The sequence below is a fragment of the Sceloporus occidentalis genome, unplaced genomic scaffold, assembly GCF_023333645.1.
Source record: "Sceloporus occidentalis isolate IW3139 unplaced genomic scaffold, rSceOcc1.0.p SCAF_139, whole genome shotgun sequence".
NCBI classification, from domain to species: domain Eukaryota; kingdom Metazoa; phylum Chordata; class Lepidosauria; order Squamata; family Phrynosomatidae; genus Sceloporus; species Sceloporus occidentalis.
The window spans coordinates 929,549-1,073,727 of NW_028317119.1; the positions used below are offsets into that span (position 1 = coordinate 929,549).

A 144,179-nucleotide genomic window follows, 5' to 3' on the forward strand; every position below is an offset into this window, starting at 1 on the left:
TAGCTGCATATATGCCATAGCTGTATATGATATGTATTTTAAAAAGACATTACTTTTCTACAGATAGAATAGTGTAAGTAGATTCATTTAAATGATGAAGAATTGCTCGTGGTGAAACAACCTCTTATATTGCCCTTTAGTGGCTAAAATGTGGAAATGCAACTGACTCACTTCTAATCCAACACTTTGATCCTTTATCCTATTATGGTGTTACAATTAGCCTCTTACTGCCATCACTACCCTCTGCAATATACTGTCGTAGAAACTTCTAATTGCAATAGGTAACTTTGCTTGTCACACTCGAATATCATATACAAACTCCAAAGCCACGCATGAGCTGACAGACTTGCAATTAAAAAATTTTAAAAATTCAAATTAAAACCATCTTTATATGGATTACAAAATTAGATCTGACAAGCATCCTATACTAGTTAAAGAGGGCTGACTTTCCAAAAAGCATATGGGACTTAGGAAAAGCCACAGTATACCAGTGGCAGTCCAACGTGAACATAATTTATAAGTTACACCTCCGACTCTAACCCCTTAACCTTCAGAAAAGGCATTGCAACCACACCAATATGTGGTCACATATGTGGTCACACAACGGTCACATTCTTACCTTAAGGAGGAGGTAGTTCTTTCTGAAACATAATGCACATTTCACACCGTGGTTTGAATTACTAAACTTCCACAGTTTAACTGATGCTGATCCATGAAAGTACAAAAGCTCAATCAAAAAAACATGCAGGATTTATTTAAAGGGGCAGTTTAATGTCCCTGACACCCCTACTATATGAAAAAAGCTGCAAAAGCACCCTAATTCCTCCATGATACAACATTTCTTGCCACTGATTGACAGCTTAAAGCTGTCAATCAGTGGCATGAAATTGATGCTGCTAATTTCAATGAGAGCACTTTCCAGCAAAAACCAATGAGAGGATCCTGGTCTATTTTTCTGAACCACAAGTTACAAAGTTACATATAATTTGATAGCTGATAAGAACAATTGGAACCAAAAACATTGGTGAGTTCTTGATCAACCTGGCATAAACCACAGAATAAAAGTCATAAAAAAACACCAATACAGACTTTCATCACAAAAAAAGAACATATGGGCGTGTAGATTTAACACAGTTTTGCAATACAAATGAGTGTTCCAAACAAACATCTAATCCAGTTTTACAATTCAAATCAGGGATCTAAGTAAACAAAAAAAAAACCAAAATTAGCATATATAAATATTCTATTTACAAGGCAGAAATAAAGAGCAAGCCCAAGAGGTATCTGTTTAGGTCAGAAATAAGAACACATGGAGATAATTCAGTCCCAGTAGATCCCACCTTCTGATGTACATTCATATAACAAAAGAAAAATCTTATATTTACAAGCCAGAGTGCTATTCGTATTGATATATTTTGTGCTCCCTGCTTGTGCTTATTGCCTTCATGCAGTTTGGTATGCTGTATGCCACAATGAGTGCTCCACAATACCTAGGAGCTGGGGACAGCTGCCTCTTTTGTGCTGTTGTCTGGGAACACTTTAATCAACAATTCTTCATATAGTAACCCTTTATTAGCTCGCCCCCGAATAATCTCCTGTAGTGACCTGGTCCACATTAGGCATTGGGGATCGTCAGGTAAATGCCTGGTAGGGAGGTTCATCACACACGCATGTATCAAGGACGTGGCCATAAGCTGTAAACAATATAACACGCTGCCGCAAACCTGTGATTTCCATCTGCTGGCCTTTAAGTGACAAGGCCAAATCATTCAATAAAAGTAGACCAAGAATAGGTGTGTGACCCTAAGAACTTTCGCACCGTGAGGTCCTGCAATTGGGTAAGTGCCCTGGAACTAAGGGTCCAACCCAGAGAGTTGTTAGGTGTGATCATTGTTGACTCGCCAACCTCTATTCATTAAACCTAAAGTTGGCTTGAATTCATTGACTATCATTTATCAAGCATTACCAGTGAACATTCCACATCCAACGCTTGTGCGATATTGGTTTATATTATATGGAGAGCTGCTGCTTACAGCCGTATTTGGCAATAAGATCACTGCCTCGGAGCTGCAGAGATGGACTTTACAGAAAGTTGGACATGATGTCACAAAAGAGAGCCCCCAGTACCAACACAAACCCATACCTTATCTCGTTCTTTTTTATGCCACACAAAAGACTAGGGTATGTCCATAATATTATATCTTACAGGTCTTGTTCCAGCTACCATACTGAATAAAACAGAAAAATATAAAGGAAACAAAAATCCTAGTTTTATGCCCAAACCAAAAATAATTCTCTAATCATGTAAATTTGTCATTTGACACAAATGCAGGTACCAATAGCATTGTTGCCATAGAAACTGAAAAGGCTTCTTAAAACTTTTTATGTTTTTAAAGGTCATATGCACTTTAATTCATATACCAGCTTTAATATTAATGCACATATCAAAGTACATTTGTATGCGTTATTTGTTGGAGGGGCTGCTTAGCTTTTTCGCTTTTCATTCACCTGGCAAGACGGCACACGTACTGACCTCTGTGCACATGTGTCTTCCAACTAAAAGTCACGTGCTGTGTTTTTATGTCTTTTTTGTTTTGGAAGAGTATTAGCAAAATGCCTTAATTTTTCTTAAAATGTGCTTTTTTCAAGGCAAGTTTATTTCTTCTTTTTTTACATATTAAGGAAAAATAGTTTCTTGCAACACCTTAAAATATTATTTTTTTTACAGAGAAGATTTAATGGCAAGGAATTTGCAAACTCCAATATGGTAGTATTTTACGTGATGGATGTATTCAAAATAAAAGGCTGAGTAAAGGTAATGTCTCAAGGAACAATCAATATCTTACAGCAGCTAAATGAGATTGGGTGAGGGTTGGGGGAGGCAGGGGGGCTTTGACAAGAAATGCAGATTTTTAATGTAAATGAGACCAACCTGAAAAATTGATGGCACAGCACCCAAATGTTAGATAAATGATGGTCTGTACAGTATGTCTGCCAGTGACAGGGATTGAAATGAAGATGCAATGGTGTGTGCACATTATTGCAAAGGTAAGCTTAGTTATTGTATTAACCCATTATATTCCCAATGAAGACTTCTATTCTTTAAAGGAATAGTAAAGTTGTATAATATATATATATATATATATATATATATATATATATTGTTGATGGATGCAAAGCTGGCTAATTCAAAATTGCCCAGGTGTACTGGGCAAATTTCTATTGATGGCCTCCATTGACATATTTTATACATTTGGGGGGATAGCAGATGCTCTTTGAGTTGGGTAGTCAGAGAATCACCTTGTCCACCTTAGCTTTAGAGCATTGTAAGGTGACGGCGTAGGAGCATTGACCTTACAAATACTATTACAACTATTGGGCTCCATTCAGATTATTTCATGCATTTTCGCGGACAACATATGTCCTAACCAGGACCCTTTGGATGTTTGCTCAGAGGCAAGGAGGGTTGGAGAGAAAGGAGGGGTCTAGCTGTCCAACTATTGTACCAAAAGAGCCATCTTGTAGAACCAAGCTTCAGAGCACTGTGAGGTCAGCCCATAATCTCCACTGCCAGCAAAAGAGGGACAGTGGGGCAGCTCAATGGGACAGTATTGTTTTATATGGCAACTCATGTTAACTCATCTTAATATAACTTCCATGTTATGATTAAATAGAAGTATTTATATGTCTTTGTATACTAATTACATTTAGCTATTTATTTTTTGGTGTTTGTGTTTATCCGTTATAAAAGGCATATCTTAACTGTGCTCAGTATTGACCTCTCGGGTATAAAAAAGGAAGATAGTTATTTACAAAACGCTACAAATTATGAATTTCAGTTTTCTGCGACTAACCAAAATAGGATATATAGTAATGTGTTTGTTTGAAAAACAAGAGAGGTACAGTGTAATCATTTCTTTACTGAGGGTACCTTGTACGAACCTAGAGCTTTTTTGTGTTTTTATGATGTTTGTTTATCCCTTTACCCATACAAATTATACATATTTTTTCATTAATAGATAGGGTTTTCTTAGATGTATTGTCTAACATTTGTATGAATAATATATAAAAATGAAAAAAGCCATATTTTGTATCATTTCTCTGTGATAATTGTCACCAAAGTAGTGGAGTTGACCAAAAAAGTGAGTTGTGAAAAAAAGTGAGCTGTGAAAAAAAAGTGAGCTGCAAAACACGTTAAGTTGTTTTCTGTGAGTTCCCCATGCTGTTCAAATTCGGATTTATTTTTCCAAAATAAATATTTAGGAGTTGGAAAGTAACCCCACAGTCCCTCTCGTCCTTTCTTTTGAATATTGAATGCGATGAGCTAGTGATGGGAGACAGAGCACCTGGAGATTTTATCCACAAACGTTTGATGTGAGAAGACCGAGGACTTCTTGGATGGTTTCAAGCAGGACATTTCTCTTGGTTGAGTTGGCCAAAATACCCCAAAATACAGCCAATTAAGTGCCTTAAGTTTGGAATAGTAAGAATTACTATATCTCTGTGGCAATAATAGGGGAAATATTAGAAGAAATACATTTTTATTATTTTCACAGTATATGGGTTTGTCACGGTATTCATGAACAAATAAAACAATAAATGTCACACAAAAAAAGTAGGCAACACGGAGTATTTCTTGGGAGCTTTTAGCCTCTTGTAATACAGCCATTCGGCCACAAGTCTTTGCCAGAGTTAGCCATTATTACTTTTTGTATTTTCTTTCTTAAAATGGTTAGCATTTGTTGGACAGATTATGTGCAGGTGCACAATCACCAAAATGTACTCAGCTGCCCCTCTTGATTACAGAAATACCTGACATATATAGATTATTGTATAATTTTTGAAATCTATAGGACACACTACATGACAAGCTAATTTCAACACCCAGCATACAATATACAGCAGAAAATAAAGGGTTAAATGATGGTTCTTCTAGGTGCAAACATAGTTAAGATAAAAAGATACATTTTCACAAGTAAGCAACAGTGGTGGGCTAGTCCACAACAGGCAATTGCCCCTCAGGCCGATCCAAAAGTATTCACCAGCTGCACCCCCAGTAAATGCAAGTCTTCCATTCATAAAGCCCAATTACATCACATGACTTTTGGCATGGGGGAGTAAATGACCAGGAACCATCAGGTACTGTAATCATGACATTCCATGCCTTCATGATAGGTTTTCTGGCATATGTTTTCATGGCGGCATGGAAGGTCATGAAGGTTTAAGGGGTTAAACAGTTGGATTAAAACTGCAAGAAGGGCTGATCTGGCCCTGTATAATGCATAGTTCCGTCAGTGAGGTGACTTTCAAGAACTCCTATTGATTTATATATGCTTTATACAGGGCAATCCAAGCTATTATTAGAACAGTAACTCACTGGAATGATCAAACATGATAATGATAAGTCAAGTTTATTGACCTCACATAGTACATTGCTGTTAGTCACCGTGTATTTGTACACACAGAAGGGATAATAATCAAAATCATGGTTATAAAAGATTATCTGTTAAACAATGAGTGCCTAAACAAGGGCTCATATATTGCAAAAGCGTGTAAGGCACAGCATGGGGCAAAATATGTTTTAAAGGGATACTCCAGTCATCATTTTATGTCATATGTGCGTATGATAGATAAGTGGTCCCTTTACAATCACAGCACAATAATAACAGGAAGAAGATAAATTGAGCCTTTAGGATATGGGCAATTTCCAATGTAACCCTAGAAAGCTAGTTACGTACTTGGTTGTCAAAAAAGGCTAAAGTGGCTGTCATGGTAACTCCCTGAGACTGAGGACATATGTATGTTTGGGTTTGGAAAGAGGAAGCTCCTTTCTCAGCTTCCCAGTGCCCTCTTATGTCTAAGTTACCCTGTATATCTGCAGGGCACAGGGTTACTGGGAAACCCAGTTTGGTCTGTCCAAGCATTCTACAGACAGCCTGTCATTGCCCAGACCATACGACGCACACTGCATCAAATCGATCTGCATGGCTGTCGTCCCAGAAGGAAGCCTCTTCTAAAGATGATGCACAAGAAAGCCTGCAAACAGTTTGCTGAAGGCAAGCAGACTAAGGACATGGATTACTGGAACCAGGTGAGGAGTACAAAGACAAGTGTGTCTTGCCTAGAGTCAAGCATGGTGGTGGGAGTGTCATGGTCTGGGCCTGCATGAGTGCTGCCGGCACTGGGGACCTACAGTTCATTGAGGGAACCATGAATGCCAACATGTACTGTGACATACTGAAGCAGAGCATGATCCCCTCCCTTCGGAGACTGGGCCACAGGGCAGTATTCCAACATGATAATAACCCCAAACACAACTCCAAGACGACCACTGCCTTGCTAAAGAAGCTGAGGGTAAAGGTGATGGACTGGCCAAGCATGTCTCCACACCTAAACCCTATTGAGCATCTGTGGGGCATCCTCATGCGGAAGGTGGGGGAGCGCAAGGTCTCTAACATCCACCAGCTCCATGATGTCATCATGGAGGAGTGGAAGAGGACTCCAGTGGCAACCTTTGAAGCTCTGGTGAACTTCATGCCCAAGAGGGTTAAGGCAGTGCTGGAAAATAATGGTGGCCACACAAAATATTGACACTTTGGGCCCAATTTGGACATTTCCCCTTAGGGGTGTACTCACTTTTGTTGCCAAGGTTTATACATTAATGGCTGTGTGTTGAGTTATTTTGAGGGAACAGCAAATTTACACTGTTATACAGGCTGTACACTCACTACTTTACATTGTAGCAGAGTGTCATTTCTTCAGTGTTGTCACATGAAAATATATAATATTTAATATAATAATAAAATAATAATAGTATAATTATTATAATAGTATAATATATATTATACTATACTAGTATAATATAAAATATTTACAAACATGTGAGGGGTGTGCTCACTTTTGTGAGATACTGTATATGGTGTTAGGGTCTGTGTGTTAATATATGGAGCTAGCATGTGTGTCAACATAAGATGTTAGAGTGTGTGTGTTAGTCTATGGCATTTGCATGAGTGTGTGGGTGGGTATTAGTGTATGGTGTTAGCAGGAGTAGGTGTTAGATTGTCAGGGGTGAGCCGAGAGTTAGTGGTGCGGCGTATGATATTAGAGGAAGTGGGTGTTAGAGTTTGCGTGGTAATATGTTGGAGGGGGCGCCAAACACTGCACCCAAGCACCACTAACCCTAGAGCTCACCCCTGGTTTTCTCTAAAAAAAGAACCCTATGGTCAACCATATGTACTATTTACCACCTATTAAAATTGAAACAGGAAATAGACTTCCAGGATTTTATGGTAGTGAATATACAGAATATATAGTGTATGTCTGGGATTTTATAGTTTAGCAGAAAAGCTATGCCATTGTTAAAATGTGGTTTAAAAATTGCTGAACCACACGTGGAAACCATTGCAAGACTCTACTGGTAGTGCTTTGACAGCCATGATGAACAAAATTGCTGGGGAGACGAACAGGGTTTAAGGTTAATTTGTATAATCTTTGCATAATATGGTATACAGCCTAAATAAAAGAGGATTGGCAAATCAGTGGGCAACGACAACACGGGATTTACCAATTGTGCTCATATTACAGAGCATGGAAAAGTGGCAGAATAATGAGATCTTCATAGTGCTTTTCTAGAAAAAGTTATATTGAACGGATTGGATTTGAACGGTTCCAAAAATAATTGTGAATTTGTGACATTTAAAGTGCTGTTTGCTCAAGGACTTTTAACTGGTAATATGCCATTGAGTGAGCTGATATATAAGTATTCATTGTGCCAACAGGTAGCATAGTTCGAAACCAGGAAAGCCTAGTCATAGAACAGAAACAAAAAATTGTAATATTAGCATTTCTTGGCAATGATTACATTCCTGGTGCTTATAACAGAAACCCCTCGTTTTTCAAACGTAACAATGTAAATTGTGCAGCTTTATGTCTGAATGAAAAAATGACACATTTTCAATACTCTACGTAGATGTCCCCCACCGGCACCGCATGACACCCGAGAGTCTGCTCTGGTAAGTCTTGGGGGCAGAGGTAAAACGCATCGTGCGAACGCTCACCGGCTGCGGCGATGGGCGTAAACAACCTCCGCTGCTGGCACGTCTGCACGATGTGCTTTAACAATCTCCCTTGCCGGGACTCCCCTCGTGGGAATTCCCAGCAAGGGAGATTGTTAAAGCACATTGTGCAGACGTGCCGGCAGCGGAGGTTGTTTACACGCGCATTGCTTCAGCCGGTGAACGTCTGCGCAATGTGCTTGGACAATCTCCCTTGCTGGGAATTCCCACGAGGGGAGTCCCCCCCGTGGAAAGTGCCGGCATTGGAGAGTTGGATACGGGTCCCCTGCACGCTGCGGGGGATCTGTATCCTAACCCTGCTGCCTGCCCGGCGCCCGGAACTGCATGTCCCGGGCGTCGGGCGCTAGACCCCGAATATAGGCCGCACCCCCACTTAAACCCCCAAGACTTAAAGTGGGGAAAAAAGTGCGGCCTATATTCGGGCCAATACGGTATATGGCAATAAGTATTTCAAAACCATTTATTTCCAAATATTCATGCCCCCATGTGCTTTTTGGGACATCTTTGAAGCCAGCTAATTATATTTACCTCATAAAGCCATGTTTTTAAAAAACTAGACACCCCAGGGTATTTCAGATTCTGCTATTTTAACTCTTTACATGCACTAATTCTACCACCAGCCTTTCTCAAAATTTGTGGTAGTCATTTTTGTGTTTTTTTTTCTCACACACACATTGCACTTTGGGTATGAAGTTACAGCCCTTGATATACGTAGCTGTCAAACAACAACCTTTTTCCTTCTCCTGAGTACAGTGAGACCACCCATGCATGGGGTGTTCGGAGGCTAAAAGGTGCACTTTTTTCATTTTGACATCTGGTCAGTCTGCACCTATGCCCTATTTAGGACATCTTTGAACCTGGCCAATTCAATTTATCCCATCAAACTATTTTTTTAAAGCAGGGTTTTTTTCATTATTTATACTTTTTGGACCGTTTTTACATTTTGTTGGAACTGGATGGTTCCCCTGATGGTGACATCACTGCAAGGGTGGCAGGGCCGGCCAAAGGCAAAATTCCGCCTGGGGCGAATTTTAAAATGCTGCCCCCCCCTATCTACCCTTCCTCTCCCTCCGTCCTTGCTGCCCCCCCATTATCTACCCTTCCTCTCCCTCTCATCTACCCTTACCCCCCCCCTGTACTTACCTTTCAGCAGTCCTGCAGCGAGTCTCCCTGTTCGGTCTCGGTGCCAGCTTGTAATGCTGAACGCCGGAAATGAGGTAATCTTCCGGCACTCAGCATTACAAGCCGGCACCGAGACCGAACATGGAGACTAGCCGCAGAGGAGAGAGAGAGGGGCGCCGAGCGGGTACTGACAGCTTGGTAAGCGAAAACCTCTCTCTCTTTCGCCCACTCGGCTCCATTGTCGGGCCGGTCCTGATGGGTGGTCAGGGGCGTAACTAGAAATTGCAGGGCTCTGGTGCGAAAATTGCCCAGGGCCCCCGAACTTCTGGGCTCCAGCTACCCGGAGCTTTCCCTTGCGGGACGCGGCCAGGACTGTCCACCAATGTCAGCGGGCGGGGAAAACACCCCCATTTAAATGAAAAATGGGCAGGGAGCGGGGCGTGTCAAGACCCTGCTCCCGGGACCTGGAGGATTCAGGTCTTGACCCGGAGAAGCGGTTCCCAGGTATGATCATGTCCACAGCACCACGTTTTGCCCCAATCAGCTTATCAGTGTCCTCAAACAGCCTGCCTGTTCCATCTTTGATCCAGCTTGTCAGTGTCCACAAACAGCTTGTCTGTGCCATCATTTTACCCAAACAGCTAGTGTGTGCCATCCGCCGTCCAACATACACTATGGCACACATATTTAAACATACTTACACAAATGTACATGTGCTAAAACTCACACACTTCTCTCACACCACTCATCCTAACACACACTTCATCTCACACCACTTACACCAGGCATGTCCAAAGTCCGGCCCGAGGGCCAATTGCAGCCCGCGTTCTGGACTGATAAGGCCCCACAGATAAGTTGCCCAAATATAGATCTGTTTTTTTTTATATTAAAGGCAGAGTGATTTAACACCTGTTTAGATTTGTCATCCAAGTCACAAAATGAAAAGTATGCCGTTTTCAATAAACTTCGCATAAAATAGTTAATTTGCATTTAATTTTAATGGTTCAAAGAATGTCAGGCAAAATGGTCGGCCCTCGCACATGTTTACTTCATTAAATCTGGCACTCTTCGAAAAAAGTTTGGACATGCCTGACTTACACGTACATGCTCACACACGGTCACAGTTACACTTATACATAGGCATGCATGATGAGATACACATATACATGCATGCTCAGGTACAGACATTTTAATGCTCACACACACTTTTCATAGACATTCGTGCTAACATACAAATACACATAACAAGTATCTCCTTACCTCTCCTGCACATTTCTGTCTGCTGCTCACAAACTACGTGAGCAGCCTCGGTTTCACCACAAGGTCACGTGCAGTAATGTAAACCGCTGCATGCCTGTCTCTCCTTCCATTCCAGTTCAAAATTTTTAGAAACTGAACATGTGATTGTAAGGGATATGCACAACAAATAAACAGCTTAACTCATACCGTATTATCCTAATAAATAAAGACACTGACAACTGAATTGGAGAAACAGGCCGTGGTCTTTTATTTAGCTTACAGAGTAACATCAACCAATTATTTAATATCAACATAAACATTGTAACCATAAAGCACTCTTGGCACAAGCCCCAGAGTGCAACCATACTTAAATACTCAAAGACCATCCGCCCTAAAGCCAGGACAGCCCAAAACCACTGGTTCACCCTACAGAAGAAAGGGCAACCTTAACCCCAATAAAAGCCACGACAGATTGTATTTAAACCCTCTTTTTTTTTGGGTGGGAGGGTGGGTGCCTCAGAAGAAGTTCTTCCATCTTCGTACCCTTGGCTCTCCCGCTAAGCTGCCGCTCACCAGACGCTACAGAGAGGTCAGTGCAGTCAGCTAGCAGTTCGCCGCAGGTGTGAAACGAACGCACCTCAGCAGGTCTATTTATAGGGCAAAATCCCGCCCTTAGCGCAGCGCGAGATACCCTTTTACCTCAGATAAGTAAAAACGCGGTTAAACTAAGTGGCACGAGCGCATCTAGTAGCTTCTACACCTTTTTTTTATTATGTAACCTCAACCCTAACCTGTTATATAACCTGACCTTTTCTTGACCCCTCTATCCCCACAACCACATGCCGCCCTGACTGCTAAATAGAGTCAGGGCTCTTCAATTTTGAAGCAGTAGAGGGAGACAGGAACAAGTGGTTGCAGGGGTCGCCTGGGACTCTAGAGCTTACAAGCTCAACAAAAACAATCATAATTTTGCTTCTGAGATAGAACCTTCATATTGGGCTTGTTCTGAAGCTAAAGAAGCATTGCTTTCATTAAACATTTTATATTAAATATTGAACTGAATATTGATTTTTTAAATGATGTGACCTTTGACCTTGAATATCTAAAAAACAGCATGTCTTACATTTTTTTGTGAAAAATATGTTATAAAGTTAAATGCATTCTCTCTTTTTTGGAAGATGTTTCATAGTGGGATAACTTTGGGAAGAGGAGTGAAAAATTTATGAAAGTAGCATACCTCACCTTGTTTATGAAAATCACCGTATTGGAGAACGTACTTTGAGAAAAACTGAAATTAATAACAAGTTAGTCGCTTCTCCTGTGTAGCACTTTTGAGCTTTGAGTGCCCGCAGGAGCTCTACATATAAATGTAGTGTATAACAACAATCGCAGACGGTGAGTCTTATAAGCGGCATCGATGATTCGGTGGCGAATCTCGTCTTCTGCACTGCTTGCCCGTATATGATGCTGTCATATTAGAAGAATTAATACCAAGTGGTAGGTTGTGTAAGAGTTGGTATTGGGGCGCCGAATACTAAATGTTCACAACGTATATTAAATACGCCGCCTGTAAGGATGTTGAATTACGAGGCTCCACTTATTATTACATATAACGCTAATGGTGCCGGTATTGAAGTAGAGGTAATTCCAGATATGGCTGCACCCCTTGCATTGACTGTAAGGGCATCAATTAGGCATCACTTGCCCCTTACTATAGGGTAACCAGGTGGCCTTTCTAAAAAAAAAACTAAATATGCTTGAATTGAGAAACTGTGGAGAAAATTGGCAATTTTTCAGAAAAGTAATTTAGTCAAAACGTTTACATAATTTAAAGCCATATTTTCATGAAGATTAAATATTCAAATAACGAACAAATATTGCCCGATACAAGCACTACGCGCTACAGACAAACGCCAGGCTAGTGACGTAAATTACGTTGAGAGCCGTCGCAGCGCATTTTGCGTCATCACGCTAGGGTGTGCTGACGTTTGGGAGTCTATCTGCGCGGCTTTCTTCCTGTTTGGAGCCGGCTTCGGAGAAAAGGCCGGTTTGCGGCCTGTATTGAGATCCGTTAACATCTTCCCGAGGGATTATCGGAAGCCGGTGAGGAACCCCGTAAATAATCGACCTGGAGCGGCTCTGGTGGCTTGGGCCTGTTTTATTCGCAAACAACACGTAGATAGTCGAAAGGACCGAAAATACAAAACCACCGGTACTGCATGGTGGCGCGGGAGCTCCTTCGGCTCTGGGAGGGCCAAAATATCGTTCGTTTGCATATTAGCGTCGGTTGCTATTTCGCTCAGTTAAAAGGCTTCGCGAATGTTTAGAAACACTGGTGCTTTGATTTGTGTTAATGTACAGCGCTGCGGAATCTGCTGGCGCTCTACTTCTTCTGCGCTGCTTGCCCGTATATGATGCTGTCATATTAGAAGAATGAATACCAAGCGGTAGCTTTTGTAAGAGTTGGTATTGGGGCGTCGACTGCTAAATGTTGTATCTGACCAAGCTGTTTCTGCACCCAGTCATTCATTCACAATGTATATTCAATATGCCATCTGCAAGGATGTTGAATTATGAGGCCCCACTTATTACTGCATATAAAGCTAATGGTGCCGGTATTGGACGGGTACTTAATACTGTTTAAGTTCTAGAGGTAATGCCAGCGATGGCTGCACTTCTTACATTAAGTGTAATGCCAAATATGCATGTGGAAGTCTGGCTGTGTTGTGCACAATGTCCATCTGGCGCTTTGTAAAGTGTGGACTGATGAGGTGGGTCCAGAGCACCGTGGTCTTGTTTATTGGGGCACTTGCTAAAGGAATAGTTGGCAAAATTGACAATGGGAGTAAGCGTGTGTTTTTATTTAGTTACCCTTAGGTGAAAAGGGAAATTGTATTTGTTCTGAAAGGGCAAATCTGCGTTAGAACAAGCAGTGGCTGGGGGTATCAAAACTTCTGTGTGTTCTCAAAGGCCTACCTTTACATTTATGATGGTGAATACGTTATAAATAATGCATGTTCTCTATGATCCCACCTGTATTTGGCAATTACTTTTTTGCACTTCCATTGATTTGAGGCATGGCAGTAATGATGTTTCCCATGGGTAAGCATCTCAAGTTTTTAATATTTCAATTTTCTTCTCCAGGTCGGACACCATGGCCAAATTCCAGGCTCCAGTGATAAATGACAACCCTTTGGGTTGGGGACCCTGCGCTGTACCTGACCAGTTCAAGGACATGCCCTATCAACCATTCAGCAAGGGGGACCGCCTTGGAAAGGTGCCTTTTGCTTAAACCTCTAATAGTCTTTGGAATGGTTTATGATGAGAATGTTTAATGTCAGAACAAGACTTTTAACCTATACTTCATTGCCTCTAGGTCTTGTAGATATAGCCTGTTTGTGTCATTAGCCACAACGTACGATACAGGGTTTTGGGGGATGCACAAGCGTGTGTTGTATGCTTCAAATCCTTATTGGTCTTTAGCATTATTAAAAGCAATATTATGACTTGCTTCACCTTTCCATGACAAACATTTTTAAAACCTCTGTCCATAAATAAGTTAGTTTTGGTGAGACCTATATCGGCCATTAACTCAACTTTTGCTTGCTGTTTTTGTCGTTTCTGGCACTAATGGGTGTGTTTGCATTGATAAGGTTGCAGATTGGACAGGAGCCACTTATCAGGACAAGAGATATACCAGTAAGTATAAACCCTCTGTTATCATTTTGTTCCACTTTTTTGGGTAGGTGCTCACCAGACTCCTGTGCATATCCACGAACTGCCATTATCTGACTGAACGTTTGTTTCTTACTCAACCTATATTTTTGTGCTCGGTGTCAGTAACTGTTTAATACGCCAAGTTCTCAGGCCTAAGCATTCAGTTGAAGAAACAGAACATAATATACTAGTTTCTGGACAGCTCACATTAATATGGCTGAAGAATGTGAACAATAAATGAGGGTGGAATCTTCTCTCGCTGTTTCTTCTCACATTTCACCAACCGTGCAGGCCTCCAGGATCTTAAGATCATTTGTATAGCAGTGCATGGATTGAAGTATATCCTTTCCCAGTTCCATGAAAAAACCCAGATGTTGCAGCTACTGCACTGCCAAACATAATTGGATTATTAATTTGTTGTCTAAAATGGGATGCTGAGAAGAAACGGGAATTAAACAATTACTTTGCTTAACCTGTTGATAGTTTGCTACATGCTATCATAACCTGTGATTTTATGACAGGTTTTTATTTAATGCCAACTGCCCTGAATATTTAGGTACAGGTTGCTGAGTGTATGAAGAGTAAAAACGTATGTAGGAGGTATATTTACATGTACTTTAAAAAAAAAAAAACGTCCAAATTTCCTTTCTAGATAAATATTCATCTCAATTTGGTGGTGGCAGCCAGTATGCATATTTCCATGAAGAAGATGAAACCAGCTTTCAGTTGGTGGACACTACAAAGATGCAGAAGACTGCATACCAGAGGAATAGGCTGCGATTTGCTCAGGTATGGGGAAAAAACATGGTGCTTCGGTTTTTTGTTCTTGCAAATGGGTAGTTCAAAATAATAATTACATGTGACAGACTTTTTTCTTTTGTCGGCCTTCTCATATATTTAGGACAGCCTTTTGCACATCCCATATCTCAATGTTTCATCAGTTAGGTAAAACTTCTTACAACTAAGCCACTGACCCTGTAGTTTTGAACTTAACATTTCACCTCCTTTTGAAAGATACAACCATTGTATCAGTGGTGTAATTTCAGTCATACCAGCTGTAGGGCAGTTCGCGCTGCAGGGTGGTGAAGTCGTTTTGGTAGTTGAACATATTAGTTGACACGCTTTAGGACTTGTATGAAATGCTCAAGAAAGGTCCACTAGGTCTTTAATCTCACTGCCCATCGAAAAATGCAGGATGCGCTTACACTGTGGGTCTCTCCTCGGCCAGCAGTAGCCGTCATAACTGTCTCTCTGTCTTGTGGAAGCAATTCTAAACAAGTGTGTGTGTGTGTGTGTTTGTGTGTGTGTGTATATATATAATCCAATTTGGGTTTGTATGTCTGCATCAGAATATGGTTTCTCGTGTAAACCTTACTTATGCTAAAAAAAATAACACTAAGCATGAAAAAGTGTACGTTTGAACAAACATACGGTAAAGATAGTGGGAAAGCAACGAGATTCTTTTGAGATCTACCCAATTCTAACTTCAATTTTGATTAGCCATTTACTGCAGGAATGTCTTGTCTTGCATTTTTTTCAATACCGAGTCCAAATATTAGTAGTGATATCTTATGCCTTTTGTTTTATTTTATAGAGGAATTTGCGTCGAGATAAAGACAGAAGAAATATGCTTCAGTTCAACTTACAGACTCTACCTAAAAGTGCCAAGCAGAAGGAGAGGTACATACTTTTTTGAAATAGTTATTCAAAGTTTACCTACAAAATATTCCAGTGCACCAGCCTCCTCTCGTTTTAAGATTTTCTGGAAATTAAACATTATATTGCTAATTACAGGGATCGTTTAAGGCTACAAAAAAAATATCAAAAGCAATTTGGTGTTCGCCAGAAATGGGACCAAAAATCTCAGGTACTGCTCTTTCCAGCCTCTTTCTTTTTTTCCATTTTGTATTTCCCCCACACACACCTGTGACTGTGTTTCAGACTCAGCTTAAACCACGTGATTCCTCTGTAGAGGTTCGGAGCGACTGGGAGGTAAAGGAGGAGATGGACTTTCCACGTTTGCTCAAAATGCGTTACCTGGATGTATCTGAACCTGTAGACATGTGAGTAACCTTTAGTGATGGACATGACTCATTAAATAGCTGCACAGTGGTGGTGGGTGTCCTTGGACTAGTAACATCCATTGGAGTTATGTGTAAATAAGATGTTTTTTTAACTGAAAGTAATGCATCATGGCTAGTGATCACCTTGGGTGTCATAGAAGAAGGAAGTGCCTGTAAGTTTGTTAGATGACATCATGAGATGAGAATGGGTTTGCTGTTGGGCTTTAATCGCACCATTACACTGTGGGGTCCTACTGAATGAGAAGAGATGGCCTTTTTTGTCACAATCCCCAGCGTGTTTAGCACTGTAGTAGAGGACTGCATTGGGAGGCGGATCCCGCCAAAAAACTTGCGGGCGGTCTTGCTAGGGGAGCGGGCAGTCAGACACTGTACCTGCGGGTCCCGGTAATCCCGCGCAGTCCTGCAAGGATGCCTTCTCGCTGCTCCATTACAGTGTGTCTCTTATCTTGCTCCGCCCAGGAACAAGGCGGAGTCACGTGATGTGACATCACTTCCTGTGACTCCGCCTTGTTCCTGGGCGGAGCAAGAGAAGAGACGCTGTGAGGGAACAACTCTAGGGCAGCCTTGCGGGACTGCGCGGGAAATCGGGTAAGGAGGCGCGCGTGATTGGCCACAAATGTGGCGGGAGCGGGCAGGATTGGCAACAAATGTAGCGGGAGCGGAACACCCACATTACGGGAGCGGGATTCAAAACAGCGGGAGCGGGATTAAAAAAGGCAGTCCCGTGCAGGGCTCTACACTGTAGCACCAATTTTAACCTGACATGTCTGTTATGTCAAGGTTCCTATATGACCATTTTTTGGTGATGTACCTTGTATGTCACCAGTCACTAATGGGTTCAAATGTAGCTTAGTAATGTAAACATCTGTAAGCAGCCATTGTTAAATCAAATTTTCCTTCACATACCATAGAGAATGTTGTGGAGCCCTGGAGTATTATGACAAAGCCTTTGACAGAATCACCACAAGAAACGAGAGACCATTGAAAAGCATCAAAAGAATCTTCCACACGGTGACTACAACAGATGATCCCATTATCCGAAAGGTAAGTTCCAGTCTCTGTTTAAAATACTTTAATCCAAGAGGACAGTAGAGCCTTTAATCCCTGCATATGGTATAAAAATGTGCACAGACCTAGTTTTCATTTAAATATACACCTTGTTATTGTTTTTCCCCTGTGGTAGAAGAATCATTTGTATTTAATTTTTCACTGTTCTCTGGTATCCAACTATAATATACAATATGACATTTTTCAAATTTCTATGTATCAATATAAGTGAGGCTTGTATATGATATGCACTGCTGCCAGCTTGACAGCTACTTATCTTCAATACTGAAACATCCTTAGGAAGTCTCTTGGACTTAAGCAGAATCTGTACATTTTAAACATGAAATTTAACATTTCATTAGCTATTTACCATCAAGAGTGGCATTTGATGTTTTAGTTAATGATTAATGCTAAGGCGATACCAGGCACTGAAATGTTTCCTGTACCTATAGCTTGCCAAGACACAGGGCAATGTGTTTGCCACGGATGCTATCCTTGCCACTCTTATGTGCAGCACCCGTTCTGTTAATTCCTGGGACATTGTGGTCCAAAAAGTTGGATCTAAGATTTTCTTTGACAAGAGAGATAACTCTGACTTTGGTAAGTATATTAAGACCATATAATTCTGTTTTTTTATATACAATTTTTCCAAGAAACCTTATTCTCTTTGCCACACAACTTTTTAATCTGCTAGATTGTGTAAATATATTTGATAGCAGTGGGCAGGCATATTTTGAATGTTTTATGAAAAGTGGTTCTGTTTCTAATGTTAAAATAATTACTCTGTTTAAAGAAATAAAAGCACATAAACGCGCACGCTATTAACTATCTGGCAAAAAACTGGTGCGCGCATTTAAATGAGCTGTTGGGCGACCTGCAGTTGGGTTATTTAAAAAAAAAAAAAGTGGCATATATATCTCTTTTAATGTCTTATGTTCTATCAAAATACAGACTTGTTGACGGTCAGTGAAACGGCTAATGAGCCCCCGCAGGATGATGTCAACTCCTTTAACTCTCCTCGAAATCTGGCAATGGAGGCCACTTACATCAACCACAACTTCTCCCAGCAATGTCTGAGAATGGTGAGTGTAGAATAGTGTAATACCCACTGCCGACAGCCTTGATACTGTTTTTTTGTTTGCACTCACATGTTTGTTTATTATACAGGGTAAAGATAAGTACAAATTTCCAAACCCAAACCCCTTCATAGAAGATGATGTGGATAAGAATGAGGTGGCGTCTGTGGCCTATAGGTAGGTGTGGTGTCCTGAAATGATTCATGATGAAACTATTATTATTTATTGTTTTATATAGCGCCATCAAATTCCGTAGCGCTGTACAATGGGTAGACAGGACATAACAAGTAGCATGTAATATAACAAATTGGCTAACGGAGACAACAGGTGAAGAGGGCCGTCTCTCCTTTTTTGTATGATGTGATGAATTATCACCTTGACAACTCCGTGGTGATCTTGTATTCTCTGTTCATGCTGGTGCCTGATCATGTCTTGTAAATTCCTTTCCAGGTACAGGCGCTGGACACTCGGGGATGACATTGATTTGGTTGTGAGGTGTGAGCATGATGGTGTGATGACTGGGGCCAATGGAGAAGTGTCTTTTATTAACATAAAGACTCTGAACGAGTGGGATTCCAAGGTAAGAGGGAAGATGCTAATGTCGAATGTTTGTGTGTGTTCTGAACTAGTGCAAAGCAATTTCCTAAACCTAGATGCAAGTTTGGCCTTTATTTACAAACACGTTTCTCTGTTTTGTGTATCTGTTCTAAAAATGGTGAACAAATGGAAGCAAATTTGGCCTGGCATTTAGGAGGCACTGTTTGGTTGTTAATTGTGGTATATCAGGACCTGGGTTATGAGAGGCCAACTCAACTAGATGTGTTATTGCCTGCGAACTAAGTTTTGTCTTATGCTTTTAACTGATAACATTTGCTTTCCTTCAATCATGTGGCAAATTGCAAAAGTCCCTGAATAATAGCATTTCTAGTAAAATTAGTTCCTGATGCACCCTTTTCTAAATACAGGCAAACTTATTCAGAGTGTTAACTGTCACACTTCGATTTATAGTAATGTATGCATGCTCTAATCTATGACACAGCTCAGCTTTTCACAGTATCTTGCTTAATGTCACGTAGCACTGTAATGGTGTAGATTGGCGACAGAAGCTGGACTCCCAGAGGGGTGCGGTGATTGCTACCGAGCTAAAGAATAACAGCTACAAACTGGCACGCTGGACTTGTTGCGCTCTGTTGGCTGGATCAGAGTATCTGAAATTAGGGTAAGTAAATTGAGCCCTTAATGGAACACTGAACAATCTGGTGAAAAGATATTATGGTTGTGCATTGTTCAGAGCAGTCCAGTCTTGTGCTTGGCATACTGTATAAAAGATTAGCTACATAGGCTTGACAGTGTTCGGTGTGGTTTGCTGTTTCAAATTCAATTCTATTTCCCTAAAGGTATGTGTCCCGTTACCATGTGAAGGATTCCGCTCGCCATGTTGTCTTGGGCACTCAGCAGTTCAAGCCCAGCGAGTTTGCCAACCAAATAAACCTGAGCATGGAGAATGCATGGGGCATCTTGCGCTGTGTGGTGGATATCTGCATGAAACTGGATGAGGGCAAATACCTTATCCTGAAAGACCCCAACAAGGTGAGACTATGGATGTATTGTTTCCTGTGTGAATGCAGGGACAAGCAAACCGAGACATTTATAAAACTTAAATTTTGTTTCCTTTTACAGCAAGTAATAAGGGTTTACAGCTTGCCTGATGGCACTTTCAGTTCAGAAGAGGATGAAGATGACGATGATGAGGAAGAGGAAGTAGAAGAAGGTTGGTGCACAAGGGAATTGTTTCAGTTAGATAATTTTAAGACGAACTGGTACATGTAAATATAACATTTTAAACCTAGTTATAATATATTCCGGTCTATAACTTTTGCCACTCAAGGTATGACCTAAGAGTTGAGCTGTCTCTGCGTAATGTATCAGGTGACTCCAGAAAACAGATTAAGCTTTACATTATTTATAAGCTATATGTTAGGACTATACTCTTATTGCAGTAGATGCTCTTAGGTTTGCCTTTCATAACTTATAGAAAGTCAGTGAGTTGAAACGGTTAGTGTTTACACACTGAAGTGGCAATATGCAGATATCTCGTGTGTAAGTTTATATTGTGCATCCTGACATTTTTATGTTGGAAGCTCCCAGGAGTCCGTACAAACTGCAAATACTACATTTTTTTACTGAAGGTAGGAACGTTTTAAAAGTGACTTCCTGCTATAATATGCATTAAAGTACATATAATTATTTGTTTTATATAGCGCCATCAAATTCCATTGCGTTGTACGATGGGTGTAGTGTTCCTTTAAAAATATGCAATACTATACCCAGGCCAGTCCCTTTACTTGCTGTAAAGACTGTTCAGGCATTGAAGCAGATACACAACAGAATACCCACACAGACCCACAGCAGTTACTCTGGGAAACTTTCCTCCAATCCATTTGGGTTCCTGTATAATAACTATTATATCCTGTTTAAAAAAACTTTTTGCGTATTGTAATAGAGAAGCTAAATTTGTTTTTTTTTTTATGTTGCAGAGGAAGAAAGTTAAATCTTTGTGTCAGATGTTTGGATTTTGGAACATATTTCCTTCATCCTGGACCTGCAAGAGGAGAGAGCTATTAAAAGAAAATAAATATTGTGCACAAACCTATGCTTTTGTTTTGGGTTTTTTCTTCCTTTGCTTTATGTCCCTAATGGTTAGGAGCAAGTTTATATATTAGAGGTGAACTGTGGCCCAGGGGTCAACAAATTTGGTTTGGATCTGGGAACTGCTGCTGGGGCCCCCGTGTGATCGCTCTCCAGAGCAGGAATATGTGGCATATACATTATAGCGGTGGCTGCCTGCTTTAAAATCCATCACAGGAGAGTGACCACAAAGTGCAAATAGCACCTCACGAAATGGCACTGAAAAATACGAAACATGGTATCACTGCTCAGGAGATGTTGCTGAACACATTGCGATGGTGTTTGGAAGTGGTACATACCAAGAGCTGTAAATTCATACCTGAATTAGTATGTGTGTGGGGAAAAAATGACCACACACTTTGACGAAAGCTGTCAGTAGTATAAGAGTTAATCGTCATTTGAAATACCGTAAGATGTCTACTTTTCAAAAATACATGGTTTGATTGGTGGCGAATTGAATTGGACGGGCTTAAAGATGTCCCATTGAGAAAGGATGACCAGATTGGAAACACAAATTGGTTTTACATACAAATCTTAGCATTTGGTTAGCTGGCTTCTTTAATTTGAAAAACCTTTTACTCATCAACAAAAGATAGTCAGAATTTATTATTTTTTTTGGACAGCCTTGGTCATGAAGCGTGCAAAAAGAAAAAAATTAGCCACGTCCTTAAGGGGTTAAGGGTGGAGGATGATTGGCAGCAGGAAAGGCAGACCAGCAGCCAATGGGAGAGGCCTCATGTACCTAGTGGTCTCCCACACCACCCAGCACAACTATTCATGCTCTGCACTGCAGACAAATACATTTCACAGCATGTTGGGACCCCTTGCCACCCGGGGCCCTAGGGCAGTTGCCCTTTTTGCTGTATTGTTCATCCGCACCTGCTGAAAGGTTTGACTGTGCCTTTCGTTCCTAGATCTCTTCTTACTCTTGTTTTCACTGAACCATAAATCGCAAACATAGAAACACTACACTCACCTGGGATTTGTATAATGTGGGTACAAGAAATTCATCCTCCCTTTTGCATGTCAGCCATGTTAAGCCATCCTCTATAAACCAGCAAAATGTGCTTTCCCCATGCAGGGCATATTGGTGGTAATTTTTGCGCTGCTGCCTGTAATAGAAACAAAAAATATACATCTTTTGGCATAATATTGAAGGCCTAATTTTGTAATTACTTTTCTGCCTTAAACATCAGTACGAAAACAAGTACAATAACAATAAAAATTGTTTCTTTTCCATAGGCCAGTTTGCTTCACCATCCCTGTTTGCCAATCCAGCAATGTTCTAGCGTGATTTGCTGATTGGTTTTTCACCTACACCAAGAAGGCCTTTCTCCAAATTAGCTGGCAACAGTGCGTTTCCTCTTGTTTTTGCTTATTTAGTTTATCACACGTGGCTTCTCCATTTTGGCTTCTTTTTGTTGAATAAATAATGACAGTAAAATGTCATGTGTTCTTCATCTGAGGTTGTATTTACCTAATTTTTAGATTTGCTAAGAAACAGGTTATGTCCTGATATGTAAAACCATAGAAGTCAGAGGGTGGTTTGTTTTTTTTCTTTCACCCGACTGTACTTATGTTAATGAAATTACAAATTCGCAATCCTCTGTTTTGTAAAATACTGTTGTAGTCCAAGCCTGTCTGATAGCCTTCTTTGTGATTTTAATTTAAACTAAATTTAAACTATGTACCTTCCACGTCTAGCAAATTTCATACCCAAAGTGGACGGAGTTGCAGGGACTTTTTGACTATGGCCAGCACCCCAGCCACCAACTCCACAGCAGCTGATTAATGAAATATCAAATCATACCCCAGATCTCGGTCTCTTTAAAGTACACAGCGTCTGGGGCTGTGCCATCTTTATTATATAATTGGGCAGGTTGCAGAGATCTCCCCTGCAAACCAACCCACTGTGCAGCGGCACACAAGGGGGCAATCTTCGCCCAGTTTTGTTAGACGCACAGCTGTCCCCTGGATCTGCAACCCTAGACCTCAACTAAACAAGCTGCTGTTCAGTTGCCACTTGAAGATGCATAGTTAATTCAAAAGTTAAGTTGACCCACAAAAGCTGCTTGTGGTTTGCCATTGTGTAATCTCACCAAATTGTGTTAGTGAAGTATTCATATTAAAAATAGATTTATATTAGATATGTTATGGTGTCAAATAACTTGCATGTGTCTGTTCACGTGCAACCCTTGAGCTTACACTATAAACCTGTTAAGAGCCAGGCAAGTATCGTATGCCTCTGCAGACCCAAAATTGGAGAGGGTGGGAAGGAGGCACAAGTGGGCCATTTGAAGTTGGAAATATTGACACCTGCCACTAATGACTTCTATGTTTGTTATTTTACAGATATGAATGTTTTCAGCTTATTTTAGTGTAACATTGCACCGTGAATAACATAAGTAATTATGTCACACACACCGAAAGGACCAATTTACCGAAAATAGTTATTTAAAACTATTTTCTGGAATAGTTACTGCAAACAAACAAATCTCTTCTTCACCAAGACATTTAACAAATATTCAGAGAATTTAAATGTAACAATTGTCCTCCCCTCCACCCAAAAATGTGTTCTTTATTTAGAGAATAGTAAAGTATAATGTCACTTCAGTATGTTATTTTGGGCACGACACGTGGACCAATCTGTTATGGAGATACTTTGTCATTTCAGCTGTTATCCAATCTAAAACAATGCTTATATTGTTTTCTTTACAAAATCCTTATAAATATAGAGAGTTATGTACCCGTATACTTATTTGGTTAAAAATATTAAAGTAATTATAATTGATGACATTAATACATTTTATAGACACACAGAAAACAAACACTGCCAGAGTCTACTGGGCCCTGAAAACACCCCCTTAGGGTGTCCCATGTCTAGTAGAATTTCAACATGAAACAACCCCCTTTCAGACCTAAAGCATGTACTGTATGTTGTGACGGGAACGACCTGGGTACTCCCGCCAGACACTGCTTCCTTCTCCGCATAGCCATCAGGTATACAAGACTTAGATCGTCAGATGAAGCCAGTATCTTCCTGGATCCCTGCAGCTTTCACAGGTGCTGTTCAGAGACCAGCGGCACTCTGTTGTTGCCAGCGCTTCAGCTGGGGCTAGGGGATCTTCTGGTTCGGCCTGCTGCTGGGAAGGGAGGACGGCTTCCCCCACTCCCACCTGTCGCTTGGAGGGAGGACCAGTTCCTCCGCTCCTGGAATAGTGACCTTCGCCACCAACCGCTTCAGTTCGGCTATTTCCTCCTCGGTGGGCTGCCATCTCAGCAAGCAATGCTGCAGCTTAGCCAGCTCCCCAAAGCGCTGTTCTGGGGTGGCCAGGATCTTGTCTTGGCAGCTGCAACAATTTTCCACGGCAACTTCCCACAGCTCTATTTGAATCAGGGCTCTCCGTTCCAGGCGTACTTCTTCTGGAATCGTCCCTCCTCGTATCGCCAGGGCGATCTCAACTCACCAACGATCTCAAAGACCCATAACAGAGTTTGCCGCTTGTAATCATTAGCTCCCTGCATCACATTCCTCCATAGATTCCTGTCCCAGGTAAGCTGCCTGTCCATCTCGCTCATTATCCAGACTGCTTCTGTAGATTGCCGACCTTTTCTACAGTCTGTTATGGAACTTCTTTGCTACCCCATTCCTGACACCGGCTCATTTCTTCTGCCCTAGCTGTCGCTGATGGTGTCGCATCTCCACCGAAAGCAGGCCTGTTAGTCCCGGTGGTGGTTTGGACATTCCCTTTGCAAGGAAACATCCCACCACTGCCACCAATGTAATGAGAACGACCCGTACCCCGACTGGGCACTCCTGCCAGACGCTGCTTCCTTCTCCCCATAGTCACCAGGAATACAAGACTTCGATCGTCAGATGGAGCTAGCATCACAGAAATCAAAGCAGGAAATGCAGCTCCTCAGGAACCTCTGTGGCACCGAGATTTACCCAATAACAAGACAGAACTCCCATTGAGGTAAAGTGTGGGAGCAGGACAGATATCTATACAGACAACATAATCTGATCAGGAGTATAATCCCATCAACTACCAGACGCCTCCATGCAGTTCTATGGCCAGCAATGCCCACCTGACAAAAAGTCACTATTTGCGGGGTGATCCCAAGGGAGTGGTGTACCAATGGGGAGCTCAGGATCCGAGGATATTATGTTCCAAAAAGCACCTTGGGACCCTGAGCGATAGTGACAGAAACGTCAACGGCAATAGTCTGCTCGGTAGCCGGGCCAGAGTTCCATAGCAGCGGCTAGGTAAACCCTGGTCCTAAAACAAGGGTTCCCAAATGAGCTCCCTTTCTGTAACTACCACTGAGTGTTGGTCACCATGAGAATAGTGTAACCCCAAAAGAGCAACGTTGTGGGACAACAGGTGTCCATATCAGCAGACATCTCCTCCGTTCCTAGCCGCCACACAGTTCCATTGATTTGCGGATAGGTCCCAGTCGGTTATGGGAGTCTGGTTAGGGCAGTCCAGGCGAGGTTTTCCGGTCACCCTGTGCCCCACAATGAGCACAGGGTGACTTAAGAGGGAGCTGGGCAAGCAGGCAAGGAGTCTCCCCAGGAATCCATCAGTGCCCCCTCCCAAACTCAAATCTACCACCATGTGTCCACAGTCTCAGGGGGTTACCGTTCGAAAAGGAGGTGGGAAATGAATATTTCTGTCATCAGTAAAGATCAATTCCATGTTTTCACTCTATTCTGGTGAGTCCCATTTAAAGATTTAGCAAAATTCCATAAAAAGCATCTAGACTTTAAAGGGACAGTGATGTTTTCAAAACTGTTATTTTATAGACTTAATTCGTTTAAAAGACTGTCTAGAATTTACAAATATCATATGGTTCTAGATAAATCACTATACAAGCATTAACAATGCTGACTGAACGCACATCTGTTGGGTCTCCTAAGAGATTGTTATGACCCAAAAAAAGGGAAAGTTGACAGAAGTTGTGGTTTCATGGTATTGGCCTAAACCAAGTCCTCAATCCCTCCCTGTAGCTAACCTACATGTTGCTGTCCTCTCTACTGAATATGCATATGATGTTATACCTTGCTTCTCCCCTCAGGAGGACAGGTGGCACAGTATGCAATGGAGATGCTGGTTAGGCACAGTCCTATGTAGCGCAACAGGGTCAGTTATAAGGGAGATCTTCTATAACCCCAACTATTCTATAACCTTGGAGAATCATTCATAGGCATAGTGTCAGGCATCACCCAGAGTCCCATGTTTGGATCTCATGATTTCCTCAGAAGAAGCCCTTATCAGCTATCTTACCCATACACCTTGGTCGTCTTTCCTCTGACAGATAAGGTTGCTTCGATTCCCTTTGATATGTAAGTCACATTTGAAATCTCCATAGGAATATAGTGGTAAAATTGCCCTGAAGGAAATATAAACAACATATTTTATAGCATAACACAAATTATGATATATGTTATTATGAAACTTGAATGCTCCTATGCTATCATTACCAGCTTTACATCAGTGACAATTGTCTGTATTTGTAGTTGATTTGTAGTTGATCCAAAGCATAATTTTACACTTTAGTAAAAAGCAGTAATTTATAAAATAAACATTTTATTGTTCCCATTCACATAGAGTTTAAGAAACATGCCTGAAATTGAATATTTCAACTTCATATTATATGTAGGGAGAAAATGCCTCTGGGAGGCTTGTGTGTATTCAGTTTAGCTGTATAGCATATAACATATGATGAAATTGCTGTGTATATAGCGAGATGTACCTCCGATATAGCGAGATGTACCTCCGAGGTCTATAAGGAAATCTAGTTGTCCAAAAATTGACTGAAAGTGAACCTGTCATAATAGACATGACAAGGTGATACTATATACTGTAGAAGGCCAAATTTCACCTAAACATTGTGCCACTAAATGTATAGGTGAAAGTTTTGGCCAACTGCCATAAGGACAGTGGGTTGACAACCCAGCAAGTGGCTCACCCAGCAGTCTGATTTCCCAGTGCTGACCAAGAAATAGGCATACAAGTAAGTCTTCCATCCATACCTCCTCTAACCTTCCCAATATATACCCAGTTTGCTGTGAGGTGTCTGTGGTCATTATTTCATTAAAAAAAATTCATGTGGTTATAGAATTATATTGTGCCTACCCAGTATCCCATAGGTGTTCTTAGAAAGTTGATGGACGTCCTCTGTATAAAGCCCCAGGTAATCTCTATGTTTGGACTGCTCCTTCAGTGGTCGGTGAAGGACAACGATAAAGGTTATCATTTTATCCATGATAATTGCCACACGTCTTTCATCTAAAATTCTGAGGGTCAAGCTGACAGGAAAATATTCACATTATATAAATGTGTTTTACCAATTAATATGAAAGTACATGTCACCAATACACTCACCCTTTCTGTGCTTCTACCCTTATCTTGTTCCAGCTGAAGACTGTCTTCTGTTTACTGTTAGTGATGGTTATAGTCTCGGTAGTAACCTCCAATTGGATTCCCAACCCAAGGCTCTGGAATCCAAGCTTCCCAATGTATGTGTTTCCTGATGCATCTGTGCTCCCATCTTTGTTTTTACCAACCAGTTCACAATAAACAGAGATTCCTGGATATGTGTATTTTAAATCATTATATACTGGTTTGTTCAATTTATTTATTCAATTTACAATTATTTAGCTTTTCTTACCAGTGACTGGATCCTCCACCAGATTTAGGAAGACCCCAGGGCTCTGCTTGACATTAAAACAAATCTCTAGATTGACATCTGATGGTTTAACAATGAAGTGAGGGTCTCCATCGACTACAAGAGGCATAAAAAGGTAAATTCATAATCTATTTTAGTAACACCATGACAAAAAAATAACATAAAAACTTTGCTAAAATTACTGTATGACCAATAAAATCAGCTCCAACAAAAATGTTACGAAAAAGACAATAGTGGTTTTTTTAAAGCAAGTATAATATGACCTATGTAAACATTGTTTGTATGTTGTCAATGCAGGGGTTATAACCAAAATAAGGTGGCTATGTAGCGAGCCAGTGGTACCCAAAGCAACCATTCACATTACTAAATAAGAATAAAAATCCGTCACTAGTGAAATGTTTGGTTACAAGGCTAGAGATTTTTTTGGGGGGGCAATGCAGTATAGAGTTCATGAACTTAGTTAGCTTCCTAAGTATCCAGTGATCCCATGTCAGGGATCAGACAGGGGCATTCACATAATTTTAAACTTAAAAAGCAAGTAGCAGCTATAATGCCTTTCATTGTGTATTGGCTATGTGCATAATCTACCCAGCTGCAGGCGGGAAGATAAATTGTTATAATTTTCTTACAGAGGCAACCTCTGCAGCCTGATCCTGATACTAAAACTATTCAAGGGCTTAGCAGCAAGATCTACCAAGCCATACACAAAACAGATTGTTAAAGTAGTTTGCCTGGAGATTAACTGCCATCGGCAGTCCCTGGTGACTTAGGACAGATGGTGAGTTTTATTTATTATGTTCTCATATTTTACATTATTTTGCTTGTATATAAAACCGTAGATTTGGATGGAACATTAATTTGTTTGTTTGTTACAAATATTACAACCACCACACTACCTCTTTCACCATTTCTCTGTGCCTTATGTTTTCCTCAAGATTGTAAGCTTGCGAGCAGGGCTCTCTCCACCTAATGTATCGGTCTGTCAATTCTCGTCTTGTCATACCTCTTGAATATATGTATTGTATTAAGCACTGCGTAAATTGTTGGCGCTATATAAATAAAAGATAATAATAATTTGATCCTGGCCTTTTTTTCTGCAGGACCTCAAATCTGTTTGTTTCATTAGGTACTTGCAGTTACAAAAGGTAAATTTTCCTCTTCAACTGCAACAGTTGACAGGCTAGTCCTTGAACAAACAGATTTCTGAACCAGATACAACCCTTTTGAAAATCTGCAAGACCGACTCCTAAGTGGTATTATTGGAAAGTGGAAGTGTTTTGGAACAGCCGCAACTCAGAAGACCACAAAGGGGAGTCACGAGTGCTGATGTGGGCCAGGTACTATAGTGTAGCCAAGGGACACTAGAACCTTACAATTCCATTTAAACAACACCTTTGTTGCCATGGAGTCTGATTCACTTTTAGTCCTAGCTAACAGAATACGCATCCAAGCAATTCACCATCTCAAGTTACAAATTTTTTCTCTCTTTAGGACAGGATTTCAATACAAAAGGTACCCAATCCTCTGGAATATCTCACTGCACTGGTGTCAGAGTCCACCTCGTGCTGCTCATTTAGAGGCAGCTGGTTGCTACACCTGGTTGCATGTTGGTCCTCCTCCAAAACATGGCCAAAATCATGTAATATTCAAGCAGTCCTGCACTCTTAAAGATGCATTTATAACAGGGGCGCCCAACATGCGGGCGAACCTCGAGGTGCGGCCCGCCTGAGATCAGCAGCCAGGATCACAAGAGCCCTGCTGCTTACTTGTGGGAGGGTCTATTCTCTGCTCCAGTCCCGCCTCCTCTGTGGGGAGAACGAGGGAGGCCGCGCCCCCTGCTGAAGTCTGTGAGCGGCATCGAGAGCTGTAGAGCAGGTAAGGGGGTGGGGTAGGTTGTGTGAATGAGTATGTCTGATTGAGGGAATGAATCTGTGAATGAATGAATTTGTGTGTGTGTGATAGCATGGATGTGTAAGTGCTGGAACCTAGGCATGATGGGACTGTGATTGCTGTTAGCAATCACACTCCTATCATGCCAAGTCAGCCAGTACATGCTGAAACCTGGCTAGCTGCCCCCCTTGTGTATTGATGCTGCCAGCAGTATGGGGTCTGCACTTAGAGCCACCCTTTACCAGCACGTATTGGCTGACTTGGGATGATAGGAGTGTGATTGCTAACAGCAATCTGCTAACAGCAATCACAGTCCCATCATGCCTAGGTTCCAGCATTTACTGGTTGCCTGGGTATAAAAAGAGTGTGTTTGCTGTTAGCAATCACACTCCTATCATGCCAAGTCAGCCAGTACATGCTGAAACCTGGCTAGCTGCCCCCCTTGTGTATTGATGCTGCCAGCAGTATGGGGTCTGCACTTACAGCCACCCCGTACCAGCATGTATTGGCTGACTTGGGATGATAGGAGTGTGATTGCTAACAGCTAATAGCAATCTGTTAACAGCAATCACAGTCCCATCATGCCTAGGTTCCAGCATTCACTGGTTGCCTGGGCATAAAAAGAGTGTGTTTGCTGTTAGCAATCACACTCCTATCATGCCAAGTCATATTGTTGATTTTTTTTGTCCAATTGTGGTGTGTTACTTTTAATAAAAGTGTGGTTACACACTAAAATTGGACAAAAAATACAGTGCCCAGCCAACCAGTACATGCTGGAATCTGGGTATGCCTGAGATTGCTGTTAACAATCATAATATATAATTTTTTTGTACAATTTTGGTGTGTAACTTACTTTTATTAAAAGTGTGTGTGGGGGGGGTCACTTTCAGTTTCCGCTAAGTGAACCCTGAATTTTCGGTTTTGGTCCAGAATTTTCATTTTAGTGCATCGCTAAAATAAATAGAACTATTTTATTTTTACTTATCCAGAATCCTGAATTTGTAGGGCCAGAAATCCCAGAAATCAGTGAGAGAAAAGTAAAGGTTTTGTGTCATTTACTTTATTTTAATCTGCATATTTTATTAAAGGCCATATTTTCTCTCAGTGAAAAATGAGTGCGGCCCTCGCACGTATACAATTCTGATGAAGTGGCCCACTGCAGAAAAAACTTGGACACCCCTGATTTATAATAAACTGACGTTTAGAGGACAGGCAGCGCATGCTGTCACAAGGCCCACACAACATTCATAGCAGATATGGCCTACTGTTGTTTTTTTTATTACAAAATTACCAATGTATTATTTATAAAATTAATGTAATCATACAACCCCAGTTAAAAATGCACTTACCAAAGCTCTTTCTTGTTGCAGCTAAAACGCAAAAAAAAGAAAAAAAAAATCACACTGTTAAAGCCACATACTTGAAAATACTTGCAACAATTAAAAGACCATGACAACCTCCTACATTAAAGATGTTAAACAATGTTGTATTATGAAACACATAGTTTCATTATTTCCACCTCCCCTTATACTTACAGGCAGCGTGAAACTTTTTTGGAATGTTTTCTGAAAGAGACAACAGAAAATTGTATTACAATTTCCATATAAAGCAGACGTGCAATGAGCCATGCTGCAGATGCAACAAAAGTGAGTACTAGTGATTAACTACTAAATCACTAGTGAATTCTAATGGCCAAAGAATAGGCATGGTTAGAGGTGTAGCTTACGGTAGGAATTCTCTCTTCTCTGCTGGTATATAAAAAAAAAAAAAGTCTTTCCCTTATTGATTTTTATAAATAATCTTATTATTGAACCATAGGGTTCCTACAATTAGTCACCACAATATACCGTATTTGCTCGATTATAAGACGACCCCGATTATAAGACGACCCCCCAAAATCTGAATATTAATTTAGGAAAAAAAGAAAAAGCCTGAATATAAGACGACCCTATAGGAAAAACGTTTTACCAGTAAATGTTAATTCATGTAAACTATTACATTTTTTAATAAAAGCTATGATTGAGAAAAATATTTTTTTGTTTTTATTTCCTTGTATTTTCCAACCTGCCCCCCAGTTACGCACATCTGCCCCCAGGCTTGCCACTCCAATATGGCACTATGGCCCATGATATGCCTTTTAACCCTCTATATGCGACTGTGCCCCATGATATGCCTTTTAACCCCCTATGTGCCACTCTGCCTCCAGAAATGCCTTATACCCCTATATGCCACTCTGGCATTTAGGGGGTTAAAAGGCATATTATGGGGCAGAGTGGCATATATGGAGGTATAAGGCATTTCAGGAGGCAGAGTGGCGTTCGGGGGGTTAATAGGCATTTCATAGAGCACTCTGCCTCCAGAAATGCCCTATGCCCCCATTTAACACTCCCCCCCCACACCCACTTACCGGGGCTTCCATTTTCCTGCTGTATACCGGGGCAGCAGTCTTCCTTCTGTCTCCCCCCCATTTAACACTCCCCCCCCACCCCACACACACTTACCGGTGCTTCCAATTTCCTGCTGTATACCGGGGCAGCAGTCTTCCTTCTGTCTCCCGCTGCAGCCGGAAGGAGGTGTGGCTAGCAGCGGGGGGTTGTCTGGGTCCATCGCGCAGACCTTCCCCGGCTGTCAGAACTCTGATCTCTGACAGTCGGGGAAGGTCTGCGCGATAGACGCAGACAACCCCCGCTGCTAGCCACACCTCCTTCCGGCTGCAGCGTAAGTTGTCTACGCGGATCACGTGGACGTCAACCCGCTGCCCCGGTATACAGCAGGAAATTGGAAGCACCGGTAAGTGTGTGTGGGGTGGGGGGGGAGACAGAAGGATCCAGGTCCCCTGCAGCGGGTATTAGAAGACGAGGGGTATTTTTCAGAGCATTTGCTCTGAAAAAAACCTCGTCTTATAATCGAGCAAATACGGTAGTGTTTGTGATTGATTATAAAATGGTTCATATTTGAAACGTCTTGGGGAAAGCTCAATTAGAGCTCCACATGAAGCATACTTAAGCCCCACTTAAGGTCTTTGGAGCTTCCTTGTTTAGCTGGCATAATGAAAATCCCCAGACCTTAGGTTAAGCTAGTTTTAGGACAAAGTCCTGTTAACTGATGGGGTTTGCTGCAAATTAACAAAAAATAACAGCCTCACTCTGTACTTCTTTTTCTGCTGCAACTGGTGGTTTCTCGTCACTCTCCTCTGGCTTGGTCACTACCATGGAGGATAATGGTGTTACAAAGTTGTACTTCAGGGAGAGAGCCAAGGCCCTAGACTTGAGGTATTCCTTATCTTCACCTTTTGCCAGTATTCTGTAAGAAAACAGTATATTGAATCTAGTTGAACCTTTCCATTACTAACTGCAAGGCAGGGGTGGCCAGCTGGGTAGGAGGGTAGAAATTGTGTTAGGATTTTTCTGATAAACGGATCAGCCAAGTAACTAAAAGAAATGCACAGTGGAATCTACCATATAAGCATATAATGTAACGCAGATCCACACATTTTTCTTAACAAATGTAAACTCATTTTTTATACCCCAGCAAGAAGTGTACCTTCACACTTCCAGTCATGTGCTCCTGGAATATTCAGCTCTGGTTGCAGTCATGAAAACTGAACTGGGAAATTACCAAATAGGAGCTCATTTGATCAGCTGCCCCTTTTGCTCCACATTAACAAGAACCTTCAAAAAAGCATGGTAAAATATATATATATATATATAATTATATATATGCTGTGCTAGCGAAATAAGAAGTTCTATTTACCAAAATGTTGCAGATACCAGTTTATGGTTATTTCCACTATGGACGCTCACCCAGGCTTTCCTTCTATTCCAGAATGCTGGACACGCACAGCATTCTAAGAAATACTGAAGAGGGCTGTGGGTGCGTGTATGCCCACCCAGTAGCCATTTCTGTATTTTTTCACTTAATACCAGCTTAATGCTTTTCTTTGTAGAAACTCACTCTTTCTCAAGCAACTGCTGGATAGTAAGATAAGCCCAAAGCCTTTCTGTGTATTCTCCAAATATGTATCTTTGAGGCACACCATCTAAGCTGGTTGTAGTAAAGGACAGGTGTTCATCTACCTGTGGAGGATATATGACATGAACCAGAATCAAGAAATGACCAGGAACCAATGCATTTTCCTACATCCATACCACTGCAGGTACAAGGGGCTTTCTTAATTTCATAGACTCCCTATAGATTTGTAAAAAAAGGCAAAATCTGATGTGGAGTTAAGCTATTTTTAGATCTATTTTATTGATACTGGTAGATTTCTGGAGAATATCACAGAAAATTATTATTCCGGAGTGAAAAACATGCACAGTTTTTTTATGATGAATTATCACACAATCCGCTGTTTTCAGGTATATTAATTTTAAAAATATAATATTTTCAACAAACAGATTAGCTGTACCCCATATCCCGTGATTTCCGTGGGGAGTTCAGTAAGCTCATTATCGCTGACCTTCCCAGCTACTATGATTTCTGACCCTTTGTGATAAAGCGGGAAAGTACTTTTGGTGAGGTGCGAGACAACATTCTCAGGGTATGTCAACTGAACTCCAGTCAGAAGAGGATATGCAACCTCTTTGTAAAATCCCTGCAAAAAGAAATTGAGTATAAATAGAACTTGAATGCAGGTGTCTTTGTAGCCAAGAGGATGAAGAGAAGTCACAAGTGAAGGTCCAAAAGGTAAATGTTCAGCTGGTTTCGAAAGACTACAAAGAATCATAGTAGCGGTAGTTAAAGGTATTCTCAGTTTCTGGAATGCTTACAATACACATTGAAACCATGATTTTAGAAAATGAGTACTTTTGTACACTTCATCGATAAAAGCACAAGCTTGCCTGTTGTTAAGCTCATCATGGGAATTTAACTTGCGAGCTGCCACTAGTATAGTGGCAATGTTGACTTCAATGGGACATGACCTTGCAAACTGCACAGTATATTTCCATGCATATGGCTTACAAATGTACACTTAATATTGCAAGTGGAGCAGGCAGAGACACACCTGCTTTTAAAACAATGCTGATATCATCTGTTTGTAGCCACTAAGACCTGTTTCCCACTGATAAATTATTCACAAGGGCTGTTCAAGGTAAGCAAAAGGTGATCCATCTTATACTCAACACATGGATTTATACACAACCTAAGGAACTCCATACATGTTCACATAGGTTTTGTGCACGTTATTGCAGTTTGGCATTCAGACTAGATACTTTTCCTAGATCTCTCCTGTCTACCTTCAGATGGAGCCTGTGTGTATCTACTGTATATGGATACTCAGATATTCTTATGCTATTAGTTAAAAATTAAGAGACCAATTTTTGTGGTCAGCATATGCAAATATGCACAGTGATTCCCACGTCATGACTAGATAAGCTTAGCTATCATACCTGCAGCTGAAGGTCAGCGTCTGAATCTTCATAGATCCTTCGGGCAACACCTCCATTTTCCAAAGCCAAGGTCTGCAGAAGCTTGTAATTAAGATCCTGACCAAAACCCAGGCAGTATAAAGAGATTTGGTCATTGATGGCCTGTTTCACATTTACTTGGATCTTGTCATCCTGTGTTTCCCCTAAGTGTGTTTGCACAGAGTATTAAGTTACTATGGCAGAACTCAGAAGCAATGAAAACTCTACTTATTTGTTACAAAATTCCCATCGCACCTACAGAGGGGTCTCCATCTGTTAGCATAATAATCATTGGGGCACTAGACCCTTGTATAACACCTTTTGGACTCGTTTGAAGAATTTGCCTTACTGCACTCAATAGCGCCTCATTCAGATTGGTCCCTGTAGAGAAAACAACACACATCATTAACCTCTGCAAGACCCCATTAAGGCTTCTGGTTGAAGGATGAATACTAGGTCATCTAACTGTTCCCGGTCCTGACCAATGGCTTAAAAAAAAAATCAACATGATACAAGCACACAACCCAGCTGTGTATGCAAGAGTTGGCAATAATTCACTAATAATGATTTGATGATTACCTCCACCAGCACCTAATGAGGTGATATATTTCTTTGCATGCTCAACGTTTATCCTGTCAGCCTTGACAAGAGACTGTTTCCAATAAACCACCGTAGAGTTAAAGTTGGCTATGTTGAAATTGTCTTCTGAGTTAAGGTCCTCTATTATTCTCAACATGGCTTTTTTAGTCTGAAATGAAAAACACGTATATTATGATCCATGTTTTAGATGATGCTTCTGTTAAGCATATTATATATAGTTACATAGTTATATAGGCCGAAAAAAGACATGCGTCCATCAAGTTCAGCCTTTCCTATATCTGTTAATTTGTTGCTGTTGATCCAAAAGAAGACAAAAAAAGCCCCCCAGTTTGGTTCTTTCCAATTTTGCACTAACCAGGGAAAAAATTCCTTCTTGACCCCAAAATGGCAGTCAGATTTCTCCTTGGATCAATAAACTGTTTCCCCATAATTAAAGATTATATCCCCGAATAGGTGACGTTGCCGTCATTCACAGGCTGGCATTAACAATAGATATAAGTTCACAGAGGGTCTATCCAGATTATTTTTTTATTTGTTTTTACAAAAAAAATTTAAATAAAATATGGTAACATGTAAAAATCTTCACTGTCACCAAAAAAAAAAAAGTTTTCAATAAGCAAGTCCTACAATTCTTTATCTTCACAAAAATTCCAGCATGGAAAGAGTTAAAATATTGGCATTACAAATGCCCATAGGGTGTCTAGTTGTATGAAATATATGAGTGGATGGGGTAAATTGCATTGGCCGGGATCAAAGATGTCCCAAATATGGGGTATGGGGGCAGTAGGATCAGATGTCTAAATGGCAAAAAAATACACACCTCACAAAGGCGGCCTTTTACCTCCCAAATAACCCAACAAACCCATGCATGTGGGGCATCACTGCGCTCAGGAGATGTTACTGAACACATATTGGGGTGTTGTTAGACACGGACATTTACCAGGAGCGATACATTTATACCTGAAGTACAACGTGTGTGAAAAAAATACAAAGACTTTTTACTACCATAAAGTTCCACAAAGGCTGGTGGTAAAATCAGTGCATGGAAAGGGTTAAAATACCAGCATTTCAAATACCTTGGGGTGTCTAGATTTTAAAAATATATAATTTGATGGGGTAAATTGCATTGGCCGGCTTCAGATACCCCAGTAGGGAATAAGAATTACCAGATGTGGAAAAAAGGTTTTGAAATAGCAAAACGCTACCTGTACTTATTGCCCCATAACGTGCAGAAAAAAGCAAAAAAACATAAAAACATTGGATATTTCTAAACTCAGGACAAATAGTAGAATCTATTTAGCAGTTTTTTTTCATTAGTTTTTGCAGATGAGTAAAACTTTTTTGTTTAACCCCTTAAGGACCGGGCTCATTTTTCGTTTTGTACCCTGTGGGACCGAGGCTGTTTTGACACTTTTGTGGTGCTTGTGTTCAGCTGTAATTTTCTCCTCACCCATTTAGTGTACCCACATAAGTTATATATTGTTTTTTTCAGGACAAGATGGGCTTTCTTCAGATACCATTATTTTGATCGTATCATCTTATTTACTATAAAAAAAATTAAAAAAACGGTGAAAAATTGAAAAAAAACCACATTTTATGACTTTTATTTGAAAAATCTTTTACTCACCTAAAAAAGCAAGTAAAAAAACTAGCTAAATAGATTCTACTACTTGTCCTGAGTTTAGAAATACCCAATGTTTTTATGTTTTTTTGCTGTTTTTTGTAAGTTATAGGGCAATAAGTACAAGTAGCGTTTTATGATTTCCAAATCTTTTTTAACAAATCTGGTCAGTCTGCCTCCATCTCCTCTTTGGAACATCTTTGAAGCCGGTTAACTCAATTTAACCCATTCAAACCATATATTTTTGAAAACTAGACACCCCAGGGTATTCCAAATGCTGTTATTTTAACCCTTTCCATGCACCAATTATACAACTACACTTTGTCAAACTTTGTAATAGTAATTTTTTTTATTTTTTTTCCCACACAAATTGTACTTTAGTTATAGATATACAGGTGCTGGTATATGTCACTGTCAAACAACACCCCAATATGTGTTCAGCAACATCTCCTGAGTACAGCGATACCCCACATGCATGGGTTTGTCAGATTGTTTGGCTGGTAAAAGGCTACTTTTGGGGCATGCGTAATTCAGGTGGTCATTTGGTCATTGTGCCTCCCTCTCCTCTTTGGAATATCTTTGAAGCCGGTTAACTCAATTTAACCCATTCAAACCATATATTTTTGAAAACTAGACACCCCAGGGTATTCCAAATGCTGTTATTTTAACCCTTTCCATGCACCAATTATAGAACTACACTTTGTCAAACTTTGTAATAGTAATTTTTTATTTTATTTTCACACAAATTGTACTTTAGTTATAGATATACAGGTCCTGGTATATGCCACTGTCAAACAACACCCCAATGTGTGTTCAGGAACATCTCCTGAGTACAGTGATACCCGACATGCATGGGTTTGTCGGGTTGTTTCAGATTTAAAATGCCACATTTGGGAAGTGCGCTTTTTTTCTCCATTTTGGTCAGTCTGTACCTATGCCCTATCTTTGAGCTAGGCCACTCCAATTTACCCCATCAGCCATTTTTTTTATATATTAGACACCCCTTGGGTATTTGAAGTGCTTTTTTTTTAACTCTTTGTTGAGATTTTTGAGAAATTTTAGCACTTGCTCAAAATAATAAACTTTATTTTTTAATTTTATTTTTTTAATACTTTTTTTATATTTTTTTTACACATTTTTCTGGTACTGGATGGTTCATCTAGTGACATCACTGCATAATAATTTTTAAATGTTAGCACATTTTTTTTTTATTTTTTTTTCCATTTTTTATTTTTTTTTATTTTTTTTGAATATTTTACTAATCACATAGTGATTAGAAAGCTGGGCTCCATTGACTTGCATGGTTGAATGCAGTACCTGTATTCAACCAGCAAGTGGAGCCAGTTCTCTAGAGGGTCTGGAGACCCTCTAGCGAACTTTTTCGTCTTTATTGTTTTATTTCCCGGGCCGCCGCCATCTTGCTTGATGGCGAAGATCACCGGCAGCGGCGGCTGTGACCGCTCTCCGGAGCGGTCACAGCCCACCCAGAGGTAAGTGTTTGGTGTCGCTGGATGCCTCCTGATCGAGGCATTCCAGCGACACCATTTAAGTTTAGGAGGCGATCGTTGATCGCCTCCTAAACGCTTTTAAAACGGGCGTCCGCCGCCATACAATGTATGGCGGCTGTTGACGCCTCCGGGAGGGGCCAGACATGGCCCCCGATGCCGATCTCGGCCTTGCTGAATGCCTCGACATCGAGGCATTACAGTAACGCCGTTTAAGCGAAGAAAGTGATCGTTGATCACTTTCTAAGCTTATTTTACTTTTTGACGGTTCAGGACCGTCAAAGGTCATTTAGTGACCTTCATGTCATGACGGTCCTGAACCGGCAAAGGTCGCGAAGGGGTTAAAAAGTGAGAAAAAATATTTTTTTTTTTACAAAAAATACCCATATTTTATCATTTTTTTTATAGTAAATTAGATGATATGATAAAAATAATGGTATCTAAAGAAAGCCCTGTTTGTCCTGAAAAAGACAATATACAATATGTGTGGGAGCACAAAATGAGAAAGAAGAAAATCACAGCTAAACAGCAACACTGAAAAATGTTAAAAGAGCCATTGTCCCACAATATACTACGAGTAGAAACCCCTATTGTCCTTAACCCCTTAACGTCCATTGCCGGGTCAGGCACGTCATGCAAAACGGTCACTTAACGACCTATGACGTGCCTGACACGTCATCAGACTTAAACAAGCTTAGAAAGTGATCAACGATCACTTTCTAAGCTTAAACGGTGTTGCTGTAATGCCTCGATGTCGAGGCATTCAGCAACACCGAGATCGGCATGATGGGCCATGTCTGGCCCCTCCCCGGGGCGTCAACATCCGCCATACATTGTATGGCGGCGGACGCCCGTTTTAAAAGCGTTTAGGAGGCGATCAACGATCACCTCCTAAACTTCAATGCTGTCGCTGGAATGCCTCGATCAGGGCGGGCTGTGACCGCTCCGGAGAGCGGTCACAACCGCAGCTGCACGCAGTCTTCGCCATCCGCAAGATGGCGGCGGCCCAGGTAAAAAAATAATAAAGTTGAAAAAGTTTGCTAGACGGTCTCCAGACCCTCTAGAGAACTCTGGCTCCACTTGCAGGTTGAATACAGGTACTGCATTCAACCATACAAGTCAATGGAGCCCAGCTTTCTAATCACTATGTGATTAGTAAAATATTTAAAAAAAAGAAAAAGCTTAAAAAAAACATGGTAACATTTAAAAATTATTATGCTTTAGAGGAACTATCCAGTTCCAGCAAAATGTAAAAAAAAGTCCAAAAAGAGTAAAATAAAAAAATAAAGTTTATTATTATGAGCAAGTGCTAAAATTAGCGCTGTATCTTCCCAAAAATCCTGACGTGGAAAAATTTAAATAAAAGCATTTCAAATACCCAAGGGGTGTCTAATTTAAAAAAATGAATGGTTTGATGGGGTAAATTGGAGTGGCCGGGCTCAAAGATAGGGCATAGGCACAGACTGACCGAAATGGGGGGAAAAAAAGCGTACTTCCAAAATGTGGCATTTTAACCCCAAACACCAGACAAACCCATACATGTGGGGTGTGACTGAACTCGGGAGATGTTCCTGAACACATATTAGGGTGTTGTTTGATAGTGACGTGTACCTGGAGCTATACATTTTTACCCAAAGTACAATTTGTGTGAAAAAAATACAAAAAAAAAATACTACCACAAAGTGTGGCAAAGGCTGGTGGTAGAATATGATGCATGGAAAGGGTTAAATACTACCATTTTAAGTACCTTGGGGTGTCTAGTTTTCAAAAATATATGCTTTTATGAGGTAAATTGTAGTGGCCAGGCTCAAAGATAGGGCATTGGCACAGACTGACCAAAATAGGGAAAAAAAAGCGCACTTCCCAAATGTGGCCTTTTAACCCCAAACAGCAGTCACACCCATGCATGGGTGGTATCACTGTACTCGAGAGATGTTGTTGAACACATATTAGGGTGTTTTATAGTGACGTATACCTGGAGCTATAAATGTATACCCAAAGTACAATTTGTGTAAAAAAAAATACCAAAAAAAATACTAACACAAAGTGTGGCAAAGGCTGGTGGTAGAATCTCATGCATGGAAAGGGTTAAAATACTAGCATTTGAAATACCTTGGGGTGTCTAGTTTTCAAAAATATATGGTTTGATGGGGTAAATTGAATTAGCCGGCTTCAAAGATGGTCCTATTAGGACATGGTGGCAGAATGACTAGATGTAAAAGTTCCAAGTTAAAAAATGTGCACTTCCTAAATGTGGCGTTTTACCTCCCAAACAACCCGACAAACCCATGCATGGGGGGTATGACTGTACTCGGGAGATGTTGCTGAACACATATTGGGGTGTTGTTTGAAAGTGATGTATACCAGGAGCTGTAAATCCATACCTGAAGAGCAATTTTAGCAATAAAAAACACAAAATAAATTACTACCACAAAGTTTGACAAAGACTGGTGGTAGAATTAGTGCATGGAAAGAGTTAAAATTCTAGCATTTGAAATACCTTGGGGTGTCTAGTTTTCAAAAATATATGATTTGATGGGGTAAATTGCATTGGCCGGCTTCAAAGATACCCAAAATGGCACATGGGGGGAAGACTTACCAGATTTGGAAAAAATGGTTTTGAAATAGCAAAACGCTACTTGTACTTAATGCTCCATAACGTGCAGAAAAAAGCAAAAAAACATAAAAACATTGGGTATTTCTAAACTCAGGACAAATAGTAGAATATATTTAGTAGGTTTTTTCATTAGCTTTTTTGGATGAGTAAAAGATTTTTGGGGTAAAAGTCAGAAAATGTGGGGTTTTTTTTTACATTTTTCATCATATTTTATAATTTTTTTTATGGGAAATTAGATAATATGATTAAAACAATGGTATCTGAAGAAAGCCCTTCTTGTCCTGAAAAAAACAACATATAATTTGTGTGGGTTCACTAAATGAGTGAAGAGAAAATTACATCTAAACACGAACACCGCAAAAGTGTTAAAACAGCCTCGGTCCTAATGGTACAAAAGGTAAAACACAGCCTGGTCCTTAAGGGGTTAAACGTCTGTACAGACTCCGATAAAACTACCTCTGCAGGCAGAGAATAACACATCCTTATTGTCCTTACTGTAAAAAACCCTTTCCTCTGCCTTAGACTAAATCTCCTTTCTTCCAGTCTAAACGCATGACCACGTGTCCTATGCATAGTCCTGTTTATGAACAGATTTCCACACAATGGTTTGTATTGGCCCACGAATATATTTATATAATGCTATCATATCCCCTCTGAGGCAACGTTTTTCTAAACTAAACAGATTTAAATTAGTTAACCTTTCTTCATAACTAAAGTGCTCCATTCCTTTTATTAATTTTGTAGCCCGCCTCTGCACCCTTTCTAGTGTTATATCCTTCTTTAGAATAGGTGCCCAAAATTGCACAGCATATTCAAGGTGCGGCCTTACCATTGATTTATACAGAGGCAAAATTATATTTTTATCCCGCGAATTGATGCCCCTTTTTATACACGACAATACCTTACTGCTGACTGACATTGCACATTGTTGCCTAGTTTGTTGTCTATAACAATTCCCAAATCCTTCTCATTTGTCGTTACCCCTAACTCACTACCATTTAGGGAGTAGGTTGCTTGTGCATTCCCTACCCCGAAGTGCATAACTTTAGATTTATCTACATTGAATTTCATCTGCCATTTGTGTGCCCAGTCCCCCAGTCTATCCAGATCACTCTGCAGCACTGTATTACTTTACAGAGTTTAGTGTCATCTGCAAACACAGAAACATGACTTTCAACGCCTATTGCCAGGTCATTTATAAATACCGTATTTGCTCGATTATAAGACGAGGTTTTTTCCAGAGCAAATGCTCTGAAAAATACCCCTCGTCTTATAATCGGGGTCGTCTTATAATCAGACCTCAAATAGGTCTGACTATGAGACGACTAAGATCCAGATCCCCCGCAGCTGCAGGGGACCTGGATCCTCCTGTCTCCCCCCCCCGCCCCACTTACCAGTGCTTCCGAGTGCCCGGTGTGTAGCTGGGGCAGCGTGTAGATGTCTACGCAATTCGCGTAGACAACTTCCGCTGCAGCAGGAAGGAGGTGTGGCTAGCAGCGGGGGTTGTCTGCGTCCATCGCACAGACCTTCCCAGGCTGCCAGAGATCAGAGTTCCCCGCACCGGTACCGGTGCCGCACCGGTGCGGGGAACTCTGATCTCTGACAGTCGGGGAAGGTCTGCGCGATGGACGCAGACAACCCCCGCTGCTAGCCACGCCTCCTTCCGGCTGCAGCGTAAGTGCGTGGGATCTTCACGCTGCCCCGGCTTCATGACAGGGAAGTCAGAAGCACCGGTAAGTTGGGGGGGGGCGGGGGAGTGTTAAATGGGGGGCATAAGGCATTTCTGGAGGCAGAGTGCTCTGTGAAATGCCTTTTAACCCCCTTAATGCCACTCTGCCTCCAGAAATGCCTTTTTAACGCTCAATATGCCACTCCGCCGCCTAAATGCCTTAAACCTCCCTATATGCCACTCTTCCCCATAATATGCCTTTTAACCCTCTAAATGCCAGAGTGGCATATAGGGGCATAAGGCGTTTCTGGAGGCAGAGTGGCACATAGGGGGTCAAAAGGCATATCATGGGGCACAGTGGCATACAGGGTTAAAAGGCATATCATGGGGCACAGTGGCATTTAGAGGGTTAAAAGGCATATCATGGGGCACAGTGGCATATAGGGGGTATAAGGCATTTCTGGGGCAGATGTGCATAATAGAAGGAAATAAAACCAAAATATTTTTCTCAATCATAGCTTTTATTAAAAAAAAATAGTTTAGATGAATTAACATTTACTGGTAAAACGTTTTTCCTATAGGGAATAGGGATAAGTAATTTACATCCACTGCGACATCCTGATCTACACTTCTACTTACTTCTTCGTAGAATGCAATTAAATTAGTTTGACAGGACCTATGTTTCATAAAACCTTGCTGATGGTCTTATGGAAGAGTGCTTTAAGGTAAAAGAAACGTGTGCTTTGAAAAATATTTTGAGAAAGTCAAGTGTCCCTAACTCTAACTCTAATTCATGGGCCCAGATACTCCATAAACCCATCACGCCCACCTAAACACACAGACACAAGCTGATGGGTAATCCCAAAATATAGAAATAGAGAAAAACACACCTATAAAATAAAGTGTACAGATGAAATAAATGAACATCAAATATATATATATATATATGTGTGTGTATGTCAAACTAGCCGTACAGAGTAGCAGGCTAGCATGGAGAGTGCTCACCTGGAGGCCAGCAGCAAAGAAGAGGAAGTGGGATTGTTTTGGAGTGATATTTATGAACTTTTTCCTGTTTTCCTATTGGTCACTTTTTATTACATGTTAACTGTTTCTTTGCTGCTGGAGGTTTTGGAGTAAAGAAGTTATGCAAATATGAAGCCTCCTGTCTTGCCATAAAATTGGCCACAGTTTAATATGTATGGGAAACAGATCCACAAATACAATTGTTAATACAATAAAGTCATTGTCAGAATTACCACCAAACATGATTCAATACATCCACCTCCATTTTATCTCCAATTACCCACTTACAATGACACCCCTCCCCTTACATAAAACATGACAATAACACAACAATGAAAGAACATGGTGGGATGCCCCTTTGCCACAACAGGTTCTGAGCCACAGACCAACTCGAAACCACCAACATAAACCAACCAAGCTATTTCCTATTATTAACAGATCATTATTCCACATTACTCTGATTACCCTCGTCACTGTGAAACTGATGAGAAGACCCCCTTTAACCTGCAATACAAAATCGGGGCTTGGGTAGAAATACTCAGTCAAGGCCCCCCTCCACCTAGCTGCGCTGTTCCATGGGCTACAGGCAGAGGCAGGACTTGACAAAGACTAATGTGGCCAATTTTCTTTCAAAACTACTTTGACAATACAAACTGTTATTTGGAGTTGTCTCTTTAAAATACTTAACAAGCCTTAATAAGTAAATATACAATAGGAGCATAAAGGTGACATTACATTACTCACCCCCCCACCCCAGTACAAAATCTAAAGCTAATATGGGTAAAGCATTTACATTTCATATAACGCAGTGTGATCCCTTTAATATTGGTTATCCGTGGACTTACTTGCTTAATTTTCTGTCCTGACATAGATCCGCTGACATCAATGACAAACACTATTTTTTTCGGGAGCTGAGGCAAATTTGTAGGTGCAAAAAAATGTACAAAGTAGCCATTTATTATCTACAGGGCATCAAAAAGAAAGATGTAATCATTAAAGAGTCAAACCAGAAATAATTTATTCATTCCAGAATCTGCATAATAATTCATTTCTAGTTCTTTATACTTTATCTGATTATTCTGAGCTATTAATTCACTCTTTGGGTACAAGCTTCTGCTTCCACACCTCAACATAATTTTATGAACATTTTTAGCAACTATTGGAAAATTATGGGAATTCTTACTAAACATCCTAGTCCTACCTGGATTTCACCCAGATCATTTGAGCGATCAACATCATATTTGACAACGAATTCCCCATTCAGAAGGGTGCTCGTAGATTCAGAGCAGGAACGTTGAACATCCAAAGAAGGCTTAAAGAAGACATGGCCCTGTAACAAAAAAAAAAAAAAATTACACATATTATAATTGGCTTCTAACCTTTACTCTTTCTGGTCTAAACTCAATTTTCTTAGATTAATGACTTTAAACCACCAACCGCTTTGGTGGTACAGGTATACTAAGGAAACCAAACTAATCTAAACATTCTAAATAGTGCAGGAATGCAAGAAACACTGCTAAGGGAGAGAAGAGAGTATTCTAGGAAAGACGGAATTGTAGGGAAAATATGGCTGCTATCTACCACTGCCAGATGACAGGTTCCCAATGTCCGCAAGAGAAGACTAGAAATGTGATATAATCAGCTAGTGTGGGCGCAGACCAGGATAGAAAAGGAATATCCAGGTATATTTTACATACAATTCTAATCTGTTCTATACAAAATATGTCATAGATTAAAATCACAACAAAAAATACACAAGTTGGTAAAAATATATATCTAAAAAAAACAAGTGCAACCCTTAGTAAAATTAAGAAAGAATCTGGGTCAGAAATTCAAATTGAATGGCAATGAACCTGACGTCTTTTGCCCTACGGGGGCTTCTTCAGAGGTAAAAAGTGTAGTACTAAGGAAGCCTCACATTAAGATAGTAAACCATTTTTGTAGTTTTTATTAAACACACAAATAAAGCTGTTTTTGTATGTTTTTAAACATGGTTTTTTTAATAAAGGGTCGGTACTGCAAATTATTGTTAGGACATTGTCAGGGTATAGATTACTATTTCTTCTCTCTCAAGTTTTGCTCTTAAGGAGGGACAGTTCCTCTTTAGGACCGATATCCTCTATCCCTGATGGCCCTCTGTTCCAGGCACTCAGAACGTTTGCTAGGTATGAGGTCAAAACAGTATTCTACAAACCTAAAAGCAAAAGCAGTTTAGAAATAAAAATGTTAAATTATAATACATTTCTGTCTTCTAAATCCCTTATTCAGTTACATAAATCACTAACAATGGTTCAAAAAATCACATTGAATGTCTTAGTAATGCCAAAGCCTTCCAGTCACACTCCTAATTACACGCCATTAAACAAAACCGTCTCTTTTTGGCTATTTGGAATGTTGGAAGTTAGGCTTTTTATTATTCCTAAAAAAAATAGTGATTCATGAGCTTGGGGTTATTTGTACGTGTTTTTTGTGATAAGGGAACATGACAATTAACTGTAGCTGGTGGAGGGTTAAGCGTCTGGTATTTATTTTATTTATTTACTTTTGTTTATTATCACTCACCTTATTTTCAGAATATGATTTTTCCACCATTTGCCTCAGGTCATTCGTAAGAAATGTAGCGTCAGCATCCAGAAATCTTAAAGCCCTTGTCTCATCGATGTGAACCTCAATCTGTACATCATATGACAAAGCCAAATGCGAGCATGAGTGTGATGAAGTGAAACTGAGGCATCGTGGATTCCTACAGACTTAAGACTTCTTAGGACTCATTCTTATAGGAAATATAATAGAATGTCCAATATATGCACACAAGTATGTGAATATATTTAATTTGGGGTATACACTGTATACCAGGGGTGGGGAACCTTTTTTCTGCCAAGGGCCATTTGGTTATTTCTAACATCATTCGGGGGGGCCATACAAAATTATCAACTTAAAAATTAGCCCCACATTGTATATTTATTCCACCAGACAGCCCTCCCTTTAGTATTGATTTATGTGATGCCCCTAGCCAGGCATACATTGTGTATGTATGCCTCCCAGCCAGCCCCTCTTCTTTAGTATCATTCCATTCCTGGCACCCAGATTCCATCCACACGACCTGCCTAGCATCCAGACTGGAAGCATAGGACATGCCATCTTTGCCCCTAAACAGCCTTCCTGTGGTATCTTTGCCTCAAACAGCCTCCCTGTGCCATGCCACTTACACATCCATGTTATCACACACATATTCACAAATATTAATTCAATCATTCACAGATACTCTTTCATGGATACAGTTTACACACCTGGAAATCCTCCACCAGCTGGTTTGGTTTTATCTTCAAGAGAATCTCATACTGTCCAAATTTTCTCCTAAGCAGCTCCTCATAGGTCAACATGAAGACAACTTCACTTTTAGGTGCCACATTTACTGAAATACCAAATTTCTCAAACAGCCTCCCCGATGCTCTGTACAAAGCAAAATACACTTTGAAGAAACTTTAAAGTATTAGCTACATTTATTGAATAAATATTGCATGTGGTAAACTAATCACTGAAGTGCAGAACTGACTGCTTACCTTCAAAGACTAACATACACATAAACAAGTTTTGAAGGTAGGTAAATATTGAGGATGAATGCCTTGAATAGATGTTTTTGAACAGGGGCGTAACTAGAAACCTCAGGGCCCCGGTGCGAGAATCTGTTAAGGGCCCCCCACCACCTTTCTCACTATCTACCCTCTCCCTCCCTCCCCCCCTTTCACGATCTCCCCTCTCCCTCCCTAACCCCCTTCTCATGATCTATCCTCTCCCTCCCTCCCCCCTTTCTCACAATCTCCCCTCTCCCTCCCTCCCTAACCCCCTTCTCACGATCTACCCTCTCCCTCCAAACCCCCTTCTCACAATCTACCTTCTCCCTCCCTACCCCACTTCTCACAATCTACCCTCTCCCTCCCTACCCCCCCTTCTCACGATCTACCCTCTCCCTCCCTACCCCCCCTTCTCACGATTTACCCAGTCCCTCCCTACCCCCCCCCCTTTGTAGGTCACTTACCATCAACTCCTGTGTTGGGAGAGCGAGGCGTTTGTCTCGGGTGCCGGCGCTTCACTGCTGAGCGTGAAGCGCCGGCACCCGAGACAAACGCCTCACGCTCCCAACACTGTACTCTGGGCAGCGCTGAGGCAGGCGGCGGCGGCGACGTCGGCAGCAGTGGCAGCGGCGGGGAGCGGAGGCATCCTGGATTTCTGTCAGTCAGGGGGGCCCAAGAGTTGCCGAGCAGTTTTCAGCAACCGCTCGGCACCCCTTGGGCCCCCCTGACTGGCAGAACTCCAGGGCCCGGTCGCAGTCGCGACCCCTGCGACCCCGGTAGTTCCGCCACTGTTTTTGAACAGTATTATTGAACAGCATATTTGCATGTTCTAATCAGACCTTGAGCAGCCCCTCTTGCCACACAGCTGCCTCATTAATGGTGCCCAGAGAAGGCTTTAAATTGTTTGAGAGTCTCATTTGAGACTCAATGTAGTCCTACTGATTTGGCTCCTTGGTAAGCAATATAGCCATGAAAAATGACATAGGACTCGCCAAAATTGGAGTACTTTGATGTACTGGTGGGCTAAGCAACATGTGGCCATATAGTGTGATGGAATCCTCAATACTGATGCCTTAGACAGGTGTTTTTGAATGGCATTTGCTGGATATGCATTGAATTCATGCATTGTATTGCTATTTCTCACTTCACAATCCCAGCTGTGCGTCCACGTGAAACAGAGTCACTATAGATCTTCTGAGCAACTCCCTTCTCCTTCACCACTCCAACATATATCTTTCCCTCAATGGTCCTAGAGATGGGAAGAGATAAATGCTGCATATCACGAGGCAAGCAAATCACAGGAGGAACTAGTAATCAGTAGGCATGGTTTACATACTTGAAGAATGGAAACAATAGAATGTACAATGGCCCGTTTGGAGCATTTTGTACAGTCACTTTAGAAAGCAAAGAGTGAATCCCTTTATTCTGTGAAAGCATTTCACTGCATCAACAACTGTTGCCTGCCTGCTGGCAATCAGCATCACTGGTTATACATGTGTGTAAATAGTCCCAGGGCCATGCGTCTTACTAGCCGGATTCAGGAATGAACCCTGTCAGCATCTATCCGTGCCACTGATACACTAGACTGCTAAGCAGGGTGTTCTAAAGAGGATTTTGAGACTGAAATAACATAAAGGAACAGTCATACTTAATTTACATAGGGTAAACTTTTGTATAAATTGCACTCCTCTTATTTTTAATTTATACATGTTCTGATGATTTTAGGTATTCATTGTGAAGAAACTGATGTAGCTATTCTTGCAATGAATGGCAATGTTAATCCATAGGAAGAAAGAAGAGTATGAGGCACTTCCAAATAGATGGAAAAAAATTATTATTTTTATTTTTCAAATTAACCAGAAATTATCTGTTTGAGTTAACAATCATCTTATTCCCCCTAAGGACAGTTATTGGCTTCACCTCCCCACCTCTATCCCACTCCTACCTCCTCAGAGGAAGAGGGACACTGTGTATGATATACATTTGCAAACATGCATAGAAATATATAAACACACACTCATTAACAATTCATACATTCTTGAACTACTGTCACACATTCATAAACACATACACTTAAGCTACAAAAGAGACGCATAGAAATACACTCAACGTGGGGGGAACAGGTATAATCATCCACACACATACATATGTGCCGTATACATTCACCCCTCCAGCTCTGCTCTCATCTTCCCATCCCTTCCTGCCCCCAGTGCTTTGACTCATCCTGTCTGATCCTACCGGCCTTTTCTGCTCTGACCTGCCTGCTCTAGCACCCCTGGCTTGCCCCTTATCTCTGACTCAATTCTCTTTGCTCTAACTGACCCCCTCCCGACCCTGCTCCTTTCCACCTGTCTTCCTGTCTCTTAATGTCTCCATGATGTCCATGTTCAGGTTCTGGTAACAGTTGTGGCCAGTCTCATAACCTGTAGCCTTTATTTGCCAGTGTTCCTCCCAGCTTCCCTTTGGAACATTGATCCTGCTCTGTGTTACCGTTTGCAGCTTCGTAATTATTTGAATGGTTCGTGATCCTTTGTTTGGACACTGGCTTTTGTGTTTGTTCTGCATCCCTTGGTACTTCGTTTTGGCCTGACTGATTTTGGATATTGACCTGGCTTGGGCCTTGACTCACTGGTACCCTGTTTTAGTCTCCTGTTTGCCCGATACTCAACCTCAGCTTGGCCTTGGAACATTCCTTGCATTATCCTTCTGCACAATTGTGACCTTGGCTAGCCTGATTTGTGTATGTCTAGTTCACAGACTCCTGTACTTCTCCCTGTTCTGAGTTTCCATCTCAGAATCCTGCCCTTCTCTCACCTGCCAGCCCTAGTCTATCAACCAGATCCTTATAGGCAGATGATGCCCAAGCTCCGATCTAAGGTTGCAGCTGACTGCCACTTGGAGGTGTCAGAATTAACCAGGTAAGCACATGATTCTGAACAAGCATCTGTCCCTGTACAGATACTCCTACCTGACCTGCTACCTGCAGTCATGACAGAGTAAGAGGGGAGGAAGAAAGAACAAGGACACATATGGAGAGAGATCTAGGGAAAGAGAAGGGAAGAGAAGGAGAGAGAAAAGAAGAAAGAGAACAATTTCTGGCTATACCATTTCAATGATGGGCACACATACTATTTAACATATAAATCTTACTTACAAACTAAAATTGCTGATAAAGGCTTCTTTAGGCAGCTCCACATCAAAGGACACCTCCTTCGATACATTAGCCTGGTTGGATGACATACTGGTGATGATTGTGCGAGAGAAGCGCGATGTGACCAGCGAAGTCACGTGAAGGCTGTGGATCCTGATCACACCCTGCATAGACCCCATACATTCAATCACTTAATATATTTTGCAAATTACCTGTCAGCTGATTTGAGGAAGCTATAATTATTTTTACATAGGATATTCAACCACCAACAGCTGGAAAAGCACACTTTGCTTGTACCAGAATTCAGCAGAGTGTCCCTGAGTTACCAGTTGTTTATATTATTTCCAGGGCATGTCCAGGGAAAAGATCGGCTCCATACCTCCCAATAGACAAAGAGAGATGCTCTCACTCATGCCATGGAACACCACCCAAGCAGGCACCCAGTATTCCAATGGAACATCCTCCAGCCAGCAGCTAGCCCTCTCTCTTTGTCTGTCCCTGTATCCATGAGGTAAAATGGGGCATAGAAACCTTGAAGGTAGTCCTGATTATGTTCCAGCATTATGTCATACACATTTGAAGCAATTACTTTCTATGAGACATTTACGTGTACAAATTTACAGTAGATGCAGTAGAAAAAATATCTCAGAAGATGGTCTTACTTCTTGCTCTAGAGGAGTCTTCAGGGTGGAATGAATCCCCACAAGATAAAAGAAAAGGGTGATGTAGAATATAGCTTTCATCGTAAATGGTTCACTGTAAAAAAAAAATGAAATAATTCTAACTATGAATAACACACAAGGCCAACAAAAATATCAGTTGCTTGATTGTACTTAATGACACAATAGTGTAGTAATTGTGATACAATACCAAACAGCTTTATGCAGAAAGCCTGTATACTTACTAGTTTTAAAATGTCCCACATCTGGACACTAACAACTGTACTACGTCATCATGGAGTGTGTTGTGACCACGTTACATGGGTGGGCTTTTAAAATTACATGGCCTAGCCTTCCTACAGAACTCTCTCTTCCCATTTTAAACAAGCTCAGTGATTGATTTGGGACTGCCCAAGCAAATTCAGGACTATTTACAACTATGGGACAGCACCAATCATTCAACAGTGTATCTTTTTTTTTTCTTTCAAAAACTATTTAAAAGTAAAGTAACATTCACACGTCTAGAGTTGCTTTATATATCTTCTATCCAATTGCTGTTTAAGCCATTTTATATTTGAGGACTCCAGTTTCCATATTTCTGCTATGTTTGTCTAAAACTAATTTCCCTCTTAATCATTCAGTAGACTACATATTGTATTTTTTGGTGTAAGTATACTTAGTATAAGACCATTTGTATGACCAACTTAAATATTCACCGTCTAGGAAATTATGTAAATGTGCGTGTGTATCCAAGGCCTTCAGGATCCCAAAATATCCCAAGTCTCATTTATTGTGGACCTTGTAAGCAAAATCTTGAGGTATAAAGTTAGCAGGTACTTCACCCTCACGTGTTTGTACGCAGTCCCAACTAGGAGGAAACCCACCAACTGCTGGGAAGGGGTCAACAGAGTAACTACTAGAGTAGACTGTGCAACCTGTCACAAAAATACAGGTATAAAATCTTTTTATACCCAACATGTATTGTACACAACTAAGCAAATTAAAAACATCAAAATATATTTAGTAACTTGTCTTAAGCTTGGAAACATATTTGCCTAGGATTTTAACATTATTAATTATTTATTATTTTATATAGCGCCATCAAATTCCATAGCGTTGGCATTACATTTTTGCTATAGAAAACTCTGCAGAAGAGCTTTAATTAACGACTTCTCTATGCAACTATTTTTGGGGGGCATACATTTTTGGCGACTTACCTTAAAAATATTCAAGGGGGGTGACATTTGTATAGCCTATCATAAAAGCAGCAGTGACTCAAACCTATCCCTTTTTTTAGGAAATATGTGTATGGCACACAGAGGGTCTATGGTATATGGCCCAGTATATCTATATAGTGGACTTTTACGTACCTTGCCAGTGCAAGCAGGATTGCCTGCCAGAAACAGATGAATATAAACATAAATTCCTTGTTAGGAAAGGATCGTAGCCATAGAACAGCTGTAAACATTGTAGCAGAGTAAAAGCTTCCACACAAACCCTTATTCTAGAGTTGGTAGTAAAAGGGTAATATTCTACCCTCAAGGGGCAATTGTGCTCCCCCATGGTAATTCAAAGAGGCCTAGTGGAACAGCAGAGGAGGGTAGGTTAACTAGACATAGGGAGCAAAGTGCAGTATACTATATACAGTACAAATACTAAATGCTGTTGACTGCATCTACAATAATATTCAGCCAGCTGTGTTGCTAGTTGAACTTCATGGGAATTGTAGTTATAGGCTGGAGTTGTGGTGGTCTACACAACACTTTGTTGTTGACTGCAGCATCCATGGTATACAGTCAGCCATTACTGACTAAACACCATAGGAATTGTAGACTGGGGGTGGTTGTGGCTAATCTTAACCACCCCAGACATGCTGCACAGGTACATGATGGTCTGTAGCTACTACTACTGTGGCCATATAATATTTCCTATTAATGGGTAACTAAGATTTGCCTCCCATCCGGAAACCACTCTCCTGAGCCTGCAAAGGTAGGGGGTAAGGGAGGAGGTAAGGGGGTATTGTGGTGGGAGAGTGGAAAGCTGGGGAATCTGACAACTACACCTTAATGTAAACATTTGTCACCATACCTACTAATTTTTTTTTTAGCCCTGGACTAATACAACTAAATTTCTCTCTAACTAACCACTCCTGTGCCTTTAACTGGAACGCGAACCGGAATAGAATAGTATCTCCTGAATCCTTACGAAATTGCTTATACACTAGACACATGCGAGTATTTCTCACTAACACCAAATATTGTGGGAAACATCTGATACCTTTATTTTTAATATGCTTTAACGCAAATAAACAGATTTCAACAAACAGTATAGCATTACATGGAAAATCCCAGACCACAATGTTATTTTCAGATGCATAAGAAAACATGTTTTACAGTATTTGGAAAATATCCAATTTTAATTTCCCAAGCGTACAGCTTCATAAAACAAGATTCCCATGCTCAATCCATGTAAAATAAATAAGCCTCCTAAGTGGCCAGTTTCATTTGGGATTCACTGGAATGTCAGTCTTTTTGTCAATTTGCAAATAAAGTATGACATGGCCATTATCCACAGTCAGGCACCCTTGGGTAATATGCATCAAGTAAGTGGACCGTAATTTCGGAAGTGGGTGTAAATCGCAGATATTTTCCCAACCTATCCGTGAAAGCGAGAGTCTCGGATAACAAGCCCTGCAGGCTGCAGCCTTAACATTCCTTGCAGATACAGACAGAATCCGCCCCTACTGATTTCCTCCTGCGCTCTAACTTCACTGCTTTGTAGAATACCCAGTAAATAATATTATATTTCTTTATCAATCTCTTTAGTTCTAGAACCTTAGCTGCTGTTCCTTTCTACTACAGCAGGGGTGTCCAAGTTTTTTCTGCAGTGGGCCACTTCATCAGAATTGTATACGTGCGAGGGCCGCACTAATTTTTCACTGAGAGAAAATATGGCCTTTAATAAGATATGCAGATTAAAATAAAGTAAATGACACAAAACCTTTACTTTTCCTCTCACTGATTTCTGGGATTTCTGGGCCTACAAATTCAGGATTCTGGATAAGTAAAAATAAAATAGTTCTATTTATTTTAGCGATGCACTAAAATGAAAATTCTGGACCAAAACCGAAAATTCAGGGTTCACTTAGCCGAAACTGAAAGTGACCCCCCCACATACTTTTAATAAAAGTAAGTTACACACCAAAATTGTACAAAAAAATGATATATTATGATTGTTAACAGCAATCTCAGGCATACCCAGATTCCAGCATGTACTGGTTGGCTGGGCATTGTATTTTTTGTCCAATTTTAGTGTGTAACCACACTTTTATTAAAAGTAACACACCACAATTGGACAAAAAAAATCAACAATATGACTTGGCATGATAGGAGTGTGATTGCTAACAGCTGCCCCCCTTGTGTATTGATGCTGCCAGCAGTATGGGGTCTGCACTTACAGCCACCCTGTACCAGCATGTATTGGCTGACTTGGGATGATAGGAGTGTGATTGCTAACAGCTAATAGCAATATGCTAACAGCAATCACACTCCTATCATCCCAAGTCAGCCAATACATGCTGGTACAGGGTGGCTGTAAGTGCAGACCCCATAATGCTGGCAGCATCAATACACAAGGGGGCAGCTAGCCAGGTTTCAGCATGTACTGGCTGACTTGGCATGATAGGAGTGTGATTGCTAACAGCAAACACACTCTTTTTATACCCAGGCAACCAGTAAATGCTGCAACCTAGGCATGATGGGACTGTGATTGCTGTTAGCAGATTGCTGTTAGCTGTTAGCAATTACACTCCTATCATCCCAAGTCAGCCAATACGTGCTGGTACAGGGTGGCTGTAAGTGCAGACCCCATACTGCTGGCAGCATCAATACACAAGGGGGGCAGCTAGCCAGGTTTCAGCATGTACTGGCTGACTTGGCATGATAGGAGTGTGATTGCTAACAGCAATCATAGTCCCATCATGCCTAGGTTCCAGGACTTACACATCCATGCTATCACACACACACAAATTCATTCATTCACAAATTCATTCATTCACAGATTCATTCATTCACAGATTCATTCCCTCAATCAGACATACTCATTCACACAACCTACCCCACCCCCTTACCTGCTCTACAGCTCTCGATGCCGATCACAGACTTCAGCAGGGGGCGCGGCCTCCCTCGTTCTCCCCACAGAGGAGGCAGGACTGGAGCAGAGAATAGACCCTCCCACAAGTAAGCAGCAGGGCTCTTGTGATCCTGGCTGCCGATCTCACGCGGGTCGCACCTCGCCGCGGGCCGCATGTTGGACGCCCCTGTACTACAGCCTCCCCCAAGTGTCCTCTTGCAGTAATCATTTTTTGTTGCAATCAATGTTCCTTGTTTAATATGTTACGAGTACATAATCCGTAAACTTTCATATATAATAATATAGATGTAGTAGTAGTAAGCTCCAACCTAGTGGACTTTGCCGTCTTAAACTGAATAGATATTAAAGGGACATTCAGCTATCATATGCACTTTAACGCTTATCAATGAGAGATCCGTTTAAATTTACATGATGTTCCCCTTTTAAATACATGATCCTGTATGCATTTCACACTTGACCCACATCCAGCTAATTTGCATGCATCTTCTGACACATGGTTTACTTACCTTCAGCCAGCTCCAACGAACGTAGGGCTAGTGGTGCCCAGGTGCTGTATTTTTTTTGGCTCTTCCCCCAAATTAAAAACACACGCACATACTAACATGGAAACTACCTCTAATACCCACTTACTCTAACATAATACACATACACATGCAAACACACACTCCTTCCATCTTGTCCCTCACACCACTAACCCTAAGCTCACCCCTGACATTATAACACCATATGCTGACATGCACATTCATGCTAAAACCATACGCGGACATATATACACACCTAATCTAACACCATATGCTGACACAGTCATGCTAACACCATCTACTAACAAACACATTCTAACATGCAGTTATATGCACACTGTACTGCCATATAGTAACACACACATTCTTCAACACCTTATACATACATACACTATTTAACACCATACACTATAATGCACACACACTATCCAACACCATGCACTAACACACAGACTTACTCATTCAATAGTGAGAATGTGTGTTTTTTGTAACCTTTCAAAGAATGCATATTAAAATACCGGTACTCATAAATTACTTTCATATGCATTCTTCTTAGATACGGCTTTTCAAGACATTAACCTGTCCTTTTAAGTGTTGCCTATGCTATGTAATGCATAAATCAAATATAGGCACCTTCATGGGTTCCAATTGTTGATTTATACAGCTGATAAAAATGTATTACACAGTAAAATGTGTAGCCATCAGGACAGTACCTAATTTCTGACTGCCTGATGGCTCTGTTAGTAGAGTCATCTTTTATACCTCCTGTCATATAATATGATGTATGAGGTGTAAGAGGTGTAGCTAAGGGTCAGGGCTTTACTTTCCATGTGAACTTTTGACCTAGTAATAGCCTGGGTGGGCTGGGATGAAACAAAATGTTGCCATTTTTTCACCAAGCCAAATAAACACTTTGAAATATTACCGTATTATATCCATAAATCAAATACGTTTTATAGAAAGTCAGATTTTAACATATGAAAACAGATATCATATGATAACATTATATGATTTTTCATATATTAAATATGTCTATAAATAATACAATTATTTAATATATAAATACATATTGTGTATGCATACAAACACAAGCTTGTTAGAGACATGCATGTAAACACACTTTTCTACTGTAGACACAGTTACTGATAATAAAATATAATTGTTATGGTTAGTGACTGGACGTAAGGAAAAAAGATGAATTCAATGATTTGTATAATTTTAGACATTAAAGATATCACTCAGCTGGCACCCATGCACATGCTGATTGGCTTTTGGAAGCCTAATGTTGCATTCACATGGATAAACATGTACGCTGGTGATCTGAGCAATGCATTCAACCAAATTTACTTCTGAGAGGGACAGAAGGTACATGACTAGTATATTTAGGTGCCCCAATTTTTTACAATTATTTTTAATAGGGTTCCTCACCAACAAAACCACTGGTTGATTCCCACTTCTTCCCAAGCAGATCACTGTTGCTGCATTCTCCCTCTGCCTGTCCTTGCGGTCACTGACTGATGGAGTGGAAAGAAGAAAAGAGGAAACTTTTTCCCCTCCTCTATTCTCTTCCCCATAACACACCTCTAAATGAACTGAAATAATGAGTGAGAACAGTACCTTAAAGCAGATGGCGTCCTGAACAGCTTCACTATTCTGAACAGCCCACATCTGTAAACAGGGCGAGAGGGAGGAGGCATATATTTCCTGGGAATACATGGGTAGATTTGGAGAGCCTAAGACAGGAAATTTGAAATTTAGAGCGCATGCAGACCTCTGAGTGGACAAAGTGCAAGTAGCACTAAAAATACCAAGACATAAGTAGCAAGTAGTGTTTTTTCATACACATAATACTGCTGATACATCTTGTTTCTCCACATTTCTTCTTGGCTTGACACCCATTATAAGAGTTGTTGCTCCAGGTCAGATTCATACTTATACATCCTGATAAGATGATACTGAACATAATCAACACACTATGTGGTGAGTGTTAAGGTTGGTGGTGAAGTAGTATCTAAGTGCGGGTTAGCACTTTCTCCATCCTCCTCGACTTGTGAAGAATGTCACTTGCCATTTTTTGGAAGACATGCTTGGTATGTATGGAATCAATATCTTGATGGATTAACATACAAATCCTTCAAAAGAAATTGTACTAAGGAAAGTATCTTTCTATTAGACTTGTACATTCGTATCCGGGGCGAACATGATAACAATTGGTTGATGCAAGAGGAGGCCCTTGCCGAGAGACCAATAGAGTTGCCCTTACCTTTAACTCCTGTTCCCTCCCCAGGACAAGTTTCAGCATCAGGAGTTAAAGGTTGGTGTGAGCGACTCTATTGGTTGCCGACAGGGAGCTCCTCTGGCATTAACCAATGAAGGAGCTCCCTGCTGGTGGCCAGTAGAGTCGCTCGTACATAACTCTTGGAGCAATGGATTTGCTTGTATGGACCTTTAAATTCCTGGCGCTGATGCTACTGCGTACTGTGTTAACCTCGTATTAACACCTTTAAAAAAAAAAATGAACACGTAGAATGTACATGAATATTTGCCCGAACCCAGGGCAAACCGCTCCAGGCGGCACTTTTGAAAGGGGCGGCACTGTGCCACCCCAAGCCCCCTTTTTTTTTTTTTAAAGCGAAAGAGAGAGAAAGGGTACCTGCTCGGCGCCCCTCTCTCTCTCCTCTGCGGCGAGTCAACCTGTTCGGTCTCGGTGCCGGCTTGTAATGCGGAGTTCCGGAAGATTACCTAATTTCCGGTGCTCAGCATTACAAGCCGGCACCGAGACCGAACAGGGAGACTCGCCGCAGGACTGCTGAAAGGTAAGTACAAGGGGGGGGGGTAAGGGTAGATAATAGGGAGGGAGAGGAAGGGTAGATAATGGGGGGGGCGGCAGGGACGGAGGGAGAGGAAGGGTAGATAAGGGGGGGGCGGCATTTTAAAATCCGCCCCAGGCGGCATTTTGCCTTGGGCTGGCCCTGCCCGATCCGAACACAGGAAGTGATTCCCCATAAAGACGAACACGAAGATTAGGCAGGCGCCCAAGTCTACTTTCTATTGTATTTAATAACTGTTTCAAATCTATTGAACTATAGTTTTCACTTAATGACGGCTGCAATACAAAATTTGCTATTATAAGAACCAGGCTGTTTTGTTATTTATATATCCTTCGTGACTGAGCCTATTTTAAAATTTTTGCAGTACTAATGTTTAGTTGTAATTTTCTTCTCTCTCGTTTCTTATATATTGTTATTGGGTTTTTTCCAGGTCATTTGATTTACTATAATATATAATGAAACATCTTTTACTCCTCTATAAAAGCTATAAAACTGCTAAGAAGATTGAAATACCTCTGGGTATGTAAACAGGCTTTTGGGCAACAGTCATGTCCATAGTAAAGAAGGAAGCACCACAAACAATCTTACCGTTACAAAAAGGGTGCTATATTGTGCCACTGAGATTGGCTCTTTAGCATGCAAGTGTTACTACCATGAGTGTTTCTTTAGCATTAGTATGGGATTCATCCTCTTCTTATGTATGCCTACTTTGCTATATTTTGTGTATCATGACCTGTGTGCAACTATATAGTTCCTAAATTTGGAAATAATTTTAAAAAAATTACTTTTAGTTACTTTTACCATTACTCTATTTTGGTTTATAATGTATGGGGAAATAATAGGGAAGAAAATGATGGGTTTTGTACCATTTCATGTTATGTGATACATATATAAATATAGCTTACCCTAGTTAAAATGTAAGCTATTTATACGGCATGCCACTGTTTATAACAATGAAAATATACGGGGGCCTGCAGTACAGAAAATGGATGGGACAGGAGTAGAACTTGAGGAAAAAGGGTGGAAGGTAGGTGGGAGTGGGCAAGGCTACCCCCTAATCTGCCATGAGTTCTGTAAAACCATAGAATTCTAGGCATGTGTCTAATGGAAATGGAACCACAGAACTGAATGGAATATAAGAACCATTTAGCTCATCTAGTCTGCCCAGCATTCAAGAAGTTCAAAGCTCCAACTAAATCTAAACTGAAATGGAAGTAGCATGGTCTTCTTGTCCACAAAGGGTTTAATGTTTATTGTTATATACACCAAATTCCTGTGGCCTTCCAGAATGGTAAAATGTATCTGGCACAATGGAAAATGCTCAGTGGGTCTGTGGCTAATAGAGCCAAATACTTACCAAAATGCAGATCTGGTCCTTCAATGGGCAGCCTTACGCCATAAGAGTACAAAAGCGTAACCTGCAGCCAGGCCCGGACTGGGACAAAAAATAGGCCCGGGCATTTAAGCCTGAGCAGCCCATTTTTATTTATTTATTTATTGTTAAAGCCCACCCTTTATGTACCATCTTTGCATTTACTCACTCATTCACACAAATCATTAACACATTCATTAATGCAGTCTCACAAATCATTCAAGCAATTCATCCATACATGAATTCATTAATTGTCATACGCATTCACACAATTCATCCATTCTCATACGCATTCACACTACCCCCTCACCCCATCTTATCTGCCCCTTCTCACTATGTTCCCCTTTTTCACTATGTACCTCCTTCCCCACTTCTCAATATGTACCCCCTCTCACTATCTATCCCCTCTCCCCATTTCTCACTATCTAACCCCTATCTGCCCCTTCTCACTGCACCCCCCTCCCTCATCCTACTTACCTTGTTGCCGGAGCAAGCAGCAACTGCGACCGGGCCCGCGGCATGGCCGGATTGACATAGGGGCTGATGGAGCTGCAGCCTTAAACCTTAAAATAGGCCCAGTCAGGACCGGACTGACTGGGCCTATGCGGCCTCTACGGCCGCATTAACGTAGGGACCCTTAAGCCCGCCGCAACTGCGACCGCTCTAACGGGCCAGGAAGCCCCCACCAGGACCGGCCTTAGGGGTCTGCGGACGCACAGGGCTTAAATGAAAACATCGGGGGGGGGGGGGTGTTAACTTTATTTAACATCCTCCATGTTAAATAAAGTTAACAAAAACTTTATTTACCATGGAGGATGTTATATAAAGTAACAAACCCCCCCCCCCCCCGATGTTTTAATTTAAAGCCTGTGCGGCCGCACACCCGTAAGGCTGGCCCTGGTGGGGGCTTCCCGGCCCCTTAGAGTGGCGGACCTGGTCGCAGTTGCGGCGGGCTTAAGGGGCAGGTGCCCCTTATGCCCTGCGTTAATGCGGCCGTAGAGGCCGCATAGGCCGTCAGTCCGGTCCTGACTGGGCCTATTTTAAGTTAGGGGCCTGGAGCTGCAGCTCCATCAGCCCCTAAGTCAACCCGGACCTGCCACGGCCCGATGGCCCGTCCGGGCCTGCCTGCAGCCATTGTCTTTTAAGTGCTAGGGCCACTTATTCAGCCAAATTCTGGCCCTGAATTGTATGACAGCTAATTCAATGAAGATGTATAAAAAGAAATAGACACACAGTGGTATAGCAGAAAGCAGGGCAAATATCACACTTTTTTTTATTTAATATATGTATAAAAGAACAGGCCACAAAAATTAACAGATCACAAGAAACATATAGCATAATTACAACAAATACTTACAGAGTCAGATGTAGATTTAGCAACACCACAAACTGTCGCTGTTCTGATTAAAACTTAAAAGTTCAATACCGTCATCAAATTGTGAACTGAGGATGGGATTGAACTTTTAAGTTTTAACCTGAATATTGATGGTTATGCAGGACTATGCAAACTTTTATGTAAGAATTTTTTTTATTTTTTATATTGAATTAAAAATATGTATTTCTTTTTTTACATATATATTTCTGAACTACTGAATCTATACATTGGATACTCCCCTACTGTGTACATGAGAGTTAAGTATAATATACCTTTTTTTACATATATACTTCTGAACTACTGAATCTATACATTGGATACTCCCCTGCTGTGTACATAAGAGTTAAGTATAATATACCTTTTTTTACATATATACTTCTGAACTACTGAATCTATACATTGGATACTACCCTGCTGTGTACATGAGAGTTAAGTATAATATACCTTTGATGTGATTATAAGGTACAATCTAGTAGTGCACCCTACCACTCAGTTTGCTAAATATTTTACTTAAATTAAAATTGAATTCATGTCTGGCCACAAAGTCCTGTGTTTCTTGCCAGCCTGTTATAAATGTCTAATAAAAAGGAATAGGTAGTTGTTGGCATTTTAAAGGCACTCACTATTTATATTTTATTTGGGGGGAGTGCACTTATTCTAGGAGGCAGGCTGTCAAAGATACTCTTTATTTAGCTTCTTATATTCTACATTTCTAAAGGTCACAATAATGAGTATAAACAATTAATAATTAACTTACTCAAAGTGTGCTACAGAAAAGCCATAAAAGTTACAATAGTGTGTATGTAAATCACAGAATATTTGTTTACACGATAAATTGTTAAAGAAAATACAATCTTCTACATAGTTTCCAAAAAGTCACTTGACCCTAGCCAAGCCTCTAAAAAAAAAATCACTAAAAAGACTGGGAGGTAATTTAGATGCAAAGCCAAAAATAAAATGATTATTAAATTGGCATGGCTTATGTACTAGTCCTTTTTTATTCAGAATTCAGAGGTTTCTGTGTAAAATGGAATGGGGTAGGACAATGTTTAAGTAATCTAGTAGACATTTAGCCACACAATATGCCTAATATTAGAGTGAATACATGAAGAATCAATATGGATTATTGACAAAAGCAAATTAAATGTCTGTAAGACTTTACACATGGTCTATTGCAGGACTGATTCAGAGATAAGGGAGAGGGGACTCTTCATCTTCTTTGTGTCAAATTAGCCAAAAACACTTTTTGCCGGGCCTTCCTTGGGTTTCTCAAAGGCTGTTTCCCCTCCTGTCCGGACCTGGCTGAACACAGAAGGTGCTGCACATCCAGCTTGTTCTGCAAATCAAGAGTATAGCACTTAGTCACCTCAGTTCTTAAAGTAGTCAAAGTGTGTCTGCTACATGTAGATGATGTAATAAACCTATGTAATTGGGTTTACAGATTAAAACACATTAATATTTGACAGCCCCTTATGTGGATACCAGGAGCAGTTGAGGAATGTCTGCTTTCAAAGAAAGCCCCTTGACAGCCTTAACTTCCACGTGCATTTCCCCACGGGTGAAACATCTTTAAGACATATTATTACTTCGTAAGGTCATTTTGGCTACTTCTTTTAGGATATAAAAGCATATACCAAGGTCATCAAGAGGTTAAGGAGTAGGAAATGAAGCTTGGACATTTACGATCATCTCCATGTACTTTGTTACTGCGGCTCAATACTCACCACACTCCTTCATAACCTGATATGTCTTTGACCGGAGAGGAGTTTGGTGGCTGAGCTTAGTTTTTGCCCCTTTAAGATCTTCTTCCTTCACCGGTGGCCTCTTCTTCTTAATTGGTGCATCCTGCAGGGGGGGGGGGGGTCCATGTATCGGATTATTAATATTCAATCATATACATATATAGCTAGATTGAATATATATTTTGACTTTTTGTCAAATCCAACCTAGACATGTCAATACTTCTCTTAAACAATACTTACAACCAGTAAAATAATAGGCTAACAATAAAAAACCCTGTGTTTTATTACCTGGAATTCAAAGGAACAGACCTGCCACTACAGAGATATGTCATACATACATTTATATAACTTTGACTAATGCAGTAAAAAAATCACTTCTTCAGTCCAAGAGTAGTTAGCTATTTTTCCCCAGATCAGCTTTACTGGTATAAAGTGTACCCTATTGGTTTTAAGAATGTTTCTTTTTTTATGTTTTTTACTCGTTTCTTGCTTTTTCAGCCTTGTGGGAGTGTTGTCAGTAACATATATTCTCTATTATTATGTTTTAGCATAGTTTGCACATCGAGAGTGGAGACAGAATGGAAAACCACTTTCAGCTCGCTAAAGGAGATCTTAAGTGGAGTATAAAGAATGACCCGCGGCTGAATGGCAGGTTATTGCCGATCATTTTAGTATGTACAGATGAAATGCAAGTCGAGTTGCCCAATGAGGTGTTTCTTATCCACCAGAAAGGTAGGCACTTTTGGTTCTGGTCATATAAGTGGGTGACTGCAACATAGCTTGACAAGTCTTAAGTGAAAATCCTGTTTAATACCCTAAAACATTGACAGTGCTCATCTATCATCCATGGTGGGCTGATGATCAGATGCCATTCTGTCCAAATTTCACAAATTAGGGATCAAATACATTTCTAAGGTGTCCCTCTCTTTGAGGAAAATTGTTTTACATTTCCACAAGTACATGGATTCTCCAATGCCCAAACAACATCCAACAAGCGAATGACTGAGAGGTTATACACTAAGCAATGAGTTGTGGTGGCATGGAAACTTTACACTTCTTACAAATAAATCTCTTTGGGTTGTACCATTGCAATGCATGGTTATTCTTCATCTCACAGCAATGCATGGTTATTCTTCATCTCACAGCAATTCAACTAATACAAGAATCCGGAAATCTCAGGAGCGACGGAGATTCTGATGAGTTTGTGCTAGTGAAAAATAAGCTGGATTTGATATGATTGTGCAGACTGTGGAAGAGCCTCAACAGTAAGAGGTGCCCAGCAAGTTAAGTTGGCATGTTACCCAGAACTGGGCTGAAATATCTGAATTGATAATCCTTTATTCTAGTGACAATCAAGGCAAATAAACAAAGTGACGGAGTGCGTTATAAAATATAAGCAAGGGTAATGCGATCTACTGCTGGTTAGTATTATACAAACTACTCTCGCCTTTACATAGTCATGATGGCATGCTAGAACTATTTTGGAGCAGTGCATAAAGTTAACCCTTTAAAACTGGTATTAATCCTCAAACTGCCACCGCAGGAGATCAAACCTCTGAATAATGATCAGGACACTCTGATATCGCATAACGGAATAACGTTTCTAATTTAGGTATATTGAGTCACCAGGTCACCTTGAGGCCCTTCTAGTACTGGCCAGATTATAAAAGCCATTAATGAGGACAACACAAAAATGTTTAGTAGAATCGGCGTTTGCGTAATAACTAGATTTCAGGGGGTACATGTGATATATGTGCATGTGCGAGGCACATAAAAAAAAAAAAAAAGAAAAGCTCCTTCGTCATTGCAGTTACAACACAAAAACTAAAATGTTATATTTGTAGCCAGAGATAGCTCTTGAGTACTAGGGGCTTGAGCAAACACATTCTCAAGTAAGGTATAATCATACGTAAAATAGGAAATGCAATAGTTATGATAACAAGCTTATTTTATTATTAGAATTGCATACATTATAGTGATGTAACTTAACGTTACTGTTATCAGTTCATCCTACCCCTGCATTTTTTGACCAGTTGTGACTCAAAGAAGTTGCTTAATCTTTTTACACGGTAGCACCACCTCTAGTTATAAGTGATGGAAGACATTTGTCAAACCTATATTTAAGATCTGGAACAAAAAAAAAGAAAGAAACTAGGCTGTTCCATTGCTTTTCTAGCTCACTGAACTAAAATTCCTAGGTTAATAGAACAACGAATTCAACAACTTACTAAAGTATTAACCCTTTTCTCAATTTCATTACTCTAAAGTCAACGATAGATTGCTCACCTGAGGCTGGGACATCTCTTTACTCAACTGTCCAAGCAGTCGACACGCAGGGAGATTCTTAATAGGTTTGTATCCACAGCCTAGTAGCTGAGGCTATATAGGATGGGAGAGAGTGACGTGAGGAGGGGGTGTAGCATTAGATTTCAGAGCACAGACACAGGCTTCTCCAGACAGCAGAGAGGAATACACGCACAATCTTATTCTGAAAGATGACACCAGTGGGGATAACTGGAACAACTGTTGTACGGAGCAAGTATACATGTTGGAACAGCTGCCATTTTTATAATAAGTACTCAATAGCATATAAAAACTTTTAAAGGGGTTACTATATATATATATATTTATATATATATATATATTTATATTGGTTGCAAGGCCAGTATCAAACCATATAGAGGGATAGATGAACGCTGTAAAAAATGATATAACAGTTTAAGTAAATTAAATGGTTTTATTTATTGACAGATAATAAATAATCCCAGAAACCCATGACTACTTATTTATGTTTTAGAGTTTACAGCTAGAAATTATCCTTTTTTTTTAATTAATCTGAAAAATTGATAAAAGCCTTGATCAGTTCCGAAAGTTCAGGTTCACAAACTCTCGTTCGATCATATTTATTGCGAATAAATTTGCCATTTTATAACCTGTCTTTGGCACTGATACCTACTGTACCAATACCTGCATTGTTATCTTGGGGTGCATCTGGGAACAGCCCCTATTGGTTTTCAGCTTCTTTTTTCCTCTCCCTTTTTTCTTTATTTCTGGCAAGAGGTTATGATCGGTCTTCAGTTAATTAAAATCAGGGAGGTCCTTCTGTAATATTCATGCCACGTCTGTTTTCAGCTTATCTTATTTTCCAATTCCCATCCACGGTGCCATTTTCTTCCCTTTATTTTTAATAATTGTTAATAAAGCTTTTAACCAGGTTTTGTTTTTGTTCTCAAACAATTGTGACACAGACAACTTTACCATAGAAAGTATTTTCTAATAATACGTTAGGCTTTTTTCTGGTTTTGTGTTTTGGTTTAGTGCAATAGCTATGGTGTTTTTTCCATTACAAGTTACTAGTGAAGAGTAATAACCTAAAAAGCACTCCATACTAAGCTAAAACCAGAAATTGTGAGGCAGTCTCCTGCACAGGAACCCCCCAGTAAGATAAAATAATGACGTTTCACACCATCATAATGTATTTAATGCAACCGGAAAGTTATGATAGAATGCAAGATGTTAAATAATGAAACATGCTTCACAGTGATGGTAATTACAGATTTCTTCCTATGCATACATAGGTACAACATGGGAGGCACTTGGAAATTACTTAGAAGTTGCACCTCATCCTCTGAAAACAATTGAACTTGTCAATTTAATATTTTAAGATATATCCTGTAAAACTATGTACAAAGCACAAGTAGTCATTCAGTACACAGCTGTCACTGCCGACTGCGTTTCACCTTTAACATTAGCAAAATCACAAATAAGAGGCAGATTGTCAGAGCCATCTTAAGTCATTTTGTAACAGGCCACACTTAAAAGGGGGTGGTTGCTGCCACAACTACCCAAAACTTGTGCTTTTTGTCGACAGATTAGTGGCAGTCTGTGGCAAGGATAAATCTCTCTCATTTTACCCGATCTTACAAGGGATGCCTAACCCAATGAACAACAATCGTCTTACTTATGAACAGCCCACAGATAAATTAAAGAGGAGGAATAATCATGCACCTAATGAGAAAAGAAAGTTAAAGGGGAAGTCCCATGGAAAAAGATTTTTCTTCCCGAGTATAAAATACAGCGCAGTATACATTAACGTGGGTTAACATTGACGAAAGCCTGGATCCTTTCGTTGCAACAAAGTTGTTAGCTGCCATTATTGACAGTTGTAATAGTTTGGGGGAAAATTCTCCGCTCAACCACCACACTGAGCTGATGCTTTATGGCAATGCTAATGAAGTCCGTTCCTCCACAGGACTTTCATTAGTCAATGTCTGGCTGATTAAGAAACACTGAGCAGTTTTATTATCATAAATATTATTATTATTTTATCACAGACAGTACAATAAGGAGACAGGACATTTGTCTAGTAGATTAGGGCAAGATAAACGTTTTAACACAAAAAAGGCTAAAAAGCAGTCCCCTGAAACTATGTTATGCAAAAGGAAACTAGAAAAGAAAACAGACCACTACTTAAAAAATTACTTTTAATATGACACTGTAATAAAAAATGGTGGGTGTTCCCCTTTAAAATATCTTTCCTCATGGCAAACACATTAGGTGGGTTATTAATAGGATATATTGCATATTTTAATGTAGAATTTGACAGCTCCACTTTAAGATGTGTTTGAATAGGGTTCCATTGTTGTAATAATTGTTAGAAATTCCAATGCTTTTATAAACAATAAAGCATAACAGGTAGAGTTTGAAAATTTGTATTTATGGAGGCGACCGTGACAGTTAACTTGCTGATCCCCTCTCACTTGTGCATACATTTGACATACATGACTGTTGTAAGAAGGGGAAAGCACTTAAAGTAACACAACCAACTCTGCATTAACCAGTTCCCTGCCAAGAAGAGCCTGCACAAAATCAAAGTTATCATTATGAAGTGCAGGTCTCCATGGAAGGTGGGGGCTTAAAAATCCCTGAAAACTTAAGACATCTGCCGGACATTCTTCTGTATTAGTCTATAGTAACGCGTGTCCTTGTGCAGGTCGGTTTCTTCTGCATGCCAGTCTTTAGAAAGGAACATATATTCTTCTGCACAGGAACAGTAGTGAAAAAATCCAGATTTTGTGCCTCTGGTAGGAAAACGTCCTTTAAAATAAGTAGAACAAAGACAAACATTTCCTTAAATACTTTTGACCTTTTCCAGAGAATGTTTTCTAAAATCTATGTGAAAGTATAAATTAAAATAAAAGCAGGCAAACATAACTACTGTAACTCATCGGCCCCCAGAGGAAACTGTTAAACGGTAAACGGCCATGAGCCCCTGGTACCTTCAGGAATAAGAGATGTGAATGAATGATTGACCCCCACTTCTAATGGGCAGCAGAAAAAACATTAAGGCATAATCTTCCCAAAGAGGAGTGGGGTGTGTAAAATACAGATACCGCAGAGGTCTTATGGCAGGGAGAGGGGTAAGACCATGCTTACATTGCCTTGTAGAACATTTTTCCAGCAGGGCAATTAAAAAAAAAAATTAATAAAAAAATAATAAAAAAAAAGGAATGATTCTGACATCTTAAACCTAGATACCCAATTATATTACCTGAAGCTGGAAAAGCTATTTTAGCAAGTAGCAGGGAAATTGGGCAACCAATAATCTAAAAGAACCCTTTTTAGCTCCAAAAAATAGCATCCCTTTATCTTGTAACAAAAAAAAAGTAATGAGGCAGGTGTTTTGACCATATCAGCTGGAAACCTTACTTAACAACTCTCAGCAGGATGTTCCAAAGCTCCTATCCTAAAGAAAATGCAAATATGATATGAATCTTACAAACTGTAAGAATGAGTTTTCATGGAATGTTCTCTAGCATCCAAAACCAAAGTCAAAATGGATATACCTGGGTATACAAATTTTGGTTGGCTGCAGACAGTAAGGAGGTTGGATAAAGAGCCTCAGCAAAAGACCAGAGTTGACCTTAGTTTAGAGTTAATTAATGATCGTGCATCTTCACTGGCTTCTAAGAGCTGGGCCTCAGAGGTCCGTAATGTAAAACATGAAATAATACACGGTAAACAAACAATAAACAGAAGACACCTTCAGTAGATGGAGGCACAGCCAGAAACAATCACACATTATCAGCTGTATTCAAACTGAAGGAATATTATTGGAATGGAGAAAGTGTGTGGAGGGGACACCTTCCGTGATTCCTGTTCTCTTCCCCATTCAAAGTCCAGCAGGCAACAGCTTTTATTGCGTATATTGCCTGGATGTGCATGGGCAGCAGCCTGTAGTGCAACTAAAGTCTCTTCTGTCCCTTCTATATCATACCCATTTTGGAGAGGGCTGGGACGAGGGGTTAACGAGACTGCTGCAAGCCCTCTCCAATTATTCCCTTTTTGAAGTCAGACAGTAGAGGTAGTGGCTGGAAGAGTTCATGTGCCAGACAGCTGGACTCTGTTTTCTGCCTGCGGGCCTTGCCACGCTACAGCTGAAAGGGAAATCATACAGGCAAGCCAAAGCGATGTTTCTTTTTCTTGACCGACTTGGAGTTGGTCAGTCGGCGCAGATCCTCCTCACCTTCTGATTCCTCCATTTCATCATCTGCCGATATGAGTATCTGCGAGATTGATAGAAATTTAAATCACAAAGTAGTATTGTCAATTTCTTACCAATTTCTTATTTCTTCTTAGGTTGCACCAAACATGAAAAAACACTGACTGTAGAATTCTAAGCAACCATCTAAGAATTAGCGGGGTAAAAAGATATCATCAAGGCAGATGATCTTAATGAACGAAAAAAACCCAAAAAACACAAAAGACCCTATTGGCCCTATTGGAGGAAAAAATCAAAACCACTGTTTTTGCTTTTGTTGCTCTAACTCTCACGCGGCTTCCATGTCCCCGTCTCCTTTCCTGCAGCTCCACTTCTTTTCTTGCCTTTTCTTGTTCTTCTTGTGCTTAGTCTTATAATTAACTATATATGGTATATTAACATACCCACGGAGCATTCTTTTTGATAGGGGGTGTCAGAGACATTAGACTGTCCCTTTAACTACACATTACACAGGTTCAGCATAGCTCGTCCTGTAGAAACTCATTTTGGTGGGCTCTTGATAATGTAGTGAAGTCAAGGAGATGAAACAGCTCCCCTGATGACTCTTCCTTTACATAGAGAAAGTTGCAAAATAGAACAGTAATCTGTTGTACACAAACAATGCTATTCATTTTTAAGAATTCTCATAAGTTTTGATTGAGAGAAGGAGGGTGAGGAAGGGACAGAAGCCAAGCTTATCTTTGCCTCAGGTCAACATAACAATGATGCTATTGTTGGCGTCTATACTCCTGTAAATAAACAAAAGGACTAAAGAGCAGAACTTTTGGTAGAAAATTACATTGTGCCTCAAAAAAGTTTTTTTAGCTAGGCATAGCATGCCAGGGGAGACGTGGAATTCTAAGAGTCCTTACTTCTGACTCTGATTCATCATGTGAGGCTGCCCGTCTGTATCTTATTTTGTTCCCATTTCGTGAGTCTGGACGCCCATCTTTCTCTTCAGTCTTGGCCTTTGTCTTCCCTTTCTTCATCAAAAAGTTGTCAACAACCCAGAACATTAATGCCTGCCAAAAAAAGTTTAAGCAATTTCCTTTCATGATACTTTTATAATAGTTCCACAATAATAATTCCACAGGTTGCAGAAAATGTACACCAAGGGCTTGGGGCACAAAATAGTTCAATGCCTGTTTAAATTTGCATTTAAACGGCAAGGGTCATATTACGGACCAAAAATTCAAAGTGGGACAATGTTGGGAGGATGGATGGCCAGCAAATGACAGCAAAGTTGTCTTTTAAGCCAGCACAACATTTCCTCTTATTTGCCCAAAATACAGCCGGCATATTGTATAGGAGAAATTACATGCATGAACAAAAAGTGCAAATAAAAAGATCAAATCTGCTTTTTGTTACCAAATCTACGTGTGGTCTAACTGCCAAGATTAAAAAAATAATAATAATAATAAAAAAAAAATAATATATATATATATATACACACACACACACACACACACACTAACGTTGAATTTTACTGCGGCACATATCCTATATGCATCAAGCATTATCATAAAATAGTCATAAATAGTACTGATCAGCGACTTTAATTTAGCTTATGGTATAGTGACCTAGTCATTTTCATAACCCATTTCATGTTTTCTGACAGATTCCAACTATATGTGGTTTCGGAATAAGCACCTGAAAATGATACTCACATTAACAAAAAAGGGCACTATGAGCATCACAATGGCCAGTTCGAGCTGTGGGTTTTCTATAGGGTTCAGCATGGCGATCTGGAAACAAAGGGGGGAAAAAGGTTAAGGGAATACACTGAAAGAAGGTTAGTTAAGCAACCATCGTATCTTTCAACCACTTGCTTCTGTTTGAAGGCTGTTCTTCATTTCCCCAATATACAATCTCACAGTCAAACAATTTGCAATCATGGCATTTCCTATTAAACCTATTTCTAACTCCCCATTCAACCAAAGCTGGGAGCTGCAAATGGACAGAACCTCTTTGAGATTTGGTATGAGCAGGACAAGGACAATGGCTGTTTTCTCAAAGGTCATGATGAGGATGTAGAGGGCACACTGACCAACCCACGCCTTACACTGCAGAGGATCACCTGCAAGGGAAAAGAATTCTCATCAGTCACGTAACAGCCCAGGAATCAGCCATGCTTCACCATCAACTGTCAATACTAAATGCCCTCTTTACCGATTGTTCCACTATGTTCAAATGAGTAATGTTCCCAGAATGTAGCCCATGGTATAGGCTGGTACATTATGATCAAATAAATCCAGGAATAGTTTTTCTATTAAGAAAATATTTGTAATAGTACATAAACTTCTTAGTTCAGCCAATAAAATACATAATATAATACAAACTACTGATAATGTAATCAAATATGGCCTACACCAGGGGTGCACAGCTGCAAACCTTGGGGACCCCAAACAGGCCACAGCTTTTGGATATCCAAACTTAAGCACTTGCTTTCAGTTAAAGATACATTTTTAGGCCTGTTTGTAGCCCTTGAAGACTGGGGTTGTGCAGCCCTGAACAAAACTAACAATTAACCCTGCACACTTGCAACCTTAGAGGGGTTTTCACTCTGCTCAAGAGACAAAATCAGTGTAACTAGCAACCTCATCAACCCACATGTGAGTGATTTGTTACCAGACAATACAGATAGTATTTTTTACATAACATTACATTTCTATAAGACTGATCTATAGCGCTATACTCTCTATAAAAAGGTTACATATTGTGACAAAAATGCTTTCATTCATTCATGGCTTTTGGTCTTTCTAGAAACTATAAAGACTGACACACTGCACTGAAAATATATTCTACAGTAAAGAATTAAAGGGATATCATGTTATACTGCGGTACACCCTTATACTGGAGACAGATTGTTGGATTAACCTTTTAATATTACCCACATGCGCTAAGAGGGCAAGTATGTAAGAATAAACAAGCAAGACTGAGTGCTAGAAAGATTGGCTCTGCTTTGTGCAGAATTACTGAAAAAGGGAAGGCACGGATCTCTTAGTGGCTCAGGCTTTTTCCAAGGCCTGTGAGTCCCCCCTGCGTGTGTTTCCTAATTAAACAATTGTTGGTTCAAAAAAATCCAGACCAATGTAATAGGGAAAAAAGAAAGAACACAAGCAGGCATTATGGAATTACATCCTGTGTTTTCAATAGACTGCTTAGATTTCAAGCTGTAGAAAGCATGTCTTCCTAATGTAAAGTGTTTGTGTTTTACCTCTCGAATGTTTTGAGTTGGTGTTGTCCCTGGTTTTTAGCTAGTAGGTATCTAGTCACCGTGCAGTGGACTGTGGTGGGGGACAAAGTCGAACTTTGATGCTAAACACAGGTTTCACAAATTGGTGTTGAATTCAAGAGAGTCACTAGCATGAACTGGTACAACCTCTAGCCTACATCAATTAAAAACAGATGGAAGATTGTTCTGCATGTAGGTATCCCATGGTGTAATGCCCAGTTTAGAGCCTTTTAACCCTTTATAAAAAAAAGTTCCTAAAAGACCAATGACATACCTGGTACGTCATAGGTTAAAAACAGTCCAACCAGAGCAGTCAGTCTACAGCAGATCTACTGCACTTCAATACATGCAGCCAATTACATGTACAGATACAGTTAAATGACAAAGGCAGCGCTGTCATCTGCCCATCTCCTCACTGTGGTAGTCAGCTGGACAGAATACAGTAAGAAAAAGTGATTTCCTGGGTCCCAAAACCCATTTTTTTTATCTGACCTCAAGGGTTTTTTGCTTTACAATTATTGCTTAATGTATATTGGGTACTGTGGTGGGGGTTAGTTATTGGGCAATTAGTTAGAAAATTATAAGTATAATAAAAGGTGTTTTTTTTAAATCAGGGCAAGTTAAATATATATATTTTGTCATTTTAACCATGGAGAATTTATATACCTTTAAAAGTGTGAATATGTTTCTATGTCTTACACATATGAATGTATTTTTTTTTTTTAAATTAAACTTTTAAAGGAAGACATATTAAAAACATAGCATAAGGCTAGCAATAGCCCTGGCCTTAAGGGGTTAAATAGTTGTTGCTTCCTTATGTTCTTTCATTGACTTGTGTTCACATTCATACATATCATATACTCTTGATCCAGTCATCAGCTAGAATTGGTTGTGAAATAACCAGGCACTTGCAGCAGCTGATCTCATGTCTGTATACACACTGATGAATAACTCTTAAGTCAGGGAAACAGTGACTCAGAGGTCCATAAAAAACCCAGTATAAACATGAGAAAACAGAAGACACTACGGCCAGTAGAACTATTACATTGCAAAGTGATACGATAGACAGACTGCCTGGTACTATTTCATACATGACAAATGACTGTATATTATAGGCTGCTACCATGAAGCCTTTGCAAGAGGTTTTAATTTGAAACATTTTAACACATTCTGCTTGCCAGGGTTCTGTTAGCTGCCCCAATATATTAAATGCAGAACAATTTATATGTACATCTTTTCGGGAAAGAAAAATAATGACAAACCCGGCCCATTTATAATCCATGCATCAGCTCACATCACGGCAGTACCTGTGGTTTGATTAAAAAATGTAAACATATAATTGTAAAATATTCCAGTAATAGCGGGGTCTAGAAGTAGGTGCACATCTCAAACACCACAAACACTAACAAAAAACAAACAATAAAATCCAAAATAGGATGGTCTATTTCCATATGTTATATGCTATAGGAACCAATATATTCTATATTAACACACAAAATTGATTTCCATCTTTTAAATGTTGTAATTATTCTATGTTACGAAGCCACATACCATATTCACCAAAACGCAAAGCATCCCATTGTCTCCACTCCACAATGCAGCTTACCACTCTGACTCCAGCGTAGATAAGCAACATGCCAAGCGTTGCATCAAGTAGGAAGTTAATTAAGTATCTGTTTAAAGAGACAAAAGGAGGATCAGATGGGCAGTAAAAAAACACAATGGGGGTCATGGATAAAAAGGGATTCTGGTTCAAAGTTTTAAAAGTGCTCTTATCACTACAGCAAACAATCCCAATGCCGAGCTTAGATAAAAACAATATATAATCATCTCCCAATCGGTGTATTCTGAACTGTAAAATACAACATCTCCAATAAGATTATATACAATTTAATTTACAGATATTTTTGGTATGCATGGTTTCCTTTTCATCCATTGTTGCTCCCACCGACAGAATGAGACAATGTGTGCTTATTTAAAATAAAAAAGCAGGAATTACAATTCCGCAAATAGAACCTTGCAATTCCCATTAATTGACATATGAAGGCACTGTCAGACATTCCTATACAAAATTAAAAACCTAGACAATAAACAAAAAGATATAAGAGATGAACAACAGGATTACAGAAATACACTACACAAAGCTTACAGGGAGCAAGGGTCCTCTCCAGTGAGATCTGACAGGTAGACATTTGCAAAGTGAATGAACAGCATCCCAATCGCCTGTTTGGATGTATCCAGAAACCTATAGAAAACAGACAACGGTGAACAACGTGAGCAACTCCCTGTGCCACCAGAAGAGTTATCAATGCATTAAAAAATCTGACATAAATGTTAAAGTACACCACCATTCCATTCTTTAAATGTATTCATTATGCACAGCTTTTAAATAATAAATAAGTCAGTGACTGGTTTCCACATCTTTCATTGGATGGGGAGGTGGCTATGACCTCTTTTATAAGACGGTAAAACAGCCTCTATGAACATTTAATGACTTTTCAAGTAGGTTGGCCAACCACATGACGAGGACTACTTCAGGTACAGTGAGGAGGCATAGTTGGGTCACCTGCTTATAATCAGAAAGATGGTGTAAGCAAGTATTCACATGGTAACACCGCCGGTGGCATACAGGCCTGCCATGCTATTACAGTGACAGACGCAGGAGTGATTGTTTCACATAGATGCACTTCGCAGGGCTTCCACACACTGCCCCTCTCGGTGCTATGACGAGTTTGAGTGACACTGGCCTGCTAAACACAAACATGTCACGGCACTAAAAAGGGCAGGACTAGGATCCAAATAGAAACACTCTGGGGGATTTCAAAATGTACATAATAGGAAAAGCCTTGTGGAAAATATTTTGGACATTACTGTTTAAGGTATGCAGGACCACAGCTTAACTAGACCCATGACTGAAATGATCAGTTATGGGAAACCAATAGACACTGCCCAGGACATATACAAATATACAATTTAACGGCATTCGGGATAGCTTTATGCCTATCCCATGCATGTTTAAATGTCATCACTGTTTTAGCCTCTACCGCTTCCGATTGGAGGTTATCTACTATCCTCTCAGTAAAATGTTTTTTATGTTACATCTGGACCTCTGATGCTAGTTTTAGATTATGACCTCCTAACTGCCCCTAAATTAACCCCAAAGACCCCATCAACCATAACTGTCCCTAAATTAACCCCAAAGACCCCATCAACCATAACTGCCCCTAAATTAACCCTAAACACCCCATTAACCATAACTGCCACTAAATTAACTCCCACCTCCCCTATTAACTTTTTACTTAGTGTTAGATAAGTTGCTGAGCAGCGTGGACGCTATAAGGAAAGGGGCAGGGCCAATCGTCAGTGTGACTGCAGGGAGGGACTGTAAGTAGTAACTGCTGTGACATTGAATGAACCGGATTATAAAACGAGGGGTATTTTTCAAAGCATTTGCTCTGAAAAAACCCCTCATCTTATAATCGATAAAAATCGATTCAACAATGGCAACGATTTTCATTATCGATTAAATCGATTAGTTGTTGCAGCCATAGATATTAGACCAACAGGGCTCCAAGTACTAATGTTTTATAACAGACTGAGTACCTCAATAGGCTCACCATATCTAGTGTTGGCCTACACTGGGTCTTCTACAGAAACTTACCGATCTGAGGAAAGAGCAGTGGTTTCATACTTAATATACACAAATCCAAAGCATTCTACTAAGGTCAGGGTAACAGAACCAAAAGGAACACATACTTGCCTTTCCAATAGACAACAACAAAGATCACAATAAAAGGATTTAACTTCTGTAGCAATATTATATCCAACAGCCTCAAAACATGAGGCCGACTATACAAGGTACTATAGAGGCGATACAATCCTGGCACAAACTTGCCTTACCCTTTATAGGAAGAGTCAAAATTCTTATTGCAAAAACTACTTTCTCCCTATCATGGGGTAAGACATTTTTGCAGACTTTTTTCTAGACCAAGAAATGTGCAGAAACCTAGATTTTTTCCCAACCAATTACACCAAGGAGAGATACATAGGCAAAAGAAAGCACTACTATACCGAAAAGGTATACATTATCACAGGTACACTAAATAAGAAAGAGCAGAACAAAGATAACCTCAAAATGCAAATACTGCTGTTGTAAAATAACCTGTATCCATAAGGGGTTAATATGTGCTGGGGATAGTTTGGAAAATGGACAGTTCCTCTTTAGCAAGTGGGCAAGGGTGAGGATCTTGTTAGGAAATTTGCAGTGGCAGGCCACATAAATCTTCTACATGGCACACAGCTGGGGCCTGAGGATTCTGTATAATGCCCCCACGCAATTGCAAGGGAGACACCTGATCATTTAAAAGGACCTTCTAGTTATTTTATGCATATGATGGTTGGAGTGTTACACATTTATTCCTTTGATATATGCTATGGAGTTACAATTCAATGAAAGTCCACTTAGAATATGCATGAGGCATCACTTCATGAATTACGCAAAACACTGTGTAAATCATAGCTGCAAAGTGCAAAGATGCCAGGTGTGGGCTGCCTCTAAAATGAAGACCTGACTAGGTGGCTTACAACTGATATTTGTCAAAAAGAAAATCAATGGTACCCACAGACAATCACAGTACAATTCACCCTGGGATTGCAAAGCTACAGACAATACCATGCTCAGGAAACATATTTAAGTGGAGAGGAAAGGAACCACAGGACTGCCATGCAAACCAAGTTTTTGTTCATAACAGTCAACTGACTGAATGTCCTACATATAACCATTTACCATACCTGGGGGCTTTCAGGTTTCGACAACCTGGGGCCCTCCCATTGTGTCCAAACGGCACACATGGTACAAATTAGGTTTCTTGTTCCTTGGACCTATTGCTTGCTATTTTCAGTTTCTCTCTATGGTTGGAAAAGCTGCTCATTGGATTTGCCTCGATCACACTGACGTGCTACTATTCACAAGATACAAGGTTGGGATCCTGAGTCCACTTTGCCAACCGCGTATATCAAACGTGTTTAGCACTGGGAAGGTTAAGTTCAGCCAGCAGCAGATGCATGAAGCTAGAAACTGGAAGTGGATAATGTGACATGTTCACAGGTGTGAAATCATATGGTGTGACTTCACGTGACCCAAAACTAATGCATAGATAGTAGGCACATTTGTTGTGTGCTACCTGTGAGTGCCTTAAACTTCCCCTGAGAGGGACAATTTTTATTTATTCAGGGTAACAGGGAACAATAAGAAAAAAAGAGAAGGGCAGAGTAAGTTGCACACAAAACATATGGCGATCATACCTGAGGCCATTTTACATTAAATAGTAAAACGAGTGAAAGCAGCTTTTTTTAAATAAAATAATAATACTTGCCATATTCTCCAAGGACGTCGTTCATGCTTTGGTTCTCGAAAACGCTTCACTGGAAAACAGGATAGAGAGGGAAAAAAATCAATTATTACTTATTTTAAAACATCGATACATGAGCACTCATTAAATCATCGATACCTGGATCTTCCTGTCGCGCCCCCCCCCCCCAACTTACCGGTGCTTCTGAGTCCCCGGTGTGTAGCCGGGGCAGCGTGTAGTCTCGCGTAGACAACTTCCGCTGCAGCCGGAAGGAGGTGCGGATAGCAGCACGGGTTGTCTGCGTCCATCGTGCAGACCTTCCCCGGCTGTCAGAGATCAGAGTTCCCCGCACCAGGGAATTCTCTCTGACAGCCAGGGAAGGTCTGCACGATGGACGCAGACAACCCAGAGTGGCATATAGGGGTATAAGGCATTTCTGGAGGCAGAGTGGCACAAAGGGGGTCACAAGGCATATCATGGGGCACAGTGGCATTTAGAGGGTTAAAAGGCTAATCATGGGGCACAGTGGCATATAGGGGGTATAAGGCATTTCTGGGGCAGAGTGACAAGCCTGGGGGCAGATGTGCATAACTGGGGGGCAGGTTGGAAAGTAAAAGGAATTAAAAACAAAATATTTTTCTCAATCATAGCTTTTATTAAAAAAAAAATAGTTTACATGAATTAACATTTACTGGTAAAACTTTTTTCCTATAGGGTCGTCTTATATTCAGGCTTTTTTTTTTTTTCCTAAATTAATATTCAGATTTTGGGGGGTCGTCTTATAATCAAGCAAATACGGTATTTGCGTTTATAATTTTGATTGAAGAGGCTACTTCTCATGTCTTTAAGCAAGCCACAAATTGTCACAAAATAACACAATCCCCCTGTATCTGCAACAATACTTTGGCTTGATGCCAGGTCAGGCTAGTACCGAGTGTCCTAGGGAGAGTTAGGTAGGACACATAGCTGTAGCAAACACTGGATGTCCTGCCAGTAAATCAAACAGGATCAAGAAGGAACGCCTTGCAGAACTTAAAGGGACAGTCTGGTGTCCCTAACAGGCCTGGTAAAGAATTTATAGCAAAGTACGCTGCGAGTTATTATTGCCACTGAAGCACCCAGACACCGGCAGGAGAGAACGCCCATTGAAAGCACATGCTGGCAAGGCTCTGAACAGACCCTAGGCCATAGCATTCCTCAGAGCTGGAGCACATTGGAGACGAGTAGATCGCATGCAGGACGATATGCCCGGCAGAACACATCTTGTGGGTGGAAAACAGCTGGGGGCAGAGGCAAATGCTTACAGGGGGAGTTCTGCACAGCCCGTACATGCATTTGCAATAGAAACCCATCAGAGTGTAAACGGCAATTCATGAAATTAAGATTGAACTCTGTTTCAAATATCCATGAATACAAGTTAAGACATTGTTACAAGCATTATCTCCTTATGGAATCCGCTGCTGATGCAAATGCAGGACATGTTTGGACAGCGTGATCAGGATCTCTTCATTTAGTTGCCAAGGGCTACCAATACCTTTAGAACAACACCTTCCTGACAGTACATTCAATCAGTAAACATTTTTTCGATGGGTCCTTAAAAAAATATACAATCTAGCAAATGTCTCAAACTGGGATATATTTTCATAAACAAACCCTTCTGTTTTACATTTTATTTCACAATTTCCCACTCATATATTTTGCTCAAACAGCTCAGCAGCTGGAGACATTAACAATAATAATAATTACACATCATATACCACAATTAAAAAAGTTATCATATATCAATTATAGCCAGTAGGCAGCTATTGAGCTGCTGTTAAACTGTAGTCCCAAGGCAAACCTATTTCAAGAATCTTGGATAAGAATCATGGGAATTGCGATCCAAAAGTAGCTGAAGCTAGCATGGTCCTACATAAAATACCGGATAAAAAATAAATGAAATTGATAAACAGTTAATGGTACGGTTTGTATTGCACACAGAGACAATCTGAAACAGCTTGGTTGGTGGGACAGGAAAAACTTTGCGTTCTGGAATAGATCACAGGGGGTGTACACTTTACTTGAGCACAGGTTGAATCAGATTGTAACATGGAGGACATCTCCATGTTACAATCATCAATTAAAAAATAACTTCAAATGTACTCAGGCTAAATATAGTTAAATTGCTTAGCAAACGTGTAAGCTACACAGATGCCAATTTTAATTGGATGTTTTATGGAGTGCGAAGGTCATCCAGATAAATACTATGCATTGGACAGGGAACGGGGCTGAATGTGTTAACAGAAAAAGAGGGAATGTTCCTGATTCACCCACACGGGATCATTCATGCTCATACACTTGTTCATTTATCTTTCTGCAAAATCAGCAGAACCAGAAGTAGCAAATAAAGTTTACTAGAGGACAGACAAATTGCACTCTAACTTCATCTGCTGGTTTAGTCACATAAAAACAATCCAATTTAACACGCAATTTGTGTTTTTACCTACAACAACCTATCAGTGCCTATTTTTGTGCCACATGACAATTATTTAATCCCTGTAAGAATTATCAATAAAGCAAAACTTTACTTAAGTATTTATCTATGGGAAGAGTTTAAGCATCTGAAAATACTCTCCCTCATTTGTAAGTTCTTTTTGATCCAAAGTTTGAGATATGAGGGCGTCCAGGACTGGTATCTTCTCAAATAACAAGGAGGAAGTTGTTGGCATGTAAAACACTTGGGTGACCGGCAGGAGTGACTGAAATTAGCCACATGCACGGTTAATTTTTATCTTATCTCCTGAGATTATTATACTGCTACCTTTCTCTTTGTTGTTTCAGAAATTACTTCCCCATTATCAGTTTACAATGGCATAGGCTGATAACACCAATTCCAACAGAACACAAACCCCAGACATTAATTTGCTTTCATACAAACAATTGATGAAGTTGTGATGGATAAGCAGTGATTTTATTAAAAACCCTACAATCCACATATAAAGTATCACTGGAGTGGGAGAGTAGCATGGACTAATGTTGAATATGATAGTATACATGTTACAGGGACACTCCAGCCATCATATGCACTTTAATCCAACTATCCCTTTAAAAGAAATCCGCTTTCAAATATCCTTTCTATAGAAGTATCTTTAGAAAGTACTCGCACATGTACTGAATTAAATCGGTATATAAATACTACAAATGTTCAGGCATAGCTTGCAAAGATCTGTCCTGCAGCATGTATAGCCCAAAAGCATCCAGTTTTAAATGGCTGATTTGACAATTGTAATTATGATCGATGCAGCAGTGCCCCTGGGAGGTTATAAGTGAGGAGGGAGCCTGTCTAGGGGCATACTCTAGAAAATCTCTACAGTACTTAGTACTTAGCTCCGTGATCTGAACATCTGATGATAGGGCGATGCAGACTCGAAACAGGTTACATTACCCCCATTACCCAATAAAGATCTTTCCGGAGAGAAGCAGCATATCACATTTACAACTCCTAAATAATTGAGTGATCTCAGGAAGACGACATATGTACTTCACCCTCACCAGGCTCCAAGGGGGACATGCACCATGCTGCAGAACCATGATGACGCTATATAAAATAAACAATAAGTGGGGGATCATGAAGCTAAGCTTCAAGGGGGGCTGCGCCATGCGTATAAGTGGGTGCTGACTGCATTGTGCATTTACATAGAGAAGTTCGTAACCTCAATCACAGGATGACCAAGGGAAAGCTTGGAGTTTCCATTCAGCTGTGACAAAGCAAGCCACAGCTCGAGCTGCACCCTTCTTAACAAGCAAATACCAGCGGCTTCTACAAGGCCTGGTTTGTGAGTTAAAAAAAACAAAAAAAAAAAAAAAAAAACTTGCAACGTAGCCTGAGTTTGGGAGTTAACTCTTCACGGGTTGTACTCTAGCAGCTAGAATAAATCAGTTACGATCCATACATACAGCAAAAGAGTTAACGCCCAAAAGTGAATGTTTTAGTAAAGAATAAATGTAAATCCCAGAATTACTAGTTCCATTTTTTTATGTAGGGCTTAACAATGTTTTTCACACTTTTCCGATGACAAAAATATTCTGCTGGAATTATCCTGAGATACAAAAAGTTGACATTTTTCTTATGTTGGACTTAATTTGGAATAAAGGTTTCCCCACATCTAACAAAAATTCACTACAAGGGTCTTTACTTAAGCGAAGGGACATTCTACGCAATAGATACAGTAAGATTACTGAGCTTGAGTCCCAGATGGCAGCTTGTTCAAAATTATTACACGAACACAATTAACATGCACCTAAAAACAAAAGGAAACAATGACATCACATTGTGACGTCATGGCGTTACATTATTAGAATGTTTCCAGATGTAAGAAGACCTAAAATATCTACGAAGTAATTTCATGGTAATCATGATGCAGATTGTTTTTAAGGTTTTAGGGTCATTTTAGATAAAATTACAGATAATGAGATTTATTCTGCTCACGCAGAAATCCCAGGGAAACATTTCCAATGCCCAGGAGGATAAACCAAGAATCGTCCTTTCAACAATTAGGTACACAGCTGTGCAGCCGCATTTAAAGACAACGGAGTAAGCTTTGTCAGCAACACAGAGTATAATTATATATATATATATGAAATAATAGTCACTTTTTGCTGTCACAAATTATTCTATTAAAAGGAATTCCATATATAAAGTCCTGATAGCTTCCATGTCCCAATAGAAGTCACTGACAACCACCCCGAACCATAACTATGAAAGCGGATGGCAATTCCTAAACAGAATGGCAGGCCCTGCTAGTCATGACCCATAAAATAACTTACGTGTACCGACCCTGTGAATAGAACAGGCATATTACGTCAAATGACACACTTTTGAGCACGCACGCCGACCGTGCAGGACTTCCACATACTCACACATAAGGATGCTGAAGGCCATCACTGCCAGCAGGCCCTGCAAGAAAATCCCGAAACTGTCCATGAGCGCCCCGTTCCCGCAACCTGGAGGCGACCTGCCAGAGGCCGGCGAGGGCGACCCGGAGCTCAAGCTCCTGTTCTCAGTGCTCGGCCCCATGGCACAGAGCCCCTGTCAGAGGGGCCGGAGCCAGCCCAAGCCGGTCACCGCGGCAACCAGCGGACGGTAGCCGGTAGGGGACGTGTCATGACGTCACGCCGGTGCCTGAAATTGGGCAGGGTTCTGTATGACACGTGACACTTAAAGGGCGGTACTGTGCTAGTTGTGACTTGACGTTAGGCTGTTAATGCTTGTGTAGAGCGGCGCAATGGGAAATTGATATAGGAACAGGGAGCGTGTTATTGGGCGGTTGTCACACTGTACTGTTCCATAGAGAGGAGTCTGAATGTATAGAAGGGGTATTTAAATTGACTGTACATTTCTGAACCGTCCTGCTCTAGAGTTCTATGCTCCGTGGTTCTGTTATTTTGTTGACTAGCTAGTATAGCCTTTGCTGCACCTCTCGTCCTGACTCAAATGAAACATCTGTCAATAAGATTTAGTTTGCATTATTATTGTTATTATCTTTTATTAATAGAGAGCCAACAATTTACGCAGCGCTTCTTACAATACGTTTATTCGAGGGGTATGACAAGACTAGAATTGACAGACTAAGAGAAACCGATACATTGAGTGTATATTCCCATTGATATTTTACATTGCTTGATATTGCATATTGCCTGATCTGTGTATTCTGGCTCTGGGCTCTGTTTACATTGCTGTCTTGCTTGATGATTATCTGGTACTTCAGTTTAGCACTATGTCTTATCCAGTGTACCATGATTTTGACCTGTGTATGGCCTTGGCGTGCATGACCTTGTCTGCCAATTTCCCCAGTCCGTCTGCTGCCACCTGCCAGCCTCCCTAGTCTGCTATCCCGTACCAGTTCCCTGCACAAGGCCTGCTGATGGCTCTAAGAAGAAAGCCAAGGCTGTACAAGACAGCCTGCCTGTCCCATTACCAACTCTAAGCTTGAACCTGTCCCTGCACAGAGACTCCTAACAGACTCAGAGTAGAATAGCAGGCCATTGGTTTCTCAGTAAAATTACTACATTTCTCTTGTACCATTCAGGATTTCTTTTTTTCACCCATAGGCAGTCATAGCACAATTCAGATGTAAGTTGCCTCCCCAAGAATCATAAGGCATAATGCACATACATGCATTCGTACAAATATACCCTGCATAAATATACATATATAGAGTCACACACACACACATAAAATTCAATTTACTAAAGACAGGTACAAAATTCTTCAAAAATGGCCATTGACAATTCTGAGTGAAGGAGGTCTCAGCCAACTCCTCTGATTGGCTGAGAGTTCAGAAGCCTCTCCTGATAGGCCGAGCCCCCCTTTCACACTGAACTCAGCGTCAGCTGCAGCCCAGCACCAGGTGTGTGTGAATGTGTGATTATGTATTTATGCATGTATGTATGCATGTATCTGAAACTGCTCATGTCTCTAATGATTGTATGTATGTTATGATATAATATAAAGAGACTCCTACAGCACACTCACTAATACACAGGACCCTGGTGCAGTCTCCAATCAGATTCTTTATGTGCTAATAAAATCCTTAGTGGACTGGCATTTTAAACCCCATGTGTGCTCCCATTCATTTGGAGATACAGTATCTCACAAAAGTGAGTACACCCCTCACATTTTTGTAAATACTTTATTATATCTTTTCATGTGACAACACTGAAGAAATGACACTCTGCTACAATGTAAAGTAGTGAGTGTACGGCCTGTATAACAGGGTAAATTTGCTGTCCCCTCAAAATAACTCCACACACTAAGCCACTCTCTTGCCTATGGTTGCCTTTCTTTCTTACCTTCTTTTAACATTCCTCTTGGAACAGTAGGTGAAACCGTTTAGATTTCTATTTAAGTTATATTTATTATTGTTATTTGATGATATATAAACACACTAATAAAAAATGTTTAAAGGACAAACATTGTTAGGAAACGATACCAGCTGTGGGCTAGAGACAATTGTGTTGTTTATTCCTTGATGACAGAGCCACATTCGAAAAAAGAAGGGCCATTGTGTGGTGTGGGTCATGAATGGACGCACTTAACAGTTTACGAAGATTTATTTTTAGGCTATTCCATGTCTTATTAGCACACCTATGAACTGACAGGGCTTTTACTCTAATCTCTGGGTCAGAAAGGATTGCAAATAATCAGGGTCACATGGTCTGAAACTTACAGCTCATATTCTTATTTGACTTAATGATTCCTAAGCATCCCAACTGGTGCCTTTTGTCATAGATGTAGCAGCTAAAATCCTAGTCTGAAAAAAAATAAAAAAATCTTTCCCTTCCGACATGTAATGGTTTTCATAAGGACCATTTAGTTTCCCCCAACCACTACAGTACAGTCTTTGTGATGGACTATTGAAGCCTCCTAGGTTCAGCTCGTTTATAAAGTCCCCATGCATGGCTACTCGTTGCCCTTTATGTAACAGAGTAACTTAACGAATATAAAGAATTTTAATGTTTTTGCACTTAAAACACACAGCTTTTTTTACTGCAAGCATTGTTTAGTTATTCATTCAAAGTAATTGAGTGCTTAATTGCCTACCACCTTATAAGAAAAAACTATGTTCCTAGGAAAGAAATGCAAGTGCCGTATAGTTAAAGTTGAAAAAAAAAAGTAGTAGTCAAGGAACCTGTCAAGTCAGATTCTTGCTGTGGCCCCAATGAGAGGCTGATCAATACCAATGAGCCATACCTAAAAGCAAGTGCAGCCAGACAAGTAAAATATTACAAATTTATTAAAAACACAGGGTAGGGTGATATTAATTCTGTCTGATTAAATTATCAAACAAATGCGGCATCTATTCTATGTTTTATTTTATACATATTTACAGCAAACCCATTGAAAACAAAATAGAAAATGTACTGAGAACCACCTTCGACTATTCAGGTAGAAGTGAGAAATTTTCAGAGTTGCAGTTTCAGCATTTATTTTATTCCTAAAGATATTTAAATAACCCATAAATAAATAAAGCAAAATGCACTTTTCTTATTAATTATCCCTGCAACCATTGTCCTTAATTTAAAAAAAAAGGAGGATGAGACTTCAGATACAAAAAAAATAAAAATTGAAATCGATTTTTTGAAATAACAAAAGTATGATCCAAATCACAGTTTGGCTTTAGATGTGTGAGGCTTCAAAAGCCCCAAGCAAGCGTGCTTTAATGCTTAACTCAACAATGAACCAGTTAAAATCTGGCATCCAAAAAACTAAAATGTATAAACAAAGCTTACAATTTTTTGATTTCATATTGGCTTGCAAACACTGTCATATAACTCTGAATCGATTTTTTTCATTCCAGTAGTACCCAACGAGACCAAAAGCAAATCTCTCTCTTTTTTAAAAGAGCTGTATACATTAATATAAATAACGCGTGTATGTAATTTATACACACACTGCCTTGGTGGCAGCTTAAATATTCATAAAGTAAGATTTGTGGGTACAGTTATAAATATGTTGAGCAAACAGCAGCATACAGCTGTCAGATTAAACTTCCCATCATCCTCAGCCAGTTCGACAATACCTGTTCCCTGTGAATCACTTCTACGGTTCAAGTTGTATGTTATAACAAGTAATATAATTTTCGAATTAAGTTGCAGGGAAATGTTTAGGGTACAGATTTCTCTGATCTTCCTAAGGATTGGACGGAATTTCCCCTAAAGACAATGTTATAAAAAGTGCAAATCTTTTAGGGCTAGCAGGGCTTGGATAGGCTGCGTCGGGCCTACAAGCTGTATTCGCATTTACCCTGCAGCGGGCTATGAGCAGGCGCTGTTAGCTAGAAATAGTCTGGTAGAAAGCCAGTTTGACTCTTTCGATGTGGTAGCAGAGTTTTATAGCAGTGGCCAGCTTGAGTTCCATGCAGTCCTGAATGGCTGGCAGAGTAAGCAACAGCAGAGCCTTCCCATCTATTTCCTGGTCAAACAAAAAGATCTATTAGTTTTACATGCAAGACAGATCAATTCAGCAAATTAAAACTATTAACATTTTATTAGAAAAAAAAAAACAGTTTTTATTCTGTGCGGGTCATGGGGAAAACAAAATTGGGTGCAAAGTTTTAGTTGTTTTATAACCATAGCAACCAATACAATTTACCTGCAGATTCGGTCATCCCATGAGTATAAGACCTCCAGAATTACGTTTCTAAACACGACCCATGTGTTTTCTTAACAGATACAATTTATATCTCCCCAAGACAATAAGGTGTTTCCATCCATATTTCACAGTGTTTAGAAACAGCTTTAATGAACTGAATCTTTTACTTGGACTGGCATAGAAACATGTTGAGGAATTCTAATCAAACCTTCGGAACAAGTGAATATCCCCTCACCCACAGCACGGCATACTGGAAATTCAAAGGGTGGATCATACCTGCTCTTGGAAAAGCTTTGCAAGGTGAGCACAGTCTGTGGATTTGATATAATGCATGACATCATCGACACTCCAGTCCAAGGGGTTACTGTCAAGCGTTAGTGGCTCCGTCAGTTCAATTCGGATATCCTGGAAATAAAGGTGTAGGTTACAACCACACTAACACCAAAGTAAACATTTGTTAACTTGCCCTGTATGGTAAGACTTTTCTTTTTTTTTTTTTTTACATGGGAAAGGATTATTGAACTGCTTTAAACATTTATCCCCTGCACAACAAATACAATGACAACCACTGTAATTTAGAAACACACTATAGTGCCCTTAACATTTTGGTGATGTCGCCCTTGCAGGAGTAGGCCTTTCAGGGCAAATTTAAGGCTCTGGTGGGCCATGGACAAAAAATATAATAATGGTATCCTCTCCCACAAATACTCAGTTGTGGTTCCAACACATTCATGCTCACACACACATACATACATACATGCTAACAAACACCCTCACTCTAACGTACAAACAGTCATACATGTATACTCCTTCCTTCACTCACCCCCTTACCTCAACCACAACTTTCCCTCTGGCTGTGAGTAGGATCGCATTTAACCTTGGCTGCCACCAGGCTGTTCCAAGATTGTTCACAAATGGCTGAACTGACCTTGTGTGGCATGCCATAATGAGTGGCACCAGGGTCTGACTGCCACCAACACCAAGCATGCCACTGCCTCTCATTGTACTCCAGCCATATGGTGGAGCTTCCGGGGGGACCTTTTACACCGATTGGAGGAACGAAGGAAAGGCCATCCCGTGGCTCTGCCTTTTTGTGGAGGTGCAACGAGAGACCATAATAATGTATATAGATTCACAGAGAAAGAGAGGTTCACAAACACTTCTCTTTCTCCACAAATCTATCCCTAAAGAGCACGTCCTATCAAAGAACTGCCTGGGTCCCATGGACCCAAAGGGACCAACGTAAGGTCCAGCTCTGGTGGGCTCCCTGTTAATGCGGTTCTGACGCCTTTGCCTCTTTTTTGAAGAATGTATATTAAAATAGGTCTTTAGTGGGGCCGTCAAGAAAACATTAATAAAGACCTAGTTTAACTTTTCTCATAAGATATATACGTAATATAATTCTAAAGTTGTACAACATCTAGGTGCTGGCAACAGTGGCTACAGAATTCATGAAAATGGTCTAGGCCTGACAAAAGCTATACATGCAATTACGCAGGAATATATCATACACACTTAGGGCCCTTGGGGCTGCCATTGTTATTTAAAGGGACAATATCCTCTCTAACACAATGTACTTTCTCAGGTAAGCTCACTGAGAAAACCACACCATTCTTTAATATAAGATGGATTTATTACTCCATATATTTTGTACGGTATTTAATAACTATAAGGAAGTAAAAACAAATCTATTTCCTATGTATACATACTGAGTAGGAGACATTTTTCACCAGTTTTTAATATTCCGTAGATGTTGGCAGGATATTTTAGGAATTAGCACCCACAGAAATAATAAATATATTAAACTGAATAATATTCCTCAGTAATAATAATTCTTATATCTTGAGATCTTAAAATATTATTTTTCTGTAGAAGCATATGTGGTGTTAAACCAAATATAAAAATATATCACAATATGAGTATAGTAGGTTAGTATTGCTGAAAATACACTATAGTTTTTCTATAGTTATACTGTAGAATAATCAGTTTTACCCTGAAACAAGGCAGAAATATTATTAAAGTCTGCTTAATAACATTGCTTCAATGAATCATGCTCCCTGTCTTGTTAGTCTTCTCTGTCTGGCATTCTGCTCTTCTGCGTTATTCCTAGAGATGGAATCCATTCTTATATTATACTCAAAACAGATCATGTAAGTAATTATGCTGTTCTCTAATGCTGGGTCTATTCACTAAGTATTATGTATTAAATGGTGATACTTCTGGTGTGTCATATCACCATAGCAACCAATGAAAAGGTTCCTACTGACTTATCCATTCAGTTGGCTGTTATTGTGATAAGACTTTTTTTTTTTTTTTAACCATAGTCACTTTTCATACATAACCTCTTTGCCTTTTACATTTAGGGGTTATTTTAACGACATTTTCCATATGAAACTCGGCAGTAGCTGATCCTTGTTTACCTTGGCAATGACCCTTTTGTCAGTATCTGAAATCCAAGGTTTCTTTTTCTTTTCATTTTCAGCAAACGAGTGCTCACTCCGTGTAGGGGAAGTGGAGCCAGACCCCTTCCCAGAAATTTCAGATCCTTCTTGCTGAATGCTCTCTTCACTGGGAGAGTCTTCTTCACCATCGTCTTCCTCCTCATCACCACTTCCCTTAAGTAATATATATGGAATACAGTAAATGTGTGCGTGCAACACCATGGCAGCCAGTGAGATACACAGATGCTAGGGTATGATTCAACCACCTGATAAAGCCCTGTTAAACCGCGAAACACACGTTGGATCCATCTCATGCCTGGCAGTGGAGAGCCACACATATTAGGACCAGAAATGTCGCCTGTAGTGCCTACCACAGTCAACACTGTATAGACGGATTTTAAAAATAGGGCAAAGGGCACAGTATTAGTTTAGATAATCTGAAGGACAGAGCCACTTATTGCACTAATAGCTAAGTGTAGGTTTATCACCCGTTATTACTTATATATCTTGAATATAACTTTTAATGGGCTGATAGAACATTTCTTGCTACTGGGTACTTTACAGTGTAACAGAGATTAGTCACAGTTACTAATTGGAAACAGTAACATGAATACTCCTGGTATCTAGTCCAGACTTTTTTTGTTTGGTTTGGTGTCGAGTACTTAATTTTAAAAGAATTCAAATAAACATTTGTTGTTTTTTTTTGCTTTCTTCCTATCCTTTATATCCACCTTCTCTTAGAACATGAAACTAAGTACACATACATAAACAATTAAACAAAAGCTTGTCTACAAAGCATGTTTTTTCTTTCTTAAAAGGTGCTGTTACATATAAAACATTGATTGCACTCTCTAGCACAAAGAGCAAATAAACCTTAGCAGATCTGTCATGAAATTCTTTCCTCTAAACCATAGAACTTTTAAAAAAAAATGTATTTTCAGTTTCTATAGCAACACCCTATCAGGGCCTACTTTACTGCCACATGACTATTAAGTGACCCCAGCAAAAATGAATTATTAAAGAATTACTTCTGTGAAAGGCTTGGACATTCAGCTATAGTAGGAATGATGTTTTTAATAATGGATTTAGTTATAATAATATAATTTAGTTATATAAGTGTTAACATCACTTTAGTTTACACCAATATTAATATTTGTTTTCTTTCTCCCAGTGGCTGATGGAATTTCCTCTTCACACAAGTTTTAATCTAAGTGCGGTTACATTGCGGTACCCTATTATTTATTTTGGCAGCAGTTGATTGACATTTATTTTTGATGCAGAAATCTAAGGGAAGACATGTCAGCGGTGGCTTTGTCAGAGAATTGTGAAAACGTCAACTATGTGTATGTGTTCATATGGCTTAAAGATAAGAAGTCAAAGGGTTAAGGAGATTTAAGCTAAAGGATCCCCTCCCATGAATGTTATGATTAATTGATTTATAAAGCACCAGTATCTCCATTCTGCAGCAGTATCCATTAGTGTCCCCACCTGTGGGCTGCCTGCAGGGGTGTTATCCACAGAAGTAGAAGAATGCTTCTTCTTGTGCACAAAGAACTGTTTTCTTCTCTTTCTCTTTTTAGCCGGCTTCTTCAGTGCTGCTTCAATGCTGCGCAGTATCCCAGCTGGATTGCTAAGATTTCGCCCACGCCGCTTCCCGTAATAATGAGCTAAACACAACATGTACGGTATACTTTTTAAGTAAATAAAACAGGTCACTGTTGGGTTTATACTAATGCACACTATGAAACAGACTGAATGATATACATCAGTCTATATCATCTCACCCGTTTGACCCCCCTCACCCTAGCATCATTTTCATTAACTGTTCTGTTACTCCTCAGAGTAAAACTTCTCCTTTCGTTCTTTCCAGTAGCACCATCTCATGACATTTTAAAGATCAATACAAAGTATATATATATATATATATATATATATATATATATATATATATATATATATATATATATATATATATACATACATACATATATACACACACACACACACACACAAAAGAACAGGCTGGGATATATAGATTTCTGTTAAGGAGCAAACATTAAAGAAGTACTTACTGTACTTGGTTTTGGTCAACACAGAGCAGTTTTCAGAGCACGTGTCCAACACCATCAGGGGTCCAAAAAGGTTGGGACAACACTCCAATCGTATGCATGTTTTCCTACAAAATTCTGGTACACGGTCTGATGTTCTTACTAACTCCACAGTGGCACGGTACGTCTTGCCTTTATATCTGCAATACAATCCCAAATAAAGCCAACGTGACAGAACAAAAAAATAGGAGGTCTACACAATATACTGTAGGACCAAATCAGACCACAAAAAACACTTTTAGCAGCTTGTGACAGTCAAGCCCGCTGTAGGCAGATAATATTTTGCAAAAAACTCACCTCCCACTATGTAGGAGGTGAGCGTAGGTTCTCACCCTATTGAGAGTGTGCCTTGACGTGGCGGGTGAGCTTAATGATGCTTTGGCCAATTCATATAACCAAAACCTCTCATTTATATTATGTTTATCTATTTGTTGCCAACTTTATTAGGGTGAGAAGCGCAGACAGTATTTTGTTTTTTGTATACATTGTACAGCCAACACACTGTATTTGCAGCATGCTCACACTGTTTGGTAGGCCTCATATTATACATTTGTATTATTTGAGCCTGAGACTAGCTTAGCGCACCGACATTTTTTCTTTTCCCTGTTTGCAGATAATATTTTGCTACTGAAAACATTCATCACTACCCAAAGTAGAGATGCTGAGGTATCCCCACAGAGGACCTACATCGTGGCTATAGTAGCCTGAACAGTGACGCTACTGCCAGGCAGACACTACCAGTGCACAAAGTATCACCAGGCCTTCTCCACATGCCTAGTGTGCCCAGTGGATAATCCACCACTGATTCAGTCTACACACAAGGAAAACAGGTATTTACCATTAGCTTTTCCCAATCGCCTACCAATGGAGGGCAGCTGCTCTTCATTGGTTGATGCCAGAGGAGTCCCCAGCCGGCAGCCAATAGAGTCGCTCTTACGGACCTTTTAACTACTGCCGCTATCTTACGGATTCCCATTCCCGTTAACCCTTGCGATGCTATGTAGACAAGGTAGGCTAGAGGCAGTGACTTGTATGGGGGGGGGTGTACCAGCGAGATTAGCTAGGAGATATTTTTTTAAAGAATGAATTTACCGCCATATTAGTTTATTCAGTTTTAACAACGAAAACGCAACGTTCGTGTTGGCTTTCATGTTCTCCCGAATACAAATGCAAAGTCTAATATTTAGTACATATGTAACAAAATGTTTTTATGATATTTAATACAGGCAATGGGATTTTTTTTTAGGACAAAAATGTTGAGTTTAGTGGTATTATGTTGGAAAATACAGTGACTACGGATACAAAAAAAAAAGAATATTTGGGCCAAAAAATCAGTGTTCTTGTTAAAACCAATCTTTTTTTTTTGCAGACTGTGTTTCTTTTATTCTAGAATTTCCATGAACAAGTGTAAACGGGCAAAATATCTCACTTTGCTTTGAGAGTCTCTGCATGCTGGGGCCAAGATGGTTCCTCCTGAAGCTCCAGTTCACGTAATACCCGACTGGGTTTGTAGGCAGCATTAATGAGCAAGGATAGGACCTGTCACAAGAAACAATAAATAACCGTCAGGTAAAAGCTTAGGATGTCTTCCCTTTTCCCAATCGCCTACTGTAAGGGACAGCCAAATAAATCCCCTTCTACCTTTTGCTACATTAACTGTTGAAGTGATGAACTTCATATTACGCAAAGATCCATCTGGGACAAGGTTCCATCCATGTGTATGCCAGCACAGCGCAAACAACAAATTTATGAATGGTAGGAAGATTTTAACCCTTGATACCAACACTATACAGCCTTAAAAACATGTTTTTAATATACCCGTGCAACACATAATGACTGTGCTGAGATTTTTTAATTCAGTTTATTAATAGAAGGAATTGCTAGGATCTCTCATACCTCTTTGAGGACTAACACGCAGCTGCCTGGTCCAACAGATTTTGGCAGTTCTGCTATCCTCCCTTTGTTTAGATATGGTCCAGAGAAACATCGATGGTTAAAATAGATTTTAGGGCACATGTATTTTCCATTTGAGTCTTGAAGGGATAACAAGAATACATAAAGAAAACATCAAATCACCCTTTAAAATATGGATTCCTGAAAACATTAAACTGAGTTATTAATCGTAATCATGCAGTTTTAAAAATGTGTACTACAGGTGGTAATGAAAATCAATGGTCATCCTAACATAAGATCATTTAAGATAACATTTTGTCTATAAAGTTATTACTAACATCAAGTTCCATGACTGAAATACTGATTAATTAACAAATACTTGTCATATCGTTTCCAAATAAGAGATCATTAAATACTAAGCCTAAAAAAATTCTCTTGGGCAACATTTGGACTACTATCTAGCGGTTTCTGTACTATAACTCCTGTCACCTGCAGCCAAAATCTGGTTGGGTGAGGATAGTGATATTGCAACCTATTGCCGAGTGTTATTCACTGCTCGTTAACACCTTGCCCCAACCATTATGTATGATGTCACTGAGTAAAAGCGTGAAGATGAAACAGTCACCAGGAAAAGAAGATCTAAACATATTTACACTGTGGACACTGTTCATTTTATGAAATCCCACACTTTACAATTCAATGGCTCTGTAATGATGCTTACAAATGAAACATATATATACCGTATTGGCTCGAATATAGACCACACTTTTTCGGGGTCTAGCGCCCGACGGCCGGGACATGCAGTCCCGGGCGCCGGGCAGGCAGCAGGGTTAGGATACAGATCCCCCGCAGCGTGCAGGGGACCTGCATCCTACTCCCCGATACGCTCAGACAGCCTCCCCTGCCAGCACTTTCCACGGGGGGGGGGGTGCTGGCATGGGAGATTGTCCAAGCGCATCGCGCAGACGTGCTCGATGTGCTTTAACAATCTCCCTTGCCGGGAATTCCCACGGGGGGAGTCCCAGCAAGGGAGATTTTTAAAGCACATCTTGCAGACGTGCGGGAAGCGGAGGTTGTTTTTGCTCGCATCGCCGCTGCCGGTGAACGTCTGCGTGAACAATCTTCCTTGCCGGTACTTCTCACGGCAGAAGTGCCGGCACCGGAAGTTGAAGTGTTATGTGTAGATGTCCCCCGCCGGCCCCGTAAGACCCCATGGAGTCTGCACCGGTAAGTCTGGTGTGGGGGGGACATCTTGGGGATAGAGTGGCAGCATATCTCGGGGGGGGGTACATCTTCGGGACAGAGTGGCAGTATATCTCGGGGGGGGGGGCAGAAACCTTTTTCATTAAAAAAAGCACCTAACTTTTAGGGTGCCGCCTATATGGTATATTTGTGCATTAGAAACACCCATATATGTACACTTCATAGGAGTAGCATCTTTAGTCTGGGTTTTCATTATTGCTCTTCTTTTCTGGTCACCTCTTCTGTCTGGTTGTAGTAGAGGGACATGGTGCACCTTCAACAAAATTAAAACTTTGGATCCTTAATTTGGTTGCAATTTTGATAGCATGATGTGTAAACTGTCACCTAAATGGTGCATATGTGATTATGCAACAGCATAACAAAGCCCTTTTCATTTTCCTGCAACCACATACCAAAGAATAAGCTCTAGCAACTCAGTAGAGAGGCAGATTATTATTTTTATTATTATTATCTTTTATTTATATATAACGCCAACAATTTACGCAGCGCTTAATACAATACATATATTCAAGGAGTATGACAAGAGGAGAATTGACAGACTAATACAAACCGATACATTAGGTGGAGAGGCTCGGCTCGCAAGCTTACAATCTTGAAGGAATGGGGTGACAAACATAAGGCACAGAGAAAGGGTGAGAGGTAGTGTGGTGGTTGTATCAATGATAAGGAGGTTCTAGCAGCTAAGATGGCGCGGCTTCTCTGAAATTAGATGTCTTGAGTGTTGGGAGGGAGGGTGAAAGCGGAAGGTTCTGTGGGAGTAGATTCCAGAGATATGGGGCAGCTCGAGTGAAATCTTGTAGATGGGAAAATGAAGTGAAAAGTGAGGAGGAGAGCCTTAACCCATGGGAGGAAGGTAAGGATCGAGTAAGAGATTATTTGCTTATGAGGGCAGAAATGTATGGGGGAGCAGTGTTATGGAGGGCCCTATATGTTAGTACCAAAATTTTAAATTGAATTCGAAAAGTAATAGGGAGCCAGTGGAGGATTTCACAGAGTGGGGAAGCAGAAGAGGAGCGGTGTGCAAGGAAGATAAGCCTAGCAGCAGCATTTAGGACAGGCAGAGTAAAGACAGTGGAGTGCCAACCAGAAGAGTGTTGCAGTAGTCAAGACGGGAAATGATAAGTGAATGAACCGTAGTTTTTGTGGATTCTTGGGTGAGGAATGGGCGGTTGCGAGAGATATTTTTTAGGTACAAGTGGCAGGATCTGGCGATGGACTGAATAGGAGGGATGAAGGAGAGGTTTGAGTCAAGGAGTTAGTGGGTTAGTAGGAGAGATAGTCGTGTTGTTAATGGTGATAGAGAATTCAGGTAGTGGCTTTCTAACTATAGTATTTTACATGCTGTGTGTTCCTAGAAAGGGTGTTGATTTATACGTAAGTGTGATATCTTACTGGTGTTGCAGGTTGTAGAATCTGTCTTGTTCAGCCCGTTAACATTCTTGGCGGATGTATTTCTTAAAAAAAGAAGACAAATTGATTAATTGTACGAGGAGCAAGTTAACTGCGTAAAGTTGTCAACACTGACACAAATTAAAGGAAAGAAAACCACAGCCGGCTGAATCGCTGTTTAACAGAAACAAATTCTACAGAGTTATTACAGAACATATACTCATATTTAAGAATATTAGTGATCTGCCTTACGGACGACCTCCACTTGGCTATGATGTTCTGATTTTATAAAAAATACATTTGGGCGCGTTGGTATCATATAGATTGTAAAAATCATATTTGCGTCAGCCGAATTCCCATCAGGAGAGGTGGCTGGAATTCTGACCACAATGGGCATTGCCTCTAGATTCTCACTTTACAGAAATAAATTAGGATTTCAGCATCCTCAGCTGTATCATATTGACATCCTTCCTTGTGTGGTCCATGAGTGCCCCGTTTTGGTTTTATTTTATTATTCATAAAGTGCTCGTGGTTTCATTTGTCTAAGAAAGGCCAACTAAATCCGACAAAAAAAAGTATTATCGGCGGGAATTTTTACAGTTGTAAAAATTGTTGTATTTAAAAGCAAACTCATTGATATCTAGGTAAAGCAACTAAGGAAGCAGAGCTGGAAAAAGAGATCTGAGCTGTAATCATTAGTGAACAGCAAGCGGAAACTGGAGACATGATTAAAGACTGGCTAAAAGAATAGATCTGAAGACCATAAATAGAATAAAACAAGCCTGAAACGCACCACTAGAGGAGAATGCATGGGTAGTGAGTAAAGTGAGTAAAGTGCATTTGACAGTAAATATTAATGTTCTATTTATGTATTATAGTAAATATACACTTCTCATGTAATACATTCTCAGGGCTCCGATATACTCACTGCTTCTCAGTCTGAGGGACAACCGTCTTCTTTTGGGGTTTTGCTACCAAAGAGATAAATATTTTTATTTAGCGTATACATTGAGTTATCTGGTCTTCTAATATATTGCATCATTCATATCATACACACATATGTAGCCACCCATGCACGATATGTTTTGACAACTGAACATTCCACTTTACAAATGGTCCTAGTTAAACTAGAGTACACTTAGAACCACAAGCTGTAGACCCTTACATGAGCAAGTACGACACAAAACTATGACAAGAAAAAGTAATTATTGTTATTAATATATGGACCAAATTAAATACCTCCATGGAATAAAATTAAAAATGATTACCGTATTTGCTCGATTATAAGACGACCCTGATTATAAGACGACCCCCCAAAATCTGAACATTAACTTAGGAAAAAAAGAAAAAGCCTGAATATAAGACGACCCTAAAGGAAAAAAGTTTTACCAGTAAATGTTAATTCATGTAAACTATTTTTTTTAATAAAAGCTATGATTGAGAAAAATATTTTTTTTGTTTTTATTTCTTGTATTTTCCAACCTGTCCCCCAGTTACGCACATCTGCCCCCAGGCTTGCCACTCCAATATGGCACTGTGGCCCATGATATGCCTTTTAACCCTCTATATGCCACTGTGCCCCATGGTATGCCTTTTGACCCCCTATGTGCCACTCTGCCTCCAGAAATGCCTTATACCCCTATATGCCACTCTGCCTCCAGAAATGCCTTATACCCCTATATCCCATTCTGGCATTTAGGGGGTTAAAATGCATATTATGGGGCAGAGTGGCATATAGGGAGGTATAAGGCATTTCAGGAGGCAGAGTGGCATTAAGGGAGTTAAAAGGCATTGTATAGAGCACTCTGCCTCCAGAAATGCCTTATACCCCTATATGCCACTCTGGCATTTAGGGGGTTAAAATGCATATTATGGGGCAGAGTGGCATATAGGTGTATAAGGCATTTCAGGAGGCAGAGTGCTCTATTAAATGCCCCCTTAACGCCACTCCAGAAATGCCCTATGCCCCCATTTAACACACACACACACACACACACACACACACACACCCTATACCCCCATTTAACTAACACACACACACACACTCTCCCCTCCCCTCCCCTCTCAGCCCTCTCTTACCGGTGCTTCCAGCCGGGGCAGCGGGTTGACGTCGCCTTCTGCTGCAGCCGGAAGGAGGTGGAGTTGGCAGCGGGGGTTTGTATCCGTCCGTCGCGTATACTTTCCCCGGCTGTCAGAGATCAGAGTTCCCCGCACCGGTGCGGGGAACTCTGATCTCTGACAGTCGGGGAAGGTTTGCGCGACGGACGCAGACAACCCCCGCTGCTAGCCACACCTCCTTCCGGCTGCAGCGGACGTTGTCTACGCGGATCGCGTAGACGTCAACCTGCTGCCCCGGCAACACAGCAGGAAGCACCGGTAAGTGTGTGTATGATGGGGGGGGGGGGGTGAGACAGGAGGATCCAGGTCCCCTGCAGCGGTGCGGGGGATCTGGATCTTAGTCTCCTAATCAGACTCTATTTGAGGTCTGATTAGAAGACGACCCCGATTAGAAGACAAGGGGTATTTTTCAGAGCATTTGCTCTGAAAAAAACCTCGTCTTATAATCGAGCAAATACGGTATTTATCAGGAAGAGAATAAGTGGATTAGTAAGTGTAAATGCCTTTAGGATACATGTTTTAAGCTTGTGTTGTATAGAAGGTCTTACCTTGTGCATGAGGTGGGGTACAAAGCGGGTGCCCGTTGCTTTCACACCATCCCATTGGGAAAATATCCATAGACTCTATATGGACAATGCATTCTGGAATTGGTGCCTTTGTGCCTAAAGCATTTGGACAAACGTTAACAATGAATTTATCTCCTCTGAGATTTCCTCCAGACAAGTAGCCACTTTCACCACAACCTTTAAAGACCCATTTAGGGTCCCAAAATAGAAAAAAAAACACATGAAGGCCGGCATTTCGAACTCAAGTAATGTCAAAATTATGCAAAACAATGCAACATGTTCAAGTTAGTTATGCAACAATTTGATGTCACACTCCATACTCTTATAATAAATGGTGGCCACAAGCAGCTCCTTAATCTGCCTTTATGTTAGCATCACTTCTGAATACAGACCTTCGAATTGCAGCCAAACATAAGGGGTGTTAACTCTGTTGATTGAAGCAATACAGATATCTTGAGGCTGGAACGGGTTGACAGCTTCTAGCTTCATTCGTTCCTGGAAGACTTGAGTACTTTGGGGCTGTAGAGGAGAAGGAGAGCTACGTGGTCAGGACCCATATTCAAATATTGCAATCTTACTCTATCATCAATTGTTTGAAAGACACGTCAAACCTTTAGAACACAAGTTTTCAGGAATTAAGTCTTTGTCCCTGAGTAATGTTGTTAACGATGGTGAAGCCTGATATAATAATGTTTCGAGTACATTGTAATTTGCCCATAAAAAAAATAAAAAAACAAAATGTAAGCATGAGCAAGGTTCTCACCACGGGGAAACAGCTCTCGGGGGCAGCCTCAGCCTCAACCTGGGACAAATAGACATCCCAATCAAAATTCTCCTGTGAATAGCCTACAGGAGGAGAACAACAATAAGAAAACAGGGCAAGACAGTGCAAAATAATAGAGGAATGATGGTGGAGTCAGTTTTCAATCTAGGTTCGCAAATGCTAACAATTCTCGGAGACAAATGTCGTATCATAATTGGAAATGGGAGAAATAGATCCCTTTGACATAATGCTTATACAAAACAATGGCACTAGATCAGGGGTTCTCAAACTGCGGCCCTCCAGCTTCTGCAGGACTACATCGCCCATACTCCTCAGCCAGCCCCTTAGCTGAAGGAGCATTATGGGAGATGTAGTCCTGCAGCAGCTGGAGGGCCGCAGTTTGAGAACCCCTGCACTAGATGAACAAATGTATGCTGTTTGGGTAAAAAGAGTGTGCACAAAGTATACTTTCTGGAAAATGGATTTGTGGATGCCAGCAAGAAAAAGGTATTGATAAATGAATATTCGAATAAGCGAGGTTACATTAGCTAAGTATGTTAAAACACTATCATGCCCCTGAAATGCCATACAGCTGGAAGTTGAAAAAAAATAGTTCCTTGATGCTATTACAATTTCAGAGAGGAAAAGGGAGATTAAGGCCTTGCCAGGTTAGGTTTTAATGACCCAGTTAGAAAGAACATAATCAAGCACTGAATTTTTAATCAGCAGGGCCTGTGTCTAATCGGTGACTTTCAAATAACCCTGCCACTAACATAATTTCATGTGTGGAAAAGAGAGACCTTAAATAGACAAATATAAAGTTTTAATTATGCAATTGATTATATTAATTAAATAAAGGAGGTTATATTCCTCAAACGTTTTTTGCATGCAATGATTACGCCAATGGCAAACATTCTCCATGACACAGTTATGAACACACATACCAGGTGGGGGGTGTACTGAAACACCCAGTTTGAGACTCCATCCAACTGGGAGAAGGCCATGGCTGTTTTTGTGACACACCATGTTCCTACATGTTCTGGAGCCTTCAGGACGAAGGTCATCAAGTTCAACCAGGAAATAACGTTCATCAAAGACCTGGAGACATAACGTTGGGAGTAAGAATGTGTACTATATCCAGTATGTTATCAAGTGGATTTAAACCTGTAAAACAGGTTATTCCAGCACTTGTACAGCTACTTCCCATGTACTTTTTGGACAGTTTTATGCAAATAAATAATTCAGATATTACAGATGCATGAGCCCAGAGACAAACAGAGTTGCCAATAGTCCCTTTTTGGCCGAGCAGTCTCAGCAGTATCATCACTGAGTCTGTACTGACTTTCTGCAGTTGCTAGTGCACATATTTAAGTTACCGCATATGACTGATGAAAAGTCTTCAGAACAGAGTATTATACAGACAGTGTTGAAAATTCATGCGTTCTGAAGGTGGAGTTGCTCTGTTAGTTCATTCTATGAGAGACAGCCAAAAAAACCAATACCTTGGTGATTGTGGCTGCGGCAATATAAGATGGATCTGTAGGGTCCACAGCCTCTAGTTTCATGCCGACAGAGAAGGAATGAGTGGGGATCAGAGGCTGCTCCTGTAAAACAAAGCAATAGGTTTGTTTCCACTCCCAAACAAGCGCCATACAGAATCCTTTAACAGCTGCCAGTCCAATAACAATGGTTAAGACTATAGTTGTCTAACAATACAATGGAAAGATTACTAAACTGATATAAAGTGTCCACTCAGGATACCACTGCCTGATTTGCTGATCAACTTTTCACATTCTGGTCTTATACACTGTATTTGATTTTGAGACTTTCACTGACTCTCCCATGCACTCTTTCTGTTAATGCCCCCACACCTTCTCTGATGAAAAAAGAAGACAGAAGAACAAGAAGAGGCAAGAGAAGAAGCTGAGCTGTAGAATAGGAGACAATTAGACGGAAGGGGACACATTGAAAGAGAGCGTGAGAGAGCAACAAAAGCAAAAACAGTGCTTTGATAAGGATCATCTTATACTCAGGCCTTTTCTTTTTTCCTTTCCAATGACTGGGATGGAGCTAACCTGGAAGAATTCAGCAGGTACACAATCTCCATTGTCCTTCCCATGGGTAGCCACAATCTCTTTCCATTCGCCATTGCTCATCAGGTGTGATATTGCTGCAATTTCAAGAGGCACTATTTAAATCCTGTATAAACTTTATTTTTGTCATTTAACATATGTAAAGGGGCAATTTAGTACCCAGGGCATTCCTACTAAAGAAGAATGCACATAAATTAGCTGAGGTCAGAAGAAGGAGCAAATGCACATGGAGGTTCTGTAGACACCATGGAAATGTGTCAAATGCATTAAATTGATGGCTGAAGAGTGTTCCTTTAACATTCAATTACATTGTTTTCAGTTGTGTAAAATAGTGAGGAATTTCCCTTAAGAGTAATTAATTCATATTAAAACAAAAGGAGGCCAACATCTGTGAGGTAGGAGCAATTATCAGTAATGAGACTAAGTAGTTGAATACCTGAGTATTTTGCAAAATGTAAATTGTTATTACGACAGGCAGCCAATCACTGGCATAAAAAATCTTTATAGGATTCCTTCAAAGTTTAGTTTAATTCTAAACAGTTCTTGGTCTGACCCTGATTTTAAATTACTTAAGTCCTTGTTACCATTAGGTCAACATAAAATATACAAAGCTGGTACCTCCTGGAGGCCGTATCTCATAACCATGCTGTTCTGCCCAGCCTATGTGATGAAGCAATGGGTGGAGGTAAAAAAGATGAAGACTTGCATGGTCAGGTGCTCCTTCATATTGCAGCCGGAGCCTCCCACCAATATTCTCCAGAATTCTAACAGGCCAGGCGGCCAGTGAACCCTGAGAATGCTGGAGCTCAAGCCTAGAATCTGGGCCAAACAAATCCATGGGTTCCTTTCCTCGGTGAGGCTGCAAAGAGAGAATAAATAATTTCCATTTTGGGGTTAACATTTACATTTAACCAGTTAACTATGAATTTCAGTAATTGATGCTACTGTGTTTTTACAGTTGATCTCCTCTAAAGGTAAAGTAGTCCCTAAATTTTAAAGCATATAACTTTGCTTTCAGAAATTAATTTAGTTAAAATCTGTAAATGTCCTCTTTATATCAGGAAAACAATCATTATGTGTTTTCAGAAAGTTGTAAGAGAACTGCACACCTAAATGAAAGTCCAGTCGCTGTGCACTGTTATAAAGTCTCTTCTGTTCCAAATAACTCATCGCAAGTCTCTATTAAGGGAAAAGGATAGAAAGGGATACTTACGCCCTCTAGCAGGTGAGCTGGGGCACTACAAGCGCCGGTCAAGGTCTTTTCAAGAAATTCCTCCCAATTGTCCAGCTTCTCTTTGACACCTAAAAGTGGAAAGAGTATACACACAGCATTACATACTAATTGCTTTGCACATAGATAAAATCAGTTTGTCTACGTTTACACTATGAATGCACAATACATTATGGCCTGCTCCATTCTAGCAATAAGGATGGATGGAAGATGACTATATCAGTGTTTCAAGCTCAAGTATTCTGGGGTACACGTTTCCTGTGTTTATGTGTAATTTCTACTGCCACCATTGCATACTGACTTTTTAATAATATGGTGTGTATAACTCAAAACATATACATTTATGGACACAGATTATAAAAACAAATGCTATAGTCTATTTTGTGGAATACAAGGATATTTTTTAAGGAAATCTCACTGATTTAATAATGGTAATATGTATGTACAGGGCCAGCCAAGGTCTTTCTTGCCACTGATGGGCTGCTTCAAGTGTCTGACATGTAGGAGGCGTTTTGCAGCAGCTCTGGAATTGCAGCTTGTCTATAAGTATTTCATTATTATTATTATTTACATTTTTTACATTTTGAACTCATATTAAAGTACTCAAAAAGTACTTTAATCTCCCAGGCAGCCTCATCAAAGAAGAATGCATATTAAATTGTCCCTTTGAACAGGCAATGTTCCTTACCATCTGGAGGTTTAAGGGTCTTTCCATTTTGCTGGGCCCAACCGATTGGGTGAAGATCAGAGGTCACAATGTCGCACCAGAAATCAGCAGAACGATCTTCCCCACAGCCAGCATACCGCAGAAGCAGCAATTTGCCACAGGTGGTGATGATCCTGGCAACCCAATAAAACTGTGGGTCTGTCCTAAGTGGGACCTCCAATTTCATCCCTGGAGCTAAGCCATTCTGGAGGGAGGTATCAACCTTAAGGAAGCAAAAAAAAATACCGGTAATTAAAGAAGGAATAAGAAAGTAAATGGTTAAAGGAAAAGTATACTCCAAAAGGTACTTGATACAATTACACATAAAACAGTCATTCTTTCCATAAAGATTTCTCTCAACAAATTAAATAAAACTTTAGTCAACTGGTTTAATACTTCTTGAATTGTAGCCATTTCAGCTTACGACATCCCTTTTTCACAAGTAACATTGTGATGACTAATGAACAGGCCTGAGGAGTTTGTTGGTCTTTAAATTGATGAATGGAACACCTCACCTTCAGTGGTATATTTACCTTTGGTATTGCCAAGGCCAGACCCAGGGGAGCCCCCCACTCCAGAGCCATGACCTTCAATATAGAGCACTGGGATATAAAGTCATACCAAGTCGTAAAGATGCACGGTCTCCATAGTGAAGATGGGCCGGTTGGGGAGATCAGAGAACTCCCCTGTAACCGGCCCATTCTCCAGCACCACACCGAGGGGGGGCCTGGTCAACCAAGAGGGTCAGCCTAAGCCATGATACATCACTGTTCACCTTTTTATTTTCACATGTCTGTTTTTGAAAGCATTCTTATTTTACAGCATTTTTTCATATATATATATATATATATATATACTACCCCTTATATATATATATATATATATATATATATATATATATGAAATACATTTCCATCAAGTCCTGTTTTACAGATATTTATCACTCTTTTATTGCTTATCTCTCTTCTCCCATCTTTACTATATCTATTCATTAACCCACTCCTACATACAAATAAATGTTTGTTAATAAATGTTTGTTATAAGTGAAAAAATATATATACTGTGTTGGTCCAAGTTGATATCTTTTATTGTAAAGTTATATATATATATACCGTATTTGCTCGATTATAAGACGACCCTGATTATAAGACGACCCCCCAAAATCTGAATATTAACTTAGGAAAAAAGAAAAAGCCTGAATATAAGACGACCCTAAAGGAAAAAAGTTTTACCAGTAAATGTTAATTCATGTAAACTATTTTTTTTAATAAAAGCTATGATTGAGAAAAATATTTTTTTTGTTTTTATTTCTTGTATTTTCCAGCCTGTCCCCCAGTTACGCACATCTGCCCCCAGGCTTGCCACACCAATATGGCACTGTGGCCCATGATATGCCTTTTAACCCTCTATATGCCACTGTGCCCCATGGTATGCCTTTTGACCCCCTATATGCCACTCTGCCTCCAGAAATGCCTTATACCCCTATATCCCATTCTGGCATTTAGGGGGTTAAAATGCATATTATGGGGCAGAGTGGCATATAGGGAGGTATAAGGCATTTCAGGAGGCAGAGTGGCATTAAGGGAGTTAAAAGGCATTGTATAGAGCACTCTGCCTCCAGAAATGCCTTATACCCCTATATGCCACTCTGGCATTTAGGGGGTTAAAAGGCATATTATGGGGCAGAGTGGCATATAGGGAGGTATAAGGCATTTCAGGAGGCAGAGTGCTCTATTAAATGCCCCCTTAACGCCACTCCAGAAATGCCCTATGCCCCCATTTAACTAACACACACACACACACACTCTCTCCCCCCCCCTCCCCTCCCCTCTCCTCTCCTCTCTCCTCTCTCCCCTCTCTCCCCTCTCAGCCCTCTCTTACCGGTGCTTCCAGCCGGGGCAGCGGGTTGACGGCGCCTTCTGCTGCAGCCGGAAGGAGGTGGAGTTGGCAGCGGGGGTTTGTATGCGTCCGTCGCGTATACTTTCCCCGGCTGTCAGAGATCAGAGATCTCTGACAGTCGGGGAAGGTCTACGCGACGGACGCAGACAACCCCCGCTGCTAGCCACACCTCCTTCCGGCTGCAGCGGACGTTGTCTACGCGGATCGCGTAGACGTCAACCCGCTGCCCCGGCAATACAGCAGGAAGCACCGGTAAGTGTGTATGATGGGGGGGGGTGAGACAGGAGGATCCAGGTCCCCTGCAGCGGTGCGGGGGATCTGGATCTTAGTCTCCTAATCAGACTCTATTTGAGGTCTGATTAGAAGACGACCCCGATTAGAAGACGAGGGGTATTTTTCAGAGCATTTGCTCTGAAAAAAACCTCGTCTTATAATCGAGCAAATACGGTATATATATATATATATATATATATATATATATAGTTTTGAAACTAAATGTAGCATCAGAAACATTATTCCTATTATTGTTGGATGCCAAAATCGTATCAAGAGATAATTCTTTAATCAAGTAAAATGTTGTTTCATATTTCTTTTGTCAGGTATGCTTGTTATGTGACACAAAAAGGTTGTTTTCACAGAAACTGAAAAGATGTAAAAAGGTTCTGGGTTGGTTCTCAGAAAAGATTAACAAAAGGCTGGCTTCCTTAAATTAGACATCCAAATTAAGTGGGACAGCACCTTTAAATACTCTTAGGGATGCTGCCAACAACCGAAAATGTATGAATTAAATATATACTTAGCAGATGGGGAATAGTTGTGGATCGTGTGAAGAGATTTGCCCTACAAACTATATCTGTAATAAAATGTATGTCTCTACAGATGTCATGATAGCTACATTGATTGGGATTATTGGATTGTCACTCACATGTTTGAAGAAGCTATGGGGAGCTGCGACACTCCCAGTTTCCTCCAGATACTCCTCCCAATTGAACTCTACCTCCTCCTGGCTGGAGTCAGCATCTGTGAGATACAGAAATTACAAGATTTTGGTATTTTTTTCACAGGGACGCTGATTTTTATTAGGTTTTTTTGACAAGTGCTGGCACTACACTTAATTGTTCTGTTTTATGACGTATACATCCTATTGGGTTGCACATAGTAAGACTTCTCTTTCAAAATGGTCCCCAGTATGCATTAAAATACAAAAAAAGAATGGACTTGAGTGACCCTTTAACTATCCATGCAATTTACATACAGGGTAAACTTGTGAGCAGAGCTTGGCTACCGAACTTATTGCTTTATCTCTAATGATGATCTCGATATTTCAAGGCTTTCCTTGCTAAACCTGGTTCTTCAGTGGTTCTATCATCCTGATAATGTCCACATCCTAATAAGATCCACTTTAAACAAAGTCTACATATCGTACACTACATAATACTACCCAACAAACTCCATGCCCACTGGACTGCGACTAGTTCTTCCCAATCCTTTGTTTACAATAATCATACACACCTGCACTGTGTTTCTCCTGGAGCGCCATCTCACCGGTGATTATTTTAGGACACCTCAAAGTAACATAAGTCCAGAAGTGGAGATATAAAAGTTCTAAAATGCAGATTGAAAACATTTCAACATTACGATTGACACCATTTAAAAATAAATAAATAAATAAAAATCGTATATACTGAAATTAATTGAATAAAAAATGCAAAGCAATGCAAAACCAAAGTGCTCCATCAAACCTGGAATTTATTGCCTTAACCCATTCACCAGCAAATGGAAGGCTCTGGCAGTAACAGAATTAATCATTAGCTAAAGAGTTGTGAAAGAGTATCACTCTGTTGTATAAAAAAAAAGAACCAAAAAAATTGCTATTTATTGTTAAAAAATCTAGTGTACTAATGGTTTAACCTTTATGCTGCCAGAAAACACAACAGCACTATGTGTTTTGGGACACTTCGGTTACTGGGTTAATAACTGAAATATACAAGCAGAAGCAAAACTATGCTTTACTGCAGGATAATCCCACAAAAATCAAAGAATTCCACACCCCCTGGATTATCCTGATTAGGCAGAAGCTTTCAGAAAGCCCTAAAGAAGAACTGTGGATTTAATAAATAAAAACATATCTGATTTACAGTAGTGTTTGGAAGTAACCAGGTTTTTTTTTATACTTTTATACTTACTGTAGCTTGCAAGTCAAATTGCATTATACACATACATATATACACTCACATATCTATTTATATATATATATATATATATATATATATATACACACACACACACATATTATATATACAAATTTATATATCTCCTCAATGCTCCTCTCTCAAGTTAAGTTCATCAAGAGGATGATAAATATTCTAAAGCTTCCCCTCATGTAAGTGTTTAAAGTGTTATTACTCCACAGGTTTTACATGCGGTATTTTTTAGCAGCCTATTATTGAAACTTCAGTTCATGTATTTCCCAAAGGGCGAGATTAACTATTTTGCATATTTTCATGGTCAATGTCGACTCAGCCCAGTCAACCCCATATCATAAAGAGAAGATGCCGAATTCTGAAATAAGGTTATATGTGTAACAGATTTCAATTCTTATCTCCCAAGCCATTCTCAATCATTCTCGTTGGAAAAATAACTTAAAACAGGACTCTAGGATCAAAAGCCTCAATCCAAACAAGTTGCCCTAAAATATTCCTTATAATATAGGGCCAGACCTATGAGGGGGTGTAGCTGGCATGATCAGGGGAAGGACCATACACCCACCATAACTAGGTGTGTGCTGCAATAGCATTAATCTTACAGGTCTCTGGGCATTTCATGAGTGATCAGAGATGTTTCCCATGATCCTCACTGTCTGAAAACCTGGACTTGGCATACAACTTGGAGAGTTCCTGGGTATGATGATATGGCATCTAAGTAGAAGCAGATAGACATTCCTATATGCTCATGTCAGACAGAGTGCTGGCCAACAGCTCAGACCCTTGTACTATTAAAGTTATTCTGCTGAATTAGCTATCATCCATAGTTACTGCCAAATATCAAGTTATTTCCCATAAATACTTTAATCAAGTACTGATTTGCCACATTCCCAATTTTTGCAGGTAACGATAGTCTTGTTACATGAAATAGGGCAGTGATACATTGTTGCCATAGAAACAGAAACAATCTTAAACATTCTGTATTTTTATGTGACCAAACTTTCAGAGGAAAGCATAGAATAAAAGATCTGTTAAGGTTTATTTGTTTGGCGTACATTTAACCCCTTTGCGACCATTGACATACCAGGTACATCATTAAAAGATGTCTAAAAGATGCCCATAGGGAACCAGTGAGGTACGTGGTACTTCAGGGGTTAAAAACGGTACCCCAGCGGTTAGTCTACAGCAGATTCCATGCACTTCTGTGTGTGTGTGATCGCTTATATAGTCAAAGTTAAATGACAAAAACAAGGCTTGTAAGCTCTGCCTTTGTCTCTGTCCTCTCTTCTCACTATGATCATGATCTGGAGAAACACAGAGAACAGTACGTAAAAAAGTGATTATCTGCATCCCAAGACCCAGGTTTCAAAATAATTTTTATAAACTTTTTACATGACCATTAGGGGTTAATTTTTGATATACATGTTTGCTCACCAAATCAACCCAGCCCTTATTGACTTCAATGGGTTCTCTGGCTAGATAAGCTTGTGGCAAATTTACCAAGCTATGGCACTAAATTCTGCTTCTGGAATGCTTAGAACGCTTAATTCCTGGAAAAATATCATTTTGCTGGATAGTCCAAATTGACCCTTGGTGAATGGATCATCAAGCAGGCCAAACAGTTCCTTCAATTATGTCAATTGCACACATTGCCAAGGGGAATGGTATGTATGTATGTTAGAGTGAGCGTGATAGCTTGAATGTGTATGTGTTAAAGGGGGTAGAAGTGTGTATGTGTTAGTGTAAGTATGTGTATAAGTTTTTGTAAGTGTGAGAGTGCATGTGTGCAATTGTGCATGTGTTAGTTACTGGGGGGGCAAAGGGCCAATGGGGCTACTTGGCTTTACCTGCCCCCCCCCGGGGTCAGAAGGTGCCAGGCTTTCCCTGGACACACACACATCTGAAAGAAATGCCACAGGGTCAACCACAGTCCACACATGCTACCTTCTGGAACACGATATGCTGAACTAAAGACTGAGGTCTGGCCAGCTTGTATTAGTTCAGCGTCAGGAATGGTATGAAAAAAAATACAAATATCCTTCAAGGTCATCTCCTGCCAACCTGTACTTGACCTGCCGTTACCCTGCTGGAAATCATCACTCTTGAAAAAATTGTCCTTCACAAGCAGGTTTCAAAAATGTCAAATATCATGTGAGTAAGATTATATAAGCATGTGAGTATACTGATGTGATAGCTAGAGATCATTTTTCCAGATCCATGTACAGCATCCATCTTTGGACCACACACAAAGATGGTGATTCAATTAAAACATGTGCTGTAGGATTAGTTTATTACACATACAAGCCCATATCTAAGCCCAGACCAAGCATAAAACGCCATGGGTATTTTAACCACATCTCCCATAATCCTTAGCCAGACAAGAGGATCCTAAAAGACAAGATTCAGCAGCAGCATGAGATTAGGATGACCATGCTGGCCATGTTTTCCGAGATACACACAATTCTCATATAACTGAGAAACACAGGTAAAGTGAAGCTGCATCTCCAGATGGATTCCATCCGAGGAAGAGACTTCTCTGATCCCAAGAGGTTATGTAATCTTACATCTTTATCTGAGTTGGCTTGATTAAAATGTAAAGACTAAAGACTCGATTGTTACTTGGGATAATGTGGCTGTATCCAGTTTTTTCATATTATATGGTTTATGCAAGTGCAATAGTGGAAGGGTTCAGCAGCCCTGATAACTTTATCAAGGCTCTGCAGCTTGTGGGTTTGGATGACATTAGGCTTGGGTGACATTAAAGTATTTGAGGTCACAAACTGCTTTTAGAAACTGCATTAAAGGGACAACTGAGGTCTTAGTTTCTTTGCTATATCCCCATAAACTTTGCTGGGAGAGAAAACAACCATTCAAATATTAAACCACTTTAACCTTCCAATAAGATCTAATACTAACTACAGATGGCCTATTCAACTCATTGATTAAAGAAATAATGTGTAATTTACACACAGTGAATTGCCTTGGCATGTGTGAGAAAATGTAATCTACAGTGTAAAGCCCCTATACTTCACCACTGCACAAAAAGTTTGGCAGTACGATCGAGTTTAATGGAAATCTGAGTCAAACATGTCTCTTAAGGAGTTCATTTCAACAAGTTGGAGTCTTATTTTCAACTTGACTGCCTACTCGACTCAAGTGAGATTTCTGCGGATAAGTAAGCTGTTATGCTTTTCTGAGCAGTCGGGATGACTTGGGTCATATCACCTTGAGCTAAGGTCAGCTTGACAGTTAAATTTAGTGAATTCCAATCAACTCAATTAAAGGGGCTGTTCCACTTAGACAAAACATTAATTCACTCTGTACTATGATAAGTATAGAAACCTTAACAGATTTGTAATTTTATTGTTTCAACACAGTAACTTTTAAGAAGCTTTTTTTTTTTTTTTAGTGTCCCTGGCAAGAATGAGACAACATTTTACTTTATTAAACAATAATATATATATATAGGGCAATCAACATTACTAGGAATTATGATTCTAATGCTCCATTTAGCTACAAGAACTACTCGACACAATTTGACGTTTGGCAAATAGACCTTGTTGGCAATATGTCCTATAATACTTGACATTGTGTCACTCAAAAGAAACTGGGTTGTCAGGCTTACATGAACCTGATGAAAATTGCCCAAATCATACCCGTCTGTAGCAGGCAGATTATGCATTAAAGTAACTAATTCAAATCAAGGTCAGGATAATAGGGAGAAAAAATATACGTGACGTTTCCTTGTTATATAGTATTGTGGAACGAATGAAAAAATTAAAAAGTAATAAATAATATTAATAAAACCCAAAAAAGTTAACTACTCCTATTATTATTATTATTATCTTTTTTTTATATAGTGCCAACAATTTACTCCTTCAAAAAAAGGGCCATACCATTTCTATTTATTTTATATTTAGTATGACCGCATTACATAGATATTGTATGGATATTGCACACGCTGTCAATGAATGCTTTTTCAGCCATATGTCTGTCATTAATAGCAGCTAGTTTTACTAAACAAAATGCCATAACAATGATGAATAAAAAAAATATTAAAACAGAAGGTGCAATAATTATGCAAATATTTCAAATTCTTTCAAAAAGCACCAAATTCCTGAACAGGTAAAGTGAACGCGATAGGAGATACATTTAATGTATACGTACACTTATAATGGGCTTTTATACATTGACAGAATATAACAATTGGAAAGTGCATGTCCTGTTTATCAGTAGGCTTGGAGAAGCATTTTTATTTGCAATCCACTTCCTGCTATGTATCATAGCAACTTCCTGCTCAGAAAGAGCTCTCAATTTTCTTACATATGTAGAAGTGTATACTTCAAATTCAAAAAGTACCTCTCTCTCTCTAAACATATATATATACATATGTATTGTGAGGGTCCCATTGTAATATAACGCAGCTCCATATGCCTATCCCTTTATTTCACCTTGCTATATTTCATGAGCATGCAGTAATATTGTGCTGTTACAAATCATTTATCTGTATATGTAGCCAATTGATTTTTGTTTCACATCAAACATTTCATTCGCTTTAACAATGTGTGAAGTGCAACGATTTCAAACACTTCCTTTATCATCTCTTTCCACCTTTGTTGTGAAGCAGCTCCATGAAACAACAACAACCCCTTTTCCCTGAGTTAGTTAAAAAAAAGGTGTAGGCAGTTTCCAGAAAGAAAGCAGTACAATTTGATCTATTTCATTATTATTAGTGCCAAAAATTAAACTTACAACAGAAGTGGTATGTTGATTTTTGGGTGTGTACAGATTGCAGTTAAGTATCACACTTCTGATGTTGTTTTGATATTTATGTTTAAACTGACATTATAGGACAGGTAAATATTTTTTTTTAGAAAAAAAAAACAATCTAAAATACCAATAATATCGGAGTACTTGTTTTTAATAAATTCAGATAATGTACAGAAAAGCACTGAAGTTGGTTATGGAAAGAGGGAATGTGATACGTCCCCAGTACTGAAATGGTTAAAAGGCACAATTCCAGTGCTGATATGGAAGGAAGTCAATCTGAAAACAAAAGTGAATCTCTGCTGCCTGGCACGCAGGGGGTTAAAGACCTGGGACAACGTCAGAATACAGCAGAATGATGATGATTCGTAATCATATAGGTCATTAGGTTTAACTCCCCCCCCTCCAAAGTGTGCACTTTCCTAGTATGACGTTACAGTGACTTCATAACCAGCGAAAACTACATTTAATAGAATCAGAGTCCTGCCCCAAGCATGTGTGAGGAACGCGATGGGCTTTTATTTTCTGTTTCCTGGATAATAATTGAAATATTCGTGTTACACATAGGATGGCTTTTTTTTTGCTGCTGAGTTTGCATTAAGTTGTTGATCTCTGTGTGCTTTTATTTTCTTTATTATATTGTTCTTTATAATCTGTGAATTGGCACAAACTGCACAATCAATGAGTGTTAGAAGACAGTGCCAACCTATAGATAGATATATGCGCGTGTCTCTACATTTATCATTTTTTTTGGACATGTACAAATACATGTGCACACACATAATATAATATATGGGAAAATTAAGGACAGCTACACATATATTCATTTACACCAACATATAAATCTAGACCCCTATACACACATACATATATATATTTATACACATGCACTGCTAAAGTGCAGCCAGCTGGCCCCCTCCCATGCACATATACACAACATCCTCCTACAGGGATAGATTGTTGCAAACTTGGGAAGCTCTTAAAAAAGATCAAGATTCTCCTAAAAGCGAGAAAACCCCTCCAGCAGTTAGATCGGGCTCTCCCCTGCCTAAGGAAACCCGTTGCTGAGCTTTTTCTTACCCGTAGGGACTTTTTCCAAGCTGATTTTCAGGGCCCGGTGCGCTCTTCTCTTCCCCCTGCTTCTCAGCTATTCACCCCCCACCACTGCTCACTGCCTCATTCCAATATGGCACAGAGGCCGCCACTGCGCATGCGCGCGGCTCTCTTTTCTCTCTCTTTCACTGTCTGCCTTCTCTAATTTTTGGGGCTTTTTCTGTTTTCCTCCACCCACTTTCTCAGCTTTCTTTTGACACTCTGTGCTTTGAAACCATTTACCCTCCTCAATGACACATTTACCTCGTCTCTGTGAGCACTTGCCTTCATTGTTGTTCAATATTGTCATTTACTGTGCACGTGTTATTTTAATCACAGGAAGTAAATTTCAATCAGAAGATAGAATTTTTCTTTAGAATTGTTAACTATATTTATTTTGTAACCTTTTTTTATATATATATAGATCTAGCAGGAGTTTATTGCTGTATATAATCACGTTTATATTTTATGTTACAACAATACACCACAAACATTTTGTTTTCTCTCTTATGGAAGGAATGCATAGAACATTTAACCTTAATATGAAGCTTACAAGTTGCTCAGCCATAGGTGTCTATAGTCTGTTGGGCTAGGAAGGGGTTAAGGTAGATACTTGAACACATATAGACATGCTAAAATGATTTTAACCCTGGTTTGACGTGAGCAGAGATAATATTAATCACTACGTCGAATGCACTTTAATTTCAAATCCGCAGTTCCTATATTCAGATATTCAGTTGGTTTGCTTTAGACAGAACTTCCATTTTGAAAATGGTTTAAAAAGACATCAATCCTGGAATTATTTAAGAAGATTAGTATTATTTTAGTGCCCAAACACGGCCATCGATTCTTAAATGAATTACGTTTAAAGTAATTTTGCTCACTGACAAAGACCTCCATGACAACTGCCCACCTACTACTCGATTTCTACATTTTCCCCATAAAATATGGCTATCCTTCTCCCGTTTCACATTTACTTTACTCGTACTTAGTTCGTCAATTCTAGTTTTGTCATACCTTTTAAATTCATGTATCATAAGAAGCACTGTGTAAATTGTTGGTGCTATATAAAGAAATTAAAAGAATTCAATAAATCACGTATTTTTGAAAAACACATGGAATGGAGAATAAAATAGTAATGGTTATTGGGCTGTCTCTTAAGCAATTGTTGGTTTGAAGATAGGAACACTGAACAGCGGTTTTGTAGTTTGAAAAGTAGTGGCCTTAATAGTTGTAGTATTCTTGGTATTTAACTAAAAAAGGCCAAAACATGGTAATACCTAAAAATAACCATAAATTATCAATTTGTAGCCATTACACCACTTTCTCTGATGTGTTCTTTAACATTGTATTATTTTATATAATATATATATATATAAGTAATAAATATATATATATATATATATATAGTATATAATATATATTGTATATTGAAATGTAATGCATGTTACACTGTATTGTATCCTGCAAGATATTTGGTTAGTCTCATTCAAAATATATGTCTTTTTCTTGATCTATAAAACAGCAGAATACATCCTGGAGATTACTTGAATTTAAGTACCGGTATTTACATTTTGGTTTAGACACTTGTGTGAGAGATGTTTTTACTAGGGTTGCGCTACGTAATTTTTTTTGTATGGTTATGATTAATAATACGTGTACTTTTAAAGAAGTAGACCACTGGTTGATATGGCTGTACCCCTCTATTACAGTTATTATTTTTTTTTTCTTTATTAACTCATTGATACACTTTTTTACCGCTTATTTTCTTTTTGTGTAGTCTCATTATTTACTTTACTGTGAATACACGGTGGCATTTTGTCATGTAGCTACCTGGCATAAAATCGTACATTGCTATAATTTAGGGGGAACTTTGACCATGGAATTTTCTTTTTTTGTGTAATTTTGCTTATTTTTGAGACAATTGATAGCCTCACTGGATTGCTAATGTCTAATACGCAGAATTGTTTTAAGAAATACATTTTTCTGCTTTGGGGTCCAAGGGCAGAGGACACTACATTATTATGATATACAATATACAATATTATTATCTTTTATTTATATAGCACCAGCAATTTACGTAGTGCTTCTTGCAATACATAATAACAAATACTAAACAGCCTTTGCCACATTATTATGTTTCAATAATAATATATTTTTTGAATGAGCTGCCACAAGTGTAATTGATGACAAGATTTGTGCATTTTTGAAACTAGTTTACAATTATGTGTTATAATAGTATTTTATGTGTTATTTGTAGAGCTAAACAGGGCACAGCAACCAGAGTACTTCAAGAAAAACTGCATTTTAGGCAACCCCCAAAGCACAGTACAGATTGCGTGAAGGAAAATCCAGACTGTGGGAGTTTTCTTTACGGATTCACAAGAGGTAATTTGCATGATGATGATGTGAGTGCATGATGTACAGCCGCATATCAAAGGGCAGTGGAATTTAAATAGAACTGTCTATTACCATGCATCCAAATTATGAATAAAGCTTGATCATTTCAAAACATGGTTCACATGACCAAGTGTTGTCTTCTTGCCCCTTTTTTCCCCCTATGAACATATTTCACTAGAAATAGAACCTCTGTAAGAATGTACCATCCCAATTAATCCGGCACCTGCATTAAGCCCGACATTCTGGGTTTATTTATTACTTATGTTCCTCTGCAGACTGGTTACCGGTCTGTATTGCATGCCTTATAAGAAATCCAGCCATGTCTACACCCAACCTGGCTGTGGTAACCATGGTAACAGTATAGCAACTTGTTTGCAAGCACTTTACAAAACTTTAGCAACAGTAAGTGATCGCCAGGGTATGTAAGTAAATATTCTACCTTTTCTTATTATATAAGGTAATAATGGGGAAGAAACTAAAATTGCCTGTATGTGCTGATACTAAATGGATCATTCAGTCATTAGCAGCTCTCTCCTTTATTGCAAACAAAAGAAGTATATTGATGCTTGTGTGGGTGCATTTTCCTAGCTTAATTGCTTCTAGAATGCTTTTAATTAATTTTCATGTATTATTGCGTAATCAAATACATATCGGATTAGTCTTCAGGCAAAGAACACTTTAGCTATATAAAGAACCGTATAGAAATAAATGCTGTACAGGTGAATGTTGCAGAGCTTAAATGAAAGAAAGTGCTGGGTTTTCTTTGTATTTTAAAGTGGATCTGTCACTTTTCTAAAATATAAATTTTTTCACATTTCAGAACACTCAGTAAACATGTGTAGCGGTATAAACAGATTAACTATGTAAACAAGGAAGGGAAATACCAGCCTGAAATGATTGATATGCCAGTATTGTCACCCTTTGCTTAGATCCCAGCTTCCTTTTGGTAACATTGTCTTTTTAAATTGATAAAATAATGTCCCGATTGAGAAACAAAAACACAAGATACAGGCAGTGGCAAGTTTGGACCATCAGAGGCCCCTAGGCTAGGGTGACCACATCGGCCATATTTTCCAGGACACGTATACGTTTTTCATATTGCTGACCAGCACAGGTAACGTGCTGCCTTGCAGTATGTGGGATGTATAGACTTATGGAAAGGAACCAATTAGTTATACATCCCTCATACTGCAGGGCAGTACTTTATCTGGGCTGGTCAGCAGTATGTAAACATTAAATGTGTCCTGGAAAACATGGCCGATGTGGTCACCCTACCCCAGGCCCACACACATAGATATACACACAAATACTTCTCAAGCACCTGACACTTCTCCTCCATCCATATGGTGGGACCTGCCACATTAGGACTGTGTGGAATTGTTAGGTGACTCTGCTTAGCGCCTGCCTCCTAGGTACGGTGTCCTTTACAATACCAATAGGACGGTTTGGAGACCCTCCTAAGGTTGACCTTACAGTCTGTTAGTGTCTCGGTAAGTTGGAACATTTCAACTCATTGAATTTGTTGCGAGTTATGAAGGGCCTCTATGATGCATTGTTAAAGTGCTTCTTTAATGATTCACTTTAAGGATATGTATAAATCCACATCACCTACTAATTGATGAGAAAACTTGAAGGGAGTAACATAGCACGCAGGAAGTGGCAATATGTGGCAGGTGACCCATTTCAAGTCGATTTCGTTCCAGAGGTAAGTAATCCATTTTTGTGGCTATTACATAATATATGTCATTATGGGCAGCTCAAACTGAGAAATGGTGCCATGCAAGGTCCTTCCAGAGCTGGAAAAAACATTGTTTGTTTTTTGCCTTGTCATTATAGTGGAAAGGCTTGCAGAAGTATGGGGAATATTCTTATGTTTAGGTTGAAAACCATGACAGACCCACCTTTAAACACAGAGTTCTCAAATGTCCCATCATGCAGGAGAAGCTCTCGAGGCAATGCCCATGTTTTACTAACCTTTAGCCACATCCTTCTCTCAAACACAACTTGCAGACTGCTTTACGGCATAAATAATAAGGCCATGTTATAGATGCTGTAGCACACATCTTTAGCTAAGCGAGGCAATAGAAGAATCATTCCTTGTCCCAAACTTTTCCCAGAAGTGACTCTTTAATCATGTACAATATTGCCCCAGGAACTCTTAGCTGTCATGTGACATAAAAGCAGATACCGATATGTTGTTGCCGTAGAAACTGAAAACGTTGCTTATAGGTTTCTGTGTTGGTTCTATGTGATTAAAATGCCAGGAAAAAATGAAATGACAGATTTCTTAAAGTTGCTTAAGATATTGTTAGTCATATATTGCTATGTCATAGTGGAATTGCACCTTTAAATCCTTTGTATATAATACATGGCTGACAAGTAGGTGGACCATGTGTCCATGATTGCTCAGGACAGTCCCTAAATCAAAGAAGCTCTCCAGCATTCTGGACAACGCTAGTAATGGACGATGTCATGTACTGAAATGAAATAATAGTGAAGTGACTGATCTTTGTGACCAATGTGATAGCAGGTCAACAAGTTCCTTTTCTTCTGAGCGTATGTTAAATCAATTTGAATGCCTTTTAGTGCTGCTGGAGTCTTTTGGCAACCTGTTTAACACTTTCAGTGCTGAGCTGGCTGGCAGCTTCACACAGAAACTTCATTTTATTTGAGAATGATAAACTGGTAATAAAATGCAATGCAATAAACGTCCAAAACAAAAGAGAGATGAAAAGGACATATAAAAGATTACATTGTGGTCAATAATGTATGTATATGTGTGGTAGAATGCATGTATGTATACAAACAGTGCTTGATTGACATGCTTTTGCTTAACCCCTTTAGGCCTGGGGTGTTTCATTACCAAAGGACCGACATATTTATTTTACCATATATTAAACCATGATTCCCTTTAATGAACCCCTACAAATTATACATCATTATGTTCAGGAGAACTAGGGGTTTTTTTGTTTTTGCAGCATGGTCCAGATCCATTTTTGGAATCTCTCATACATTTTTTTATGCCAGTGATTGGTAATGTTTGATTTATATTTCATTGTTTCCCTTTTTTAAAACTATTTTGGAAGGGGAGAAACTATTTTATCCCTCTCGTCCTCCTGATCACAATGTGATCAGCAAGCAGGGCTCTATAGCCTATAGAAAGGCTCTAGCCTCCATGTTCTTAAGCGCACTTCCCTTGGTTGTCAGCAGTGGCACCTACCAGAAGGAATGCCTGATCTAGTTACACACGATTATTTAGCAGGAAGCCAGGGATGCTGACTTTTGCTAACAGGGGAGAGTCCAGGCTGTCGAGAGATGTCCCTGCTGCTGCAACAAAGTCAGGACGTACCTGTACATCCTAATGGGGTTCTTACCACAAGTTTTAAGAATGTACAGAGTCATCCTAAAGGGAAGACCCATGGAGGGCCGGGCAGGTAATGAAAAGCAGCCCTAGAAATATTTGGACCCCAGCCCAATTTATTGGATTGGTCAACATCATGTGCCTGCACCCCACACCAGGGGCATAACTAGAAACCATAGGGCCCGGTGCGAAAATTGCCCTGGAGCACCCCAACATGTCCTATAATTCCACCTTTGCTCCCAAATCCCTTGTTTGTGCCATCTTTGCATTCCATACATTCCATTTCTGGAGCAGGTGTTGGGAGGGGGTGTTTGGTGACAAGTGTGAACAAGTTCCAACATTCTTCATCCAACAATGCAGCTGGCTACTCTGAGGGACAGTGACAACACCTACAAGAGCCTACTGAGCAGACTCTTGCAGGGGCCAGTGAAGATGGAGATGAAATGGAGACGGTATCTAGGGCAGAAAGCTAACTAAGCTGCAAGAAGGGATGTCGGATTAATTGACATAGGGGGGCTTGTTCTAGGCTTGTCTAACCCAACATGTTTTCTAGTTTGTGTGAATATCCTAGGAAGATCAGATTAGATCGGGCATTACTGAAGTAGGCTGATTCACATAGCAGTCAGATGAGTAGCCTCATGTGGGGACCAAAAGGTTAAAATAGCTACACAGGTGGTGGTGATTTGCAGATTCAAGGAAGGTTTTTAGGGTACTCTGACCCAAAACCCAGATTGCCAGTTTGCTGTCTCCCAGGTGCATAGGTTTGGCATGTTGTGCACACATTATTGGGAGGGGCCAATGTTGATTCAGTAGCCATAGTATGCATTAGTACTAATCATAAAGTCAATGGCATGCGAGGATTCTTCAAAAACGATTTGACAGCACTAGGTGACAAACTTAGGGCAAGGGCCTCCAACGTAATGGTTTCTGATATACAGTTATGGCCGACATTATTGGCACCCTTGAATATTTTGAATGTCATGTACAATATATGTAAAAATATATTTGTAGTGAAACAGCTTTGGTCTATATACACTGTTTGAAACACGATATATGTTTGATACAGATGCCACACAGCTTAAGGCTGACCCGGAGAGATGGCTTCAAGCCATACCATATGCTACCAAGAATGATTTTATGGGTGAAGCCCAAGGATGGCCCCACTGCTGAACGCAAAATATAAAACGTCAGTGAACTTTGCGTACATACTGAAACCACAATCTTTTGGGGAACATATTCTTTGGACAGATAAAACCGAAATAAATCTCTTTGAACATGCAGACCAGCAATATGTTTATAGGTAAATAAGTAAAGCTTATAAGGAAAAAATCCTATGCACAGATAAATATGGTTAGGATCCATAATGTTGTAGGCAGGGCTGTCTTTAATATTGATTGGACCCTAGGCAAGCATTTGCTTGGCCCCCCTCTACATTCACTAGCATGCAATCACACCCACAGCCTATTTGTGACACCTTTGCACCAAACAGCCTGTCTGTGCCATATTTGCCTCCCATTTTACACATTCACATCCATGCTATCACACATTTATACATACATATATAAATACATACTCATTCACACATATTCATTCATGCCATTCACAGTTACTCATACATTCATGCCATTCACACATTCATTCACACATACTCATTTGTACTCCCTCTCGTACCCAGACTTCACCTGCAGATTACTCTGTGTTGCTTGCATACTGTGCAAGCAACTTCTCTTTTACCACCCAGGGGAAGCAGGAATGTGTCGTAACGTGACTTAATGTAACTACTCAGTTCCTATTTCCACTGGGCAGTACAAGAGACATTGCTTACACAAGGGCAAGCTGCGGGCTTGTGCGGAAGTGGTTGCAGGGTCCTGGGGCCCCCTACTGTGGTGGGCCATGCCGTAGTTGTGACCCCCGTGACCACGGTTGTTGCTGTCTCCAGGGGCAGCTACTATGGACCCCCCAGGTATGGCTGGTCCCAGGGCAGCTGCACCTTTTGCCCCACATGAAAGACGGCCCTGGTTGTGGGGTTCCTTTGCTGCCTCTGGTACTCTAGACCTTGAGCAAGTTAAGGGAATTATGAAATAAGCAAAATATTCTACCCCATGTGAAAAACTGAAGTATGGGTGAAGGTGAAAGATCATGGGTTCTTTAACAGGACAATGATCCAAATCACCTATCCAAAAGTACAATAAATGGTTAAAAAGGAAAAAATAACTGTTTTAGACTGGCCACAAATGAGTCCTGATCTCAATCCAATTGAAAAAAATGGCTGAAATCTGCCATTGTGAGGTATTCTGTGAACATTCAAGGTCTTGAACAAATTACAATTGGCAGAAAGTGCTAGCAGACAGGTGCAAGACACTTATAGACAGTTACACGAAACATTTGGAGGCTGTCGTTGCCAAGGGTTGTGCCACCTAGTTTTAGGGAAGGATGTCTTTCAATGCTGTGCAGGTCAAATTTAATTTTTTGTTTCTGTGAAATCACGTCAGTTAAAAACACATTTTTTTTTGTTGAATGCCTTTGGACATCCCATTAAAATATTCTAATAATACAAAGTAGGTACATTTCCAGTTATTTCTGAAGATAATGATGTACAAAATATTCAAGATAGACAAGGGAGGCAGCAGGAATTTAACGCGATTAATATGTGGATTGTGAACGTGGAGTGAAAAAAGTGGGATTTGGGTTTTTAAAGAACTGGGCAACAGACTATGCAGTAGGGAATGGGTTGCACCTTAATGGAGGGGGCTGTTGTAGTGGAGGAGAAGATAGTTGGAGGAGATTTTGGACTAGGATATTGGTAGAGTAAATTTAGAATTAAAATGGTAGCTTGTGTAGTTTCATGACAGGACGTAGCTTTTGAAAATTGTGAGCTCAATGGTTCATCGCAGATAAGGAAGTAAATAAGGAACAGAAAGCAAATTAACAAAAAAACGTAGTAACTTGACATATCTTTATAGGAAATGCAAGAAACTTGTCAAACAAAATATGCCAAAAAGTTACTAGCAAGTGAAGAACAGTATGACCTAATTTCTTTCAGAGATACACTATATTCTAACTACATGGACATTAATATGTAGTTGGTTCCCCCTTTGCAGCTACAACAGCTTCCACTTTTGGAGAAGATTTTGGAGTAGAGTCCAGTAGAGCATCTGTGAGATCAGGCACTGATGTTGGACGAGAAGGCCTGGCTCGCAATATCTGTTTCCAGTTCATCCCAAATGTGTTTCATGGGGTTGAAGTCAGGGCTCTGTGCGAGCCAGACAAGTTCCTTCACACCAAATTCATCTAACCATGTCTTTATGGACACTGCTTTGTGCACTGGGGCACAGTCACGCTGGAATCATACATGGTTGCATCATTCTTACGACTGGGTAATATGTTGGCAATACGCTATTTAGGAAGGATAGAGTAAATTAAGAGGCATATGTCGTTATGTTAGACCTAAGTTAAGACCTGCTATTAAAGAAATGGTAAATGTTGGTACTGGTAATAACACAGAAATCATATGAGTAGACATCTGCACAGATACTAAGAGATATGCAGAACATTAACTGTACGTATATGCTTAAAAACCTCCAAATATTAGTATTTTTCATACATTGAAAAAGCTGCAATCTGGGCCACATTTTAATAATGGGAAATGTACTTACCCATAAATTGAATGGAATACTGGAACAAGTACTTCAGGAAAGGGGAACAACATTTTTAACCTATTACATGACAGTCTGATGTTGCAATTAGTGAAGACACATTTGTCAAATATACAAGTAAGGGAAAATTTCGGGAATAGTAACTGTAATATGGCCACACTTGAGATAAATTCACAAAAGCAAACTAGTAGAAGCTTTACAAAAACTCTGACATTTAAGAAGGCCAACTTCAACGGACTAAGGACTTCCCTGGATTTACTGGGATGTATTGTTCCCAGGAAGAAACACAGAAGATAGGTGGAAAATCTTCAAACTAACACTAATAAAATACACTTATAAGCATGTACCCTTGAGTAAAAAATAAAACATATGGCTTACTAAAGAGCACAATTAGAAAGAACAGCAAAATACAAAGATACAAACAGAAAATACAAATATGCTGGCAACAGGAGAGTGAGAACTTGTTTTGTACTCTGAACAACCGAAGACGAAGATAAACCTTTACGTACAGGCCATTTTAACCTAGTACTTGCAAAAGCTCAAGACAAGAGGGCAAGGAATGCACCGCAAATGGATCTTCTACCTGTTTGGTGTTTCCAAATCATAGATGTAGGTGGATTGTTTCTGTAATACCAAAGTTTTTAGATATTATATATCCCCATATTATTATTAATATTATTGTTTTATTTTATTATTTTATATACCGTATTTGCTCGATTATAAGACGAGGTGTAACACCTCTTCCAGAGGAGCTCCCTGCCGGCAACCAGGTTTTTAATAGTCTATATGAGCAACTGTATTGGTCGTCAGCAGGGGGCATGTCTGCCGTCAACCAATGAAGAGCAGGTGCCCCTTATTGGTTGATGGCAGAGGCGGCCCCTGCCGGTTACCAATTGCTGCTGGAGCCAAAGCTGCTGCGTACCGCGTTCACCCAGTATTAACCCCTTCTAAATAAAAAAGGCAAAAAACAAAGAACAAAAACGGACACGAAGAATGTACACGAATAGTCACCCGAACCGAACAGAGGAACGGGCGAATATTCTTGGTATACGAAGACGAACACGAAGACGAACATGAAGAGTTGGCTGGCGCCCAAGTCTAATATAAACCAAACATTTACAAAAGGTAAAAAAAATTCTGAAAAGTAAGTAAATTCTTTTCCATGGCACTTCCAGATCTACTAATTTCCAGTCAATGTAGGTCACTTGGTATTCCTTGGCCATAAAGTTCCCAGCTATGGCCATCGGTGGCCATCTTTGTAGCAGTGTTTGTATGTTGCGTTTGGGAACAGTTTACTGCCTTCATGTAGGCTTGGGATCAGGGATGAAGGCACTGGTCAAGTGGCCAATGTCTTTCCCCAGGACATTAGTTGTCTCAGTCTAACTATAGCTTGTGCAAGGGACCCGATGTACCACTCCTCCAGCTACCTTTACCTGCTTAACATCCTGACTACTGGGCAAAGGCAACAAGATGGGATTGCATCAAAGTTAACGTGTTTTAAGTGTCTCAGAGTCTTTACCTGGACATCCTGAAGGATTCTTGCTCAGCCCTTCCTTCCCCAGTTCCAGAAGACACCAAAGCATTGTTAAATTCCACAAGTAGTGTGATTTACTGGTTTGGGAGGTACACAAGCTATTTGTGAGGTACACAAGCAACAAGGTCTTAAGGCCTTAAGGCCAGGTACTTTCAATAAAGTCCATCTGGCCACATGTGTAACATTTAGGCACCTCTGTAGTGGACTAGGTTTGAAATGGACATCTTGGCCATGTCTGCTTGAAATGTTGGAACTATGGGTGTTAAACCCCCTCCAATGGCCCCTAGGACAGCAGAGACCCTACTTTGGATCCCATTTGAGCAAGCACAATCAACTCTAAAGGCCCACTTAGTAGAAGAGTCTTTCTCTCTAAATTTGCAGAGATTGGGTATTCCTCACCACCCACTCCAATTAGTAGGAATCTGAGGAGGTCAAATCTCAAATAGAGCAGCAATGAGTTTCTAAGGCCACAGGCCTCCCCAACGGGTGCTGCCAAGAGCTTTTTTTCACTCGTAAAATTCCCCCTTGCTGTGTCAGCCCCAAAAAACTTTGGATGGAGTTGATCATGCTGGTAGTTTGGATCCTTTGGCGACCCCCAAACCAGACCTGAAAGATGTAAGCCCTGGCCATCATTTTTTTTCCTGTTTCGAACATTAAGAAAATATCTTTTGTTTTCTGGTATAAGATACGGACATCATTATTAGTTAACCTCCTTCCTGTTTTGAAATTTATACTACATGTCTGATTGAGATACTTTATGATACAAATCTTACTTGCAGGCAGTGGTATATTTAGGCCTCGGCAATCTAGGCCTGCGCTAGGGCAGTAGGCCCTGGGGTGGCAGCTCTTGGGCAGCTTTACTAGGGGCCTATTGCCCTTCACTGGTGCACCACAGCTCTCAGTGGGCTGGTTGGGAAGATCAGTGCATGTCCTAAAAATAGGTGCTCTGCACACAAAAATGCACAGCAGAGCAGAAAACACAGCTTGGCATGGTAGGTCTGGGGTATTGCCTGGCTCAGGCCTAAGGCTGTGACCCCCATAAATACTACTACACTGTTTGCAGGTGTTTATTGTAAGGCCCCTAAGAGGCCACACGTGTAGTTATATATTTAAATACAAACCCATATGTCACAAATACATTGTATAACACCAATTATTTTACTGCAAATTGGATATGAATAACTAATTACATATAATTCATTTGGGTATTTTTGTATGTAGTGTATGATAGTGTAAGATCCATATACTTGCTTCATTTGATGAACATAGTTTGCTATAAATCCAGGGGTTTTTTTTACACATATTTAATTGCCAGTGCCAAGAGACCCTGAGTTGTGCATATAGTATTTTTTTTATAATATGACTCACATTTGCCATGGACATGCCGTAAAGATTTGGTCATCATTATTATCTTATTGGGATTAGTTTAATGTTGTTAATTTAGAAAACCATGCACTTCATCAAGTTTTACCTTCAATAACAACAGGTATTACTGGGGTTTTCTGTGTTTTGTAACTATATTCTATGGGCTACATGATATGTATATATATATATATATATATATATATATATATATATATATATATATATATGTGTGTGTGTATACTTGCAGTAGGACAGTCATTAATGACTAAATGTTCACACAGTGAATTCTGTGATCTCTTAAACTGCTAATACACAACACAATCCTCTACACAATCTACATGGCCTCTGTAGTTCTGTAGGGTCAAGGTGCTCTATTTCACACACAGCATTACAACACTTAGGACCACAGTGTGTTATAGTGATGGGTTTCCATGGCAACCATTTCTGGTGAGTAGCGATCACAAATAAAGCAGACAGACACCGGAATTTCTCTCCGTATTTTGTGATTCATTTATTTGGTTCTTCTGTATACACATTTTTGCATTTCTTTAACGCATTCAAGAGCTACTTAGAACCAACTAGTAGAAATATAATAGAAATTTAGCATCCACCTTATGACATTGACAATATTTAGTAACATAACCTTAATCGGTTTCCAAATGAGGGAATAGTGAAGTATCTAGCAGACACATCTTCAATAACAAAATATGTGTTATAGCTTGCCAAAAGTAAACCAATTAATACAGATGAAAAACACAAATACTTGAAAGAAAGGTTAATATTTATCTATTAGGCTACAGTTATAATTTAACAAGCTTGGGTATTCCCTTTAAATATCAAATAACAATACAATATTAGGATATAGAATTATATAACATAAAAGTATCAATTTTATATTAACCTTCTGGAATATGTAGAAAAATAAAACAAACGGTAAATAAATTGGCACAGGAATCCATAGTTGGAAACGCCATAAGTCACAGTTCTGATAGATTTTATTAATTATTATCAGTATCATTACAATCTAGTTGTTATTTATAGTCTATTATTAGTCTATTAATGATCTGTACAAACATTTGCATGTTACCACAGAATGTGTCTCCGTAAGGTCTGCTGTACAAAAGAACTTTGATTTTGGATATGGTGCTTTATAATATAATTGCAATGGAGTGCCGTACTCCAACTGAGTAGCTCTGCTGTAGTGTTCTTCCCTTGAAAGCTCAATTGCTCAAGGGATTAACCCTTTGTAATCACCCAAGCACTAGTTGAGACTTAGCGCAGGGTGCAAACAGAACTAGGTTTATTGAAAACAGCACGGATATTTATACACAAACACACTCAGATAAGGAGTATAATCCCATCAACTACCAGACAGCTCAGCTCCTCCATACAGCTCCCATAGCTAGCAATGCCCAGCTGGTAAATAGATCCTAAGGGAGCAGTGGCAATCCTGGGGGACCAATGAAGAGCCCAGGATCCCAGGATGTTACATAACAAAAAGTGACTTAATCTGTCCTTGGGACCCTGAGCGACAGCGCTGGTAATGTCCCGGGTATAGTCAGCCAAATAGCCGTGCCAGAGTTCTAGAACCGCGGCTGGGTAAACTCCGGTTCTAAAGATGGGTGGTAAAACCAGTTTTCCCAAATTAGCTCCCTATCAGTAACCACCTCCAATTGTGACCCACCACGAGTACAGCATAACGCCAAAAGAGTGATGTGGTAGGACAACGGACGTTTGGCAGGCATTGCTGCGGAGCATTTGCAGCCATGTAGAGCCGGCTAGTCCATGGAAGTCTAGTTAAAGCAGACCAGACAGGGTTTTCTGGTCACCCTGTGCCCCCCAATGAGCACAGGGTGACTTAGGCATAAGAGGGGACTGGGCAGGCAGGTAAGGTGTCTCCCCATGAATCCATCATGGCCCCCTCCCAAACTCAAACCTAGCCCCATGTGTCCTCAGCCTCAAGGGGTTACCGTGACAATAATAAAATTAGTTAGGCTTGTATGTGGGGGCAAAATACATCATTACAAGAGAGATGAACGTTTTATAAAAAACCTATATTATAAAAAAAAAAATCTCATCAAGGAGGAAACAATTGGCTACCAAGCAACAAAAAACATTGATTGTGGGTTATAAAACACTAACACAGTAATAAAGGGTGTACAGCAAGCCCTTAGGTTTGTGGCATACAAGTGAGCCTTTTGAAACTGACACTAATAATATTTTCTGAAAATGCATACCTAGTTCGCAGCTTTCCGTGAGACAGTCCTGATTTTTGCGATCATGGGCAGGTTGGGGAGATCCCCTGTTCTCCTATGACCGGCTCACTGAGCAGCTCTCATGTGGCCACCTTGTGACATAGTTAAGCTGTGTGCCAGGATATGATGTCATATCCCAGCATTCTGGCTCACTACATCACAAGGATTATTCCTGCCTTGGCCCCGCCGCTAGCTCTCTACATTCCCTGCACACTCTAACCACGCTCTCAACAAAGCTGCAACACCTAAAATGTTGAGGGATATGCTAATATGATAATATGCTATTTATTGCTAAGCATGCCTGTTGTCATACCACTGATTTATTTTGGTTGTCACCTTATATTGATTTGTTCTATTATAGAACTGCAGTGAGTACTACACCGATCAGCAATAACATTATGACCATTGACAGGTGAAGTGAATAGCACTGATAATCTTCTTATCATGGCACCTGTCAGTGGATGAGATAGATTAGTCAGCAAGTGAACATTTTGTCCTCAAAGATGATGTGTTAGAAGCAGAAACACGTTACACTAAATATGCATATAAGCAATATTAGCGTCTTTACAGATGTTTTCGAAAGAATATTCTAAAGAACAATTGGATATTGTATATAAAAAAAGGTAATTTAAATTTTTTTTCACCATGGCAACCAATAGTCTTGTACAGTCAGTAGCTATAATTCATTTGTTGCTTTTCACTGAAAAGTATTATTATTCTGAATTCTAAAACTCTCCTTTACAGTAGTTATGTGCAGGGCCGGCCCAAGGCAAAATGCCGCCTGGGGCGAATTTTAAAATGCCGCCCCCCCCTTATCTACCCTTCCTCTCCCTCCGTCCCTGCCGCCCCCCCCCCATTATCTACCCTTCCTCTCCCTCCGTCCCCCCCCCCTTGTACTTACCTTTCAGCAGTCCTGCGGCGAGTCTCCCTGTTCGGTCTCGGTGCCGGCTTGTAATGCTGAGTGCCGGAAATCTTCCGGCACTCAGCATTACAAGCCGGCACCGAGACCGAACAAGGAGACTCGCCGCAGAGGAGAGAGAGAGGGGCGCCGAGCGGGTACTGACAGCTTGGTAAGCGAAAACCACTCGGCGCCCATTTCTCTCTTTGGCTTTTTTTAAAGTATTTTATTCTTGTACTCATGCCCTCAAAAAAGGAAAGGTATGAGTGAAACATCTGATTACACTCAGATTGTAGCCAAACAATGCAATACCTTGTTATTTTTAACCCCTTAATGACAAAGCCTGTACATGTACGGGCTCAAAATGCATTGTTTTCAATGGGTTTAGGGACCGCCCTTAAAGAATGTACAGCAATGAACTTAAAGTTCCTTTGACTGCCATAGTTAGTGAGCTGGAAAATACTGTAGGTGCAGAAAAATGCAATGCCTAGTGGGATCTGGGAAGAGGGTAAACTAGATAGAATTATTGGCTCCCTGGCATGAATCAGAGTGTATCGGGAATACTAATGTAACAACCACTGTCAGTTTTAGCAGTTCTAAAAACCACTCTGAATGCACTTCCACAAATCTAGAAGCCCAGCAAGCTCTGGAAAGCTTGCATTTTTCTTGGATACTGCTGGGAAACCCCTGGAAATGCATGCCTGTCCTTCAAAGATTGTACAAGAAGGTCGTGGAGAAAATTATTTCTATGTAATGACATTTAATAGAACAAAAACAGCTGAGGCTAATGATTAAGTCCAAAGATGAAATGGGGCAGCTGCTGCCCCGAAAGATGTCCTATTCCTCATACCTAATATGTAATCTGTTGATTTTAATGAGGATACAGAAATATATTCTATCCACAATATCAAGTATACAGAAGGGCTACTCTCCAATGAAGACACTTATTCTGTAGCAACACTTGTCCGTCATTCCTACCAAAGAGGTCATGTGCACTCTAATTTCTTTTTATTCTGCATGTTGATCCTGTTGATCATCCACATGGGAAATATACTGCAGTTGATCAAATGTGTCAAAGCAATTATTTTGTTACTCCAGAATAGTAGTATTTTTGTTCCCTTAGATCATCAATACACTTTATATTAATTTTATGCATACATCCTTTATGTGTTTATGGAAAATGGGTGTAGCCTTATTGTCTAAGGAGAAGATGAAGTCTCTAGTTAAAGTTAATATAATTTATTGGGCTAACAAACAAAAAGCTGTAAAGTCACATAAGCTTCCAAGATCTCAGAGGCCTCCTGACAGGGTCATATGTTTTGACCTAGGGCTCTTAAGAGCTCAAAAACAAAATTACCGTATTTGCTCGATTATAAGACGACCCTGATTATAAGACAACCCCCCAAATCTGAATATTAATTTAGGAAAAAAAGAAAAAGCCTGAATATAAGACGACCCTATAGGAAAAAAGTTTTACCAGTAAATGTTTATTCATCTAAACTATTTTTTTTTTTTTTAATAAAAGCTATGATTGAGAAAAATATTTTGGTTTTATTTCCTTCTATTTTCCAACCTGCCCCCCCAGTTATGCACATCTGCCCCAGAAATGCCTTATACCCCCTATATGCCACTGTGTCCCATGATATGCCTTTTAACCCTCTAAATGCCACTGTGCCCCATGATATGCCTATTAACCCTATATGCCACTGTGCCCCATGATATGCCTTTTAACCCTAAATGCCACTGTGCCCCATGATATGCCTATTAACCCCCTATGTGCCACTCTGCCTCCAGAAGTGCCTTATACCCCTATATGCCACTCTGGCATTTAGAGGGTTAAAAGGCATATTATGGGGAAGAGTGGCATATAGGGAGGTTTAAGGCATTCAGGAGGCAGAGTGGCGTATAGAGGGTTAAAAAGGCATTTCTGGAGGCAGAGTGGCATTAAGGGGGTTAAAAGGCATTTCACAGAGCACTCTGCCTCCAGAAATGCCTTATGCCCCCCATTTAACACTCCCCCGCCTCCCCCCCAACTTACCGGTGCTTCTGTCATGTAGCCGAGGCAGCGTGTAGATCCCACGCACTTACGCTGCAGCCGGAAGGAGGCGTGGCTAGCAGCGGAAGTTGTCTACGCGAATCGCACAGACATCTACACGCTGCCCCAGCTACACACCGGGAAGTACCCGTAAGTGGGGGGGGGGGACAGGAGGATCCAGGTCCCCTGCAGCTGCGGTGGATCTGGATCTTAGTCGTCTCATAGTCAGACCTATTTGAGGTCTGATTATAAGACGACCCCGGAGCATTTGCTCTGAAAAAAACCTTGTCTTATAATCGAGCAAATACGGTACTATGTGAGCCTCCACCAGAAAAAGGAAAGAATGCAGACGCTAACACTACACCCCATCTAATAGAAGGAAATTATCTTGTGACTTCATCCACCCCTTTTATTTTTGAAAATTGATACAAAACGTTTGCATCTCATAGGTCTGTGTTTAGAGGTTACTTTATCTACAAACATAACATTTATGGCCAACTGTGAAAAATGTTTATTGAATACAGTTTTATTTTAATTGGGTGATTTATTGCCGCAATCCAGGCTCTGAAAAAATACTTAGATTTTGAGTCCCAAGAACTTTTCACTCTTATAGTGGGGTATCTTGAACAAGGTGCCCTTGTAGCCCCAGTAGCCCCCTCCCCAGGTCTTATCTTAAGCTGTGCATCATCTGTTCTGAGCATGGTACAAAATGTCATGTACCATCACTCCACCTCTTAAGGATGCAAACCATGGGAAAGGAGTCCTAAAGTGCCCAGGCTCAGACCTCTGTACTGCAAATGGATCTGAGAAGTCTTTGATCTTCCGGCTGACCCATGGAGCAGTACGACAAGAGTGAGTTGCCTCCAGCAGGGAACTAATATGGGCACTAGAACACACACATTCACACTAACACACACTTCACTCTCATTACATCTATTATGCCTCACTCCCTTATCTTGTTTGGAGCCTATTTTCTAGCTGATTGTATTACGTGACCATTATGGTGCTATATAAATCATTAAATAACTAAGAGACAAAGTATCTCCTCCTTGAGGCTACATGTAATCAGAAAACAAAAGGTAATGACGTACTAGAGATAAATGCTTCTGTGTAGAAAAATTATTCAGCAAAATAAAGGTAAAACAGACGCACTATAAATCATGAGTACATTTTCACCGTGAGAAGAAATAGTATTTTCATCTCATTTAGCATTTAGCATTTATGAATTAAATAATCAAATAACCATTTAGATAAATCTAATAACTTGAGGTTTAACATGGTTCAAAAATTGCATAATGTAATCATTTATACATATATTCAGCTCTGGAGAGGTTAACGGAAGCTCCCCGATCACATCCAGTACTTGCTCATATATATATCCCAGATTCCATTTATGTTTTTCACATTTAATCTATGGTAAGAATATGTATGCCTCAGGGAGCCAAAGGTGTAAAGAAAAATACGACCATGGAGGGGGTGATGCGTGGCAAGTGATTTGGATTGGTTTCACTCCTATAGGTATATAATACATATAAAAGTACTTACAAAGAGGGGCTGGATAGGACACTAGACTGTATTAGTTTGAAATATCACCACCTGGGTACGTCAAATAAGTGGGTCTTGGGACAATTTGTTTGCTGGAATGATGTGGTCTTTCATGTACGAAGGGTATCTGTTTGGCTAAACAAAGTTTTATTTTAAATTCTGTTAAATATTTTTTTTTCAATTACCTGTACCTGTACCGGAATACTCATCTGCCTATGATCTTCTGCCACTCTTTTGTATCTACCCTCTCGACCTGGAAGCCTTCTTGAACCGGGAGCACTACAGCAGAGACGTCACAGTGTCGCATGCAATATCAAGTATGGTCTTATTTCTGGCAACATCTAGCCTCACACAAGAGGCACCTGATGTCATTGGCCACAAATGGCACGAAATGTCATATTTTACAGAACTGGGAACATTGCAGCAATGACTTTGCAATGTAGCCATACTTTCTGCGATGCATAGCTTCGCACAACATGTGCCTGATGTCATTGGATGATGTCACCTCCCTGCTTGGTCCGTGGTCTGGTTCGGAGAAGTGACACTGGAGCACTTTGAAGAAAATACATCCTGTGCACATGGAAGGAACGCGGGACACCCATGGAAAACTTCAGATACGTTTTCCAACACACTTGCTAACCAAGCACACAACAATGGATACCCTACTAAGTACAAAGCTATACTTAAAATACCTAAAATGTGGGACTTCCCCTTTAAATGGCCTTGTATTGTGCAGTCCAATTGTAAAAGTGAAAATAAAGAATTTATATAAAAAGGTGAAAAAAGGTCTACTGTATAAATTAACAGTAACAGCCATCCAAAACTGAAACGGGCCAAATAACATACAAAAGGTAAGGCGCTTGTAACCCTAGGACAAAAATTAAGGAAAGAAGAAAATAAAGGTAGTGCAACAGTGTTTTTTTTTTTCTTTTTAACATGCTGTGAAGCTGAGATACGTGGTTCTATGTTTATTTCTAAATACGTTTCCATAAGCTGAAGGTGAAGTACATCATAAGCAACGAGGTTTATTACACTGTTACACAGCGTGAAGCACGCTGTATCTGAACACGGAAATATAGCCATGCTAATGATGAAGTGATTAACCTGCAACCTTTACCCAAGGTCATTGTTTAATAAAATAAATAAAAAAACTCATGAATAACCTGGCTGTTGATTAGCAAACACAATAGTGAGAGTCAGTGATACATTTTCCAGGAATTCCAAAGAGCTGGGATGGGCAATGTGGACGCCTCCAGCTGCACTAGACAGGAGAGACCGCGCTGTGGAAGCAACACTTCAACTGTTTACGGCCATCTGTTCTGCTACCCTGCCACAGAGCGACAGCAAGTGACGGAACATAACAATTTGCTTGTGTGTTGTAGAACCTAGATGACAGCTGTTCTTCCTTCCACTTCTACTTCAACAACCTAAGATCTGTGTAATCATTTCACATCAGACGAAAGCCATTTAGCGGATTTCGTCTGGCCATTTTTTCTATCGTAAAGCCTCAAACCTTGCTTGGTCCCTTGCCTTAGCATTAGACAAAAATAACCATCCACCTAGCCTTTATGTGCTGTATTATTTTCTACCCCCTCACCCAAAAGGCTACTCCATGTATCCACTACACTCTGTACAGTAACACAATCAATATTATATATATCTAACCTTCTAGTTTAGACCATAACCTCTAATGCTAGCTTTTCTTTTGCTTTCAAATATACTTTAGAGTACGCTAAACACTGCAAAGAAATACAATTGTGTCTCAATCTCACTTCTACTTATATAAGGTAATGTAGCAGCTAAAGCCCTTAAATTAAGCAGTACCCCATTTAGAATTAGTGCTGCCAGATTTCTGTTAAAACACCAGAAAATAGTCGAGTACATATGAATATACTTCCCGAAGATCAAAGATTAGAGACTATTTAGTATGCGCAGGGTGGCATCTAATTATAAAGATACTGTCTACAGAGATTTTAGAAATTTTGTAGTAAAAAAAAATTATATTAGTGTATTTAGTGCTATTCAAGAATTTACATATATATATTTATATATATATCACACACCTGCACATTGTTACTCCTGAGTGTTACATATGGTAAATATTCTTTCGCACTTTGAGCTGAATTCCTTATGAGCCGACTTGCAGATAGGTAAAAAAAATGAATTCTGAACTCTCGACAACAGTCTTGTTAAAATGCAAACTAAGTAATTAGCCTTTACGTGGCGGTTACATTTGCATATGTGTCTCCATAGTTATATAGTTATCCTCAATAATAATTACTGATTACTTACTGGTTAATTGCTCAACTACATAAAAAATAAGATCCTGTGGAATTCTACTGGTAGACCATCTGTTCAGAGTGCTTTTTTTAACCCCTTCATGAACAAGGGTTTTTGATATTCTACAGATCCGACCTTTGTGCCATTTATACCATATACAGTGCTCTCCACCAATATTAGCACCCATGGTAAATAAAAGCAAAGAATGCTGTGAAAATTTGTCTCTTGTTTAACCCTTTGATCTTTAAAAAAATATACAAAATACTTTGCTCTCATGGATCTGTCCCATCGTCCTTCAAGCATGCTACCATTACTCCTATCTTGAAAAAGTTCTCCCTCGACCCGACTGGTCTCTCCAATTACCGTCCCATCTCTCTGCTTCCTTTCACCTCCAAGCTTCTTGAAAGAATTGTTTGTATACAACTAAGTTTATAGACTCCAACTTCCTGCTTGACCCTCTTCAATCTGGTTTTTGCCCTCGACACTCTGAGACCGCCCTTACTAAAGTTACTAATGACCTACTCACTTCTAAATCCAAGGGCCACTACTCCATGCTAATCCTACTGGACCTTTCTGCTGCTTTTGACACTGTGGACCACCTTCTTCTCGTTCAAATGCTTTATAATCTTGGCCTCCGTGATACTGCTCTCTCATGGCTCACTTCCTACCTCTCTGATCGTACCTTCAGCGTCTCTGTCTCCAGTAGCACTTCCCCTCCCCTCCCTCTCTCAGTTGGGGTACCCCAAGGCTCAGTTTTAGGACCCCTTCTGTTCTCTCTTTACACTTCCTCCCTTGGCAAACTAATCTCATCCTTTGGCTTTCAATACCACCTGTACGCTGATGACACCCAGATTTATCTATCCTCCCCTGATCTCATAGTAACATAGTAACATAGTTCATAAGGTTGAAAAAAGACCAAAGTCCATCAAGTTCAACCTATATACATATTGTGTCCCTACTGTGTTGATCCAGAGGAAGGCAAAAAAACCCTTATGAAGCAGATGCCAATTGCCCCATACCAGGGGGAAAATTCCTTCCCGACTCCAAATATGGCAATCTCTCTCCCTCTGTCTTAGATCGCGTAACTAACTGTCTTGCATCTGTCTCTTCCTGGATGTCTGAACGTTTCTTGAAACTCAACCTCTCCAAAACTGAACTCCTCATCTTCCCTCCCTCCAATGCTAAGATTCCCCCATCTATCTCCCTCAATGTTAATGGTGCCATCATCTCCCCGTCTACTCATGCACGCTGTCTTGGTGTCACCCTTGACTCCGACCTTTCGTTCACACCCTATAGTCAGTCTGTCTCTAAAAACTCCATCTTAAAAACATTGCCCGCATCCGTCCCTTCCTAACACAGCATGCCACTAAGGCTATGTCCATGCCCTGATTATCTCCCGTCTTGACTACTGTAACTCTATCTTAGTCGGTCTCCCTCTTAACCGTCTCACCCCTCTACAATCCACCATGAATCCTGCTGCCAGACTTATCTTCCTCTCACATCGCTTTACTAACGTCTCTCCCTCCTCTGTCAGTCTCTTCACTGGCTGCCTGTGCGCTTCAGGATTCATTTCAAAATCCTCACTCTTACTTTCAAAGCCCTTCACAGCGGTTCCCCTCCCTACATCTCCTCTCTCATCTCTAAATACACTCCTAACCGGTCTCTCCGCTCATCCAATGATCTCCATCTATCCTCTCCTCTGATTTCTAGCTCTCATGCCGGCTTACAAGATTTCTCAAGGGCTGCCTCTATCCTCTGGAATGCCCTCCCCCGGTCTATCCGTCTCTCCCCCTGCCTTTATTCCTTCAAAAAATCCCTTAAGACTTCTTTAAGGATGCTTACAACATAGCACGCTAACGCCTTCCCACACTCCCATATTCCTTTAGCTCACCTTTCCTACTCCCTCTCCTGCAATACTTTTACTAGTGTGGCTGGTCTATCCCTAGCAACAGCACTTTTACCTATTGTGTAATACAACCCAACTCCCTCTAGACTGTAAGCTCGGTTGAGCAGGGCCCTCCTCACCTGTTGTCTCTGTTAGTCAATTTGTTATGTTACATACTACTTGTTATGTCCTGTCCACCCATTGTACAGCGATATGGAATTTGATGGCGCTATATAAAACAATAAATAATAATGATGGATAGCAAACACCTGCAAACACAACACGGGTTTATCCAAGGGATCTGAGACCATTCCTCCATACAGAATCTCTCCAGATCCTTCAAATGTTGAGGTCAATACTGGTGCACTCTCTTCTTCAGTTCACTCCACATGTTTTCTATGGGGTTTAAGTCTGGGATGGCCATACTGGGATTGATTTTGTGGTCAGGAAACCATTTTTGTGTTGATTTTTATGTATGTTTTGGGTCATTGCCCTGCTGGAAGATCCAACCACGGCCTATTTTAATCTTTCTGGCAGAAGCAGACAGGTGTTCATTTAATATCTGTTGATATTTGATAGTCCATGATGCCATGTTTCAACAATATGTCCAGGTCCTCTGGCAGACAAAGAGCCCCATAACATTAAAGAGCCCCCACCATATTTAACCATCCGGTACTTTTCCAACTGGCTACCTCTCTGTGTGCACCAAACCCACCTCTTGTGTTTATTGCTATTAACCTCTATTTTTGACGTTAGAGTTTGTTTTTGGATAGAGGGTAGAGACTTTTGTTTTAAACCTATCCAAAGAACTTGTGGTAATGTAGGCGATGTTGGGTTGCAGTTTTGGAGACTTTTTGACCCCAAGACGCAACTAACTACTGCAATTCTCAAACTATCCTCTTCACAGTGTTTTGAGACAATATAGACACAAATCATCTTCCAGGTGAATTCATAATGGAACTAAATTATTGCCCGCATGGTGGAAATGGGGATTTCAATGCTTTTGCTATTTTCTTATATCCACTTCCCATTTTGTGAAGCTCAAAAATCTTTTGCCACACATCAAAGCTATATTCCGTGGTCTTACCAGTCGTCATGTATGACTAAAGGAATTTGACCTATGTGTGACCTAATAATTTATACCCCCTGTGAAACAGGAAGTCATCGTTAAACACATTTCCTACTCCTAGTCACCCAGGTGTACTATAAATTTAAAATATCAGTGGGAATATACTTTATATTTTTCTTACATGAATTCATAGGGGTGCCAATAATTGTGCTACACATATGTTTAACCCCTTAACAATAAAGCCCGTACATTTATGTAAAAAAATGTACGGGCTTTGTCGTTATTGGATTGCACTGCAAGCCCGTACATTTTTTTTTACATAAAGTTTGACAAAGGTTGGTGGTAGATATGGTGCATGGAAAGGGTTCAAATACCAGTATTTGAAATACCTTGAGGTGTCTAGTTTTCAAAAATATATGGTTTGATGGGGTAAATTTAATTGGCTGGCTTCAAAGATACCCGAAATAGCACATGGGGCAGAATGACCAGCTTTGGGGGAAAAATGGTTTTGAAATAGCTACTTATTGCCCTATAACGTGCAGAAAAAAAGCAAAAAAACCCACCAAAACTCAGGACAAATAGTAGAATCTATTTAGCTGTTTTTTTCATTAGTTTTTGCAGATGAGTAAAAGATTTTTCAAAAAAAAGTGAGAAAAAGTCATTTAACAAAAAAACACCATATTTTATCTTTTTTTTTATAGTAAATTAGATATGATGAAAATTATGGTATCTAAAGAAAGCCCTGTTTGTCCTGAAAAGAACAATATATAATATGTGTGGGTGCACAAAATGAGAAAGAAGAAATTACAGCTAAACAGCAACACTGAAAAATGTTAAGAGCCTTTGTCCCAAAATGTACTATGAGTAAGAAACAGTCTTGTCATTAAGGGGTTAAGTTTTTTTATATAAACCTGTGCTGTGTTTGCAATTGTTTGATATCCATGAGAACACAGTATTTTTTTTAAAGAAAAGCAACAAAGACACATTGATTATTGCTCATTTATTTCCAAGGGTATATTCGTGAAGGGCACTGCATTTGTTAAACCATGATTCCCCTTTTCCATATTTAGTGCACCCACACAAATAATATATTTTTTGTTGAAATTACTGCAATATATATATATAACTTTTCTTTTTTATAAATAGAAATAACATACTTTGCAGGTTGTCTGCTATAGAGTAGTTGCTACTGCTAAAAAATAACCTAACTTATGTTCAGCAATATCCCCTGAATACAGTTACACCTTACATATATAGTATGTATGTTTGCAATATTTCTGTGTTTTGGAATCGCTAAGGTTTTTTTTTTTGTAAATGTATACTACTAGTGGTAAGTGGTAAGGCAATATAAAAGTTTTATTTCTATTTTTTTTGCACTGCTACCAACATGGACATCTTTCTTGTGTCTTGTGGACCCCAGTGATGTCATGATGACAAGACAGAGAAACTTATCTCCTCTGGCCTCAGTGATAAGAAAGCTGGGTCACTAAAAAGGCTTGGATGTGCCATTAACCAAAACTAGACAATGGAGAGGGCCAGCATGTAGCAAACACCTTTTTTTCCCACTTTAAACAAAAAAAATGCATATTATACAACCTCCAAGGTACTTTAATATCATTCTTGGTTGGTGGGGCTGCATGGGGAATGTTCCTTTAAAACTCCACACCATACGCCTATTAACGAATGCACACTAGAATACAAACTGCAATGTTTTATTGTTTTAGACATAACTTAAGTTATGGTTCATATTTGCCATCGCATATAACCTTTCAGGACTGCTTTACAAATTCATGAATAATAAATAAAATAATAAAAGTGAGCCTCATATACATTCTTATTACATTTTAAGAGCCAAGTGAATACCTGTTTAAAAACATTTGTTTATTCAAATGACAAGAGAGACAAAAATATAAATTGTTTCCAAATCCTCTCATTTGCTTAACAAATTCATCTTAAAACCGTTTTTCATGCAACTGTTAAAACTACACGTTATAAAGGGCCAAACCCAGACCACCTGCCCTACATAATGTATAGTTAAATATTTAATGCATAGTTAAATTAATGAGATGACTTTTAAAATACTCCCCATATTATCAATGCGTTATACAGGGCAAGCTTGGATGAGTATAATTTCGATTCAGTGCATATGATGTATGTTAGAACTTGATGTTGACTTGTATACATCCAATTTCATTTTAGGCGTGCACTTTTCTTTCAGAGTAACCCATCGTGATTTATTACTTCATTTTAACCAATGCATACAGTTATATAAAGGCATGGATTATATGCATTGCAATAACTAATGCCTTAATGGAATCATAATTTAGATATCATGACGCCACAGATATTTTGTTTATTACAGAGTGGTAGGGTAACCTTACAATACAGTATACAAATACAATACTACTGGCCATAGTCCATATTTTTTAAGTCTTCCTAGTAAAAATCACAACTTGGCTAAATTGCTGCTTTAGTTGCATTACAAATGAACACGGTTCTGTTTATTGTAAATTCCAGGGACAAGTCTCTAGTTGTCTTAGTTTGTGGGCTGCAAATCATGACCTAATCACAGTCCAGGAATTTTATATACACATACATACATACACCCATAACACAATGTCTAGTTATGTTTTATGAGAGGACTGAGACAAGGGCTTTATTCACTAAACAGTGAGTTGGTGGGTTGTGCTGAGATTTAATTTTCTTACTGCACCTGTTAGGTGGATAAATCTCAATATAAATACAAAACACCCATTATATTTAATCATTTTCCGATTCACGGAATGGACATGGTCCCCAGCCAAGCTCTGCCCTGTTTGAAGAAACCTGTCAGCTGCTTCTGACTATGACTTCTCATACCTTTAAAATGAATCCCATTAAAAATAAATCCTAGTTATTAAAAATACATCTCCCCGCCATATTCCTAATACATCTATAACATTTTCACACTGTGAAGTGTCCAAAATTGACTATTCATAAGCACTCAACTGAACTTGGCAGTGGTGGAAATGGATTTAGGAGTTGTAATAAAGAGCATCTAAGCAACCGAAACTTGACTTACCTGAAGACATTTCTATATCATTATAAGAACATTTAGTTTTAATCAGAGTTGAATCAACTGAGCTGGTACATCTTAAAAAGTCAAACAACTCAACAAACTTAATGTGCTGTAATACAGTATTTCTATTCAGTTTTGTGAGTGGTGTTTCACTCTCTCTCTGGTTTCTTCTTCCATCTCCACCATCACTTCTGGTTTTATTCATGCAGCCTTTCTTCTGGTCTCGAGTAGAGTAGCTCTTGGATTTCACAATGGACAGTCTGATATCTACAGAAAACAGAGCTCTGTAGAACGGGGCGAAATACGAGGAATGTATGAACTTTCCGCCTACTCTATTCTTCCTTTTTGATGCGCCCAGACAGGAAATGACTTCGGATGAAGGTGGTCAGTTTGGTCTCTGACAGGACAATGGCACCAAGAGTAAGCAAACAACAGAGCGCTCCAACTGCTACATGAGCCAAACGGAACGGCCAACCTCCATCGCAGCAGAGAGCCACCTGGAAAAGAGACAAATTTTTAATTGATAATATGATGTTGCAATATGACAGTTTGATGACAAGGATGCAGATTTTGCAGTTCTTTTGTGTACATTTTTAGAGTCAGATTAGCTGTTTCTCTATCCAATGAGTTAAAACAATGTGGATGCTGTGTCATGCATCATTCATGGTGGTACAGATTATGTGAGCCAATGACTCAGATCTGGCTTAAACTCTTTCTTCTCTGCCAATTGGCTAAATGGCCAGCAGCTTATTTACAGCTTGCTGTATACCAGTTTCCAACACTCAGTGTAACAATTCCAAGACGGCAGCCTCCAGCAGCTGATGTGATGTCATCAAACATCACCTACTGAGACGAGCAGTAAAATAAGAAAGCATATTACATTGACTGCATTTAAATAAATTCAACATGATACGTATTTTAAATTGGATATTCTGTTAATCCCTTACGATATTCTAAGCATATGGATGACAGGCTCCACTACAGATAAGTATGACAAATATATACACACACATATATATATATATATACACATACATACACACACATGAATTATTGATGATTAGTGTTTTGCACAATAGGTATAAAGAAAAGCTGGTTTAAATAGCGGGTGGATGCGATAGATTTTAGAACATCGAAGAAAAATGGGGGGGGGGAACACTTACACAAAAGAGATAAATGTTATTATTTTCCAGGTGATAACCAAGATTTGGCTAAGACATGTTTTGAAATTACCTCTGAGTACCCAGTTAAAGCCGTGCTGATGGCCAGCATGCAGACGGCCGCAGTGGATGGCAGAAGGCCAGACAGTGGCTGGTAAGGACTTCCTTTGTAATATCTCCTGATGTAAAGCACACTGTGTACAATTCGCAGCCCCATATTGAAGCAGTTTGCCAAGATGAATCCAACGCTGCCAAGCCAGAGGCTCATATAGTAAGACAGGCCAAGGAAGCTCACAGAAAGACCCAACATGACATAGTTATACCTGGGGAATGTGAGAGAGAAGAAAGTCATTGCGATTGGTGCAAGTGGATGACTGTACGGAAGAAGTATGAAACTGTTCACCAACTGGTTGCTTGATCCAGCTTGTATTATACAGCCATATTGCCAATGCAAAGGTTTTTTTACATTGGGATTGCAACCCAATGCTGGGCACCGAGACATCTGTCACTGGGTCCCACCAAGTCTATTTCTCTGAACTGCAGGATGCAATTTCAATCTCTGGCACACAGCAACTGGGAAGTTGTATGAGGGAGCTGCAAGAGGAACATGCTCTTGAGCTATCATTATGGTTGTGAAAACTGGATATACTTGGATTTTCTATAGCGGGGGTACGTAAACTAGTAATTGCTGCTACAAAGAATGTCTAAGGCAATAAAACACAATCATGGACGAGATCACTCTGACCACGGTTTTCTAACTGTGTTCTAAGTGTCACAGTGTTAGTGGGACACTTGGAAATCTCTTATGGGTCAAAAATGATCTGCCATCCCTTGTAAGTGATATCAATGCAATGCGAGTAACTGAAAAAAGTCTGAAGGTCTACACCACCTAGAGTCCTTTCCTATACACAAGGGGCTGGGTTTTGTGCTCGACCCCTCTTCCAGTTACCAACCTTTTTCATGTATAAAATTTATAACCCAAAAATATGTGCTATGAAACAGTAAAACCTAAAATCCTGAAGAATTACCTTAAATGTCTTCAATATAGTAAAAAATATGTAACATTAAACCCTTTCACGACCAATGACTCATACACTAGGGATATTTTTTTAATATTTACTTTTTTTTTTCATTTATTTTGTGTACTAAGCGTTATTTGGTGGCAAATTTGTTAGGTAGGGTTAGGTTGGGGGTTTAAAAAAACCTAAAAAAAAAATAGGAAACTTAAAATAAGTGAAAAAAGTATAGTAATATAGGGCAGTTTCCATATCAGGACAAGTTAAATGTGTTACTCTCAAAATTATTTTCTTATACACACAAATAATGTTTTACAATGTTGTACATTATTCAAATTTACAAGACTATGGACTACACGTACCTGTCCACTTCTTCTTTACTCATAGCAGCAAATGTAAAGCACTCAGTGACACCAT

The 144,179-nt window shown here is 39.9% G+C and overlaps 6 protein-coding genes across 6 annotated transcripts in view; 1 reads left to right on the plus strand and 5 right to left on the minus strand.

Annotated features, from left to right (window-relative positions):
- The first annotated feature begins 13,590 nt into the window (after positions 1-13,590).
- LOC149281086 (eukaryotic translation initiation factor 3 subunit D) lies at positions 13,591-20,917 on the plus strand. Its single transcript, XM_089499740.1, has 15 exons — positions 13,591-13,713; positions 14,090-14,135; positions 14,806-14,942; positions 15,748-15,833; positions 15,948-16,020; positions 16,095-16,216; positions 17,149-17,281; positions 17,737-17,884; positions 18,236-18,366; positions 18,452-18,537; positions 18,811-18,940; positions 19,437-19,579; positions 19,758-19,950; positions 20,041-20,131; positions 20,898-20,917. The coding sequence occupies exons 1-15, from the start codon at positions 13,591-13,593 to the stop codon at positions 20,909-20,911; spliced, it is 1,656 nt and encodes a 551-aa protein (XP_089355866.1). The 3' UTR covers positions 20,912-20,917.
- A 3-nt stretch (positions 20,918-20,920) lies between these two features.
- Positions 20,921-51,543, minus strand: LOC149281087 (inter-alpha-trypsin inhibitor heavy chain H3-like). The gene is made up of 22 exons (XM_089499773.1): positions 51,463-51,543; positions 50,804-50,964; positions 48,794-48,898; positions 47,365-47,527; positions 46,637-46,747; positions 45,276-45,404; positions 44,920-45,036; positions 35,619-35,787; positions 35,295-35,420; positions 35,022-35,203; positions 34,040-34,225; positions 33,586-33,707; positions 32,777-32,934; positions 31,167-31,196; positions 30,981-31,001; positions 27,724-27,837; positions 27,438-27,642; positions 27,189-27,361; positions 26,337-26,442; positions 24,225-24,398; positions 22,025-22,160; positions 20,921-20,962 (listed from the first exon to the last, which is right to left on the minus strand). The coding sequence occupies exons 1-22, from the start codon at positions 51,541-51,543 to the stop codon at positions 20,921-20,923; spliced, it is 2,811 nt and encodes a 936-aa protein (XP_089355899.1).
- Positions 51,544-62,939: 11,396 nt separating this feature from the next.
- LOC149281088 (musculoskeletal embryonic nuclear protein 1) lies at positions 62,940-65,791 on the minus strand. The gene is made up of 3 exons (XM_089499744.1): positions 65,739-65,791; positions 63,435-63,555; positions 62,940-63,046 (listed from the first exon to the last, which is right to left on the minus strand). Exons 1-3 carry the CDS (start codon positions 65,751-65,753, stop codon positions 62,940-62,942), a joined length of 243 nt encoding a protein of 80 aa, XP_089355870.1. The 5' UTR covers positions 65,754-65,791.
- Positions 65,792-69,901: 4,110 nt separating this feature from the next.
- On the minus strand, positions 69,902-83,560 carry LOC149281089 (store-operated calcium entry regulator STIMATE-like). The gene is made up of 8 exons (XM_089499745.1): positions 83,479-83,560; positions 78,604-78,652; positions 75,378-75,473; positions 74,780-74,901; positions 71,958-72,070; positions 71,661-71,738; positions 70,866-71,015; positions 69,902-70,018 (listed from the first exon to the last, which is right to left on the minus strand). The coding sequence occupies exons 1-8, from the start codon at positions 83,540-83,542 to the stop codon at positions 69,902-69,904; spliced, it is 789 nt and encodes a 262-aa protein (XP_089355871.1). The 5' UTR covers positions 83,543-83,560.
- Positions 83,561-87,391: 3,831 nt separating this feature from the next.
- On the minus strand, positions 87,392-107,722 carry LOC149281090 (scm-like with four MBT domains protein 1). The gene is made up of 18 exons (XM_089499774.1): positions 107,695-107,722; positions 107,108-107,202; positions 104,266-104,506; positions 103,560-103,648; positions 102,965-103,205; positions 102,329-102,423; positions 101,756-101,857; positions 101,198-101,351; positions 100,254-100,336; positions 99,883-100,009; positions 99,473-99,586; positions 94,158-94,294; positions 93,691-93,800; positions 92,226-92,401; positions 91,642-91,820; positions 90,133-90,327; positions 87,989-88,117; positions 87,392-87,532 (listed from the first exon to the last, which is right to left on the minus strand). The coding sequence occupies exons 1-18, from the start codon at positions 107,720-107,722 to the stop codon at positions 87,392-87,394; spliced, it is 2,436 nt and encodes an 811-aa protein (XP_089355900.1).
- Positions 107,723-141,918: 34,196 nt separating this feature from the next.
- Positions 141,919-144,179, minus strand: part of LOC149281091 (man(5)GlcNAc(2)-PP-dolichol translocation protein RFT1-like) — a 16,127-nt gene continuing 13,866 nt past the window's right edge. Inside the window, exons 11-13 of the mRNA XM_089499775.1 lie at positions 144,125-144,179; positions 142,820-143,069; positions 141,919-142,083 (exon numbers count right to left, since the gene is read on the minus strand). The exon at positions 144,125-144,179 is cut by the window's right edge and continues 51 nt beyond it. Coding sequence (XP_089355901.1) covers positions 141,919-142,083; positions 142,820-143,069; positions 144,125-144,179 — 470 coding nt within the window. The remainder of the gene's footprint in view (positions 142,084-142,819; positions 143,070-144,124) is intronic.

Coding starts and splice junctions, on each gene's coding strand:
- LOC149281086 (XM_089499740.1), top strand. CDS start 13,591: ATGGCCAAATTCCAGGCTCCAGTGATAAATGACAACCCTTTGGGTTGG. Junction 13,714..14,089: donor AGGGGGACCGCCTTGGAAAG/GTGCCTTTTGCT, acceptor TGCATTGATAAG/GTTGCAGATTGGACAGGAGC. Junction 14,136..14,805: donor TCAGGACAAGAGATATACCA/GTAAGTATAAAC, acceptor TTTCCTTTCTAG/ATAAATATTCATCTCAATTT.
- LOC149281087 (XM_089499773.1), bottom strand. CDS start 51,543: ATGAAAGCTATATTCTACATCACCCTTTTCTTTTATCTTGTGGGGATT. Junction 46,748..47,364: donor AGCTGGTGGAGGATTTCCAG/GTGTGTAAACTG, acceptor TATGATGTACAG/ATTGAGGTTCACATCGATGA. Junction 27,643..27,723: donor GGTGGAGGATCCAGTCACTG/GTAAGAAAAGCT, acceptor ACACATATCCAG/GAATCTCTGTTTATTGTGAA.
- LOC149281089 (XM_089499745.1), bottom strand. CDS start 83,542: ATGGACAGTTTCGGGATTTTCTTGCAGGGCCTGCTGGCAGTGATGGCC. Junction 75,474..78,603: donor CGACGTCCTTGGAGAATATG/GCAAGTATTATT, acceptor TGTTTTCTATAG/GTTTCTGGATACATCCAAAC. Junction 71,016..71,660: donor TAGTGCCCTTTTTTGTTAAT/GTGAGTATCATT, acceptor TTTTTTTGGCAG/GCATTAATGTTCTGGGTTGT.
- LOC149281090 (XM_089499774.1), bottom strand. CDS start 107,722: ATGGCGCTCCAGGAGAAACACAGTGCAG. Junction 104,507..107,107: donor CCCATAGCTTCTTCAAACAT/GTGAGTGACAAT, acceptor TGCTTCCTTAAG/GTTGATACCTCCCTCCAGAA. Junction 100,337..101,197: donor TTCAGTACACCCCCCACCTG/GTATGTGTGTTC, acceptor CTCCTCCTGTAG/GCTATTCACAGGAGAATTTT.
- LOC149281088 (XM_089499744.1), bottom strand. Junction 63,047..63,434: donor TCAGGTTATGAAGGAGTGTG/GTGAGTATTGAG, acceptor CTTGATTTGCAG/AACAAGCTGGATGTGCAGCA.